The following is a 130058-nucleotide window of genomic DNA, read 5'->3' on the forward strand; positions in this document are numbered from 1 at the left end:
TCCTTCGCCCGAATTGGGAAGATAGATAAGTGAATTGGAACTATTTTTTGACTGGCGGACTAATTAGGGCTATTTTACTGTTTCAGTTAATGAATTTGATCAATTCATAGTTATCTTCATAAATGGCGATTTATTTTTAAAATGAGCTGGCTACGGTACCCTTTCCTGGTCAAATATGGAATGTCAGATATATATCCTATCCAATGGTAGACGTAGTAAGCATTCCACCCTCTAATTTCACATTTATTTTTTATTAATTTTTCACAAGTGCCATTTTAACACACAACTCTATGGGGAATGTTTTACGCGCGTGACACCTATAAGTAATATGGGAAATCCCTATTAGTGGATGGAATACCTGGCCAAACTCTTCAGTAGCACACAATTTCTCACTGATATCAATATGTTTAGTCATCAAGTGGTGCAAAAATTTGATTTAATGGCTAGCAAGGCCATGTATCAGGTAAAGTTAGTAGGTCTGTGTATTTGTAAGCCTAGGAATGTATGTAGACTGGTCAATGTCTAGAGTCTATGCCTCTTTATGTTCTGATTCATCATTGTTTTGTGTTAGTGTACATCTCGTACTTAATGTAAGAAAGACCTTTACAAATAGCTCAAAGGAAGGGAGTAGAGAGGAGATAGAACTTTGAGAACTTTACTGAAGAGGACCAGAGTGGCATTGCAAGAAACTTTCAATCGAACGAAAATCAATTTCACACTCCAAAATCAATTGAAAGTCATACTTTTCATTGCAAACTTGCAACTGATTTATTGTTACTTCCATCAAAAAATCCAAATTAATATGTTTGAGATAAAATTAATGTATATAATCTGTAAATTTGCATCTTGGGATTAATTGCAAATATCTAAGTTTGGAACACTCCAGATATAGTTCTCTTCATAAAAAGCGGCCATAAATAAGCAAAATGATTATAAATTAAATAGAATAAAACTTTGAAAAATAAAAATATGAAGAACGTAGTTTAGAATAAAAACGAACAGTATACCGTACGATAGAGGAGCTACATTCATGCCGTTCATTAATTTTCACTACCAAGAAACAAAAAGCAAAAGGAAACAAAGGGAAAAAGAGAGGATGGTGATCAATGTACAATTTTCTATTTAGTACGATACGCATCTTCTTCATGCTCCCTATAAAATGTGCATGTTTGAATTTCAAGATTTTAATGGTAAATGATTACAGGGAACTTTCGGGAGCTGCTGTGAAATAATTTGTTGGTATTAAGGTAAAATTAAAACCCCTTTTATCAAATAAGATTTCATTGACCGATTTATTTTATTTTTGCACCCATTGCATCAGATTTAAATTTAGAAGGTACTATGTACAATCGTAAAATATACAAATTTATAGTATTGTATTATAACCACTGGATCAATAATATATAAACACATATAGACCTTTTACTTAATAAGGACAAAGACAATTTAAAAGAATGCAAGAGACCATGTTTACCATCATGAGCGATTACACTTGATTAAGGGAAGCTGCTCGCATAAAAGTCACGACTCAAAAATTTTATTAACTCTAAATACTTTTAAATCTTTGATATATTTTCTTTAAATCTTCGAAATTATGTTATTGGGTAATGCAATTGGGCATACCATTCTCCATTAACACAAATGGCATTCATTAGGCACACACCACTAAGCCACTATGGCGTTACAATTATCCAACAACTATCCAATGATTATACCACTAGGCACATACTACTAAGACACAATATTGGGCATATGGTATATCATTGATACCAATCATATCATTAGGCATATGCCACTGAGACAATTGGATATCACTGAGACACCATTGAGTATATGGTATACCATTCACCATACCAATCATACCATTATAGCGGCACATACTACTGAGACACTATTGAATATCACTGAGACACCATTGTATACCACTGAGACACCAATGGGTGTATGGTATACCATTCATCATACCATTACAGGCACATACTACTGAGACACCATTGAATACCACTGAGCACCATTGTATACCACTGAGACACCATTGGGTGTTTGGTATACCATTCATCATACCAATCATACCATTATAGAGGCACATACTACTGAGACACTATTGAATACCACTGAGACACCATTGTATACCACTGAGACACCATTGGGTGTATGGTATACCATTCATCATACCAATCATACCATTACAGGCACATACTACTGATACACCATTGAATACCACTGAGACACCATTGTATACCACTGAGACACCATTGGGTGTATGGTATAGTATTCATCATACGAATCATACCATTACAAGCACATACCACTGAGACACCATTTTATACCACTGAGACACCATTGGGTAAATGGTATACCATCCATCATACCATTTCATTTCATTTCATTTATTTTTCCATTTCCAACAATCATTTACATTTACAATAGTTTTGTTACATACATCATACCAATCATACCATTACAAACACATACCACTGAGACACCATTGAATACCACTGAGACACCGTTGGGTGTATGGTATACCATTCATCATACTAATCATACCATTAGAAACATACCACTGAGACACCATTGGGTATATGGTATACCATTTAGCATTGAATAAACTACCAATTACCATTTAGAACTTACCATTGAAACACCACTTAAATACCATTCGCGTACCATTTACCATTCAGATCACCATTCAACTACCATTCGGCACCATTCAAATACCATTGGCAATTTTTATAAGGGTACTGTGTACTAGCTGTGTACACACAATGCCATCGGCTGAACTCGCCAAACTATAGTGACCAATTATTGCAAAAGCTTTTGCAAATGTGAAAAGTGACAGAGGTTTTTTTTATCCAATCAAAATCATTCTTAGGTATTCGCAATCTACAGCATTTTCTGCAAAATGTCTTTTTTTGATAGGGTCTATTGTGACGTATATATTTTTTTACAACAATGTGAAGTCGCACCAAACGTTTCGTTTCCTGCACTTGCCCATTGGCTCATGTACAAATGGATTTCCAAAATCATCAAGAAAGGTTCCAAAAACCTCAAAAGTGACAGAACTTAATTTGACTAAAATTAAATGAAAATCATATCATGTTCAAGGTGAGAATCTGCTCTATTCTATTCTGTGTTGATAGATCACCTTGTTGACGCGTTTGGGAGATATCTTAGCAAATCCCTCAAAAACGGCGTATTTTCTATTATTCTCCATAGGGAAATAATTTAACACGCTACGCACTGCAAAAAAGGAGCGCAAACAAATTGATATGCGAATGAGCACCAACATATGAACACTCTAAAGTGTTAAGTTGACCTTATCTGACACCCTTGTCACGGTATATGCTATATATATGATTGCTTATACATTGAATAACTACTACCCAGTCGACCTCGTCGTTTTTCCCCCGTTTTCTGGATGTTCAGTCCATCTCCTTTATAAAATATGCATGGTTATCATATATTTTAACATTAAAATGTTTTGCCTTGTGATTTTAAAGTTGCATACAGCATTAAATTGAAAATATAATGTAAAAAAGTGAACTATGTGATATTCTCCCATAGAGCCGTGTGTTATAAATCCGCGCTCTTGCCCTCTTTAATTTTTACATGCATGTCACTTGACTTGCAGAAAAATTAATTTTAACAGTCATAATCTACGTAATCATAGTTAAATAATCATGTAAAGTGTGGTTATTCATGTGTAGAAAATGTGACAAAATAATATATTAAATTGTTGTCTGTTATCAAATTGAATTGATTGTGCTTTGAACTTATTCCAGATGTATTCCCATTCATAAGAGTGATCATGGTGATGATATGTTTTTTGTGTGTGTCAAAATCAAATATAATGCTGTGATATTTTAGATTAGGTGATGATGTTTAAGTATAAAGGATTGGAATGTCTGAAATCAGTGATTACCTTGTTCTTAAAGATGGATCCAGTGGTGCTTTAGTGATGTGGAATTGGTTGCTGTAAAAAGGATTGTGATTAGTTTCTCAGTTACATATCTTATCCTGTCTATCTGAGATTAACTCGATTAAATAATGGATTTCTGCTTTTTGCCACTTCAGGGCCATGGTTGATCAGGTGCAGCTAGCTGATGATGTACTTCTATTTGTGTGTGTGTGTGTGTGTGTGTGTGTGTGTAAAGATACACAACAATCAATGCCAGCAAACATAATTCTTGGGAGATGGGGGGGGGGTACCAGCAAACATTTATTTTAGAATAATATTTTTTGTATATTGTGTATATGCTGCAGATGTTTGTTTTCACGACACTGAGCATGCGCAGTGCAGTCTCAAAAAGGGGATGTCCCTAAATTTGATTGAAAATCCACGGTTGAATCCGTGGATTGGTTGAGTCCACGGTTGAATCCATGGACTCAACCGTGGGTCTGGTAGAATCCGTGGATTTTCCAGAATGCATGGACTCAAAAATCCACGGATTCTAAAATCCGTGGATTTTGTAGAGTCCACCTTTGTGAATTCGGGCCATGGAATCACAGCCGCATTACGCGCGCGTCAATGCGAGCGATATTACTCTAGTGTCAATAATATACATCTCTATGCGCGCGACTCAAAAGTCCGCAACATAATAACATGCACATAGAGATGTAGAAACATGCACCACCGCTATAGCTATCCGCACACAATTTGTGCATATCAAGCACTGATCTCTAGCTCTAGAGATCAGTGATATCAAGCTAGCTGAGCTGAGCTGAGCGCAGCAACTCTTATCATAAGCCTATATGCTTTATTCATCTGCCTTAGACAAGTTCCGAATAGCTTGTAATTTGCTCTCCTTGTCGTGGAAGATGGCATTCCGTCAACTTTGTTGGTATGACAATGTTATTATTTATGAATGGGTTATAGATCTATGCTTAATTGTTTATTATGATTACTGTAACGTGATGGATCGGCTAGATCTAGATCATAGAGATATATACTAATAACGCTACTAATATATCTGTATAATCTAGATCTACTAAAGACGAACGTATACTGCGTTTCTCTCCCTCTCTCTCTCGCATACTAATAACGCTACTAATATATCTGTATAATCTAGATCTACTAAAGACGAACGTATACTGCGTTTCTCTCCCTCTCTCTCTCGCATACGCGTAGTACATAGCTAGCAATGTGTCAAGCCTATTCACTAGTCGCTCTGTAGCAATTTTTTTAATACTATTTTTGCCTTCGCCAGGGTCAGGGTCAACGGAAACGGGTCTGTGGCGATATGCTGAGCGCTAACAAAAGATCTTGCTATGAATTTAATATGAAAAGGCTGCAACAACAATTGCAGTGATATTGAATACCGTATAATATAGCCATGAAGATCGTTAAACATGCCAGGAGCAGCATTACCTTCCCCTCATGTAGTATCGCATTTTATTTTCCGAGCTATACGTGTAGCGAGTCATGCAATAATTTTAGGGTTTCTTTTCAATTTTCAATTTTACAATAATTTGAACGTTTGTCTAGAGGCCTTTCTCTTATGTCTGGAAAGTTTAAGCTTAAACAAACTCTAAAAATATCATATTCTTGACAAACGCTATCCTGTCTTTGGTTCACTGTTTGAATATGTTTATTGCTACCATGACACATTATTGACTTCTCCATTGTATGGATGAACCTGATGTTTCATATTCTCCACATCATGCATTCTTTTTTGGATACACTACTTTGGGAGGTGTTGAAAGTAATCTTACATAAACCTATATACTGTTTTCATCAATCTATACACCCATTCGAATAGCATCTGCTACAGTAATTATGTGTATTAGAATCCGAGAGAGAGCACTATCTTAGGCTCTTTTCTGCGATAGCATATAGATCTAATTTCGACTTCAAAACAGTTCAAACTTTCATTTGTTTTTAAAACCATTTTCACGCTGATGTTGCAATCTCGTATATCCGTTCGAATTCATTCAACAATCGTAATAATTACTTTACTGTGTTAGAGAAGCTATAGAAAATGGCAATAGCTCGAAGGAAATATCTATTTGACAATCATCGGTATATGGTTAAATATAGAAATTTCGATAGAAAGAAAATAAAACGAAAACAACCCCCCAAAATATTATTTCTAAGTACAAAGAGTCATTAAGTAGACCTACGCTACAGCCATCCATCTTCAACAGGAATCAGACTCAAGACAACTCGTACCTTGTTAAATTAAGATGTTTTTAATGTAAACTTGTCAGTCTCAACATGATATTATAACCGTAACATGTTAACTGATCTCAATCTGTCAAAAACAGAAGTAAAAAAAAATCTATGTATGACCGAGCAGATGACACAGGTTGAATCTGAACCCACGAGAGTTATGCCTACACTGTTAAAAAAAACGTGATTTTACAGAAAATAAACAGAAGATTTTGCAGAAAGCAATAACAGAATCATTCTGTAAATTCATAAAACAGGAATTTTTCTGTAATTTAACAGAACAGGTCTGTTTAAAAAGGGGAAAAGGATGTTTTATTCAAGGAAATTTGTAAGATTCCATACTCCAAATACCAATTTCTTGTAAGATTACGCAAATCGGTAAGATTACAGGTGTTCTCGAGACTCTGCTGCAGGAACTTCTTTTATTTTGAGGATAAATTTTCTAACAGTGTAACAGACAATCACTTATTGATTTAATTTGTATTTCTGACTCACTTAGTGTCATTATTACAAATAACAGGTTTAAGTGATTACTATGTAATATATACTGTCATTAAAGGTTAATATAAACCTCTCCAAAGATAAACAAATTTAGCTCGTTCAAACATTTTTATTTTGACACATTAAAAGATAGGAGCAACATTGACAAGAAAGAACTTTATTCATCTGGTCAGGATGTAGAAAACTTATGGAGTACTTTATAAGTACTCTGTTGGAAATTTGTGATAGACATGCCCCATTTATATCAGCGCGTCGTAAGCAAAGAGGTGTAACATGCATTAATGAATATGCTATCTGAATTTAGCACGAGAAAGGGATTACTGTCAACAATTCCGAAAAACCAAAATAATATGTTGGTGGCAAAAAATTCAGCATTTTCGAAATAGAGTAAACAATTTGAATAAGCTTTTTAAAAAACCACTATCAGAATGAATTTCAGAACTGTGGTAATATTCAGAAGAAAGTTCTTTTAAACCTATATCAAAGTAAAACAAGAAAGAATTTAATGATGTCAAACTTACAAAGGGAAATGAACAGATACCTACCATGATCTAAACAGGCTCATCAAATCACATACTTAAGCATTTTCAGAAGGGCAAAAACAGTATTTGACAGTTCATTTCATGGTTGATAACGGGAGATGAACAATGACTGAGACAATGGGTCATGTCTGTTTCATGCCTAATTCAAAGAATATATTGCATTTTTGTTTTCATTGCCTTTTTAGTTAAGAAGGTACTGAGGTCAAGTTAATTCAATGTAACTTTTTAAAAGAAAAAAAGGTCAAAATTTTATCAGGTAAAGTTCCTTTTTGAAAAGTGTGATTGACTTGTGGATTCCCCTTTATTTTCAGGTGATTTCACTCACATTTTCTGCATTGATTCCCCTTATCAATCATCGAACAAATTCATTTTTTTATGTTTCTTGTCCTTCTGAACATGCACAAGATTATGATGTGATGAGCTGGATATGATTAGGGGAATGTCCCTGCTCAGATCCTGGATGTACAAATGGTGGTCAACATAGAAAGAAATGCATCACTGCTGCACACTTGGAATAGGCCAAAATGCACCACCGTTACGTAACAGAGCGTGTATACAAAACCGTTTAAGCGCGACCATTTATATTTTCATACATTTCAGAATTAATTCAGCCTTAAGTCAGAGGGACATTTTTTTTGTGGGGGGGGGGCTGTCAGTTGAGGCATTAATTAAGTATTTTGGTTTTTTGGTGTAACTAACTTGCGTTTTATGCGATTTGCAATCACCTAATAATCATTTGTAAATTTTGTGATTTATTTCAATTTGTTATAATAAAAACAGAATAAAAAAACATTATCCTTTCTCGAATGTCAATTTAAATTCAGTGAAATAAAAAGAAATTACGTTTTTTAGGCATTGTCAAAGTAGATGGCACACATTACAAGCTTCTTAAACTGGCGGCTCTTTTTAGTAGAACCACTGGTATATTTATACAATATGACTTGCGAACACGAATTATTCCAAGAGATTGAAAGACGGTAAGAATTACTCTAATACATAAAGGAGGATCATATGATGTCGATAAATTCAGACCGATATCTGTTCTACCTGTGGAGCGTTGTGGCCCAGTGGATTAGTCTTCGGACTTTGAAACAGAGGGTCGTGGGTTCGAATCCCAGCCATGGCGTAATTTCCTTCAGCAAGAAATTTATCCACACTGCTGCACTCAACCCAGGTGAGATGAATGGGTACCCGGTAGGAAGAAATTCCTTGAATGCTTTGAGCGCCTAGGCAGCCCAGCTAATAGTCTAGATCTGGACGTTCGTGGTTATTTGTTTGGAAAACCCTGCACTCATTCACCGCACACATAATATACCCGCCCGACTTTCACCTACCTCCACAAACAAAGTCGGGCGGGTATATTATGTGTGCGGTGAAAGCGTGCAGGGTTTTCCAAACAAATAACCACGAACGTCCAGATCTAGACTACCCAGCTAAAGCTGGGGTAATGATAATAGCAGGGCCAGCTGGGAGAACAGTTTTCGTAACTGAAGCGACTTCCTGGGTAAATATACCTATATTATTATTATTACCTGCCTTGTCTACTAGAAAAGACAATCCACAATCAACTTTATGAATACTTGAATGAAAAAAAACTGCTAACGAGTTCCCAGTCAGGTTTTACCTTTGCATTCTACTATTACATGTCTAACTGAATTTACAGACTATTTGTTTGATATAAATGATCAAGGACGAATCATCGGAGATATTTTCCTCGATTTACGTAACACACAATTTCATTCTTGGAAAAGTTAAGTATTATGGAATCAAGGGTAACGAATATGATTAGATGAAAGCATACTTAACAGACAGGAGACATTTTGTCATAGTTAATAATTGTATCAGTGAAAGTGTAAAAATTAGATCTGGCGTTCCACAGGGATCCATATTGGGTCCATTGATATTTTGTAATTTTATCAATGATATATGTACTATGAATTTGAATGTTAATTCTAAAATGTCTCTTTATACAGATGATACTGCTCTGTCCTGTCATGGTGTGTTATCTAAGGAGGTTCAAAAAATCTGCAAAGTGATTTTGATGTAACTGGCTCAACCGTAACGGTATGCATTTGCATCCAACAAAAGACAGAAGTCATGACTTTTGGTCATGAGAAAATATTGAAAATGATGCTTTAATGATAAAATATTGAAATGATCTCATAGAAATGTAAATATGATCAAAATACTTGGGTTGTAACACTTGACTCTAGCATGACATGGGGTATCATGGTTAAAATATCTCGTACGATAGGTTGTATTAAGAGAATCAAACCATTCCTTCCGCCATATTCTAAAGAATTTATATTTTGCAATGATTTCACCTTAATATTGTTGTACATCTTGGGGAAGCTGTGCAATAATAAACACCATTAAGATACATAAACGGCAGAATAAGTATGCCCGAATAATTTTGAATAAGGACTATCTTACTCAGTATTAGTAGTAGTAGTAATAGGTCTAGTAGTATAGTAGTAGTAGTAGTATGTGCTTGTACTCTCATCAATCCCTCTAGATCCGCTTCTTGATACGCGCTAAATTAAGCGTAATTTATACAGAAAATCTGCATAAACCATGGACTCAACCGTGGGTTTTCAAAACCACCTTTGTGAATTCGGTCCTTAGTACTCTGAAAGGTTAAGTCAGAGTTCAACACTTTTTTTCTATTGCTTGTGCGTACGTGTTGTTAATTTTTTTGCGCGTTGGTATAATGACCCCATTTGTGTCACGGAGTGCGTATTTCAGGACCAGCAGCATAATCTCCCCTCAGTGTTGTATATGATGTCCCTAGTTGTGAATAGAATATTAATAATAATAATCATAATAATAATATTAATACATGAGAATTGAATAGCGCACTTTGCATCTTGATTAGATGCTCAAGGCTCGTTAGAGCAGAACAACAAAAACTATTTACATATAATATGTGTAGGCCTATGCGTAGCGGGGCAGTATTTTACCCAATGCGGGAAGCATATTGTCCAGTTAGGTTAAAAATATTCAGCAATTACTTTAGAATGGGATTTTTTTATCACACTGGATAAATAAAAATGCCCCAAAGAAATGCCCAAGATTGGTTGGACACATAATTACCCTCATGGAGCATTTTTACCCGAATATTTTAGAGTGTACTACTACCACTACCACTACCACTACTACTACTACTGCTACTACTTTTAATACTACTACTACTACTACTGCCGCTGCTACTACTTCTACTATTACAACTACTATTACTACTACTACTTCTACTACTACTACTACTGCAACCACTACTATTACTACTATTACTACTATTACTACTACTACTACTACTACTACTACTACTACTATACTACTGCTGCTGCTGCTATAGTAGTAGTACTAGTAGCAGTAGTAGAAGGAGGAGGGGGTAGTTCCCTATCAAATGGAGTTGCATTTAATGTAGTCTCCACAGGACTTTATAATACAGGTAACTAAATTAATGCTGATGATACGCCAATGTTAGTAGTAATAGTAGTAGTAGTAGCAGCAGCAATAGTAGTAGTAGTAGTAGTAGTAGCAGAAAAAGTAGAAGTAGTAGTAGTAGTCGTAGTAGAAGACGGTTAACAGTATATAATTTTTATCATTAACAGAAATAAAAATCAGTTTGAAGAGGAAACATCATGTCTACCTGGAGTGAGAAAGCAAAAGGTTTGCGAGACACCAAAGATGTGGATGAACTTGAGAAAAAATATGACGAAATATGCGAGTACTACGATGAGGTAAAACAGAATTATGAGTATCTTTTTGTATTTGTCGTATTAAAAACTGCTGGACCATAGACGCCATGTATGATGAGTAAACACAGAAATTTGGGAAGCGGAAACCCATCGGCAATCCTCATCGGATATCGAGCATATCGTTTTTGCTTTTCAATAAAAAAAACACATTTTCTAGGGTGGGCTCCCATGCCTTCCAATCTTGCTGCACGGGATAAAACGGATCGAGGGGGTGGGGGAAGGGTGTTCCATTCAAATTCAAATTTATTTATTTCACTTCCATCAAACAAAAACAAATTGTATACAATATATAAACATAAGTATTTGCATCCGTTGCAAAGCAATAATGCATATGTTGTGAAAAAAAAAACACTTGGACAATTTTTTTTTTCAATCTTTTTTCCCTCCACAGGGATTTTATTGGCAATGAAAAATCAATATATACAGAGTACAATGAATAATACAATCACTGATATAAACAATGAACTGACAAAATAATTTTACATGTGTAAGTCAAACAATAATAGTAGACCAGCCAAACCTCAAAAAGTGCTCTAGATAAGGATTCGACGGCAAAATTTGTTAATGCTTGGCATCCCAGCTAATAGTCTTGCAAAAATACCCAGGAATAGCGTACGGCCGGATGCCAAGCGCAATTTTGCGTGAAAGTGTCATTTTTAGCGTAAAATCTGAAAGACTGTCAAAAATCACGCATTTTGATATTTTGACGGATTATCATCATATTTTTGATTATCTTTGATATGAAATTATTTTTATTCAGAATTTCAAATTATAAGTCTACTAAATATGCATTTCAAATTTGAATATTACACATACATATATAGCACAGGGAAACATAAAACAGCGATTTCCTCGAAATAAAAGTTTGTGAAAACTATCAATAGTTTGAAGTTTTTTTACGCAACATAAATTCTTCGATTTAAATGCGTTTATCCATCGAATGTATAGTAAATGTCCTAGTGCCACAAATATTAAAAGAATTTTCAAGAAAGATGGTAGATATCTCATTTTATGTTATCCGAAAGGATACAATGTGCATTTTACCATGTGCGCATTTTGAAAGAAAAATGGAAAATACCGTACATTATGTACATAATTACATGTATAAGTACATACTAAAGCGAGTTTTTATTTACATGTAAAAGTCCATAATAAAGCGAGTTTTTAATTGGATAGCACAATTTGTCAATTCCTTGCATCCCAGCTAAAAGTCTTGCGGAAATACTGAGGAATAGCGTACGGGCGGATGCCAAGTGCACTTTTGCGTGAAAGTGTCATTTTTAGCGTAAAATCTGAAAGACTGTCGAAAATCACGCATTTTAATATTTTGACGGATTATCATCATATTTTTGATTATCTTTGATATGAAATTATCTTTATTCAGAATTTCAAATTATAAGTCTACTAAATATGCATTTCAAATTTGAATATTACACACACACATATGGCACAGGGAAATATAAAACCGCGATTTACTCAAAATAGAGGTTTGTAAAAATTATTAATGGTATAATGTTTGTGTTCCGCAGCTCAATTTCGTCAAGATTTAGTGCTAACCGAATAAATACTTAATAATTGTTGTCATGTCACATATAGTGAGAACAAATACTGAAATAAGATGCAAGATATATATCATTTTATGTTATATATGCGAAATATAACGATGCACATTATTTTATCAGATGCGCATTTCTGATAAAAAAATAAACAGCGCACAATATTACATCGATATTGCACATATCTTATATCAGTGCGATACTCGTCATGATATTATATAGGATTATGTTTGCTTTTGTAGGGTTCGATCTTCTTGCTATTTCCACGAATGAATTGGTGCTGAACTTAAATCTACCTGTGGCGATATTCAGAAATAGGTCTGATATTTAATTTGCCGTTACCATGGCAGCATTAATTTTACAGGAATATCTATATCCAAAATCATAAAAACATACATGTATGAATAAAGCGATTGAATTAGCATTTTTAAACCACTCTGTCAATCTACATGTTACTTCAGTTATTTGATTATCAAAGTATATTAAAAAAAATGGCCGTTGCACGGCAGTACCTATTTTTTGTCTCGTCGGCATTGCAGAGCAGGACTAAAGGAGCCACTTCTCCGGTGGAGGTGACGGTAGTTTTGATTTAACAGCGTCATATCAACCTTGAAATCTTAACCAAAGTTCATTTTTCAAAATTTCATTATAACTTTGAACGTATAGAAAAAAATTAATGACACTTTAATTTTAATGACCTTTGAAAGGACAAGTCCACCTCAAAAAATTGTTGATTTGAATCAATAGAGAAAAATCAGACAAGCACAATGCTGAAAATTTCATCAAAATCGGATATAAAATAAGAAAGTTATGACATTTCAAAGTTTCGCTTATTTTTAAGAAAATAGTTATATGAACGAGCCAGATAATCCAAATGAGAGAGTTGATGATGTCACTCACTCACTCACTATTTCTTTTGTTTTCTATTGTTTACATTATACAATATTTCAATTTTTACGACTTTGACGATTATGACCTCCTTGCCTGAACCACAAAATGTTAAGATAATGGAATTCCACAGGTTCAGGGAAGAATGAAACTTTATTTCACATGAGATTGACGAGAAAATGAAAATATTTCATAAAATAAAAAACAAAAGAAATAGTGAGTGAGTGATGTCATCAGTTCCCTCTTTTGCATAATGACCGAGATGTGCATATAACTGTTTTGTGAAATAAAGCGAAACTTTAAAATGTCATAACTTTCTTATTTTACATCCGATTTTTGATGATTTTTTCAGTTTTATGCTTGTTGAATTTTTCTCTTTATTCAAATCAAGTTTTTGTTGGGGTGGACTTGTCCTTTAAAGAACTTATTCATGTAATTATGTTTATAATTTACAGTATCTTCAATTTTACACTCAAAATGCCCCCCCCCCTCCCCGATAACTTTTGCATGTCCCGTTTCGGAAAATATCTCTTCCACCTTACTTAAAAAAATTATTTTGATATTTGTGACATTACAAACGAACGATATTCAATAGATGAACCAATTTAAATCGAAGAATTTGAGTTGTAAAAAAACTAAGAGCTATTGATAGTGTTCACAAACTTTTATTTCGAGTAAATCACGATTTTTTGTGTCATTTTGCCATATATGTGTGTGTAATATTCCAAATTGAAATGCATATTTAGTAGACTAATAATTTGAAACTCTGATAAAAACAATTCCATATCAAAGATAATCAAAAATATGATGATAATCAGTCAAAATAGTAAAATGCGTGATTTTCGACAGTCTTTCAGATTTTACGCTAAAAATGATACTTTCACGCAAAAGAGCACTTGGCATCACCCGTACGCTATTCCTCAGTATTTCCGCAAGACTTTTAGCTGGGATGCAAGGAATTGACAAATTGTGCTATCTAATTAAAAACTCGCTTTATTATGGACTTTTACATGTAAATAAAAACTCGCTTTAGTATGTACTTATACATGTAATTATGTACATAATGTACGGTATTTTCAATTTTTTTTTCAAAATGCGCACATGGTAAAATGCACATTATATCCTTTCGGATAACATAAAATGAGATATCTACCATCTTTCTTGAAAATTCTTTTAATATTTGTGGCACTAGGACATTTACTATACATTCGATGGATAAACGCATTCAAATCGAAGAATTTATGTTGCGTAACAAAACTTCAAACTATTGATAGTTTTCACAATCTTTTATTTCGAGGAAACCGCTGTTTTATGTTTCCCTGTGCTATATATGTATGTGTAATATTCAAATTTGAAATGCATATTTAGTAGACTTATAATTTGAAATTCTGAATAAAAATAATTTCATATCAAAGATAATCAAAAATATGATGATAATCCGTCAAAATATCAAAATGCGTGATTTTTGACAGTCTTTCAGATTTTACGCTAAAAATGACACTTTCACGCAAAATTGCGCTTGGCATCCGGCCGTACGCTATTCCTGGGTATTTTTGCAAGACTATTAGCTGGGATGCCAAGCATTAACAAATTTTGCCGTCGAATCCTTATCTAGAGCACTTTTTGAGGTTTGGCCGGTCTACTAATATGTGTGTGTGTAATATTCAAATTTGAAATGCATATTTAGTAGACTTATAATTTGAAATTCTGAATAAAACTAATTTCATATCAAAGATAATCAAAATTATGATGATAAGCCGTCAAAATATCAAAATGCGTGATTTTTGACAGTCTTCCAGATTTTACGCTAAAAATGACACTTTCACGCAAAATTGCGCTTGGCATCCGGCCGTACGCTATTCCTGGGCATTTTTGCAAAACTTTTAGCTGGGATGCCAAGCATTAGCAAGCATTAACAAATTTTGCCGTCCAAAGTATAAAAAATCGTTTTGGCCGGTCTACTAAGAGATTTTTCAATCGAAACCATCTTTTGTCAAATCTGTGTTGGTTGAAATTAAGTTGGGCAATGTATTTTTCATTTTGGTAATAATTGATTATTGATGATTTAATGATACTGAAAAGAGGAATTGTATTGTTTATTTTACAATCATACACAGTTTTCCTTACTATAATAAAAATACAATTGAGTGCACAATTGTTTTTTTTTTTGACAATTTGGGCAACACATTGGAGGTTTCAAATAAGTATACTATTTTTCAATAGAAATTAAATTAAGATGGAAATGGAGGGACCCACTAAAAAGCAATGCTTGTACAATGTGGGCCCCTTAAAAATGATGACTTGACAGAGATGATGAATTAGATTTAAATTGAGGGTACATTATAAGATTTTAATAGAGATAATTGAATTTAGTCTTAAAAGAGTTCAAAGATTTTGCAGTTGTTTTATCATTATGAAGTGAGTTCCATAACTTCGGTCCATCATATATAAATGTGTTCAGAGCCAGCAAAGTTCTTAAAAGTGGTAAATGGAATTTACCCAATTGCCTTGTTGGATAGTTATGAATGGATGATTTTTTGGAAACATCGAATTGTTCCATTCTTAATATCTATTACATGAAGCCCGATAACAATCGGAGGTCTGCATTGTAACATTATTCTCTTTAACAATTCTTCAATTTGGAGCAAAGTAATTTGAGTCAAATATTAAAACATTGATGCTGCCGGGGGGGGGGGGGTATCCACTGGTTAGTTATGGAGTCCCTAGCCATAAATACAAAACAAGAAAAAAAGAAGCGTGGAATAATTGTTGATTCTTCTTTCAATTTTGATGTAAATAATATGTACGATATATCTATGAATGTATTCAGTAGATACGCATTTTCCTAGGCTTGAATATAGAGAAAACACAATAAAAAGGAGCCCCTGGCATAATAAATCACTGAAAACGCTTTGTCGCAAAGAGAATTCCCTTTACCACAAGTTTATTAAAAATACAACATCATACACAGAATTTGTTTATAAAAAGCAACGGATTATTGTAAATTCTGCTGTTAGAAAAGCTAAGAGAGATTGAAAGAAAGTTTGGTTCCGTTAAAAACGATTTAAAGGGAACTTGGGAGGTAATTAATGTTTTGAAAAACAAAAAGAAATCTGACTTTTCATCTCTGGTGGTTGACAATACATGTTTAACAGAACCTTGTGATATTTTGTTGCATTTTAATCAATATTTTGTTCCTAATGGAGATAGTATTCTTGATACCATACGTCTTTTTAACAAGAATCCGTCAGACTTTTTAACTACTGTTTACCCACATTCATTTTTTTGTACAGCCATATCTGAAGCTAATGTTATAAATGCTGTATTTGTATTAAAAGATAGCAAGAGCCTGGGGCATGATGAAATTGATAGCAGAGTTTAAAAAAGTCAATTCATGCAATAGCTTCAGTCCTGTCACATTATTTCAATATTTCTATTGAAACTGGATGCTTTCCAGAATCTTTGAAAACAACCAAAGTCTTGCCTTTATTTAAAAAAAGGAGATAAACATTTGTGTACAAACTATCGTCCAGTTTCACTTTTATCTATTTTCTCAAAGGTATTTGAAAAACTAGTTTATAACAAACTAATGTCCTTCTTAAATAAACATAATATATTATACAAAAAATAATTGGATTTCGATCCGGACATTCTACATGCATGGCTCTGTTGGAATTTATTGAAAATCTCAATACAGCATCTGAAAAAAAATATTGGGTTGGGTATATTTCTGGACTTGTCAAAAGATTTGACTCAATAAATCACAAAATTCTATTATATAAACTTCATCATTATGGTATAAGTAGTACTTTTTTTTAGAATGGTTTAAGAGTTATTTGAGTAACAGACAACAGTTTGTATCCATCAGTGGTATAAATTCACAATTACTGCAAATTAAAACAGGCGTGCCGCAAGGTTCAATCCTCGGCCCCTTGTTATATATCAATGATGTCCAATATGTTAGTCACCAGCTGTGCCCTATTATTTTTGCGGATGATACAAGTTTTTTTGTCAGGTAAAAGTATTGTCGATTTAAATTATATCCTGAATGTAGAAATACCTAGGATCGAAGAGTGGTTTCTTGTAAATAAGTTGGTTATTAACTCTTCTAAGACAAATTATATGATATTCAAAACAAAAAAATGAAACTTTTGAACAATCTTAGTGATATCTACTTGAACGATAATAGCATATTATAAGATTCTACAATTAGTTTTCTTGGAATCACTCTATAGATGAAAACCTGTCATGGTCTTCTCATGTAAATGTAATTTTACAAAGATATCTTATGCTATTGGTGTTATATTTGGATTAAGACTTGAAGATCATTGAGGTACGAAAACTTGAAGATCATTGAGGTACGAATGAACCTTTGATTTTAGAGGCTAGATTTGCCATTTCAAAGACAACATTCTCTCATCTCCGTTTTCGTCTTTTGACTTCTTTTATTTTGATTTTGCTTCTTTCCTCAGGGAATGCATGATCCACATTTCTTATACAACGCTCCTTATGAAACAGCCAGGGCGGTCATCCAGCTTGAGCCGAATCGAAATGTCAAGATACTTGATGTTGGATGCGGTACAGGACTTGTTGGGGAAGAGGTGACTATTTCTATAAACAGACCCTGTCTTACATCTCTCGAGAAAAAGGAGTAAATCATGATATTCGTTTCTTAGACCTCTTTAAAGTTCGTTCTTCACTACACAAAGCTAGCTAAATAAGCTTTATATGAGAAGTTTCAGCGGGACAAGTTTTGATCCAAGTAATTGGCGGTTATTGGATATGTTATTTCGGTGGTTCTTTGCTTAGGGCCCTGAAAACTACATCTTAACAGGGGTGCTGGTTCAATTTTTACAATCAGAACAACGAAAAAAACAAGGTTTGCCTACAAACTGAAGGTGATTGTGGTCCAGGGAAAATTTGTCAATGAAAAAAACGGATTTTTGCTACAAAAGAAAGGTGACTTGGGTTTAATTTCTGCTATTTAGCATACATACTAGTTTCCAGGGATTGATGGCTGTGTACGCAGCACCTCCGTCCAAGGGAAATCTTGGGTGGTATTTCGGCACCCCTGCTTCCCAGGGCAAATGTCTTTGCTGTTTCTATATCTTTCACTGTTAGATGAATTTCTACTTTAAAAGTATCATAGGCCCATGATTGTTGACCTTACAATGACGGGTCGTTCTGTCCTATACAAACTTTATTTTTTGATAACTTCGTATTCATTTTGTGAGTATTATTTCGCTCTCTTTTATTTTATTTATCTTTTCTCATTTGATTACATATGTCTGTATTTGTATTTGCTATTGGTTTTGTTATCTATTTTTTGAGGGGCCTGTTACAACCGATAATTGGGACCTTTCGCAATCATCACGGACGCTAGTATTAGGGTCCCCTAACACAAAAGTTAACGCTTAATCATACACTTGATTTTTAAGATTGATTGTGCATTACAGTCAATAGAATCAAACGTAGAAAACTGCTCTACGATCAATGCTAAGCTTTGTGTAACAGGGGGGTTACAGGCCCTACAAATCTGCTTTTCGTGTGCAAAATCCCTTTCCGCGACACCCGTACCGCATACATGCATGTATATTACGACTGATGGCTAGAGATGTTCAAAATGCAGAACCTAAAATAGATTTATGACATGGAGAAGAAAGTGGTTTTTCAAACAAATCGAGAACATATTGAGTGAGGAAAAACTTACTGAATGAAGGCTTAAATATAGATCATTACAGTCCATCGAATCGATATTACATTTAATGTGGATTATTGGTGGATCACTGGCAATTGATTTCATGGATAAGATCAACCTCTCCAGCCGAACATTTCGCATGCGTTGATATGTACACATCATATGCGATACCTTTGAACTCGTTTCCTTTTGTTTCTTTGTTTCTTTTGTTTACTCCTTATACACAAACGATATGCCTCTCGCACACGATGTGAGGGGCATTATGTTTTACATTCCCCAGAAATGGGGATTAGATTCAAATTCCGGGGGGACCACTTCCATTGATGAGTGGATACCAGGCACGACCATGGGGTTTCGAAAAGTACCCTAAACATGCTAAACAAGGGAAGCAATTCTTTTCCAGATTATGAAAATGCATCTCTTAACAAGTATTTGGCTTGTGTAACCCTACAAGTATTGAATATATATCCCTTATTTCAGCATTTTAAACATCGTTTTGACACCCTTATAACGTTACATAGGCCTATATACGTAACGTACCTGCCCACTCTGTCCCCTTTTACGGGTGGTCGCTACTGGTATCCACTAATCAATGGAAGTGGGCCCCCCGGGCGGCCTCTCGAGCTCTAGGAGGAGTCAAATGTGGCTTTGGAAAGTCGTCCTCAATCGGATAAATCGCTGTTACCATAGTAGCAACCAGAATTTTGCACACGAAACGCATATTGAGTGTTTCCGTCGCAGATGCGAAACGAAAAAAAAATCTCATGTCACACAATTTGCATTGCAGGACTGAGTTTTACGACCATGATGACGGGCCCAAAAAGTCCCTTCCAAAGTCAACGACCGTTGTAAATAAGCGTTCGCGTCCTCAAACGAAAGGTCGGGAATGTCGCAGCAACGCATAATGTCGCAATCTGCGACATTATGCCAAGAGCGTCCGACGCATAATGTCGCAGTCAACGCATAATGTCGTAGTTTTTCTTACGCATAATGTCACATGTCGCAACGCATAATGTCGCAGCAAATCGTCAACGCATAATGTCACATGTCGCAACGCATAATGTCACAGCGGTATTTTCTTCAGGACTCGAGCTACAGATAGGATATAAAACATACTTTGACTTAGTATTTTGAGACACGAAAAAGAGAATGAAATTATTTTGAAATCAGGATTACTCTTTGTATGGATATTAGTCGCTTTATTGCCATTTCGTCTACTGCCTTTTCCCCACTATCGCATGGTCTGATATCATTTCGTCTACCATTAGTTAGTCAACTATCAACATAGTCCAATAACCATTTCGTCTAATTACCATCTCGTCTAATAGCCAGTTGGTCTAATAGCCGTTGTGTTTATTATCATTTAGTCTAATTGTATTTTTTTTTTCATTTTATTTTATTTTTTTCATTTTTATTTTTTCAGTTGGTCCAACATCCATTTTGTCCAATATCATTACGTCTATTACCTTTTGGTCTAATAGCCAATTGGTCTAATAACTTGGTGTACTCCCATTTTCATCCATGTTCCATATGGTCTAACTTCAGTTGGTTCGCTATCACTTTGTCTAAACCCATTTCGGCTAACAGTCATTTGGTATCGTTGCCATGGGTCCAATCACCATTAGGTCCTATCACCGGTTCTAGGACAATTACCCCCCCCCCAGAAAATCACCTTCCGGACAACCACCTTTTGACATTTAGCCTCCGAGGACAATTACCCCCTGAGGACAATTACCCCCGAGGACAATTACTCCCGGACAATCACCCCCTGGACAATTATTTCACAGACAATTACCCCCCAGCAAATGCCCCCGAGGACAATGATTCCCCAGACAGTTACCGCCAAACAATTACCCCGGAAAATCCCCCCACCTTCTCTCTGGCATAAAATAAAGCGTGACCCCTAGGGGGAAGGGGGCACTCGACCAAAAAAGTGGTAGGGGTGTGCCGCGGACGAGACAAAAAACGGGGTCCTTGGAACGGATCGCTAGCGTGTCAGTGCTGATGCATCCCTGTGGAACGGACATGCGTGCATGATGTAGCTAGCCCGGCGGCACGTCCGCCGGGTGCGCTCGCGCAGAGGTGATGGTCGGACAGCGCTCTGCGGCCGCATTTCACCAAAATTGCAGCTCATTGTAGCAGATCAATGCGACCGGAACGGCGTAACGAAAAATATGACAAGCTTTGGAGCGGATTTCTTTCTTCTTTTTTCTCGATAAGAAAATGTTTTGCCTTGGAGCGGCTTTCTTTGTTCTTTTTCTCAATAAGACAAAGATGCTATGCCTTGGAACGGAAATTTGAGTGTAAAAATGGGGGTCCCCTCCGCGGCACATTATTATATACTGAGTGCCCCCCCCCGGGCGTGAACCATTATAATATATTATATATATATTTTCTACTTTATCTTATGTTAATAACTTTCTCTCTTATCGCTCTTTCTCCTTTTTTCTCTCTCCCTCTCTCTCATTTTCTTTTTTTCATTTTTTCTTCCTTTTCCGCCTTTTTTCTTTTTTTTTGTTTAGCAATGCCTTCTGCATCATGAAAAATGGGGGTGGGGGCTTGCGCTATATAGCTACGCATATGTACATCAGAAAATGTGTAAACTGGCCCACATACTAAGTTTTCATAGAACAATTGAACATACATGAAAAGACACGATTAGACTTAATAATCACAAATGCCTAATTTCTCTGATTCCAACTGATCAGATTTTTTCTTGATTCATTTGGGGTTTAATTTCAGGAAAAATCAGGAAAATAGATAAAACATTAAAAAGACACCTTTACAAGTAGAAATATTGAAAGTCGGTAACGCACACCATCAACACTACTATTGACAGAAGAACCTATAAACCTGTTATTTTAAAACAATTCATCTAACAAGAAGCTAAGAATTATGAAACAATTGGTGCACATTCCAGATTAAGATGTGGATTTAGTTTTAATACAGTAAGCAAAAAAAAAAATGCCAAGATAATATACACAAGAACACCTTGTAATTTTACTATTTAGGCCCTAACTCTGTGCACTTCCTTTGTCTAGGGGATTATTGTCGCCGGGGCAGGGTAATTGTTCCCGTTGGTAATTGTCCTCTGGGGTAATTATCCGGGGGTAATTGTCCTCGGGGGGGGGGGTTAATTTTTTCTAAGGGGTAATTGTCCGGGGGTAATTGTCATCGGGGGGTAGTTGTTCAGGGGGTAATTGTCCGGGGGGAAATTGCCCTAGGGGGTAGTTGGCCGTCGGGGGTAATTGTCCTCAGGGGGTAATCGTCCTCGGGGGTAGTTTTACAGGGGGTAGTTGTCCGGGAGTAATTGTCTAGGGGGGTAATTGTCCAGGGGGTAATTGTCCGGGGTGTAATTGTCCTCAGGGGGTAATTGTCTTCGGGGGGTAATTGTCCTCAGGGGGTAATTGTCCTCGGGTGGGTAAAATTGTCAGGGATTAGTTGTCCGGAAGGGTGATTGTCCGTGGGGTAATTGTCCTAGAACCAATGATTGGACCTATTGGTGATTGGACCCGTGGCAACGATACCAAATGAGTGTTAGCTGAAATGGATTTAGACAAAGTGATAGCGTACCAACTGAAGTTAGACCAAATGGAACATGGACGAAAATGAGAGTACACCAAGTGGTTATTAGACCAATTGGCTATTAGACCAAAAGGTAATAGACGTAATGATATTGGATAAAATGGATGTTGGACCAACTGAAAAAAATACAATTAGACTAAATGATAATAAACACAACGGCTATTAGACCAACTGGCTATTAGACGAGATGGTAATTAGACGAAATGGTTATTGGACTATGTTGATAGTTGACTGACTAATGGTAGACGAAATGATATCAGACCATGCGATAGTGGGGAAAAGGCAGTAGACGAAATGGTAATAAAGCGACAAATATCCATACAAAGAGTAATCCTGATTTCAAAATAATTTCATTCTCTTTTTCGTGTCTCAAAATACTAAGTCAAAGCATGTTTTATATCCTATCTGTAGCTCAAGTCCTGAAGAAAATATCGCTGTGACATTATGCGTTGCGACATGTGACATTATGCGTTGACGATTTGCTGCGACATTATGCGTTGCGACATGTGACATTATGCGTTAGAAAAACTACGACATTATGCGTTGACTGCGACATTATGCGTCGGACGCTCTTGGCATAATGTCGCAGATTGCGACATTATGCGTTGCTGCGACATTATGCGTTGGTGCGACATCATCGGTTGTAACAGGGCCCACATTGCACAAGCATTGCTTTTTAGTGGGTCCCTCCATTTCCATCTTGATTTAATTTCTATTGAAAAATAGTATACTTATTTAAAACCTCCAAATTGTGTAAGTGTTTTTCACAACATATGTATTATTATTTTTGTTTCTTTGCAACGGATACAAATACCTATGTTTGTATATGGTATACAATTTGTTTTTGTTTGATGGAAGTGAAATAAATAAAATTGAATTGAATTGAATTACTTTCTTTCGGTCATGTTAGCGGTAAAAGGTGACAGAAGAGGGATTAATATCAGTCCAAGAAAAGGGATTAATATCAGTCCAAGAAAATTGTAAAGTCTTGTTAAGGTTAATATAAAGAACATGTACTCCGTCTACTTAATAATATTTGTCTATTGACGTGGTCATAAATTATGTTTCAGATAGTATGGTATTTTTTTAGATTTATTTCTTTGACGTGTATTTCTTCGTAATATATAGATACTTCCACCCAAGAAAAAATGTTGATTTGAATTAATAGAGAAAATGAAACAAGCATGACACCGAAACTTTCATCAAAATCGGATGTAAAGTAAAAAAGTAATGGCATTTTAAAGTTCATCGATCTTAGTTTTCACAAAACAGTTACATGCATAACTCATTTACATGCAAATTAGGGAGTCGATGTCCCTCACTCACTAATCATTTTGATTTTTATTGTTTGAATTATATTACAATATTTATATTTTACAAATTTGACAATAATTACCAAATTGACTGAATTACAAAATGTTAAAACAATTGTAATACCACATATTCAAGGAGGAATGAAACTTTGTTTCACATGAAAATGAGTTATAGTATTTCATAATACAAAAGAAATAATGAATGGGTGAGGACATCAGTCCCTTGACTTACCGACCAGGATGTGCAATGCAAAAAGCTGTTTTAAGAAATTAAGCAAAACTAAAAAAAGAATATCAAACATTTCTTATTTTACAACCGATTTTGATGATATTTTCAGTGCCTATGCATGTTGATTTTTCCCCATTTTATTCGAATGTACTTTTGTGGCTCATATTTGAGCGATTTTCTCTTCAACTGGACACGATGATGTGCATAGGATTCTTTCTTTCTCTTGCAATCTTATGTCCAAAATCTACATAAATGTACCTTTTGTTTACCTTTGAGATAAAAACCGGCTAATCCTTAGTACAAACTATTATCTATCTATCTTTCTTTCTTTCTTTTTCTCTTTCTTTCTTTTTTCTTTCATTCGTTCTTTCTTGATTTATTTATAATGTAAATATCATTATCTATACTAATTTATCCATAACGTACATTGGTCTATTTCCCCCATTTGCCTGCACACGCTCTTCTCTTTCCTTTGCCTGTATACATGCAATTCATGATAATACGCTGATCCATCTTTTTCCTTCCTTTTGTTTCATAGCTATTCAAAGAAGGATACACGAATGTCCACGGAGTGGACATGTCTGCTGGTATGCTGAAAATTTGTGAGAAGAAGAATGTCTTCTCGAAGCTGGTTCGGGCTAAGTTTGATCCAAGCGAACCTCTAGAGTACGTTGATGGTAAGCATATTAATAATGCTATAAATTTTATATACATATTGTTAAACTTCTTCACTGAATATACACTCAACTGCGCAAAACAATGATACTATTACCTAGGCAAAATGGCATTCGAGGATTTTTCCATATACCGCATTTACCTCACATGGGGTTGAGTGTAGCACAATGTGAGTAGATTTCTCCCTGATGGAAAACACGCCATGGGCATGGCTAGTAATCGAACCCACGTCCTTCGGATTCAAAGACCTATAGCAAGGTAAAAAGGTAAAGTAGACAGATTCGGATTTCTGTCCAGTATCCAACTGCATGGTCAGGGTCGGATGGATTTTTCTGCATGTCTGCTTCCTGTCAAATCCCTTTGGTAAACAATTTATCGGAAAAAGATGCATTTTCTCTCTTGCTCTAGTTTCTATACGTCAACTCTTGCCTACACACAGCTCTCAAGAGAGTCGACATATGATCTTCCCCTTCCCCTTTTTTCTTCTCGATTATGGAGATTAAAATATTTTTTATTTAAATTCTTATTTTTAAAGGATTAATAACATTTTGGTGCAATACTTGCGAAGCATATTATTCAAAACTGTCAAAAATTAATAGGAATGCACACTGTACGTGTGCACCGCTAGGGGTACTCGTATAGGGACAAGCCTGTGCACCCCTAGGGATGTACAAAGGGACGAAATTCTGACTGTGTAGTGCATAGGAATCTATATCATATTGCAACATCTATACACTCTAAAAAATGAAGTGCTAATTCAGCTCTTAAAGAGCGTGCATAGTGACTGCACTTCGGAGTGCTGATTTTTCTCGTTCAAATTTGAACTGGACAAATCAGCACTCCGAAGTGTAGTCACTATACACGCTCTTTAAAAGCTGAATTAGCACTTCATTTTTTAGAGTGTAGATGTAGAATGCCATGTTATCTGCCAATATGAGTGCGTTAAAAATGTAGGCTTTGCGATTCACAAAGTTGAATTCTCATTTTTTTTCCCATCAGGTTATTTTGATGTCGTTATGTCCTGTGGAACGTTCGTCCCCGGTGCGCATTTGAACCAGACATGTCTCCCAGAGATATTTCGCCTCCTAAAACCCGGTAAGGTCGATGAATGTATGTATCAAGGGCCTAATCGAAATGCAATTCTTTTAACACACATACAAAAAACACCAAAAAAATGAAAGTGCTTGCAACAACTTCAGGTTATCAACGGAGAGCTTACTATTCATAAATAATATCTGTTAGAATGGAGATGCGTGGGTGGAATTCAATAAAATTTAACGTAGTTTGCATTTCACAATAACCCCCCCCCCCTGCTACTGTGAGCACTTCACATCGTAACTTTAGCTAGAATATTCGAAGATTTCCCAATGCCCAGTGGTTTTAGTAACACATTCGATTTGCCGGTAATTTACTGATACTGGTTGTTTGTGTGTTTTCTTTTTCACCATGCACAACATAATAGAAATAGAATATGTTACATTGATAATAATAATAAGTAGTAGGAACTAAGCATAACAATGTTATTTTTGAAATGCAGAGTCCCTTAAATAACATCGTAGGTATTAAGTAACTAGTTTAACAAAAACGTGACTTTAGGTAATATGATTAACAAAGAGTATTGGAAAGTGAAAATGTGTAGGTTCGAATAAATAGAGTGAGATCCAGAATGTAAAAATATGCTGGATCACTGGTTTGAAGAGTATATTCACAATTGCTTCGTAAAGTATTGCTACATTTAATCTAAATTCATCGATTTTGAAACTGAAAGCAAGTGCTGCACCACATATTGTCACACCTGCTTTGTGCAAAATATGAGACCACAAATTATCGCCCCATTTCATTAACACTTAACAAACAAACAAAATAGGTCATGTAGAGTTGCAAATGCAATTAGACCATTTGGCTATTAGACGAATTGTCAATTAGAGCAAATGAGAATTAGATCAAGTATCCAAGTATATGTTACACCAATTGCAAATTAGACCAAATTATTAGTAGACAAAATGGGTTAAAGTGATTGGTTAACATTGGTTTGACTTTTAAAAAATCTGAGCTAGAAGGTCACACCTGTCACCTGTGTCTGTGATATCTTACAAGAATGAAGCCCAGAAAAAATTGCGTTCAAAAATAATAATCTAGTGCTTCAAAAATTGAAATATAAAGTGTCCGGAAACACCATCTTAATTTCATCACAAACACTTATGTGTACTATTTAGGCGTCTATCAGACGCCTATTTACAAAATCGGGTTTGCCTTGTAGTTTTAGCTTTTCATTCTCAATAATGCACACATGTTTCATCTTGGTTTGAGAATTTTTTTGAATTGGCTGCTCACAAAGTTAAACAATACCTTTAAGCCGATGTGTTATCAGACAAACTGAGAACTAGTCCCAGTGTTTTTAGACCACGTAGATAAAAAACCTAATTTTCCACGGGCTCTGCTGCTGTTCTATTAGCCTCACCGAAGTTAAATTGCCAGTTGGTCTAATCCCAATTTGACTAATGGCCGTTAAGCCTCATCCGATATCCTAAACATGGTCTTATTCCATTTCGTCTACAACCAGTTTATCTTTTGGTCTAATTGTCATTTTGCCTATGTACCATTCCGTGTAATATCCATTTGGTCTAATTTCTATTTGGTCTAGTATCTATCTATCTGTGGAGCGTTGTGGCCCAGTGGATAAGTCTTCTGACTTTGAAACAGAGGGTCGTGGGTTCGAATCCCAGCCATGGCGTAATTTCCTTCAGCAAGAAATTTATCCACATTGTGCTGCACTCGACCCAGGTGTGGTGAATGGGTACCCGGCAGGATTAATTCCTTGAATGCATGAGCGCTGAGAGGCAGCTTGAGCTAAAGCCGGGGTAATGATAATAATAACAACGCGCCTCGGAATAGAATATTTCTAGATAGATGGCGCTATATAAATGCCTATTATTATTATTATTATTAACACCATTTGGTCAATTCCTGTAACAGACTGGAAATAATTATTTGGGATTTAGACCAAAAGGTGATTAGACCATTTGGCAATTCGACGATTCGGCAATGATACCGACCAATTATATTCTATCAACTCTTATAAATTACACTGAGTGGAAGTTACTAGATTACTACCACGAATGGGTTTCGCTCGTATGATACTAGACGATCAGAGAGTTTGACCAACTGCTACTGCAAGACCAAGTTGATATAACTCCTAAAAACTAATGATGATAAACACTGATTATAATACGCACCAATACATGCACACCCTCACACACACCAACACAAAACTTAGCCTGACACAAAGCACATAACTTTACCGCAAACAACGACGCATACCCCGACACACACACTACACAGACTGGTGGTTGAAAACAATTTGGGTATGGGGCGACAATTTGTGGTCTAGTTTTCTTATTTTGCCGACACAAATTGGCACATTATGCTGAAGAATTTGAGACCGGCACCTGCATCACAAATTGTCACGAGGCGAAAATTTGTGCAGGGGTGACAATTTTGTGGGTTCAAAGTTTGCACAAATTGTCGCGGGGCGACAGTTATTTGTGGTGCAACAAACAAGTTTTATACACTTTGGCTAACAGAAGATAATTTTACTGTCGACAATCGTAATCTCCAACCTCATGATAATTTGTCACATTTTAGATTGTAAATGATTGACGATCACGAAAGTGTTAAAAATGACCCAACTATAATGATTTTTTTTTCTAGATCTATCTTGCTACTGGTATATCATTGGTTTATTTCCAATTCGTTTAATTGCTGATGTGGTTTACGGTACACCATGTGGGGTGTTATAGAAACAGTGGATAGAAGAAGAGAGGAGGTGGATAGGCGAGAAAGTGCAGATTTAAGAGTAGAGTATTCTTTCTTGAAAATAGTCCTGAAAACTGTAAACCAGAAGGAATGTTGAGTGAGAACAGCTTGAGTAGTAGAGCTGATGAGGAGATGCTGGCTTGAGTCGGCGAGTAGAGATGATGAGTAGTAGAGAGACTCGACGTTTAGGACAGGTTGACTGTCCGTCTTCAGGAGTGGAAAAAACGAAAAAAATTTGTTTAATGTAAATTCGTCAATTTGTCAACTCGTCTACTCACCACATGGTTTACCCTAACTACATGGACTGCATTCAGTCTTAGGCAATTCCGCCTAATAACCAGTTGGTACAATAGCCATTTAGTCCATATCCCATTTGGTCTAATTGTTAAATTAGATTGTTAAATGTTAAATTGTGCAAAATGAATGAAAATGAAATGGATATTAGACCAACTGGTTATGAGCCGAAATGGTCATAGACGAAATGGTGATTAGACGAAGTGATGATTGGAACAAATGTTTGTTAGACGAACTGTTGGACAAAATAGCATTAGACTAAATGAAAGTAGACCATGTGGTGAGTGGACGAGTTGTCAGTAGACGAATTGGCAATTTACCGTATCATTGATCATCAGAAACAGCATTAGCTAAAGAAAATGATACATTAAACGAAGTTGTTTTTTCACTTCCTCATATCTTTTCTGCATTTACATGCATTAGGTGGATACATGGTGATTGCGACTCGACAGAAGGCTTTTGAAGAAGAGCTTGGAGGCGTTAAACTTAAAAGTACCTTACCACGTTTTGTCGAAGAGGGCGTTCTGGCGAAACTGTCGCACGATGTGATAAGATACACGACAGAAATTAACATCGACATTCCTGGCGTCATATTGTCATACATTTTACTACCAACACAAAAAGAGCAAAATACCGAATGACCGCTGGCAAGGGAAAGGTTTCATTAAATATTTTTGTACAATGTTATTAAATAGATAATACATAAATAGTGCATATGATCACAATAGTGCTGAATGATACTTTATATTGTGGAAAGCTCGTATTTGGTATTAAGCCGAATTACTAGTATATATACATCCGATCACTACACATTAAATATAGATTGAAAATTATCACATGTTATCAACACAATATCCTATTATTATATGTGCACATATAAAAACTTTCAGTGAATATGTATAACGAATTCCAAAACAACGAAGATTCAAGGCTATTCTATAAAGTAAAAAAAATGTCAACTGTAGGTCTACATGTAGTTGTGTTGTCTGAAGTATGAACATGGGCCTACAAGAGGTCATCATAAAAATGGATTATCCTAAGATCAGTCAATGAAAAACGTAAGAAATCTTTTTATATAAGAATGAGAAAACGCTCAGTAATAAATTAGTTAATGCACGCAGTGTCTACTGCTTTGAGAATGGACTGGATAAGTATTGGAGATGTAAACCAGTAAAGTTCAAGTTTGAAAAGTAAAACCGAGTGGCCTCTACTGTTATCTTGGTGCTTACGTGTGTGGGGGAGATCGAGATGGGAGCGTAGTGGTGTAGCAGTTTCGACCCTCGCCTTTGGCGAAGTGATAATCCACGCATGGTCTCTCCCACCCAGGACAATTGGGTAGGGTCGGTGTAAAAATGGCAGAGGTAAAAAGGACAGAGGTAAAAATGGCAGAGGTAAAAATGGCAGAGGTAAAAATGGCAGAGGTAGAAATGGCAAAGGTAAAAATGGCAGGTAAAATTTTTACCTCTGTCATTTTACCTCTGCCATTTTTACCTCTGCCATTATTACCTCTGCCATTTTTACCTCTGCCATTTTTACCTGGCACCAATTGGGTACGGGGGGGGGGGGCGTCATTGTCTCTGGTTTAGCAGGTGTGCCCCTAAAACAGGCCTCGAAAAAAAGCTATGAATCCAGTGACCGGGTAGTAATTATTGTGAAGCGGTTTGAGCAGTCATTGATTGGTATCGTGCTATATAAAATGTAAAATATCATTTATTAGAGGTGATTTGTTGTGTCGGTGTGTCTGTGTGTGCAATAGGATATGTGTAAATAGGTAAATTTTCCGCGTGTGCAGAAGTTACGACTTCTTTAAAAATTTGCGCAACTAACATTTTACTACCTTCTGAAAATTGTCTTGTTATCAGTCATGCATGTTTGAAAACAGTACCAGAAACTGAAGAAAGGATAACTCTTATCAGGGCGTATCAAATCAGTAAAAAATTGTTATACTTTATGCAATATGACTTCATGACTCATTATGTATTAGGGCGATTCCACTCTAGAACTTCAAAAATATCATTAATTTCAACATGCTTTCAATAAGTCATAAGTAATGTAATATTTTACTATGATACCTATATTTTATGAAAATTGTGAGTTTTAACCAAACGTGAAGACAGATATAGTTTTAATTGGGGGGAACAATGGAATTTTAAATTTTCAATAATTTTGCTCATTGAATAGTCAAGTACAAACAGTGCCTGAAACAATTATTTGCAAAGCAAGAGAAGATTGAAAATATTGGAGGTCAATAGAATAATATATCACTGATGGTTCCAAATAATATCTACAACATTTTCATGATCCATAATAGGGGCAGCCCTTATTTTTCCGAACCTATTTTTGGCGATGTCCCGTACGACACATGACAATGCAAAAGTTTTTCCTACAATTTTATTTTTGATGATGCAATTTCATAAAGTCAGATTCTCTTTGTTTGACCCATGGGTGATCGATTTATCCCATAAGGATCTAATTACTGCCCTTCATTTTTCAATTATTGTCCTATTAAAAGTTGTCCCGTACGACACACGCTGTGTCGTACGGGACATGTCCCGGCTCACAATATAATAATGCATTTAATTGCAGGATTTGGATTCAGAAACCATAAATGGTAGGCATACTTAAGTTCATTTAATTGATTTAACATAAAGTGAACTGAAAAAGTACTTTGTTTATCTCCATAGAACATGAAATAAGTGATTCTAAACATTTTAATTGATTTCATGTAGGTTTATTCTTTTGTGAATCCCTTCAGCTAAACTGGTGATTTTCACTGATCAGAGCAGGTTAATTTCTTTTCATTGAGCATGAAAAGAAAACTTTTATAATTATTTCAACCTAGCCTGGAAGATGACTTCCTCTTGCATGCTAATGTGGAATTATTATAAGATGTAAAAAAGAAAATACATATCAATCATCATGACCATCTATTTGGACTTCCCTTGATGATCAATATTTTTTATATACAGTATTGAAACTCCTTACTTTTTTTCAAATAAGACAAATCATATGGTTTCATGAAATGCAGATGGGTTTGAAAAAGTAGAACCGCATTTCTTTAGAAAAGAAATTGTGGAATTACAAGTGACAGTTGTGACATATATCATGTAGATATACATTTTATATATACATGTAAAAAATTATAACATCTTAGCCCCATAATTTACACAAAGTTTCATTCATTGTTTAAATAGTGTTTGGAAATCATCAATTAATTCCCAAAAATATAACTTCACACAAATCTTCAAGTTGTTCAGCTCGTAAAAATGCTGTGAACACTTGTACATTTCCCATCATGAAAAAAATTATTAAGTTATTGCTCCCAATTGTATATATAGAGGTTAACTTAATTATATTGTCCTGAATGACTACTTATTAAAAGATTTTTCATAAAAAAGGAAAAATTTAGGGGCAATGCTCCTTCTGATTGCTAAAATGTTCATTTTTTTTATTCAGGCTGCCCAGTACAACACGCAAGTGCCTGTACAACACACAAGTGTCCCGTACGACACAGAAGTGCTCCGGACGACACACAAGTGTCCCGTACGCGCGTTTCCGTTTTACACCCTGGCGAAGGCATTTTCCGGAAAAGTAGCCAAAAAGCGACTATTGAAGAGTCTACACACGTCGCTGGTTGCATGCAGCGTGCGACACAGGCGAGTCCACCACCGCATGCAATTTGCACAGTTACTGATCAGAGCACAGAGTTCCTCGGCACTTCATGTACAGAGAGAGCGGCAGTCAGGAGTGAAATCCGAACATGCTTTTGCAGTCGCGTTGTTTATGATTATAAAAAATTATTAACTAAATGAATAGAATGACAGGCAACATCAAAATAAACAGATACTTATAATGGAAAGACAAACTGAAGTTTGATGGATTGATACACTTAGAAGCTGCCGAAAGATAGATATAGAAGACTGATAAATATATAGATAGAGACAAGATAGACAGATAGATAGATAGAAAGAGAGAGAGAGAGAGAGGTGGATAGATAGATAGAAAGAGAAAGAGGGAGAGATGGATGGATAGATAGATAAATAGAGAGAGGGGGAGAGACAGAGAGGTCGATATATAGAGGGGGAGAGAGAGAAAGAGAGAGAGAAGGATAGAGAGAGAGGGAGAGAGATGTTGTAGATAGAAATATGGACGGACAAAGAGAGAGAGAAAAAAGACAGACAGATGCTAGAGAGGGAGAGAGATAGAGAATTTGAGAGACAGATAGATAGATGTTAGATAGATAGAAAGATAAAGAATGAGAGAGACAGAGAATATAGACAAATTAACAGATAGATACATATATAGATATATAGATAGAGAGAAATAGAGAAAGACAGACAGTGATGGATAGATAGATGGATAGAGAGATAGATAGATGTCAGATAGATCAAGAATGAGAGAGAAGAGCGACAAATTAACAGATAGATACTGTAGTTACATAGGTAGGTAGAGAGAGAGAAACAGAGAAAGACAGACAGATGGATCGATGGATAGATAGATAGAGAGAGATAGAGAATTTGAGATAGATACTAGATAGATGTTAGATAAAGAATGAGAGAGACTACAGAGATTATTAGATAGATAGATACTGCAGTTACATAGATAGATAGAGATAGAATTTGAGAGATAGATATATAGACAAATAGAGAGAAAGACAGACATCAGCAAATCGGCAAGGCAAATGATCAAGGCAAAGAAAGTATAAGCTCAGCTGCATTTGAAAGTACGGTATGTTTTGCGGATAACTTCGGTGCGGACTTTGGATCGCGCGCCCAGCTGATAATGTAAACAAACGTAGACGTAGACTCTTCACTAGTCGCTTTTTGGCTACTTTTCCGGAAAATGCCTTCGCCAGGGTGTAAAACGGAAACGCGCGTCCCGTACGACACATTATTTTGTGTATGATATATTGACAGAAATATTCATCTAATAGCGATTTCTAACCTAATGAATGTCTTAGTTTGATAGGATTATCATTGTCATCAGCCAAATAATGTGATTGAAGAAGTCAAAGTGTGACATAAAGTAAGAAAGTTTGGCTTCAATTTAGAGATGTCCCGTACGACACATTTTGAATGTCCCGTACGCCACAATGTTCTCGAAAATTATAATTTGCTTTATTTATTCATGAATGTTTATTTTGCTTTCTTTCACAGATGTGTTTGTTCTTGGGTAATTGTCAATTTGAGTTCAGTTTCTATGAAATTTATTTGCCCAACTCACAGACTTTTGAGTACAGACATGAGGTTTCTAAAAAAGTCACTTTTTCTGCGTCCGTACGACACATTGCTATTTTAAATTTGTATTATACAGGATGTGAATTCAAGTCATGTTAAGTCTTGGTTTTTCTAACACTCTGGTAGTACTTGATGATCACCTATAGTTACTGGAATTTTTTTGTCTTTTCTTGTCAAAAACTGTCAAATGCTCTCTAAATGTCCCGTACGACACGTATGGAATCACCCATTATCAGCTCGTAGTCGGTATCAGACTTTTAATTTTCTCTGTATGATATGAGGCAATTATACATTTTTAATATTCAACGGCAATTTGAGATGCGCGGTTATTGGAATTAAGATTTTATTTTATTATGGTAGTGAGTCCAAAATTCGCGTGTGTCCATACTTCGCGGATGGACATTATCTAAAAACCTAGCCGAATAGCCTTAAAATCTTATATCTTCAATGTGAAAAGCGACCTAAAATTACCATTTGGCATAAGTTTCTTTAGAATGAGTTCAGTATGCATGAAAATATTAACAAAAGATCGGCAAGTATCATGATATCATCATTTTGCAAGCAGATATCATAAAAAATGAGAGTTCAATGTGGTACTGACTGATTCTATTCTATAGCATGTTGTCGTCAGTCTGATATAGATATATACAGTATTACCTCTTTAGCTTGAGTCTTTCTTTAAATCGATACAAAAACTTTGGTCCGCGAAGATAGGTTTCACTTTTTCAGAATGGTTTTCCAGCATTCATCTAAGATCACGCTACAGGCGAAACCACTTGACCTACTTCACATTTGCGTCAATGATTTTATAGTTTACGATCTTGTCGTCAATGTGGTATTTTTAAATTGGTTTTGTACAAACAGTGAATACTTTGTGAACGAATTTAAGCCTGATGAATATTTTTTAAATGTCCGCTAAGTTTGGACACCCGATCATATATTACATCCCTTTTCATGGTAATGTTCAACTTTGTACTAATTTCTATTTTCTTTCAAAATTTTCTGACAGTTTCAACAATATCTGACAGTTAAAGGGGAAGTTCACCCTGAAGAAAACTTTGTTGTAAAAATAACAGAAAAAATAGTAAAAATTATTGGTGAAGGTTTGAGGAAAATCCGTTAAAGAGTAAGAAAGTTATTAGAGTTTAAAATTCTGGATTTGTGACGTCATAAACGAGCAGCTGCCCCATGTGTTATGTAATATAAAATGTATGAAATTCAAATTTTGTATGGTTCCTGATGACTTAATTTTATTTTCTTTTCATGATCGGGTGTGAAAAGATTTGACTATTGATATACAAAAGTTACAGTGAAAACCATTTTCAATTTTCTGAGAAAATGACATTTCATTGATTTTTTACCATTCGCTATGTAGGAATGCTGCTCGCATATGACGTCACACATCAAATAATTGAAATTCTAATAACTTTTTAATTATTTGATGAATTTTTCTCAAACCTTCGGCAATATTTTTTTATTTTTTCTGCTATTTTTACAATAAACTTTTTGTCAGGGTGAACTTCCCCTTTAAACAAGTGGCCCAAATATTCAGATAATTATAAATCTGAACTTTTTCGACAATTCCAAAACATTTCTCTTACTCTCTCCTGAGTAATATCATATTAAACTAAAATATAGAAATCGAGACTTCTAGATAAGACATTCGGTATTATTTTATTCAATGAATATCACGTGTATATTCTTTCATGAAAATGCAATTCAGTGTTTAAATTCGACTTTCATTTTATTTGCATTTGCCACTCTGCCTATTATAAATACTGTATGTAATATGTAATATAGGAAGTAAAATTCAACTCAAACAATATTGTATTTTGTTGATCAGCAGAGTTTTTTCATGAAACGAGTAGTTGTTTTTACTGACTAACTTGTTCTAATACACTAAGATGCAGTCAGGTACCATTACATGAAATAGTACATCAGATATAAACAAAAACATTTTGGTAATTGGAATAAATAGTCGCTCATCAAAATTACGGGTGCAGCTTACATTTGATCATAAATCGTCATCCCAAACATACATAGGCGCATATAATACATTTAGAATATGATTCACACATTTGCAAACTATGCGATTCTGCAGGGAATAGTTTTACGAAATAGTAAATATCTTCCGTTACGATGGACATGATGTATATATGTATATATACACAACAAAAAAGTAAGTCCCCCTAAATCAAATTGCTGTAACTTTTGAACCGAATTAGTTTGAGATATTTCATTTGTGGTTTTCTGCACTCATTAAGGAACTTCTAGGGAAAAATGAGATCGATCGGTTGAGTCATGCATGAGTAATTAAAGATTTAATTAAAAATTACCATTTTTAAAAGTCACAAAAGTCGTTTTTCAGTTTTTTTCAAATACAAAGTAGGGCAAAAGTTGTTTTCAGGTGAATTTTATGGTGTAATGCTGTTTTACTATCCATCCAACCACTTCAGACCAGATTTTGATATCGTATGATCATGGTTGAGTGAGCACGAATGTATTGCAGGGGCTGCGGAAGCGAGGGGGGGGGGCTGCATGGGCTTCAGCCCCAACTTTTTTCTAAAATCATGTACAAAAATGTAAAAATGACGCTACGATTTTGATTTTTTTGCATGATCAGCCCCCCCCTCACTTTTGGCTCAGTCTCCTCCCCCCACTTTGAAAACCGTTCCGCGGCCCCTGAATTGTGATGTATCATCATTAACATGATCTAACAGGTTGCAGAGGATACTACCATAAACCCCTATGATAGGGGTTTATGTTGGTGGCTCCCCCGATTATAGTGATTATAGGCCCCTCCCCATTTTAAAATTCTGGATCCACCACTAATTTGTCCATACATTCAACTGATCCTGAGAAATTGTTAGGAAAAGAATACATTTATGCAGTATAAAGAGTATTCATTCCTAAGTTTTCGATTGTGCTCGCTCAACCATGAAAATGTTTAAAATTCGGAAAGTGTGTGATGATAGAAATGATGGATGATAAAAACAACAGCAATTAAAGTCACATTTGAAACCGAATTTGCCCCCAAAATCACTGTATTATCCTTTAAAATGCGTCTGTGACATTGAAAATACCAATTTTCCCACTTTGATGCGTGCTCACTCATCCATAAATAAACAAATCGATTTCATTTCGCACAGAATTTTGCCCATAATTTGATAAACATTACTGCCAAACGACAATGCTAAAGACAGCCTTGAAAAAAAGTTCCACCATATTGAATAAGGGGTTACTTATTCGTAAAAATATGCACCCATAATGTACACAAGTCTATGAGAGAGGAAGTCAAAATTTTGAAATGAGGGTTTGTTTCGTGGACGAATTTTGTTACTTCTGCCAACAGTTATTTCATGAAACTTCGCACATGGCTTCAGAGTAACACTATCCAAGAGGTGCGCACACCAAAATAACCATTCGATACGATACAGAGTGGGGCCAAGGCCTTGAACTTTCTTCTCATTTGCATAATTTTCGAATATTGTGTGCTCACTGATGCATTAAACATCGGGATTTTCATAAAAATCAAATCAAATGAACTGTGCAAGGAGTTGTGTGACAGATATCCATAGTTACAAATCGCATTTTTTCCAATAACGTAAAAAGGAGCTTATCACATTTCACATGTTCATTCAAGCGTAAATGTTTAATTTGACACCTTTGAATCATTGAAGCATGTTAATTGGTCATGAACATAACGAAAAAGTTGAGAAAAGATCATTTTCAGTTACCAAAGTGAAGCAGTACTTGCATACGATATTTGAAAATCGCATTTTTTGTTTCCAATAAATGCTCATTGAACCGTGAAACGGTGAATATTGTTGGAGATAGTCTTCCCCAAAATAACTGTCATCATATTCTAGCATTTTTATTGAAAGAAATGAGTAAAAATCCAATTATAGCAAATTTGGACTTGAGTTTATTCAACCGTGAAATTTAGCTAAAAAAGTTGTATCGTCTTTTAGAAAGTACCTTTTACAAGCCTTCTGACTATTTTTCATGATGAGAATGTGGAATTAGTTCCAATAAAATGGAATCAAAGTCATGATATTTTGCTTGTGACTTTTGAAAAGTGATATTTTTGCCTTCTGACGGTGCTCACTGAAGCATGACGTAAGATACGTCCACAACAGAGGGTAGCTTATAAAATTACCTACACGCTCATGTAAAAATATATCAAAACTCGCATTGGTTAGGAAATTATTGATGTTTGTTGGGGGGGGGGACTTCCTTTTTTTGTTGTGTATACATTGAATAACTACTACTCAGTCGACCTCGTCGTTTTTCCCCGTTTTCTGGATGTTCAGTCCATCTCCTTTATAAAATATGCATGGTTATCATATATTTTAACATAAAATTGTTTTGCCTTGTGATTTTAACGTTGCATACAGCATTATATTGAAAATATAATGTAAAAAAGTGAACTATGTGATATTCTCCCATAGAGCCGTGTGTTATAAATCCGCGCTCTTGCCCTCTTTAATTTTTACATGCATGTCACTTGACTTGCAGAAAAATTAATTTTAACAGTCATGATCTATGTAATCATAGTTAAATAATCATGTAAATTGTGGTTATTCATGTGTAGAAAATGTGACAAAATAATATATTAAATTGTTGTCTGTTATCAAATTGAATTGATTGTGCTTTGAATTATTTCAGATGTTATTCCCATTCATAAGAGTGATCATGGTGATGATATGTTTTTTTGTGTGTGTCAAAATCAAATATAATGCTGTGATATTTTAGATTAGGTGATGATGTTTAAGTATAAAGGATTGGAATGTCTGAAAACGTTATTCATGATTAGTTTCCTGATTGTATCATGATCATGGCGTGATTCAAAGTGAATTGGCAATCAGTGATTACCTTGTTCTTAAAGATGGATCCAGTGGTGCTTTAGTGATGTGGAATTGGTTGCTGTAAAAAGGATTGTGATTAGTTTCTCAGTTACATATCTTATCCTGTCTATCTGAGATTAACTCGATTAAATAATGGATTTCTGCTTGTTGCCACTTCAGGGCCATGGTTGATCAGGTGCAGCTAGCTGATGATGTGCTTCTATTTGTGTGTGTGTGTGCGTGTGTGTGTGTGTGTAAAGATACACAACAATCAATGCCAGCAAACATAATTCTGGGAGATGGGGTACCAGCAAACATTTATTTTAGAATAATATTTTTTGTATATTGTGTATATGCTGCAGATGTTTGTTTTCACGACACTGAGCTTATGTGTTGCTGCCCTCTACGTTCGTTGATAGAGATCAGGATCAGTGATATCAAGCTAGCTGAGCTGAGCGCAGCAACTCTTAGACAAGTTTCGAATAGCTTGTAATTTGCTCTCCTTGTCATGGAAGATGGCATTCCGTCAACTTTGTTGGTATGACAATGTTATTATTTATGAATGGGTTATAGATATGTGCTTAATTGTTTATTATGATTACTGTAACGTGATGGATCGGCTAGATCTAGATCATAGAGATATATAGGCTATATACTAAATACGCTACTAATATATCTGTATAATCTATAGGCCTAGATCGACTAAAGACGAACGTATACTGCGTTTCTCTCCCTCTCTCTCTCGCATACGCGTAGTACATAGCTAGCAATATGTGTCAAGCCTATTCACTAGTCGCTCTGGGCCGCCGTCGCTCTGTAGCAATTTTTTTAAATACTATTTTTGCCTTCGCCAGGGTCAGGGTCAACGGAAACGGGTCTGTGGCGATATGCTGAGCGCTAACAAAAGATCTTGCTATGAATTTAATATGAAAAGGCTGCAACAACAATTGCAGTGATATTGAATACCGTATAATATAGCCATGAAGATCGTTAAACATGCCAGGACCAGTATACCTTCCCCTCATGTAGTATCGCATTTTATTTTCCTAGCTATAAGTGTAGCGAGTCATGCAATAATTTTAGGGTTTCTTTTCGATTTTCAATTTTACAATAATTTGAACGTTTGTCTAGAGGCCTTTCTCTTATGTCTGGAAAAAAAACCCGGTGAGTTTAAGCTTAAAAAAACTATAAAAATATCATATTCTTGACAAACGCTATCCTGTCTTTGGTTCACTGTTTGAATATGTTTATTGCTACCATGACACATTATTGACTTCTCCATTGTATGGATGAACCTGATGTTTCATATTCTCCACATCATGCATTCTTTTTTGGATACACTACTTTGGGAGGTGTTGAAAGTAATCTTACATAAACCTATATACTGTTTTCATCAATCTATACACCCATTCGAATAGCATCTGCTACAGTAATTATGTGTATTAGAATCCGAGGGCGAGCACTATCTTAGGCTCTTTTCTGCGATAGCATATAGATCTAATTTCGACTTCAAAACAGTTCAAACTTTCATTTGTTTTTTAAAACCATTTTCAAGCTGATGTTGCAATCTCGTATATCCGTTCGAATTCATTCAACAATCGTAATAATTACTTTACTGTGTTAGAGAAGCTATAGAAAATGGCAATAGCTCGAAGGAAATATCTATTTGACAATCATCGGTATAAATGGTTAAATATAGAAATTTCGATAGAAAGAAAATAAAACGAAAACAACCCCCCAAAAAATATTATTTCTAAGTACAAAGAGTCATTAAGTAGACCTACGCTACAGCCGTCCATCTTCAACAGGAATCAGACTCAAGACAACTCGTACCTTGTTAAATTAAGTTGTATTTAATGTAAACTTGTCAGTCTCAACATGATATTATAACCGTAACATGTTAACTGATCTCAATCTGTCAAAACAGAAGTAAAAAAATCTATGTAAGACCGAGCAGATGACACAGGTTAAATCTGAACCCACGAGAGTTATGCCTAACAGACAATCACTCATTGATTTAATTTGTATAACAGGTTTAAGTGATTACTATGTAATATTTACTGTCATTAAAGGTTAATATAAACCTCTCCAAAGACAAACAAATTTAGCTCGTTCAAACATTTTGATTTTGACACATTAAAAGAAGATAGGAGCAACATTGACTAGAAAGAACTTTATTCATCTGGTCAGGGTGTAGAAAACTTATGGAGTACTTTATAAGTACTCTGTTGGAAATTTGTGATAGACATGCCCAATATCAGCGCGTCTTAAGCAAAGAGGTGTAACATGGATTAATGACTATACTATCTAAATTTAGCACGAGAAAGGGATTACTGTTACTGATTCCGAAAAACCAAATTAATATCTTGGTGGCAAAAATTTCAGCATTTTCGAAAAAGAGTAAACAATTTGAATAAGTTTTGAAAAAATTACTATCAGAATGAATTTTCAGAACAGTGGTAATATTCAGTAGAGAAGTGGACAGTTCTTTTAAACCTTATACCAAAGTAAAACAAGAAAGAAAATAATGATGTCAAACTTACAAAGGGAAATGAACGGATATCTACGATGATCTAAACAGGCTCATCAAATCACATACTTAAGCATTTTCAGAAGGGCAAAAACAGTATTTGACAGTTCATTTCATGGTTGATAACGGGAGATGAACAATGACTGAGACAATTGGTCATGTCTGTTTCATGCCTAATTCAAAGAATATATTGCATTTTTGTTTTCATTGCCTTTTCAGTTAACTTAAGGTACTGAGGTCAAGTTAATTCAATGTAACTTTTTAAAAGAAAAAAAGGGTCAAAATTTTATCAGGTAAAGTTCCTTTTTGAAAAGTGTGATTGACTTGTGGATTCCCCTTTATTTTCAGGTGATTTCACTCACATTTTCTGCATTGATTTCCCTTATCAATCATCGAACAAATTTATTTTTTTATGTTTCTTGTCCTTCTGAACATGCACAAGATTATGATGTGATGAGCTGGATATGATTAGGGGAATGTCCCTGCTCAGATCCTGGATGTAGAAATGGTGGTCAACATGCCAAGGAAAGAAATGCATCACTGCTGCAAACTTGGAATAGGCCAAAATGCACCACCGTTACGTAACAGAGCGTGTATACAAAACCGTTTAAGCGCGACCATTTATATTTTCATACAAATTATATCAATGAACTTTCTACTTATGAACATTTATTTGAAAATGCTACATTTCAGAATTAATTCAGCCTTAAGTCAGAGGGACATTTTTTTGTGGGGGGGGGGGCTGTCAGTTGAGGCATTAATTAAGTATTTTGGTTTTTGGTGTAACTAACTTGCGTTTATGCGATTTGCAATCACCTAATAATCATTTGTAAATTTTGTGATTTATTTCAATTTGTTATAATAAAAACAGAATAAAAAAAACATTATCCTTTCTCGAATGTCAATTTAAATTCAGTGAAATAAAAAGAAATTACGTTTTTTAGGCATTGTCAAAGTAGATGGCACACATTACAAGCTTCTTAAACTGGCGGCTCTTTTTAGTAGAACCACTGGTATATTTATACAATATGACTTGCGAACACGAATTATTCCAAGAGATTGAAAGACGGTAAGAATGACTCTAATACATAAAGGAGGATCATATGATGTCGATGAATTCAGACCGATATCTGTTCTACCTGTGGAGCGTTGTGGCCCAGTGGATTAGTCTTCGGACTTTGAAATAGAGGGTCGTGGGTTCGAATCCCAGCCATGGCGTAATTTCCTTCAGCAAGAAATTTATCCACACTGCTGCACTCAACCCAGGTGAGATGAAGGGTACCCGGTAGGAAGAAATTCCTTTAATGCTTTGAGCGCCTAGGCAGCCCAGCTAATAGTCTAGATCTGGACGTTCGTGGTTATTTGTTTGGAAAACCCTGCACTTATTCACCGCACACATAATATACCCGCCCGACTTTCACCTACCTCCACAAACAAAGTCGGGCGGGTATATTATGTGTGCGGTGAAAGCGTGCAGGGTTTTCCAAACAAATAACCACGAACGTCCAGATCTAGACTACCCAGCTAAAGCCGGGGTAATGATAATAGCAGGGCCCGCTGGGAGAACAGTTTTCGTAACTGAAGCGGCTTCCTGGGTAAATATACCAATATTATTATAATTAGCTGCCTTGTCTACTAGAAAAGACAATCCACAATCAACTTTATGAATACTTGAATGAAAACAAACTGCTAACGAATTCCCAGTCAGGTTTTACCTTTGCATTCTACTACTACATGTCTAACTGAATTTACAGACTATTTGTTTGATATAAATGATCAAGGACGAATCATCGGAGATATTTTCCTCAATTTACGTAACACACAATTTCATTCTTGGAAAAGTTAAGTATTATGGAATTAAGGGTAACGAATATGATTAGATGAAAGCATACTTAACAAACAGGAGACATTTTGTCATAGTTAATAATTGTATCAGTGAAAGTGTAAAAATTAGATCTGGCGTTCCACAGGGATCCATATTGGGTCCATTGATATTTTGTAATTTTATCAATGATATATGTACTATGAATTTGAATGTTAATTCTAAAATGTCTCTTTATACAGATGATACTGCTCTGTCCTGATGTAACTGGCTCAACCGTAACGGTACATGCATTTGCATCCAACCAAAGACAGAAGTCATGACTTTTGGTCATGAGAAAATATTGAAAATGATGCTTTAATGATAAAATATTGAAATGATCTCATAGAAATGTAAATATGATCAAAATACTTGGGTTGTAACACTTGACTCTAGCATGACATGGGGCATCATGCTTAAAATATATCGTACGATAGGTTGTATTAAGAGAATCAAACCATTCCTTCCGCCTTATATTCTAAAGAATTTATATTTTGCCATGATTTCACCTTAATATCGTTGTACATCTTGGGGAAGCTGTGCAATAATAAACACCATTAAGATACATAAACGGCAGAATAAGTATGCCCGAATAATTTTGAATAAGGACTATCTTACTCAGTATTAGTAGTAGTAGTAATAGGTCTAGTAGTATAGTATAGTAGTAGTAGTAGCAGTAGTAGTATGTGCTTGTACTCTCATCAGCCCCTCTAGATCCGCTTCTGTATACGCGCTAAATTAAGCGTAATTTATACAGAAAATCTGCATAAACCATGGACTCAACCGTGGGTTTTCAAAACCACCTTTGTGAATTCGGGCCTTAGTACTCTGAAAGGTCAAGTCAGAGTTCAACACTTTTTTTTCTATTGCTTGTGCGTACGTGTTGTTAATTTTTTTTGCGCGTTGGTATAATGACCCCATTTGTGTCACGGAGTGCGTATTTCAGGACCAGCAGCATAATCTCCCCTCAGTGTTGTATATGATGTCCCTAGTTGTGAATAGAATATTAATAATAATTGTTATAATAATCATAATCATAATACTAATACATGAGAATTGAATAGCGCACTTTGCATCTTGATTAGATGCTCAAGGCTCTTTAGAGCAGAACAACAAAAACTATTTACATATAATATGTACTAGGTCTATGCGTAGCGGGGCAGTATTTTACCCAATGCGGGAAGCATATTGTCCAGTAAGGTTAAAAATAATCAGCAATTACTTTAGAATGGGAATTTTTTTCACACTGGATAAATAAAAATGCCCCAAAGAAATGCCCAATATTGGTTGGAAACATAATTACCCTCATGGAGCATTTTTACCCGAATATTTTAGAGTGTACTACTACCACTACCACTGCTACTACTACACTACTTTTACTACTACTACTGCTGCTGCTACTGCTGCTACTACTACTACTACTACTACTACTACTACAACTACTGTTACTACTTCTACTACTACTACAGCTACTACTACTACTGCAACTACTACTATTACTACTATTACTTTACTACTACTGCTGCTGCTGCTGCTATAGTAGTAGTACTAGTAGCAGTAGTAGAAGGAGGAGGGGGAGTAGTTCCCTATCAAATGGAGTTGCATTTAATGTAGTCTCCACAGGACTTTAAAATACAGGTAACTAAAATAATGCTAATGATACGCCAATGTTAGTAGTAACAGTAGTAGTAGCCTGGTAGTAGCAGCAGCAATAGTAGTAGTAGAAGAAGTAAAAGTAGAAGTAGTATAGTAGTAGAAGTAGTAATAGTAGTAGAAGACGGTTAACAGTATATAATTTTTATCATTAACAGAAATAAAAATCAGTTGGAAGAGGAAACATGTCTACCTGGAGTGAGAAAGCAAAAGGTTTGCGAGACACCAAAGATGTGGATGAACTTGAGAAAAAATACGACGAAATATGCGAGTACTACGATGAGGTAAAACAGAATTATGAGTATCTTTTTGTATTTGTCGTAATAAAAACTGCTGGACCATAGACGCCATGTATGATGAGTAAACATAGAAATTTGGGAAGCGGAAACCCATCGGCAATCCTCATCGGATATCGAGCATGTCGTTTTTGCTTTTCATTAAAAAACCCCCACATTTTTCTAGGGTGGGCTCCCATGCCTTCCAATCTTGCTGCACGGGATAAAAGGGATCGAGGGGGTGGGGGAAGGGTGTTCCATTCAAATTCAAATTTATTTATTTCACTTCCATCAAACAAAAACAAATTGTATACCATATATAAACATAAGTATTTGTATCCGTTGCAATGCAATAATGCATATGTTGTGAAAAAAAAACACTTGGGACAATTTTGGCAACACATTGGAGGTTTCAAATAAGTATACTATTTTTCAATAGAAATTAAATTAAGATGGAAATGGAGGGACCCAGTAAAAAGCAATGCTTGTACAATGTGGGCCCCTTAAAAATGATGGCTTGACAGAGATGATGAATTAGATTTAAATTGAGGGTACATTATAAGATTTTAATAGAGATAATTGAATTTAGTCTTAAAAGAGTTCAAAGATTTTGCAGTTGTTATAAATGTGTGCAGAGCCAGCAAAGTTCTTAAAAGTGGTATTATGGAATTCACCCAATTGCCTTGTTGGATAGTTATGAATGGATTGATTTTTTGGAAACATTGAATTGTTCCATTCTTAATATCGATTACATGAAGCCCGATAACAATCGGAGGTCTGCATTGTAACATTATTCTCTTTTACAATTCTTCAATTTGGAGCAAAGTAATTTGAGTCAAATATTAAAACATTGATGCTGCGGGGGGGGGGGGGGTATCCACTGGTTAGTTATGGAGTCCCTAGCCATAAATACAAAACAAGAAAAAAAAGAAGCATGGAATAATTGTGAAGCTCTGCTCTTATCGTGTTCGTCAAATGTTGATAAAAGGCCGAAGTCGACCCAAAGGTACAGGAATCGAAGTATATGAAGACTTGGCATCAAAGAACTTTGATCTTCAACATGCAACACAGACTTGTAATAAAGTTCAAGCTGCACGGTCATCCGATGGCCATATATTTGCGCCGACTACAAAGAGTAATGGCAGTACAGCCAAGCACTTCATACATTGTAAAGAAGATTTGCTGAAATTATAATCTACGTCATGTATCAAGGGTCAGTGCAATTTACAAACTGTCTTCATCTAGTAAGAAAAACTGTTCAGATGGCATATTCACCATAATGTTTCAACCTATAATAACTTATTGTATTGTTCTTAACTTCATACATCTATCTTGGATTTCAATTTTTTTTGTAACTAATTACTTTCGTATCTAGATTTGCATTCACAATCCCCCATTTTTTCATTGTGTTTTGCCGTATTTAATGCATCTTTATTATTCAGTTTACTTGACAGGCAATTCAATGTCTATTTCTGTACGAACTGTTATTATAGGTCACAGCTTTTTTGTGAGCCAGGCAAGGTTGAGCTTTATACAATTAGCTATGTATATTCGTGATGGACGATGTCCCTATTAAATGCTTAGATTAATCATATTATGAATTAAAAGATTCACCTTTGTGCAATACTTCATCTTTTATGCATTGTAACATGAGAAGTCTTAAGAAGAATATTGATTAACTCCATGTGTATCGAATATAAATACTAATTTCTCTGTTTTAGGGATAAGCGAAACATGGTTGAAAGATAATGAAAATTTATTACCAGTGTTCAGCGTAAATGGTTATGATGTTGTGAACAAAGGAAGAAAGGATCGAACCGGTGGTGGTCTTGGTTTTTTCATGAAATATACATTGAATTATAAAATACGTACTGACTTAAATTTATTTGTTAACGAAGTTGAAACAATATTTATTGAACTGAAGTTTAATAGGCATAATGTTATTGTGGGCATTATTTATACACCACCATCTCAGTCAGTACGTTCTTTTAAAGAATATTGAACCAATGCTTTTTTTTTTCAAATTGTTTATGAAAACAAATCCTGTTACATAATGGGAGATTTTAACATTGATCATTTTTTTACACAATTCGGTACAGTCATCTGAACTTCTACAATTTATGAGTTCATATGCATTTACACCTGTTATTAGTAAACCCACCAGAGTCACGATCGAAACTTTTACTTTGTTAGACAATATTTTTGTAAATGATTTTAAAAATATCTCTTTATCTGGTATTATAACATACCCGATAAGTGATAACATGCCCATATTTAGTTATACACTGTCTGATATTGATTCACCAGGGAAAAAAGTCATATCACTCATCACCAAGGATTTGAGTTATTAATGAAGACAACATTTTATCATTTTGTTCTTCATTGCAGGACATCAATTGGAATACCGTACTTGTTGATTCTTCTTACAATTTTGATGTAAATAATATGTATGATATATTTATGAATGTATTCAGTAGATACACATTTTCCTAAGCTTGAATATAGAGAAAACACAATAAAAAGGAGCCCCTGGTATAATAAATCACTGAAAACGCTTTGACGCAAAAAAGAATTTCATTTACCACAAGTTTATTAAAAATACAACATCATACAGAGAATTTGTTTATAAAAAGCAACGGATTATTGTAAATTCTGCTGTTAGAAAAGCTAAGAGAGATTGAAAGAAAGTTTGGTTCCGTTAAAAACGATTTAAAGGGAACTTGGGAGGTAATTAATAATGTTTTGAAAAACAAAAAGAAATCTGACTTTCCATCTCTGGTGGTTGACAATACATGTTTAACAGAACCTTGTGATATTTTGTTGCATTTTAATCAATATTTTGTTCCTAATGGAGATAGTAGTCTTGATACCATACGTCTTTTTAACAAGAATCCGTCAGACTTTTTAACTACTGTTTACCCACATTCATTTTTTTGTATACAGCCATATCTGAAGCTAATGTTATAAATGCTGTATTTGGATTAAAAGATTGCAAGAGCCCAGGGCATGATGAAATTGATAGCAGAGTTTTAAAAATAGCTTCAGTCCTGTCACATATATTCAATATTTCTATTGAAACTGGATGCTTTCCAGAATCTTTGAAAACAACCAAAGTCTTGCCTTTATTTAAAAAAAGGAGACAAACATTTGTGTACAAACTATCGTCCAGTTTCACTTTTATCTATTTTCTCAAAGGTATTTGAAAAACAAGTTTATAACAAACTAATGTCCTTCTTAAATAAACATAATATATTATACAAAAAAAACTTGGATTTCGATACGGACATTCTACATGCATGGCTCTGTTGGAATTTATTGAAAATCTCAATACAGCATTTGAAAAAAAAATATTGGGTTGGGTATATTTCTGGACTTGTCAAAAGATTTGACTCAATAAATCACAAAATTCTATTATATAAACTTCATCATTATGGTATAAGAAGTACTTTTTTTAGAATGGTTTAAGAGTTTTTTGAGTAACAGACAACAGTTTGTATCCATCAGTGGTATAAATTCACAATTACTGCAAATAAAAACAGGCGTGCCGCAAGGTTCAATCCTCGGCCCCTTGTTATATATTAATGATGTCCAATATGTTAGTCACCAGCTGTGCCCTATTATTTTTGCAGATGATACAAGTTTTTTTGTCAGGTAAAAGTGTTGTCGATTTAAATTATATCCTGAATGTAGAAATACCTAGGATCGAAGAGTGGTTTCTTGTAAATAAGTTGGTTATTAACTCTTCTAAGACAAATTATATGATATTCAAAACAAAAAATTGAAACTTTTGAACAATCTTAGTGATATCTACTTGAACGATAAAAGCATATTATAAGATTCTACAATTAGTTTTCTTGGAATCACTCTATAGATGAAAACCTGTCATGGTCTTCTCATGTAAATGTAATTTTACAAAGATATCTTATGCTATTGGTGTTATATTTGGATTAAGACATTTCATACCACGTGAAATACTATTATACATTCATAATGCAACAATTTTACCACATTTAACTTACTGCACAATGACTGTGCTCAAACACATTTAAATAGAGTCTTTGTCTTGCAGAAGAGAGCATTACGAGCAATTAATAACTCCAACCCTAGAACACCATCTGGACCTTTGTTGAATTTACAATTTACAAATAGCATATTTTATGTACATGTTTGAGCACTAGTTGCCTCCTCCTATATTCACAAAATACTTTAGATTGACTGCAAATTAATGTCCATTCATATTCAACAAGACAATCCAGTTATTCCTTTGTTGAATTATGAATCTTCTATAAATTCTGTAAAATATGCTGGGGTTATTTTGTAACAAAATACCTAAATAAATAAAAAGATGCCTATCTCTTGCCTGCTACAAAAACAGATATAAAAATTCCTTATTGTTGACTATGAATAAATATGAAAGTTATAATTATAAGTTATAATTGCCTTACTACCCACCCATATACTATACATTCTCTCTCTCTATCTTCCAAGATTATCATAAATTTATTATGGTCTCGGGAGCCCAGCCTTAGAAAGGCCACTGCCTATGCTGACTCCCTCATATTCTCATTTATTCTGTTATTCTACTTTCGTATCTTTAGTTGTATATAGTGTATTTTTTTATTTGTATGTTGTATGTTTTTAATGAGAATTTGGAATAAATAAATGAAATGAAAAAATATTGCCTGAAATGTGAATTAAATTTATTGCAACGTTATTTCCCGGCTTTATTCTCTTCAAAACAAAAATTATAAAACATACAAAACTTGAAGATCATTGAGGTACGAATGAACTTTTGATTTTAGAGGATAGATTTGCCATTTCAAAGACAACATTCTCTCATCTCCGTTTTCGTCTTTTGACTTCTTTTATTTTGATTTTGCTTCTTTCCTCAGGGAATGCATGATCCACAGTACTTATACAACGCTCCCTATGAAACAGCCAGGGCGGTCATCCAGCTTGAGCCGAATCGAAATGTCAAGATACTTGATGTTGGATGCGGTACAGGACTTGTTGGGGAAGAGGTGACTATTTCTATAAACAGACCCTGTCTTACATTTCTCGAGAAAAAGGAGTAAATCATGATATTCGTTTCTTAGACCTCTTTAAAGTTCGTTCTTCACTACACAAAGCTAGCTAAATAAGCTTTATATGAGAAGTTTCAGCGGGACAAGTTTTGATCCAAATAATTGGCGGTTATTGGATATGTTATTTCGGTGGTTCTTTGCTTAGGGCCCTGAAAACTACATCTTAACAGGGGTGCTGGTTCAATTTTTACAATCAGAACAACGAAAAAAACAAGGTTTGCCTACAAACTGAAGGTGATTGTGGTCCAGGGAAAATTTGTCAATGAAAAAACGGATTTTTGCTACAAAAGAAAGGTGACTTGGGTTAAATTTCTGCTATTTAGCATACATACTAGATTTCCAGGGATTGTTGGCTGTGTACGCAGCACCTCCGTCCAAGGGAAATCTTGGGTGGTATTTCGGCACCCCTGCTTCCCAGGGCAAATGTCTTTGCTGTTTCTTTATCTTTCACTGTTAGATGAATTTCCACTTTAAAAGTATCATAGGCCCATGATTGTTGACCTTACAATGACGGGTCGTTCTGTCCTATACAACCTATATTTTTTTATAACTTCGTATTCATTTTGTGAGTATTATTTCTCTCTCTTTTATTTTATTTATCTTTTCTCATTTGATTACATATGTCTGTATTTGTATTTGTTATTGGTTTTGTTATCTATTTTTTGAGGGGCCCACATTGTACAAGCATTGCTTTTTAGTGGGTCCCTCCATTTCCATCTTGATTTAATTTCTATTGAAAAATAGTATACTTATTTAAAACCTCCAAATTGTGTAAGTGTTTTTCACAACATATATATTATTATTTTTGTTTCTTTGCAACGGATACAAATACCTATGTTTATACACTACTCAAAAAAAGTTAAGGACCACTTTTTAAAACGTCTATAATTTTTTTTATACAAGGTGGTTTATTTCTGGAAATACCTCAGTACAACTGTCCTGAATGTCCTTAAACACGCTGTAATCAATTTCACGCATGGGTGGTTTCAGTTGTTGCACACTGTCGCTCTCATCACTGCACATCCTGAAAAGTGGGTTCACAGGGGTATCAACTATCGACATGAAGAGGAAAAAACGAATGTCTGAGTGTCTTTCAGGCAGCCTAGTATCGCGTATGACCTCCTGCAGCAATAACGGCTTCACAGCGCTGTCTCATGGAGCTAATGAGGTGATTAATGTCTCTGACGACCAGTGCATCCCATGCAGCCTCCAGAGCCACACCCAGCTGCTGCAGTCCAAGTGGATGGGCTTTGAGCTGCTGGATACTTCTCCCCATCATGTCCCAGACGTGCTCTATCGCGTTCAAGTCCGGGGACCTCGCTGGCCACTCCATACGCTCAATTCCATGGCCCTCAAGGAACTCGGTCACCACCCTAGCTCACTGGGGACGGGCATTGTCATCCATCAAAATGAAGTTTTCACCCACATTTTCAGCAAATGGCACCACAATAGGTTCGAGGACTTCATCCCTGTACCTCACTCCTGTCATTGCTCTCCCTGGGACCACGTAGAGACGAGTACGGTTGTCATAGGTGATGCCTCCCCACACCATGATGCTGCCTCCCCCATAACGGTCATGTTCTGCAATACAGGGGTCAGCAAATCTCTCTCCTGGTCGCCTCCAGACTCTCAAACCTCCATCATTGTGGTCAAGGGAAAATCTGCTCTCATCTGTGAACAGAACTCTACGCCATTGCTGTCTGGTCCATCTGACATGCTGCCGAGCCCAGTTGAGACGAATTCTTCTGTGAGCAGGGGTGAGTGGGACACACTGAGCTGGCCGTCTGGCATTTAAATTTGCTCTGTGAAGTAGGTTACGGATTGTTTGAGTGGAAACAATCACTCCAGTTGCTGCAGTGAAGTCATTATTGAGGCGGCGTGCACTGTGAAAGCGGTTGCGGAGACTGAGATTCGTCAAGTAGCGATCATCTCTAGGGGTTGTTGAAACTGGTCGGCCACTACGGGGTCTCTCAGAGTATAGCCCTGTCTCTCGGTGTCTTTCACTTGCTCTGCTAATGACACTGTGTGACACGCCCATCACTCTGGCTACTCTTCGCTGACTGAGGCCAGCTTCGAGCATCCCTAGGGCTCTGGCTACATCTGTTTGACTTAGGTGGTGTCTTGGCATTGCCGTTGTAGGCAAGTTGTTGATTTTAAAGACAGTAATTGCTTTGGAAGCCACTTTTATACGGGCCCACTGCAATGATGTGAGAAACATCGTGAAAGAACTGCATGTTTGAAATTGATTTCATTGTGTTTGAGGATATTCAGGACACCTGTATCCTGGCATTACTGTTGTCAGCAATTTGTTGATTGTAAAGACTAAAGACAAAAAATGCTATTGAATCCACTTTTGTACCACTTCACAATGGGCCCGATTTGCAGGATATGCAATGATGTGAGAGACATCATGCAACAACTGAAACCAAATTGATTACAGTGTGTTTGATGGCATTCAGGACAGCTGTATCTTTGCATTGCTGTTGTCAGGAAGTTGTTGATTGTAGAAACACCTTGTATATAAAAAAAAATTACATACGTTTTAAAAGTGGTCCTTAACTTTTTTTGAGTAGTGTATATAGTATACAATTTGTTTTTGTTTGATGGAAGTGAAATAAATAAAATTGAATTGAATTGAATTGAATTACTTTCTTTCGGTCATGTTAGCGGTAAAAGGTGACAGAAGAGGGATTAATATCAGTCCAAGAAAAGGGATTAATATCAGTCCAAGAAAATTGTAAAGTCTTGTTAAGGTTAATATAAAGAACATGTACTCCGTCTACTTAATAATATTTGTCTATTGACGTGGTCATAAATTATGTTTCAGATAGTATGGTATTTTTTAAGATTTATTTCTTTGACGTGTATTTCTTCGTAATATATAGATACTTCCACCCAAGAAAAAAAGTTGATTTGAATTAATAGAGAAAATGAAACAAGCATGACACCGAAACTTTCATCAAAATCGGATGTAAAGTAAAAAAGTAATGGCATTTTAAAGTTCATCGATCTTAGTTTTCACAAAACAGTTACATGCATAACTCATTTACATGCAAATTAGGGAGTCAATGTCCCTCACTCACTAATCATTTTGATTTTTATTGTTTGAATTATATTATAATATTGATATTTTACAAATTTGACAATAATTACCAAATTGACTGAATTACAAAATGTTAAAACAATTGTAATACCACATATTCAAGGAGGAATGAAACTTTGTTTCACATGAAAATGAGTTATAGTATTTCATAATACAAAAGAAATAATGAATGGGTGAGGACATCAGTCCCTTGACTTACCGACCAGGATGTGCAATGCAAAAAGCTGTTTTAAGAAATTAAGCAAAACTAAAAAAAAAATGTCAAACATTTCTTATTTTACAACCGATTTTGATGATATTTTCAGTGCCTATGCATGTTGATTTTTCCCCATTTTATTCGAATGTACTTTTGTGGCTCATATTTGAGCGATTTTCTCTTCAACTGAACACGATGATGTGCATGGGATTCTTTCTTTCTCCAAAATCTACATAAATGTACTTTTTGTTTACCTTTGAGATAAAAACCGGCTAATCCTTACAAACTATTATCTATCTATCTTTCTTTTTCTCTTTCTTTCTTTTTTCTTTCATTCGTTCTTTCTTGATTCATTTATAATGTAAATATCATTATCTATACTAATTTATCCAAAGCGTACATTGGTCTATTTCCCCCATTTGCCTGCACACGCTCTTCTCTTTCCTTTGCCTGTATACATGCAATTCATGATTAAGGATACGCTGATCCATCTTTTTCCTTCCTTTTGTTTCATAGCTATTCAAAGAAGGATACACGAACGTCCACGGAGTGGACATGTCTGCTGGTATGCTGAAAATTTGCGAGAAGAAGAATGTCTTCTCGAAGCTGGTTCGGGCTAAGTTTGATCCAAGCGAACCTCTAGAGTACGTTGATGGTAAGCATATTAATAATGCTATAAATTTGATATATATATTGTGAAACTTCTTCACTGAATATACACTCAACTGCGCAAAACAATGATACTATTACCTAGGCAAAATGGCATTCGAGGATTTTTCCATATACCGCATTTACCTCACATGGGGTTGAGTGCAGCACAATGTGAGTAGATTTCTCCCTGATGGAAAACACGCCATGGCTAGTAATCGAACCCACGTCCTTCGGATTCAAAGACCTATAGCAAGGTAAATAGGTAAAGTAGACAGATTCGGATTTCTGTCCAGTATCCAACTGCATGGTCAGGGTCGGATGGATTTTTCTGCATGTCTGCTTCCTGTCAAATCCCTTTGGTAAACAATTTATCGGAAAAAGATGCATTTTCTCTCTTGCTCTAGTTTCTATACGTCAACTCTTGCCTACACACAGCTCTCAAGAGAGTCGACATATGATCTTCCCCTTCCCCTTTTTTCTTCTCGATTATGGAGATTAAAATATTTTTTATTTAAATTCTTATTTTAAAAGGATTAATAACATTTTGGTGCAATACTTGCGAAGCATATTATTCAAAACTGTCAAAAATTAATAGGAATGCACACTGTACGTGTGCACCGCTGGGGGTACTCGTATAGGGACAAGCCTGTGCACCCCTAGGGATGTACAAAGGGACGAAATTCTGACTGTGTAGTGCATAGGAATCTATATCATAATGCAACATCTATACACTCTAAAAAATGAAGTGCTAATTCAGCTCTTAAAGAGCGTGCATAGTGACTGCACTTCGGAGTGCTGATTTTTCTCGTTCAAATTTGAACTGGACAAATCAGCACTCCGAAGTGTAGTCACTATACACGCTCTTTAAAAGCTGAATTAGCACTTCATTTTTTAGAGTGTAGATGTAGAATGCCATGTTATCTGCCAATATGAGTGCGTTAAAAATGTAGGCTTTGCGATTCACAAAGTTGAATTCTCATTTTTTTTCCCATCAGGTTATTTTGATGTCGTTATGTCCTGTGGAACGTTCGTCCCCGGTGCGCATTTGAACCAGACATGTCTCCCAGAGATATTTCGCCTCCTAAAACCCGGTAAGGTCGATGAATGTATGTATCAAGGGCCTAATCGAAATGCAATTCTTTTAACACACATACAAAAAACACCAAAAAAATGAAAGTGCTTGCAACAACTTCAGGTTATCAACGGAGAGCTTACTATTCATAAATAATATCTGTTAGAATGGAGATGCGTGGGTGGAATTCAATAAAATTTAACGTAGTTTGCATTTCACAATAACCCCCCCCCTGCTACTGTGAGCACTTCACATCGTAACTTTAGCTAGAATATTCGAAGATTTCCCAATGCCCAGTGGTTTTAGTAACACATTCGATTTGCCGGTAATTTACTGATACTGGTTGTTTGTGTGTTTTATTTTTCACCATGCACAACAAAATAGAAATAGAATATGTTACATTGATAATAATAATAATAATAAGCATAAAAATATTATTTTTGAAGTACAGAGTCCCTTAAATAACATCGTAGGTATTAAGTAAGTAGTTTAACAAAAACGTGACTTTAGGTAACATGATTAACAAAGAGTATTGGAAAGTGAAAATGCCACTCTAAAAAATGAAGTACTAATTCAGCTCTTAAAGAGCGCGTATAGTGACTGCACTTCGGAGTGCTGATTTTTCTCGTTCAAATTTGAACTAGACAAAACAGCACTCCGAAGTGCAGTCACTATACACGCTCTTTAATAGCTGAAATAGCACTTCATTTTTTACAGTGTAGGTTCGAATAAATAGATTGAGATCCAGAATGTAAAAATATGCTGGATCACTGGTTTGAAGAGTATATTCACAATTGCTTCGTAAAGTATTGCTACATTTAATCTAAATTCATCGATTTTGAAACTGAAAGCAAGTGCTGCACCACATATTGTCACACCTGCTTTGTGCAAAATATGAGACCACAAATTATCGCCCCATTTCATTAACACTTAACAAACAAACAAAATAGGTCATGTAGAGTTGCAAATGCAATTAGACCATTTGGCTATTAGACGAATTGTCAATTAGAGCAAATGAGAATTAGATCAAGTATCCAAGTATATGTTACACCAATTGCAAATTAGACCAAATTATTAGTAGACAAAATGGGTTAAAGTGATTGGTTAACATTGGTTTGACTTTTAAAAAATCTGAGCTAGAAGGTCACACCTGTCACCTGTGTCTGTGATATCTTACAAGAATGAAGCCCAGAAAAAATTGCGTTCAAAAATAATAATCTAGTGCTTCAAAAATTGAAATATAAAGTGTCCGGAAACACCATCTTAATTTCATCACAAACACTTATGTGTACTATTTAGGCGTCTATCAGACGCCTATTTACAAAATCGGGTTTGCCTTGTAGTTTTAGCTTTTCATTCTCAATAATGCACACATGTTTCATCTTGGTTTGAGAATTTTTTTGAATTGGCTGCTCACAAAGTTAAACAATACCTTTAAGCCGATGTGTTATCAGACAAACTGAGAACTAGTCCCAGTGTTTTTAGACCACGTAGATAAAAAACCTAATTTTCCACGGGCTCTGCTGCTGTTCTATTAGCCTCACCGAAGTTAAATTGCCAGTTGGTCTAATCCCAATTTGACTAATGGCCGTTAAGCCTCATCCGATATCCTATACATGGTCTTATTCCATTTCGTCTACAACCAGTTTATCTTTTGGTCTAATTGTCATTTTGCCTATGTACCATTCCGTGTAATATCCATTTGGTCTAATTTCTATTTGGTCTAGTATCTATCTATCTGTGGAGCGTTGTGGCCCAGTGGATAAGTCTTCTGACTTTGAAACAGAGGGTCGTGGGTTCGAATCCCAGCCATGGCGTAATTTCCTTCAGCAAGAAATTTATCCACATTGTGCTGCACTCGACCCAGGTGTGGTGAATGGGTACCCGGCAGGATTAATTCCTTGAATGCATGAGCGCTGAGAGGCAGCTTGAGCTAAAGCCGGGGTAATGATAATAATAACAACGCGCCTCGGAATAGAATATTTCTAGATAGATGGCGCTATATAAATGCCTATTATTATTATTATTATTAACACCATTTGGTCAATTCCTGTAACAGACTGGAAATAATTATTTGGGATTTAGACCAAAAGGTGATTAGACCATTTGGCAATTCGACGATTCGGCAATGATACCGACCAATTATATTCTATCAACTCTTATAAATTACACTGAGTGGAAGTTACTAGATTACTACCACGAATGGGTTTCGCTCGTATGATACTAGACGATCAGAGAGTTTGACCAACTGCTACTGCAAGACCAAGTTGATATAACTCCTAAAAACTAATGATGATAAACACTGATTATAATACGCACCAATACATGCACACCCTCACACACACCAACACAAAACTTAGCCTGACACAAAGCACATAACTTTACCGCAAACAACGACGCATACCCCGACACACACACTACACAGACTGGTGGTTGAAAACAATTTGGGTATGGGGCGACAATTTGTGGTCTAGTTTTCTTATTTTGCCGACACAAATTGGCACATTATGCTGAAGAATTTGAGACCGGCACCTGCATCACAAATTGTCACGAGGCGAAAATTTGTGCAGGGGTGACAATTTTGTGGGTTCAAAGTTTGCACAAATTGTCGCGGGGCGACAGTTATTTGTGGTGCAACAAACAAGTTTTATACACTTTGGCTAATAGAAGATAATTTTACTGTCGACAATCGTAATCTCCAACCTCATGATAATTTGTCACATTTTAGATTGTAAATGATTGACGATCACGAAAGTGTTAAAAATGACCCAACTATAATGATTTTTTTTTCTAGATCTATCTTGCTACTGGTATATCATTGGTTTATTTCCAATTCGTTTAATTGCTGATGTGGTTTACGGTACACCATGTGGGGTGTTATAGAAACAGTGGATAGAAGAAGAGAGGAGGTGGATAGGCGAGAAAGTGCAGATTTAAGAGTAGAGTATTCTTTCTTGAAAATAGTCCTGAAAACTGTAAACCAGAAGGAATGTTGAGTGAGAACAGCTTGAGTAGTAGAGCTGATGAGGAGATGCTGGCTTGAGTCGGCGAGTAGAGATGATGAGTAGTAGAGAGACTCGACGTTTAGGACAGGTTGACTGTCCGTCTTCAGGAGTGGAAAAAACGAAAAAAATTTGTTTAATGTAAATTCGTCAATTTGTCAACTCGTCTACTCACCACATGGTTTACCCTAACTACATGGACTGCATTCAGTCTTAGGCAATTCCGCCTAATAACCAGTTGGTACAATAGCCATTTAGTCCATATCCCATTTGGTCTAATTGTTAAATTAGATTGTTAAATGTTAAATTGTGCAAAATGAATGAAAATGAAATGGATATTAGACCAACTGGTTATGAGCCGAAATGGTCATAGACGAAATGGTGATTAGACGAAGTGATGATTGGAACAAATGTTTGTTAGACGAACTGTTGGACGAAATAGCATTAGACTAAATGAAAGTAGACCATGTGGTGAGTGGACGAGTTGTCAGTAGACGAATTGGCAATTTACCGTATCATTGATCATCAGAAACAGCATTAGCTAAAGAAAATGATACATTAAACGAAGTTGTTTTTTCACTTCCTCATATCTTTTCTGCATTTACATGCATTAGGTGGATACATGGTGATTGCGACTCGACAGAAGGCTTTTGAAGAAGAGCTTGGAGGCCTTAAACTTAAAAGTACCTTACCACGTTTTGTCGAAGAGGGCGTTCTGGCGAAACTGTCGCACGATGTGATAAGATACACGACAGAAATTAACATCGACATTCCTGGCGTCATATTGTCATACATTTTACTACCAACACAAAAAGAGCAAAATACCGAATGACCGCTGGCAAGGGAAAGGTTTCATTAAATATTTTTGTACAATGTTATTAAATAGATAATACATAAATAGTGCATATGATCACAATAGTGCTGAATGATACTTTATATTGTGGAAAGCTCGTATTTGGTATTAAGCCGAATTACTAGTATATCTACATCCGATCACTACACATTAAATATAGATTGAAAATTATCACATGTTATCAACACAATATCCTATTATTATATGTGCACATATAAAAACTTTCAGTGAATATGTATAACGAATTCCAAAACAACGAAGATTCAAGGCTATTCTATAAAGTAAAAAAAATGTCAACTGTAGGTCTACATGTAGTTGTGTTGTCTGAAGTATGAACATGGGCCTACAAGAGGTCATCATAAAAATGGATTATCCTAAGATCAGTCAATGAAAAACGTAAGAAATCTTCTTATATAAGAATGAGAAAACGCTCAGTAATAAATTAGTTAATGCACGCAGTGTCTACTGCTTTGAGAATGGACTGGATAAGTATTGGAGATGTAAACCAGTAAAGTTCAAGTTTGAAAAGTAAAACCGAGTGGCCTCTACTGTTATCTTGGTGCTTACGTGTGTGGGGGAGATCGAGATGGGAGCGTAGTGGTGTAGCAGTTTCGACCCTCGCCTTTGGCGAAGTGATAATCCACGCATGGTCTCTCCCACCCAGGACAATTGGGTAGGGTCGGTGTAAAAATGGCAGAGGTAAAAAGGACAGAGGTAAAAATGGCAGAGGTAAAAATGGCAGAGGTAGAAATGGCAAAGGTAAAAATGGCAGGTAAAATTTTTACCTCTGTCATTTTACCTCTGCCATTTTTACCTCTGCCATTATTACCTCTGCCATTTTTACCTCTGCCATTTTTACCTGGCACCAATTGGGTACGGGGGGGGGGGGGGGCGTCATTGTCTCTGGTTTAGCAGGTGTGCCCCTAAAACAGGCCTCGAAAAAAAGCTATGAATCCAGTGACCGGGTAGTAATTATTGTGAAGCGGTTTGAGCAGTCATTGATTGGTATCGTGCTATATAAAATGTAAAATATCATTTATTAGAGGTGATTTGTTGTGTGGGTGTGTCTGTGTGTGCAATAGGATATGTGTAAATAGGTAAATTTTCCGCGTGTGCAGAAGTTACGACTTCTTTAAAAATTTGCGCAACTAACATTTTACTACCTTCTGAAAATTGTCTTGTTATCAGTCATGCATGTTTGAAAACAGTACCAGAAACTGAAGAAAGGATAACTCTTATCAGGGCGTATCAAATCAGTAAAAAATTGTTATACTTTATGCAATATGACTTCATGACTCATTATGTATTAGGGCGATTCCACTCTAGAACTTCAAAAATATCATTAATTTCAACATGCTTTCAATAAGTCATAAGTAATGTAATATTTTACTATGATACCTATATTTTATGAAAATTGTGAGTTTTAACCAAACGTGAAGACAGATATAGTTTTAATTGGGGGGAACAATGGAATTTTAAATTTTCAATAATTTTGCACATTGAATAGTCAAGTACAAACAGTGCCTGAAACAATTATTTGCAAAGCAAGAGAAGATTGAAAATATTGGAGGTCAATAGAATAATATATCACTGATGGTTCCAAATAATATCTACAACATTTTCATGATCCATAATAGGGGCAGCCCTTATTTTTCCGAACCTATTTTTGGCGATGTCCCGTACGACACATGACAATGCAAAAGTTTTTCCTACAATTTTATTTTTGATGATGCAATTTCATAAAGTCAGATTCTCTTTGTTTGACCCATGGGTGATCGATATATCCCATAAGGATCTAATTACTGCCCTTCATTTTTCAATTATTGTCCTATTAAAAGTTGTCCCGTACGACACACGATGTGTCGTACGGGACATGTCCCGGCTCACAATATAATAATGCATTTAATTGCAGGATTTGGATTCAGAAACCATAACTGGTAGGCATACTTAAGTTCATTTAATTGATTTAACATAAAGTGAACTGAAAAAGTACTTTGTTTATCTCCATAGAACATGAAATAAGTGATTCTAAACATTTTAATTGATTTCATGTAGGTTTATTCTTTTGTGAATCCCTTCAGCCAAACTGGTGATTTTCACTGATCAGAGCAGGTTAATTTCTTTTCATTGAGCATGAAAAGAAAACTTTTATAATTATTTCAACCTAGCCTGGAAGATGACTTCCTCTTGCATGCTAATGTGGAATTATTATAAGATGTAAAAAAGAAAATACATATCAATCATCATGACCATCTATTTGGACTTCCCTTGATGATCAATATTTTTTATATACAGTATTGAAACTCCTTACTTTTTTTCAAATAAGACAAATCATATGGTTTCATGAAATGCAGATGGGTTTGAAAAAGTAGAACCGCATTTCTTTAGAAAAGAAATTGTGGAATTACAAGTGACAGTTGTGACATATATCATGTAGATATACATTTTATATATACACTCCCCTCCAAAAGTTTGGGAACACCTGCCTTCAGTGTGTGTTTTTCAAACTTTGGTAGACTTTACTGAAGTTAAGCCTCATAGTACAGCTGTATTTTTCTTTTAAAGTGAAGGCTATACACCAGCGTACATTTTATCATTGATTCAAACAAATTCAAAGCTCTTAAGAGACGTGCAGCTGCCAAAGAGGGCAGGCTACCAGTCAAGATGGCATTCTCTAAAAAAATGCTAACTTCCTTTAACAATGTTCTGTTTGTGGTTCTATTCTGAAATTCTTCCCATTATTTTGTGAATGTTACAGCAGATGTCCTCAGAATTTGTTGCTCAGTATTGTTCATAAGACAGATGAATTATGGCAATCTGATTTTTTTATCCTGGAAAACATCTGAACTTGACAAATGCCTAATCCTTATTTAAAGAAAATGCATGGAAGTGGAGTAGACATCAGTGCAATTTGAAATTCATGAATTCAAAAGTTATTCAGAGTTTTTTTTACACTTATTCCAGTGCACCTTCATTTTGCCTATTCAGTTTTTCTTAGTCAGAAGTCAGTCACAAAATTAAAATGGCTAATACAAGACAGTTTTCTTTGGAAACCCGTCAGTCAATTGTAGTTTTGAGGAAAGAAGGCTACTCCATGCGATAAATAGCCAGGAAACTCCAGATCAGTGTCCATGCTGTTCACTACAGCCTGAAACACAAATTAAGAGGCCACTGGGTCTAATGGGGACAGGAGACGAAGTGGTAGGCCAAAAACAACATCTCCTGCTGAAGATAAATACATTTGGGTGAGCAGTGTGCACAACCGTTGTCTGACTTGCCCACAGATTACAGCTGACCTCAACAACACCCATGAGATGCCTGTATGTTCTTCAACTGTTAGAAGACGTCTCTGTGTAGCAGGGCTGATGGGCCATGTGGCTTCAAGGAACCACTCTTCAAAGAAAAGAACCGGAAGAAAAGGCTTGCTTGGTCTTTGGAGCAGTGGCAGAAGGTTCTTTGGCCTGAAGAATCAAAGTTTAAGATGTTCGGCAGCAAGCGACATACCTATGTGAGACGGCGAAAGGGAGAAAAGATGATACCCCAGTGCATCAAGCCAACTGTGAAACATGGTGGTGGTAATGTCATGGTTTGGGGTTGCTTTGATGCAGGAAATGTAGGCAGCTCGCACAGAGTAGACTCGGGTATCCTCAACCAGCATGGCTATCATTCAATCCTACAGCAGAAGACCATCCCTTCAGGGAAACGCCTGATCGGAGAAGTGTTCGTTTCCAGCAGGACAATTACCCAAAACACACGTCAAGACTATGCAAAGACTACTTGAAGAAAAAGGAAGAGAAACAAGTCCTGGAAATCATGGATTGGCCGCCCCAGTCCCCAGATCTCAATCCCATTGAGCTGGTTTTGGAAATATAGACAGGAAGGTTCGAGAAACTCGCCCAACAAGTGAGACTCATCTGTACGTGGGAGATACTACAGAAGGCATGGCAGGGTATTTCAAGTGACTCCCTCAAGAAGTTGACCAACAGGATGCCGAGAGTGTGTCGTGCTGTTATTGCTGTCAAAGGAGGATTCTTTGATGAGAAGGCAGTCTAATTGGAACACTTTGAAAAAGAAAGACATGCCTTTAAGTTAAATTTCATTCTAGATTTTATTTTGTTTGTTAAAGTATCACAAAAACAAAAGAATAAACTGTAAAGTCTTTTTGCAATAAATGAGTTTCCATGATCAAGAAAAAAAAAACTGATGCCCTTTTGATTGTTATTGTGGTTATTTAAAAGAAATATATGATTTATTGTCTAAAAGTTTATGTTTATTCAATAGAATTTATTTTAAAAAAAGTTTTCCATATCAGTGACACACGTTCTTAGTATTGTTTAATTTCATTTTTGTGTCTAACTTCTGACTAGGAAAAGGAAAAATGAATGAAGTTGCACATGTATTAGTGTAAAAGCTCTGAATAACTGCAATAACAAAAGAAGTTAGCATTTTGAGAGAATGCCATCTTGACTGGTAGCCAGCCATTTAAGAGAGTATAAATTTGTTTGAATCAATAACAAAATTTACACTGCTGTATAATCTTCACTTTAAATCAAAAATTCACCTGTGCTATGAGCCTGAATATCAATAAAGTCTACCAAGTATAGAAAAACACACACTGAATGCAGGTGTTCCCAAACTTTTGGAGGGGAGTGTAAAAACTTATAACATCTTAGCCCCATAATTTACACAAAGTTTCATTCATTGTTTAAATAGTGTTTGGAAATCATCAATTAATTCCCAAAAATATAACTTCACACAAATCTTCAAGTTGTTCAGCTCGTAAAAATGCTGTGAACACTTGTACATTTCCCATCATGAAAAAAATTATTAAGTTATTGCTCCCAATTGTATATATAGAGGTTAACTTAATTATATTGTCCTGAATGACTACTTATTAAAAGATTTTTCATAAAAAAGGAAAAATTTAGGGGCAATGCTCCTTCTGATTGCTAAAATGTTCATTTTTTTATTCAGGCTGCCCAGTACAACACGCAAGTGCCTGTACAACACACAAGTGTCCCGTACGACACAGAAGTGCTCCGGACGACACACAAGTGTCCCGTACGACACATTATTTTGTGTATGATATATTGACAGAAATATTCATCTAATAGCGATTTCTAACCTAATGAATGTCTTAGTTTGATAGGATTATCATTGTCATCAGCCAAATAATGTGATTGAAGAAGTCAAAGTGTGACATAAAGTAAGAAAGTTTGGCTTCAATTTAGAGATGTCCCGTACGACACATTTTGAATGTCCCGTACGCCACAATGTTCTCGAAAATTATAATTTGCTTTATTTATTCATGAATGTTTATTTTGCTTTCTTTCACAGATGTGTTTGTTCTTGGGTAATTGTCAATTTGATTTCAGTTTCTATGAAATTTATTTGCCCAACTCACAGACTTTTGAGTACAGACTTGAGGTTTCTAAAAAAGTCACTTTTTCTGCGTCCGTACGACACATTGCTATTTTAAATTTGTATTATACAGGATGTGAATTCAAGTCATGTTAAGTCTTGGTTTTTCTAACACTCTGGTAGTACTTGATGATCACCTATAGTTACTGGAATTTTTTGTCTTTTCTTGTCAAAAACTGTCAAATGCTCTCTAAATGTCCCGTACGACACGTATGGAATCACCCATTATCAGCTCGTAGTCGGTATCAGACTTTTAATTTTCTCTGTATGATATGAGGCAATTATACATTTTTAATATTCAACGGCAATTTGAGATGCGCGGTTATTGGAATTAAGATTTTATTTTATTATGGTAGTGAGTCCAAAATTCGCGTGTGTCCATACTTCGCGGATGGACATTATCTAAAAACCTAGCCGAATAGCCTTAAAATCTTATATCTTCAATGTGAAAAGCGACCTAAAATTACCATTTGGCATAAGTTTCTTTAGAATGAGTTCAGTATGCATGAAAATATTAACAAAAGATCGGCAAGTATCATGATATCATCATTTTGCAAGCAGATATCATAAAAAATGAGAGTTCAATGTGGTACTGACTGATTCTATTCTATAGCATGTTGTCGTCAGTCTGATATAGATATATACAGTATTACCTCTTTAGCTTGAGTCTTTCTTTAAATCGATACAAAAACTTTGGTCCGCGAAGATAGGTTTCACTTTTTCAGAATGGTTTTCCAGCATTCATCTAAGATCACGCTACAGGCGAAACCACATGACCTACTTCACATTTGCGTCAATGATTTTATAGTTTACGATCTTGTCGTCAATGTGGTATTTTTAAATTGGTTTTGTACGAACAGTGAATACTTTGTGAACGAATTTAAGCCTGATGAATATTTTTTAAATGTCCGCGAAGTTTGGACACCCGATCATATATTACATCCCTTTTCATGGTGACCTTAATGTTCAACTTTGTACTAATTTCTATTTTCTTTCAAAATTTTCTGACAGTTTCAACAATATCTGAAAGTTAAAGGGGAAGTTCACCCTGAAGAAAACTTTGTTGTAAAAATAACAGAAAAAATAGTAAAAATTATTGGTGAAGGTTTGAGGAAAATCCGTTAAAGAGTAAGAAAGTTATTAGAGTTTAAAATTCTGGATTTGTGACGTCATAAACGAGCAGCTGCCCCAAGTGTTATGTAATATAAAATGTATGAAATTCAAATTTTGTATGGTTCCTGATGACTTAATTTTATTTTCTTTTCATGATCGGGTGTGAAAAGATTTGACTATTGATATACAAAAGTTACAGTGAAAACCATTTTCAATTTTCTGAGAAAATGACATTTCATTGATTTTTTACCATTCGCTATGTAGGAATGCTGCTCGCATATGACGTCACACATCAAATAATTGAAATTCTAATAACTTTTTAATTATTTGATGAATTTTTCTCAAACCTTCGGCAATATTTTTTATTTTTTCTGCTATTTTTACAATAAACTTTTTGTCAGGGTGAACTTCCCCTTTAAACAAGTGGCCCAAATATTCAGATAATTATAAATCTGAACTTTTTCGACAATTCCAAAACATTTCTCTTACTCTCTCCTGAGTAATATCATATTAAACTAAAATATAGAAATCGAGACTTCTAGATAAGACATTCGGTATTATTTTATTCAATGAATATCACGTGTATATTCTTTCATGAAAATGCAATTCAGTGTTTAAATTCGACTTTCATTTTATTTGCAATTGCCACTCTGCCTATTATAAATACTGTATGTAATATGTAATATAGGAAGTAAAATTCAACTCAAACAATATTGTATTTTGTTGATCAGCAGTTTTTTTTCATGAAACGAGTAGTTTTTTTTACCGACTAACTTGTTCTAATACACTAAGATGCAGTCAGGTACCATTACATGAAATAGTACATCAGATATAAACAAAAACATTTTGGTAATTGGAATAAATAGTCGCTCATCAAAATTACGGGTGCAGCTTACATTTGATCATAAATCGTCATCCCAAACATACATAGGCGCATATAATACATTTAGAATATGATTCACACATTTGCAAACTATGCGATTCTGCAGGGAATAGTTTTACGAAATAGTAAATATCTTCCGTTACGATGGACATGATGTATATATGTATATATACACAACAAAAAAGTAAGTCCCCCTAAATCAAATTGCTGTAACTTTTGAACCGAATTAGTTTGAGATATGATATTCATTTGTGGTTTTCTGCACTCATTAAGGAACTTCTAGGGAAAAATGAGATCGATCGGTTGAGTCATGCATGAGTAATTAAAGATTTAATTAAAAATTACCATTTTTAAAAGTCACAAAAGTCGTTTTTCAGTTTTTTTCAAATACAAAGTAGGGCAAAAGTTGTTTTCAGGTGAATTTTATGGTGTAATGCTGTTTTACTATCCATCATTCAACCACTTCAGACCAGATTTTGATATCGTATGATCATGGTTGAGTGAGCACGAATGTATTGCAGGGGCTGCGGAAGCGAGGGGGGGGGGGCTGCATGGGCTTCAGCCCCAACTTTTTTCTAAAATCATGTACAAAAATGTAAAAATGACGCTACGATTTTGATTTTTTTGCATGATCAGCCCCCCTCACTTTTGGCTCAGTCTCCTCCCCCCACTTTGAAAACCGTTCCGCGGCCCCTGAATTGTGATGTATCATCATTAACATGATCTAATAGGTTGCAGAGGATACTACCATAAACCCCTATGATAGGGGTTTATGTTGGTGGCTCCCCCGATTATAGTGATTACAGGCCCCTCCCCATTTTAAAATTCTGGATCCACCACTAATTTGTCCATACATTCAACTGATCCTGAGAAATTGTTAGGAAAAGAATACATTTATGCAGTATAAAGAGTATTCATTCCTAAGTTTTCGATTGTGCTCGCTCAACCATGAAAATGTTTAAAATTCGGAAAGTGTGTGATGATAGAAATGATGGATGATAAAAACAACAGCAATTAAAGTCACATTTGAAACCGAATTTGCCCCCAAAATCACTGTATTATCCTTTAAAATGCGTCTGTGACATTGAAAATACCAATTTTCCCACTTTGATGCGTGCTCACTCATCCATAAATAAACAAATCGATTTCATTTCGCACAGAATTTTGCCCATAATTTGATAAACATTACTGCCAAACGACAATGCTAAAGACAGCCTTGAAAAAAAGTTCCACCATATTGAATAAGGGGTTACTTATTCGTAAAAATATGCACCCATAATGTACACAAGTCTATGAGAGAGGAAGTCAAAATTTTGAAATGAGGGTTTGTTTCGTGGACGAATTTTGTTACTTCTGCCAACAGTTATTTCATGAAACTTCGCACATGGCTTCGGAGTAACACTATCCAAAAGGTGTGCACACCAAAATAACCATTCGATACGGCACAGAGTGGGGCCAAGGCCTTGAACTTTCTTCTCATTTGCAAAATTTTCGAGTATTGTGTGCTCACTGACCTCAACAACACCCATGAGATGCCTGTATGTTCTTCAACTGTTAGAAGACGTCTCTGTGTAGCAGGGCTGATGGGCCATGTGGCTTCAAGGAACCACTCTTCAAAGAAAAGAACCGGAAGAAAAGGCTTGCTTGGTCTTTGGAGCAGTGGCAGAAGGTTCTTTGGCCTGAAGAATCAAAGTTTAAGATGTTCGGCAGCAAGCGACATACCTATGTGAGACGGCGAAAGGGAGAAAAGATGATACCCCAGTGCATCAAGCCAACTGTGAAACATGGTGGTGGTAATGTCATGGTTTGGGGTTGCTTTGATGCAGGAAATGTAGGCAGCTCGCACAGAGTAGACTCGGGTATCCTCAACCAGCATGGCTATCATTCAATCCTACAGCAGAAGACCATCCCTTCAGGGAAACGCCTGATCGGAGAAGTGTTCGTTTCCAGCAGGACAATTACCCAAAACACACGTCAAGACTATGCAAAGACTACTTGAAGAAAAAGGAAGAGAAACAAGTCCTGGAAATCATGGATTGGCCGCCCCAGTCCCCAGATCTCAATCCCATTGAGCTGGTTTTGGAAATATAGACAGGAAGGTTCGAGAAACTCGCCCAACAAGTGAGACTCATCTGTACGTGGGAGATACTACAGAAGGCATGGCAGGGTATTTCAAGTGACTCCCTCAAGAAGTTGACCAACAGGATGCCGAGAGTGTGTCGTGCTGTTATTGCTGTCAAAGGAGGATTCTTTGATGAGAAGGCAGTCTAATTGGAACACTTTGAAAAAGAAAGACATGCCTTTAAGTTAAATTTCATTCTAGATTTTATTTTGTTTGTTAAAGTATCACAAAAACAAAAGAATAAACTGTAAAGTCTTTTTGCAATAAATGAGTTTCCATGATCAAGAAAAAAAAAACTGATGCCCTTTTGATTGTTATTGTGGTTATTTAAAAGAAATATATGATTTATTGTCTAAAAGTTTATGTTTATTCAATAGAATTTATTTTAAAAAAAGTTTTCCATATCAGTGACACACGTTCTTAGTATTGTTTAATTTCATTTTTGTGTCTAACTTCTGACTAGGAAAAGGAAAAATGAATGAAGTTGCACATGTATTAGTGTAAAAGCTCTGAATAACTGCAATAACAAAAGAAGTTAGCATTTTGAGAGAATGCCATCTTGACTGGTAGCCAGCCATTTAAGAGAGTATAAATTTGTTTGAATCAATAACAAAATTTACACTGCTGTATAATCTTCACTTTAAATCAAAAATTCACCTGTGCTATGAGCCTGAATATCAATAAAGTCTACCAAGTATAGAAAAACACACACTGAATGCAGGTGTTCCCAAACTTTTGGAGGGGAGTGTAAAAAATTATAACATCTTAGCCCCATAATTTACACAAAGTTTCATTCATTGTTTAAATAGTGTTTGGAAATCATCAATTAATTCCCAAAAATATAACTTCACACAAATCTTCAAGTTGTTCAGCTCGTAAAAATGCTGTGAACACTTGTACATTTCCCATCATGAAAAAAATTATTAAGTTATTGCTCCCAATTGTATATATAGAGGTTAACTTAATTATATTGTCCTGAATGACTACTTATTAAAAGATTTTTCATAAAAAAGGAAAAATTTAGGGGCAATGCTCCTTCTGATTGCTAAAATGTTCATTTTTTTATTCAGGCTGCCCAGTACAACACGCAAGTGCCTGTACAACACACAAGTGTCCCGTACGACACAGAAGTGCTCCGGACGACACACAAGTGTCCCGTACGACACATTATTTTGTGTATGATATATTGACAGAAATATTCATCTAATAGCGATTTCTAACCTAATGAATGTCTTAGTTTGATAGGATTATCATTGTCATCAGCCAAATAATGTGATTGAAGAAGTCAAAGTGTGACATAAAGTAAGAAAGTTTGGCTTCAATTTAGAGATGTCCCGTACGACACATTTTGAATGTCCCGTACGCCACAATGTTCTCGAAAATTATAATTTGCTTTATTTATTCATGAATGTTTATTTTGCTTTCTTTCACAGATGTGTTTGTTCTTGGGTAATTGTCAATTTGAGTTCAGTTTCTATGAAATTTATTTGCCCAACTCACAGACTTTTGAGTACAGACTTGAGGTTTCTAAAAAAGTCACTTTTTCTGCGTCCGTACGACACATTGCTATTTTAAATTTGTATTATACAGGATGTGAATTCAAGTCATGTTAAGTCTTGGTTTTTCTAACACTCTGGTAGTACTTGATGATCACCTATAGTTACTGGAATTTTTTGTCTTTTCTTGTCAAAAACTGTCAAATGCTCTCTAAATGTCCCGTACGACACGTATGGAATCACCCATTATCAGCTCGTAGTCGGTATCAGACTTTTAATTTTCTCTGTATGATATGAGGCAATTATACATTTTTAATATTCAACGGCAATTTGAGATGCGCGGTTATTGGAATTAAGATTTTATTTTATTATGGTAGTGAGTCCAAAATTCGCGTGTGTCCATACTTCGCGGATGGACATTATCTAAAAACCTAGCCGAATAGCCTTAAAATCTTATATCTTCAATGTGAAAAGCGACCTAAAATTACCATTTGGCATAAGTTTCTTTAGAATGAGTTCAGTATGCATGAAAATATTAACAAAAGATCGGCAAGTATCATGATATCATCATTTTGCAAGCAGATATCATAAAAAATGAGAGTTCAATGTGGTACTGACTGATTCTATTCTATAGCATGTTGTCGTCAGTCTGATATAGATATATACAGTATTACCTCTTTAGCTTGAGTCTTTCTTTAAATCGATACAAAAACTTTGGTCCGCGAAGATAGGTTTCACTTTTTCAGAATGGTTTTCCAGCATTCATCTAAGATCACGCTACAGGCGAAACCACATGACCTACTTCACATTTGCGTCAATGATTTTATAGTTTACGATCTTGTCGTCAATGTGGTATTTTTAAATTGGTTTTGTACGAACAGTGAATACTTTGTGAACGAATTTAAGCCTGATGAATATTTTTTAAATGTCCGCGAAGTTTGGACACCCGATCATATATTACATCCCTTTTCATGGTGACCTTAATGTTCAACTTTGTACTAATTTCTATTTTCTTTCAAAATTTTCTGACAGTTTCAACAATATCTGAAAGTTAAAGGGGAAGTTCACCCTGAAGAAAACTTTGTTGTAAAAATAACAGAAAAAATAGTAAAAATTATTGGTGAAGGTTTGAGGAAAATCCGTTAAAGAGTAAGAAAGTTATTAGAGTTTAAAATTCTGGATTTGTGACGTCATAAACGAGCAGCTGCCCCAAGTGTTATGTAATATAAAATGTATGAAATTCAAATTTTGTATGGTTCCTGATGACTTAATTTTATTTTCTTTTCATGATCGGGTGTGAAAAGATTTGACTATTGATATACAAAGTTACAGTGAAAACCATTTTCAATTTTCTGAGAAAATGACATTTCATTGATTTTTTACCATTCGCTATGTAGGAATGCTGCTCGCATATGACGTCACACATCAAATAATTGAAATTCTAATAACTTTTTAATTATTTGATGAATTTTTCTCAAACCTTCGGCAATATTTTTTATTTTTTCTGCTATTTTTACAATAAACTTTTTGTCAGGGTGAACTTCCCCTTTAAACAAGTGGCCCAAATATTCAGATAATTATAAATCTGAACTTTTTCGACAATTCCAAAACATTTCTCTTACTCTCTCCTGAGTAATATCATATTAAACTAAAATATAGAAATCGAGACTTCTAGATAAGACATTCGGTATTATTTTATTCAATGAATATCACGTGTATATTCTTTCATGAAAATGCAATTCAGTGTTTAAATTCGACTTTCATTTTATTTGCAATTGCCACTCTGCCTATTATAAATACTGTATGTAATATGTAATATAGGAAGTAAAATTCAACTCAAACAATATTGTATTTTGTTGATCAGCAGTTTTTTTTCATGAAACGAGTAGTTTTTTTTACCGACTAACTTGTTCTAATACACTAAGATGCAGTCAGGTACCATTACATGAAATAGTACATCAGATATAAACAAAAACATTTTGGTAATTGGAATAAATAGTCGCTCATCAAAATTACGGGTGCAGCTTACATTTGATCATAAATCGTCATCCCAAACATACATAGGCGCATATAATACATTTAGAATATGATTCACACATTTGCAAACTATGCGATTCTGCAGGGAATAGTTTTACGAAATAGTAAATATCTTCCGTTACGATGGACATGATGTATATATGTATATATACACAACAAAAAAGTAAGTCCCCCTAAATCAAATTGCTGTAACTTTTGAACCGAATTAGTTTGAGATATGATATTCATTTGTGGTTTTCTGCACTCATTAAGGAACTTCTAGGGAAAAATGAGATCGATCGGTTGAGTCATGCATGAGTAATTAAAGATTTAATTAAAAATTACCATTTTTAAAAGTCACAAAAGTCGTTTTTCAGTTTTTTTCAAATACAAAGTAGGGCAAAAGTTGTTTTCAGGTGAATTTTATGGTGTAATGCTGTTTTACTATCCATCATTCAACCACTTCAGACCAGATTTTGATATCGTATGATCATGGTTGAGTGAGCACGAATGTATTGCAGGGGCTGCGGAAGCGAGGGGGGGGGGGCTGCATGGGCTTCAGCCCCAACTTTTTTCTAAAATCATGTACAAAAATGTAAAAATGACGCTACGATTTTGATTTTTTTGCATGATCAGCCCCCCCTCACTTTTGGCTCAGTCTCCTCCCCCCACTTTGAAAACCGTTCCGCGGCCCCTGAATTGTGATGTATCATCATTAACATGATCTAATAGGTTGCAGAGGATACTACCATAAACCCCTATGATAGGGGTTTATGTTGGTGGCTCCCCCGATTATAGTGATTACAGGCCCCTCCCCATTTTAAAATTCTGGATCCACCACTAATTTGTCCATACATTCAACTGATCCTGAGAAATTGTTAGGAAAAGAATACATTTATGCAGTATAAAGAGTATTCATTCCTAAGTTTTCGATTGTGCTCGCTCAACCATGAAAATGTTTAAAATTCGGAAAGTGTGTGATGATAGAAATGATGGATGATAAAAACAACAGCAATTAAAGTCACATTTGAAACCGAATTTGCCCCCAAAATCACTGTATTATCCTTTAAAATGCGTCTGTGACATTGAAAATACCAATTTTCCCACTTTGATGCGTGCTCACTCATCCATAAATAAACAAATCGATTTCATTTCGCACAGAATTTTGCCCATAATTTGATAAACATTACTGCCAAACGACAATGCTAAAGACAGCCTTGAAAAAAAGTTCCACCATATTGAATAAGGGGTTACTTATTCGTAAAAATATGCACCCATAATGTACACAAGTCTATGAGAGAGGAAGTCAAAATTTTGAAATGAGGGTTTGTTTCGTGGACGAATTTTGTTACTTCTGCCAACAGTTATTTCATGAAACTTCGCACATGGCTTCGGAGTAACACTATCCAAAAGGTGTGCACACCAAAATAACCATTCGATACGGCACAGAGTGGGGCCAAGGCCTTGAACTTTCTTCTCATTTGCAAAATTTTCGAGTATTGTGTGCTCACTGATGCATTAAACATCGGGATTTTCACAAAAATCAAATCAAATGAACTATGCAAGGAAGTTCGTGACAGTTATCCATTGTTACAAATTGCATTTTTTCCAATTACGTAAAAAAGAACAAATCACATTTCACATGTTCATTCAAGCGTGAATATTTAATTAAACGCCTTTGAATCATTGAAGCATGTTAATTGGTCATGAACACACCGAAAAAGTTGAGAAAATATCATTTTTTCAGTTACCAAAATGAAACAATACTTGCCTATGATATTTGAAAATCGTATTTTTTGTTTTCAATAAATGTTCATTGAACCGTGAAACGATGAATACTGTTGAAGAAACTCTTCCCAAAATAACTCATCATATTCTATCATTTTTATTGATAAAAACGTGTAAAATATCCAATTATTGCAAATTTGGACTTGTGTTTATTCAACCGTGAAATTCAGCCAAAAGTTGTATCGTCTTTTAGAAAGTAGCTTTTATAAGCCTTCTGACTATTTTTCATGATGAGAATGTGGAATAAGTTCCAATAAAATAGAATCAAAGTCATGATATTTGGCTTGTGACTTTTGAAAAGTGACATTTTTGCCTTCTGACGGTGCTCACTGAAGCATGACGTAAAATACGTCTATAACATTTACTCAGGGGGTAGCTTATAAAATTACCTACACGCTCATGTAAAAATATATTAAAAACTCACATTGGTTTGGAAATTATTGATGTTTGTTTAAGGGGGGACTTACTTTTTTTGTTGTGTATATATGACAGATGACAGATAATAAGCTTAGCTTACATGTTGGTAAGACCGAAAGTATTTTGTTTTGTTCGCGGGCTAAGTATAAGCATACAGATGATTTCAATATATACTATAACAATCAATTATAGTAGTTAAGAGACAGAATTCCGTGGAGTATTTAGGCCTGATATTAAATAGTGATCTCTCATGTACATATGGTTGACTCTATGGTAAAAAAAGCTAATGCTCGCTTGAAATTTCTATACCGGTAGCAAAATTGCATGAATACGAAATCCAGACGCATTTTAAGCTTTTCATTAATATAGTGTTTATTTGATTATGCTAATGCAGCATGGAACTGCAGTCTTGGAAAGGTTGATCAAAAAAAGTTTATAATTATTCAAAATAAATTGTTAGATTTATTACTTGCTTACACCCAAAAACACATGTTGGGAAGAATGAAATCGAAAAAGCTAGCCCTCTTCGCATTGACTTGAGGTCGCAACAACTTATACTTCACCATGTTCATAAAATTTTCTATTCAAACGAATATCATTACATATCAAAAAACTTTACACGGTCATGTATAATATTCACGGGCATGAAACAAGAAATAGTCTGTTTAACTTTGTTGTACCTATGAGAAAAGGTCAAATTGGTAACACATTTTATTATAAAGGTATACATTTTTGGAATTCCCTCCCTAATCATGTTAAATCGGTTAGGACTTTTACACAATTTAAAAGATTATTGAAACAACACTTAAAAAATGTCCCCACTCTGTAATGTTAAATATTCTTTCTAATTTCACGTGTATCATGTAGTCTTATATATATAACTATTTACTTATGATTTATTTAATCAACTTGTTTTACATTGTTTCATCATGTTTTGTTGTTTGCGTGAAAGTTTGATGTCAAACTTATTTGTACTTTTTCATATCTTAGGTTTTACGATTCATGAATCTTGTATTAGTTGCGATGCATTTAGCGCTACTTAAAAACTGATTATAGTATAATTCTCATATGTAACTTAAACGTAATGATCGTTTACTCAATCTGTTTTACAATTATTTTAATCGTATTTTGTTAACTGCGTAAATGTTTTTCATGGCAAACTTATTTGTTTTTATCTTTTTATATATTAAGTTTTATAATTCTTCGTGTTAATTTAGTGGTCTAGACTTAATTGATGTAGTTTGTAGATTTCTATAGGAGTGTTTTGTCATAGAAGTTGTTTTCAATTACTGATGTAAGGACCCCATTGGAAATAAGCCATCTCGGCTTTCATGGGCAATCCTGTCAAGGTATACACTTCTGCTCATATTTTCTTGTACCTGTCCATAGTTACCTGGCAAATAAAATCAGTCAATATATATATATATATATATATAAATGTAACCAGGCATCTACTCTTTAACATGACTACTGTGTCTTGTACCAAATACTTAGGCGAAATAGTCGAGAGGTCAAATGATACGAGACCATGCATGGGGTTCTATCAGGCGTGGATCCATGGGGGGGGGGCGGCCCCGCTCAAAAAGAAAAGAGGAAGGAAGAGAAGAAAACAAAAAAGAGGAAAAGGGGAAAATAAGAGAAGAGAGGGGAAGAGCATGGGTGGCAAAATGCTTTAAACAATAGCAATGTCAGTAAAAAAGAAAATTGCAAGAAAACGATCAGCCATTCTTTTAGTTGCGAAAGTTTATGTGGCATCAATATCCATTTAACGAAAGCAAAGTTAAAGTCAAATACCACTCTAAAAGAGAAGAGAAAGTTATCCACCTTGGATGCATCACTATTCCACTGGATTTTTAAGTCAAAGTTAGTCGGGGGGGGGGGGGGTACTCGACAAAAATGTGGTATGTGCCGCGGGCGAAACAAAAAATGGGGGCTTTGGAGCGGGCTTATTGTAAAAAGGAGGGTCCTTGGAACGGGCTTCGGAACACGTGTTTGTGAAAAAGGGGTCCTTGGAACGGGTCGCCTGGTGTGAGTGCGTACATGCATCCCTATGGAACGTGCATGCAGCTAGCGCAGAGGTGATCGATGGTCGGACCGTTAGCATGGTTAGAGCTGTAGCTCTATATATGGTCGGACAGCGCTTTGCGGCCGCTTTTCACCAAACTTGCAGCTCATTGTAGCGGACCAATGCGGCTGGAACGGCGTAACGAAAAATATGCGAAGCTTTGGAGCGGATGTCTTTCTTCGTTTTTCTCGATAAGAACAAAGTGCTATGTTTTGGAGCAGCTTTCTTTGTTCTTTTTCTCAAAAATGCTTTGCCTAAATTGGAACGAAAATTTGAATGTAAATATGGTGCCCCTCCGCGGCACATACCCACCGCGCATTATATACTGAGTACACCCCCCCCGGGCGCAAAAGTCCGCGCCATACCATGCACCACCGCTATCTACATATCATCTCTACGCTTGATTCATCTGCCAAATTGCTCGTAATTTGCTTACTCACTGTCTTGGAAGATGACATTCCGTCACCCGGGCCTTTGTTGGTATGACAATGTTATTCTTTTATAAATAGGTTCTAGATCTATGCTTAATTGTTTATCATGATTACTATAACGTGATGGGTCGACTAGATCTAGATCATACAGATACATATCTCTATGCATGATTTAGATCTACTAAAGACGGACATATAGACCTCTCTCTCCCTCTCTCGCATACGCGCAGTAGAGTGAGCGATGTGTCTAGACTATTCACTAGTCACTTTGTAGCTATTTTTTAAAAATACTATTTTTGCCTTCGCCAGGGTGTAAAACGGAAACGAGTCATGTTACTGCCGTCTTATCTCATTCTCTCCCTTGTGATATACAAAAATACACGTGCCTCCATACATTAAACAACTATGTAAATCATTAAATTCTAAATGTCATACGTAATTACACTGAATAACTTGATGTTGATGTAATGATTCCATGATAATTGTTTATGTCACTCTATATGTATTTTCCGTTTTTACTTTATTATATGTTACATACACTGAATTGCTATGATGTTGAGTTATTTGTTTAACTGCAGGGCGCCTTTGGAAAGCAGTTTTGCATAACTGAACAGGCCTACCCTGCGGTATAAAATAATGAGAATCAATATTGATAAATAAATGATACCTTAAAGGGATGGTCCAGGCAGGAGATATTTAAATCTCAATGAAAAGAGACGAATTAAAACAGCGCAAAATGCTGAAAATTTGATCAAAATCGGATAGCAAATAACGTATTGAATTCTAAATTTTTGCATTATTCCGGTGAAACAGTTCTAGGCATGTATTCATAATAATGTAATCATATATACTGATTTATACAGCGCAGAAACTATGTGATATATTCTACTTCGCTGTAATTTAGAGCTGGTGAAATGCTTGAAAAAGAAATTAGAAAAGGGGGTAAAGAAATGTATGTTAATACAGATAGAACAAGTTTGAACGTTTCTACTGATGGACAGGATCTCACTACATACGACAAACCATTCCATAACTTTGGGGCTGCACAGGCAAAAGCACGATCTCCCAAAGTTATCTTTGTATTACGAGTGGGGATATGAAGGAGCAAATTATCATGAGAACTACGCAGGTTGTGAGAGTGTCTGTGAACTTTTTTTTGTAAAAGCTCAGAAATATAAATGGGGGCTTGGCCACTTAGTGCCTTGTATACAATTAACAAAATTCATGAATATTTATTAGATGGGTGATGATTTCATATCCCCACTCGTTCTTTTGTATTTTATTACATGAAATTGGGTTTATTCATTTTTTTTCTACCAAGAACTAAAGAAAATTGGATTGACAACTGATTAGGTGCATTGCCGCAACTTATTTCATCATCAACATTATTTAGACATGTATGAAAAAAATGAAACAATTATGATTTCATGTAATAACATTAGAAAAAAAGGCAAGAGGGGATGTGACATCATCACCCCACCTAATGAATATTCATGAAGATGTGCATATAACTGTTTTCACAAAATATTGATAAACTTTAAAATTCAATAACTTATTGTTGTTTGTTATCCGATTTTGATTAAATTTTCAGGATTTTGCTCTGTGAATTTTGATCTATTATTTTAGATACAAATAGTTTGAGCCCGGACCATATTCTGCCATACTTTATACTACTACTACGACTACTACTACTACTACTACTACTACTACTATGCCTATACGTTGACATTCCCCTGATGGAAGCTCTCCAAATCCTATTTTTAATTGAAGAAGGTACAGGTACAATGTATATACATGCAATTTAATTGCCAAAAAAGGGAAGATTTTGAAATAACGATATTTAGCATAAATATAGAACGATGTTGAAATGTTTATATTGTTTATGACAAATTGTAAGTGTCATGGATGGACGACCGTCAGTATCAACAAATCTTTTTTCCTTATTTTTTGCGATCTTATGGAACAGATCGATTCAGTAGGGGAGAGTTATAGCGGGATAGAAAATAGAGAGTTGTTTGTTTGGGTAAAGAAGTTCGTTCGCCTTCTTCCATTGTTTACATTCCTTAAAGGTGTTGATTTCGTTTGCTAGTTTTTCTGGGCCAGGCTAGTGATTGGAATGTGGAAGTGAAAGAGGGCAAACTGACTGGGTTGCTAGGCGTTCAGGGCTAATAGAAGTCCATTGGAACTTCAGTTATTTTACTACTTTGCTTCTTATTCATGTTCTTCGGCTCGCTTGCATTCTTCAGTGATTAGAGAGAGAGAGAGAGCGAGAATGTGAACAGGTGTGGAAGCAAGAGTGAATTCCTTGGTGGAAGTGAGCTGTGAGTGGGAGTGGCTGAAGTGACAAGAGTCGCAAAAGAAGATTAATTGATCGAGAGAGCAGTTGGGGGAGTGGTAAAGAGAGTTACATAAGTTGGAAGAATAATGGAAAGCCGAAGAACTTGAATTTGGAATCGGAGTACACAATAATTAAGTTCCATTTTATACATTTACATTATAGGCGGATTAATTTCGCGCATTACACCAAAAGTGATAGGGTTGACTTGGGGAAAGGCTTCTTTTCGCCACGCGGTGTTTGACCCAAAAGGGGATAAAAAGGGAGTGTTTAGTTGACAAGGGGCAGTTTTTCGTTCCCGATTTGTTTTGCCGCCGTAGGCCATGTCGGTTTGATTTTTGTCTGTCGTCGGTCGTCCAGCCCAGAGATGCGACATTTATTATTATCCAGCATGTAATTTGACTTTGATTTAGAATAAAACCTGATACACAACTTAACTTCATCGAACTTGTCATTCTTTGACTCCCGTCTTTTTTTTGTACGTGGGCAGCGCAAGACGGTGGGCGGCCACCGGCCGTCTTGCAAAGCTGTGTCGCTACACTACTACTTCTACTTCTATTTTTACTATTATATGCTATTGCTCCTACTACTACTTCTGCTACTACTACGACTGCTATACTACTACTACTACTACTACCACTACTACTACTACTACTTCTACTACTACTACTACTACTACTACTACTAGTGTTATTATTATAGTAGTACTAGTTACAGAAGTAACAGCAGCAGCAGCAGTAGTAGTAGTAGTAGTAGTAGTAGTAGTATGTGCTGTACTCTCATCAGTGTATTGTACGTGTATGTTTATGTCTATAGGCCTGTGTATATGCAATTTTAATCTGCAAACCCGATATGAGCTGAATTTCTTTAACTGACAATGAGTTTTATTCAATTCAATGCGTTCTTTGACACTCCCGAAATACTAGGTACATGTACTCTAAAAGGTCAAGTTTAATACTTGGAGTATATCTCCTGTGCGTACGTGATGTTTGTTGCGCGTTGGTACAATGGCCCCATATGTCATGGAGTTCTTCCCGGTCAAGAATTAAGATTAAGTTCAATATTTCAGGACCAGCAGCATTATCCCCCGTCAGTATATTATTTCCCTAGCTGTGGATACATATGTGTAGCGAGGCATATGCAATAATTTTCATGGTCTGGCGATAAGAACATCTGTCTGCATGCCCTGTTACGGCACATTTTGTTAAATAGCACATTTTGGTAATTTACCAAAATTTGCAATTTGGTAACTAGCTGCACAATCCAGAAGTTTGTAGTTAACATGTTATGAAACTCTTTAGGTAACGAGTAAATTGTTCCAGGGTTGGACCTAATCATCACATGTAATGGCCAACAAGTGTTTCAGTGCTATTGAAACGGAAAAAATACACTGTAAAAAAATGTTGGGTACAATTTTAATCAGCACGAGGTTAATTATGTGTCCAACCGGTATGGGGCAGTATTTAATCCAATGCGGGAAGCATAATGGGTCCAGTAAGGTTGAAGGTCAAGTCCACCACAGATAAATGTTGATTTGAATAAATACAGAAAAATCAAATTAGCATAATGCTGAAAATTTCATCAAAATCGGATGTAAAATAAGGAAATTATGAATTTTGAATTCTCGTTATTTTTTCAAAAAGCAGTTAAATGCACAACTCAATGACATGCAAATGAGAGAGTCGATGATGTCCCTCAATCACTATTTCTTTTGTATTTTATTGTTCGAAATAAGGAATATTTCAATTTTTACAGATTTGACAATAAGAACCAACTTGACTGAACCGTAAAATGTTAAGGCGATGATAATTCCATGTGTTCAGAGAGGAATGAAACTTTGTTTCAAGGACAATGAGTAGAAAATGGCAATAAATCATATTTCACATAGTGAAATACAAAAGAAATAGTGAGTGAATGATGTCATCAGTCCCCTCATTTGCATACCGCCCAGGATGTACATAGAACTGTTTTGTGAAATTAAGCGAAACTTCGAAATATCACAGCTTTCTTATTATACATCCGTTTTTGATGAAATGTTCAGTGTTGTGCTCGTAAGATCTTTCTTTTTTTTTATTCAACTTAAATTTTGGTTGGGGTGAACTTGTCCTTTTAAAAACAGCAGCTTTTAAAAGGGGCAAAATTTTCATCACATCGGATAAAAAAAAATGCCAAAAGAAATGCATAATGTTGGTTGGACACATAATTACCATCATGGATCATTCTTACCCAATATTTTCTAGAGTCTACTACTTCTACTGCTGCCGATACTACCAACACTACTAATTCTACTATAGTAGTAGTAGTAGTATTATAGTAGCAGCAGTAGAAGTAGGAGGGGGGAGGAGGAGGACTAGTTCCCTATTAGATGGAGTTGCATTTACTGTAGTCTCGACTAGACTTTATATTGCATGGTGATGATGAGCTGATACTAGTAGTAATAGTAGCAGTAGTATAGTAGTAGTAGTAGTAGTAGTATAGTAGTAGTAGTATAGTAGTAGTATTATAGAAGTAGTAGTAGCAGTAGTAGTAGTAGTTGTAGTAATAGTAGTAGTAGTAGTAGCAGTAGTAGTGGTGGAAGTAGTAGTAGACGTATTATTATTATTATTGGTAGTATTAGCAGCAGCAGTAGTAGTCGTCGCCGTAGTAGTGTTAGTAGTAGTATTAGTAGTAGTGATGGTAGTAGTAGTAGTAGTAGTATTAGAAGACGGTTAACGGTATGTAATTTTATCATTAATAGAAATTAAATCAGTGGGAAGAGGAAAATCATGGCTACCTGGAGTAAAAAAGCAAAAGGTCTGCGAGACATCAAAGATGTGGATGAACTTGAGAAAAAGTATGACGAAGTATGCGAGTATTACGATGAGGTAAAACAGAATTATAAGTATCTTTTATTTTTATTTGCCGTAATAATAACTGCTTGACCATAGGCGCTCTAGCCTATATGATGAGTTAACACCGAAATTGAGATATGACAACCCATCGGCAATCCTTAATAGATATCGAGCATATCTGTTTCCCCTTCATTAAAAAAAGAAATCTAGGGTGAGCCGGGGGGGGGGGTGAGTTTATTCTCCCATGCCTTCCGATCTTGCTGCACGGCGTAACAGAGATCGAGGGGTGGGGGGATGTTTCATTCTAAACGTCTATTACATGAAGCCCGATAACAGTCAGATGTCTGCATGGGTTTTCTACATACAGCGTAACATTATTTCATTTTGTAATTCTTCATTTAGGGGCAAAATAATTTGAGTCAAATATTAAGATTTAGATAGTAAAAATATGGCCCCAACTTACACTTGCTTTAAAAATGTGTAAGTGAGGGAGTATCTTAATATTTAATACTTTCGTATTTTATGCCGCGGGGGGGGGGTATCCACTGGTTTGCTTTTATGGAGGCCCTAACTATGGCCTGAAAAATGAATTTGATTTATTGGAACGTTATTGGCATATTCTGTTCAACACAAAAAATACAAAAACAATTCAAAAAACATAAAAAACTTGAAGATCATTGAGGTCATGAATGAACCCTTTTTTAGAGACTAGATTTGGCATTTTAAAGACAACACTCTCGCATCTCCGTTTTCGCATTTTAACTTTCCTCAGGGAGCGCTTGGTCCACATTTCTTATACAACGCTCCTTATGAAACAGCCATGGCAGTCATCCAGCTTGAGCCGAATCGAAATGTCAAGATACTTGATGTTGGATGCGGAACAGGACTTGTTGGGGAAGAGGTGAATATTTTCATAAACAGATCCTCTCATATATAAGCATTTGAATAATCTCTCGCGAAAAATTCTTTAAAAACAAAATTAACATCTTGGCATCACACTCATTTGAAATAAAGACAAATTGAACCAAAAAAAGGCAAGCAGGCAGGATAAAAAAAAAGGATGATAGAAAAAAGGAAAGAAATGGGAAAAAATTCAAACATCAAGCAAACCCCCCGAAAATCCATTGATATATTTTAAAGATCTAAAAAATTAAAATGTTGTAGAAATTAATAAAACTTAAAAGTGAAACATTGCCAAACTAAAAAAAATTATAAAAGATCGCAACATCACACACAAACATCTCTCTCATCCCATTACAAGTACCTTCGAACCGATCACAACAAGACTCGAAACGAAAGCTGAAATAACTAGATCTAATTATTAAAACTCAACAATCCAATGCGGGAAGCATAATTGTCCCGTAAGGTTGAAGGTCAAGTCCACCACAGATAAATGCTGATTTGAATAAATACAGAAAAATCAAATTAGCATAATGCTGAAAATTTCATCAAAAATCGGATGTAAAATAAGGAAATTATGATATTTTAAATTCTCGTTATTTTTCACAAAGCAGTTAATGCACAACTCAATGACATGCAAATGAGAGAGTCGATGATGTCCCTCAATCACTATTTTTTTTGTTTTTTATCGTTTGAAATATGGAATACTTTTTACAGATTTGACAATAAGAACCAACTTGACTGAACTATAAAATGTTAAGGCGATGATAATTCCATGTGTTCAGGGAGGAATGAAACTTTGTTTCAAGGACAATGAGTAGAAAATGGCAATAAATCATATTTCACATAGTGAAATACAAAATAAATAGTGAGTGAATGTCATCAGTCCCCTCATTTGCATACCGCCCAGAATGATAAAAAATTAACATCTTGGCATCAAACACATTTGAAATAAAGACAAAATGTTCTAGAAATTAATAAAACTTCCTCCTCCCATTACATCATCAAATCAGTAATCCGAGAATCCATAACTTAATTATGAAAATTTCCAGTCAATTTTTCATTTAAGTGGAAAACTGTTTATCATGTGAGATTGTTTACACCATTGAGAATCTACTCCGATCTGAGAATTTACATGCCTAACTAGTACTAACCTGCCACACACACACACACACACAGCAGAACTTGCAAACGTTTATTTCATTGTTCTCTCTGCTTCGTCATCTGTTAGTTATTTTATGAAAATTCTTCACTTTTCTATCATATGTAGTTCAATATTCTGAAATACGGGACAAATAGGCGTCTCGCGGGGAGGGTTTGTCGGGATGCAGGGACAAAGAAGCAAAATACGGGACGATCCCGGGAAATACGGGACGTCTGGTCACCCTCTATCCAACATATATAAATGTACTTATACAGTGCGTATCAAAAAAAAGTTTACACTTTGAAAAAGCTCTGGGAATTCAAAAATATACAACATATGGGTAATTTTTTCACATATAATCTTGGGTTTGGGTCTCATCTATCCAATGAAAGTAAAAGTTTTGACCGAATTTTACACTTGACTGAGCACTGTCCATTTTTGTAAAGCTCGCAGAAATCTGTTTGCGCAGAAATTCTTGTTTTCACGCAGTGTCAAGGGGAAAGGGCGAAATCAAACTTACCCTGCCATACATTTTTCCTACATTTCCCATGCACTTTTAGTCAATTAAGATAAGCAGATACATTCAAGCATTTTTAAACAAATTTACCACCCAAATTGAAATTTCAAGCACAACTTTTACCCTTTTTGTGCCAGCTGGATCTGATGACATAACTGAATCGGAACAAAAGTTTACATCAGACATCTCCAGCACTTTTTCACTAAGTTTTAATTATTCAAAGTGGGTTGACATTTAATTTTTCATTTAATACTTGTTTCTCCACACTTTTCCCAAGCTTGACAATGATTAACAAAATGAAAATCAAGCCTAATTCATTTTATGTAAATCACAGCTCAGTGTAAATCAAATATCGTCTTGATGGCCTTGGTGTGTGGGGGAGTGGGGCGGGGAGCAATGCACTCTTCGGAGTGTATTGGGCAAGGAAACAAGTTAAAAGAGGTCAAAGATATCTTCATATCAACTTTACTTGCTAAATTCTACGTGTTCTTCATGATAAAGGTTTACTTTTATTCGCATAGCTAATTCAAAGTTCTGCGCAAATCGTTTTTCACTAACTTTTCAAAAGTAAGTGGTGCTCACTCAAGCGGAAATATTTTTCGATAGTTATATCGTCATTTGCTTAAATGGATCTGTACCAATGTTAAAATGTGGAAAAATCTTCAGGATATTACAAATTTCAGGATATTACAAACTTTTTTTTGATACGCACTGTATATTTAAGTTTACTTCTGGGATAAAAACCAGCTAATCTTTACAAACTATTATCTTTCTTTCTTTCTTCATTTGTAGTATAAATATTGTTGGAATTTATTCTCATACAATTTAATTCATTTATCAATTTCGTAGATTGATCTATTTTCTTTCTTTCCTTTGCCTCATTACATGCTCTTTCTTTCATATACCTTAATACATGAAGTTCAAGGTTAATAATATGTTGATCTATCCTTTTCCTTCGTTTTGTTTCATAGCTATTCAAAGAAGGATACAAAAGTATCCACGGAGTGGACATGTCTACTGGTATGCTGAAAACTTGTGAGAAGAAGAATGTCTTCTTGAAGCTGGTTCGGGCTAAGTTTGATCCAAAACAACCTCTAGAGTACGTTGATGGTAAGTATATTAATAATGCTATTAATTTAATATTTATGTTGTGCAAGTTATATATACTCAACTGCGCATTACAATATCATTACCTAGGCAAAAGCCGTGCCACCGACAGACTCTATGGCATTCGAGGAATTTCTTCCTACCGTATTCGCCTCACATGGGGTTGAGTGCAGCACAAGGTAAGTAAAATTTTCCCTGATGGAAAACACGCCATGACTAGTAATCGAACTCCCGTCCTTCATATTGAAAGACGAGTGGCATAACCTAGATCACGACGCCCTACGTATAGAGCTACCTGTGTTGTAATTCATGTTCTTTTTTAAGAAAAAAATATTATTCGTGGAGCGTTGTGGCTGGCCAAGTGGATTAGTTTTCGGACTATGAAGCAGAGCCGTGGGGTAATTTTCTTCAGCAATAGATTTATCTGCAAAGTGCTGCACTCAACCCATGAGAGGTAACTGGGTACCGAAAGGAAGTAGTTCCTCAAAAAACCTAGGTGCTGGAGTCGACAGACCAGTTTAGCTGGGATGATATTGGAACGAGTTGAGTACCTAATTCAACTGAATATGTGTGCTATACTGTATAATCATGGTACTACATGATTACAACTCGAATGATTTAGAAAATATGCCTGCAGGGTAGCATAGGCGGCGATCCTGGGGTGGGGGCCGGGGGTAGGGTGGGTGGCACTCCAATCCCCTCGATTTTTAAATTTTGTACAGGGGCTATGGGTGAGGGTCGTCTTTTGGACCAAAAAGCTCAAGGAATCAACCCCTATGGCATGGTAGATATAGGTAAAGTCCAATATCCAAATAGTCAGGGCTAGATGGATTTTTTTTTACTTCCTGTCAAAATCATTTTGGTAAACAATACATAAAAAATACGATATATTTTTCTCTCTTGCTGTTTTTTTTCTATATGTCAACGATTGCCTACACACATATCTCTCGAGAGAGTCGACATAAGGTCTTCCCCCTATTTTCTTCCCAGTGTTTCTTGATTAGTGAGATTGTAATGCTTTGATTTAAATATATTATTTCAAAAGAATAATATTCTGGTGCAATATTGGGAAAACATTATTTAAAACTGTCAAAACCAACACTCATATGGGGTTGGATCTAGAGCATAGGAATTCACATCATATTGTAACTTTTATAGGTGTAGAATGCCATGTTATCCGCCGATATGAGTGCGTTAAAAACATATAAATAGTAGCTACCTCCTGTTCCCAATATAGTGAAAAATGATATCACAATTTCGATTCCTTGCAACATTTTATTCAAACCATATTTTAATGTAATTGTCGTTGCTTTATCTTTCTCCTCCTTACGAATCACGAAGTTGAATTCTTATATTTTTCCATTCAGGCTATTTTGATGTAGTTATGTCCTGTGGAACGTTCGTGCCCGGTGCGCATTTGAACCAGACATGTCTCCCAGAGATATTTCGCCTCCTAAAACCCGGTAAGTTCGATGAATTTATGTATCAAGGGCATAAACAAAGTGCAATTCTTACAACGCTGCTTTCAACAGCTGTAGGTTATCAGTTGAATAGGAACGTGCATCATAAATTATATCTGTTAGAATTTAGAGGCGTATTCCATACACCATTTGGTTTAATTAGACTATAAAATTGCGCAAAATGAATGAAAATGAAATGGATATTAGATCAACTGGTTATGAGACGAAATGGTGATTAGACGAAGTGACGATTGAACCGAATGGTTAATGGACCAACTGGTTGTTCGACGAAATGTTGATGGACGGAATAGCATTAGACTAAAAGACAGTAGACCATGTGATGAGTGGACGAGTTGTCAGTAGGCGAATTTACCATATCATTGATCACTGGAAACGGCAATATCTACAGAAAATGATACATTAAACGAAGTTGTGTTTTCACTTCCTCATATCTTTTCTGCATTTACATGCATTAGGTGGATACATGGTGATTGCGACTCGACAGAAAGCTTTTGAAGAAGAGCTTGGAGGCCTTAAACTTAAAAGCACCTTACCACGTTTTGTCGAAGAGGGCGTTCTGGCGAAACTGTCGCACGGTGTGATAAGATACTCGACAGAAATTAAAATCGACATTCCTGGCGTCATATTGTCATACATTTTACTACCAACACAGAAAGAGCAAAATACCAAATGACTGTTGGCAAAGGAAAGGCTTTATTGACTATTCCTTCTACAATAAATAGACAATACATATATAGTTGATATGATAGTAGTGCTGAATGATAGTTTATATTGTGGTAAGCCTAAGTACTAGTATATACCTCCGACCACTACACATTAAATAAAGATTAAAAATTATCACATATTATCAACAGAATATCCTATTATTATATGTGCACATATAAACATAAATTTTCAGTGAATCTGTTTAACGAAATAAAAAACAACGAAGAATCAAAGCTATTCTCAGTTCTCGTCAACTACCTCAGTTCTCGGAAGCTACCTCAGTTCTCGTAAACAATTTGTTTCTTATACAGGTATAAATTCTAGTTTGAAATCAATATCTTGCGGAGTACCCCCAAGGATCACTCCTTGGTCCCATACTTTTTATTCTTTACGTTAATGATTTTAAAAATTCTTCCAATATTTTGTCATTTCTTTTGTTTGCTGATGATTCTAATCCTTTTCTGTCTGACAGTGACCCACATACGCTACTTAATACTTTGAATACAGAACTTCTATCAGTTAAGTCTTGGATTAGAGCTAACAAGTTGTCACGTAATGTTGAGAAAGCTAATTTTATGATTTTCAGTAATTCTCTCAAAAGTTTACCTGGTCAAGTAGTCATGGATAATGTAAATTTTATTTTTAGGTTGAATCCACCAAATTTCTTGGGCTCTATATTGATCATGATTTGTCTTGGAAGTGTCACATTAATTACTTGAGTAAATTGACTTTATAGAAATATTGGTATTTTAAGCAAGCTAAAATTCTTTTACCCTGATTATATACTATTATACTTATAAATGACTCTCATTATTAAATTATGGTACATTGGCTTGGGGTAATACAGACAAGACTGTGTTAGAAATGTTATTTAAATTACAAAAGAGGGCAATTAGGGTGATTAACCAATCTGACTTTTATGCACACATCTGACTTTTATGCACACACAAATCCATTATTTATGAAAAATAAAATCCTGAAAATTCATGATCTTTACGAATTTCATTTGCGTACATTCATGTTTCAACTCTCAAAAAATGATCTACCGGAAATTTTTTCTTCCTTGTTTCAAAGAAACAACCTCATCCATTCTTACCCTACATGCCCTACCCGTCATTTCACCTTCCACGTACTCGTACGTTATATTCGAAAGACCAAGGCTTTAGAATAATCTTCCAAACGAAATAACTAGCTGTTTATCCCGAAGTATGTTTAAATGTAAACTGAAATCTTTTCTTTTGTCCAGTTATGGACAACGTTAACACGCACTGGCTGAATATATATAATGTATTTGATTTGTACCTATTGTAGAAGGTATATATAATGCGGTATAGTTTTTTATTTTTTTCATTCTTCGCTAATCCCCCTCCTATATTTTACATTGTCCACTTTTCCTCTAATTCTTTACCCCGTGATTTTGCGCTAATCTTTGGCTTTTCCTTTGTAGTCTAATTTCTCTTTAGTGTCCGATCTCCTTGCGAACTTCATAATTACTTTAAGGAACCTGCAGATATTGCAAGCTTTGCTTTTCATGCAGGTTCCTTCATATTTCACTTTATTTACTGCCATTATCTTTGTATTTTCTATGGAATCAAATGTATTTCTTGCATTATGTTATTATTTTGTTATCTTGTGAAGTATGAAAATAAATTCAATTCTACAGGGTCAGAAAGATGACCCATCAACTACAGTTGTGTTGTCTGAAGTATGAACATGGGCGTATAAGAGATCATAATAAAAATTTATTATCCCAAGATCAGTCAATGAAAAACGCAAGAAATCTTTTAAACATAAGAATGAGAAAACTCTCAGTAATGAATTAGTGAACGCACCCACTGTCTACTGCTTTGAGAATGGACTGGATAAGTATTAGAGATGTGAACCAGTGAAGTTCAAGTTTGACGTTGACCCGGACAAGATCCGGCCAACCTAAAGAGAAGGAACTTGGAGCTGAAAACAGAAGCTTAAGAATGCGTTTAGAAGCATCCATCCATAAGTATGAACATTAATCTTCAATTTATTGATATGCCCTGGCAGAGTTATCCTCCGGCGTATTTTGGTATTATCTTATGGATTTTACATGCATGACAAACTAAGAGGCAATCTTAGGAAGGTGGTACAACCTGGATTGCGCCAAGTTGCTTGGTGAAGAATACTAGCGTACCTACGGAGGGGTCAGTCTGCCCCTCTGACGAGTCACAACCCATGCAAATTGGACGTATCCCTGCCCCCCTGACGAGCTTGAATACCTTTATTAATAATAATAATTGGATTTATATAGCACTTTTTCCAGAGGATACAAAGCGCTGTTAATTGCATAAGACAAGTTAAGGTTTATGGTTATATAAGTGTGTTTTGAGATGTTTTTTGAAGAGGAAAAAACCACTTCCACGATTTATTTTTATTTTTTATTTTTATTGTCATTTATTATTTTTTTCTGTTTCCCATTTCGAACGTGGGGGTGGCATTGGATATGTATGTTTCTAAAATTACCTTTTAAAGGTCACTTAGTTTATTTAGTGTTTCTTGTTGACTTGGGCCTAGAAGATGTGTCTTTCATGATGGTGTACAAGTACGGATTGATGGAGGAATTGATCGGGAGAATGAAGACCACCAACCAGGCGTAGATATCAGATGAGATAGTAATGACGTTGGTCTGAACCAGTATCCCGAGGATGATGATGGGCATCCAACAGAAGAAGTCGGTCGCTACGATCAAGGAAAATTTTAGCGCCATCTTTACCTCATTCGCCGCTTTATCTTTACGACCGACTCGATCTCGTGCAAAACGCACCTAGACGGTAAAGGGAAACATGGAACCATGTAATTAGTCTACAGTGGCGCCAGAACGTTATATCAACCGAACGTTGTTGTTGCTGTTGTTAGCTTGGGTTTAGAGGCGCGTGTCATTCAGATATGAATATTTACGCCTATATTTGACGCATAGGGCGTCAAATAGTCTTAGCACCACTCAGAGCCATTAACAGTTACTGCACATTTTTGTTAGCTGAAATTTCCATTTTGCACAAGGTTGACGTTGAATATGACCCAAATAATAATAATCAAGAACATCAAGTTGTGGACAATGGAAATAATACTAATAATGATAATATGCTTTGAGTTATTCAACGAAATGGAATGTATGTATAGAAAATATTTAACACTTTCAGTTATGTAGGCGCAACATACTCTTAAATAATCAAAAGTATCGTATGACCCTCTTTTTGCATGAATGAAAAATTATATTGGCCTTTAACCGTTTATGGGGTAAAGTGAATGACCAATAATGGAGCGTATAATGGTGTATTGCATTTTCAATAAGCATTTAGTGTCACACATTGAGATTTCAAACCGTCTTATAAAAAAATCTATCGAATGTTAATAATGCAATTCAAGCTGGCCACAAGTGACGAAATGGTCAAACAACAATAAATTCTTTGTGAAAGAATGTAAAACAATCTACGAATGACTTTGCGATGGATAACACTCACTAAAGTTAAGAATTGGGATAACACAAAATAGAGAGTGGCATGTTGGCTTACCGTTAAGAAGATGGCAATGTAGGAGAAAAGAATTACTACGAAACTAATGAGATTGATCCCCAGAAAGACCGCGATGGAGAACTGCCAGGTAGAAACTGTGGAGGATGCAACAGTGTTGAAGGTCGCAATACCATATCGGGATTGGGTATTCACGTCAAGTTTGGCGTACAGGTCCACGGACTTGCGGATGAGTGGCAGACCAACGCACACGTCACTCAGGCTGTACGCATCGGGGTAGAGGTAGTTGATGAAGATGGCAACAAGAGCGAGACAGAAAGAGAACATCCAGATAGCACCAGTGATGATACGTGCCTTGGTGGTGGTGATGTGGTACTCGATGCTGAATGGGAAGAGGATGCAGATGAAGCGATCGACGGTGATGAGGGTCAGGAGGAAAACGGAAGCCTCACTGCTCAAGAACGCGATGAACCCAGCTACCTGGCAGACGTTACTTGATCTCCACTCTTCCGCTCGACCCTCCCAGAAGTACGAATCCCCTATGTAGAGATCCATCGTGGCTAGGATAATCATGTAGGCACCCATCAAAAAATCGGAGAGGGCTAGACTGGTGATAAAGATGGACTGGATAGTGCCCACCGACGTAGCTTCCTTCCGCTGCAGACGCATCAGTATGACGAAAGCATTGCCTACTAATGCGCTGATACCTAGTATCCATATGAAGACTTTGATGATAAGGTTCTGGAGGAAGGTCTTCCTGCAGGTGAAGAGTGGGTGAGATGGAACTCGCTCAACACACGAGGCCCTCTCTGGTGCGATGCAACAAAACCTGGAGTCATACACCACTCTGAGAAAACAACAAATATTATACGTTTTGCTTTCAATAATTCACTTTCCCTCATCATCGGTTTACATTACGTTCTTATAGGTATGCGATTTGTAACACTGTTAGAAAAGAAATTAACAGAAAAAGATACATATTCATTTTGTAAATTGGTGTAACAGGATATTTTCTTTAATTCTAGAGAGAAGACTGGTCGATTAAAAAAAGAGACATAAGTAATTACGAGAACTTTACAAGGTTTCATAAACCAAATTCGAATTTTCTGTAATCTTACAGGCATGCGAGCGATGAAAAGTATACCCCTGGATATTGTCCACCTAATGGCAGTGCCCCGGGTCCAATGATAATAACAAAACATGAATACACATAACAGATTGTTTGAGTAATTGATAACGAATCTATTTAACTTCAAGGTTTCAACAAGTCTAGATTACAAAGTAAAGCGAGTTAAGATACTACATCATGAAATCAAATGGGATAAACTTTTAGCAAGCAATCTTGACGACTCCCTCAAGTAAATAAGTACAAGACACACAATGAGAGGTTACTTACAGCGCAATCAGATTTTCCAGTCCCTGGAATATTTCCGGGAAAATTTGAATATGTTCCGACGAGACAGACATGATGTGTCTGTAAACATGAAAATTGAAAAGATAAAAACGATGGGAGTAGTGGTATTTCACCGGCGGTGCGAGCACCTCCCACCTAAAACTTATATCATAAAATATATCTTTGTAGGAATACAAGACATGAATGATAGGATTTAGAAAAAAAATGTATATACATATACAAAGGGAAGCAAACCGAGAATTATGTCTCGATCATCCATCTAAGGAGCAAATGAAGAGGCATCTAAAAATCAAATAATAAACAACCTTTATGATAATTTTCGTTCAATTGCCAATTTTACAATGCTACTATTATGACTGTGGGGTGCCCGACCCTAAGTCATTTCGAATTAATTTAAGAGTCTTGATTTTGATACCAAATTGAAGGTAACGGTCTATAGAAAAACAAAATGGTTCGAGCGTTAAGCGCTCAGATTAAAACAAAAATGGCAGCCAAAACCAACATGGCTGCCAGTTTACATCTCTTTTTTAAATGGAGTCACTAGAAGACGACTTTAGATTGATAAAATTTTTCTGAGAAATCTCTTCAATTCTTTTAGTCAAAGCTTTCCAAGTCAAAATCTAAAGTACATGTTATTTCCCATCACGACAATACAATTTACCATTACCAAACACAATAAGGTTTTAAATGGGTGGGGGGGGGGATCGTCCTCTTAACGAACGTATTTTTGTTCTCAATTGTTTTCTGCAATTTGAGAAGCTTCCAATCAAACAATAGTTGAGGCCGGTACTGTCAACTTGTATTGATCACGACAATGGTGGGAAATAAGCTGTTATTATTAAAAAAAAATGTACTTACAAGTCTTCGAGTCGAGTGAGGCCGAGAAAAGTACCGGGGGCAATGGAGTGGAGTGGATTATCTCGGAAAGTGCTGCAATTAGGAGGGGAAAGAGGAACACAATGACAAATCAACATCATATTGGTTTTGTGTCCGAACTTCATTAGAGCTATATTATTAGCTGAATATATTCATTGTTTCAAAAATAAAAAAGGGTATATACGAGGTTACAGAGATAAGACTCGAACTGGTGAAGTTTGTTGCATAATCTAGCAACTCTCATGTCAGATTGCAAAGCGTAGCATTTTTATTCATTTTAGGATGCGTTCGATTATTATTAGTAGTAGGATTGTGAAATCATTAAAACTTATGTCATCAATGATTTTTGTAAAATAAAGTACTCTCGAATCAAAAGAGGAAAATGTTTTAATATAACATATACTTACACTATCTTCAGATGTTCTTTGATTCCTTCAAAGATAGAACTGTTCACTTGTGTTATATTGTTCTCGGGTAAAACTCTGTGGAAAGAAAATAAATCAATTTCAATTTGTGAAAGTAAGAGTACTTTATATACTCTTCAATTAGGTCGGTGACAGTAACCAAAATTATGTGGGTAAAGTGTACGTCTGACGAAAATGATCATAATCAACCGACAATTCGATGAGAATCTACCAGGATTCTGGTTGATATTGACCATTTTTTGTCAGACACATATTCACCAACAGATTAGTTATTGTCTTTGACTAAAGCTTTTTGTCAATACCTTTATTACGCCCGTTACAGCGCAAGATTTAAAAAGCAATCGTGAAATGTAGAGGGAGGATGCGATTTAACGGGGTATGACCATAATACGAACAGATATTATAGCACTTTTTATTTCTTTTTCGTCGTTTTTTTTGCAGCAAGTAACGAACACGTCTCTTTGAATCATACACAGCAAAAACTGTGGTGTTAACTGGTGTACATAGAGGATCACACCAGTTATTTTACACCGGTGTTTAATTGATGGTGTTAGTTTTACACCTAAACACATTAAGAAATAAAGGTTCAAATTGAACCTTGATAGGTTGATGCAAAATCAGCACCCCATTGGTTCAAAAATTGAACCCCTGATTTGGGGTTCAAAAATTGAACCCTGCTGTTGGGGTTCATTTTTGCAACCTGCGGGTTCAAAACTGCACCGCTAAATTTTAAATTGAATCCCTAGGGGTGCAGTTTTGAACATGCAGGGTGCAAAAATTAACCCCAACCGCAGGGTTCAATTTTTGAACCCATAGGGTGCTGATTTTGCATCAACCTTTCGGGGTTCAATTTTGAACCTTTATTTCTTAGTGTGTAGGTGTTATTACAACACCTACGGTTGTTACATTTACACTCTTTGGTGTTATGTTCAATATCTAGGGTGCTATTTTAACACCGTAGGGTGTGGTCCTCTATTAACACCAATTGGTGTCAGTTTTAACACCACAGTTTTTACAGTGTACTGATATGACAATTGAATGTATACTTACAGTCTCTCCATAGAACTGCAATCCTTAAATGCACCTTGACGAATTTCTGACAGCTGGTTATTACCTAGATCACTAGAAAACAGCAAATACAAAATTAGTAATTACGTAATAATGAATTCCATTGGAGATATTTCAGACCAAGATGGGAGTTGCTGCTACCCTGTTTGGGTTCAACGATTAAAGGGATGAGCTACGTCGATATGGCACTGCACAGTGGCCGTCGGAACAACGATCAATAGGCAAACGAATTTTCTGAGTATTTTTGTTTCAGATTTCGATTTCAAACAATAAATTATGAATGGATTAAGAGTTGTAGTGAACCACTCCTTTTGCAACGGGCGCGAGATGTAACAGTGTCCTAATTTGGATGTTCTTGAAAACACGCAGAACGAATGTTTTATATTCTTATAACCATATTTTGTACTAATTGCAACTCTACCTTGAATCTAAAAAAAATCATACTTTACATATGTTGATATTATTATTTTAACACATTGGGATCTTTTATTAGATATTTACAATGCATTACTATTGATTATTATTTATAATGATAAAAATAATTGGCATTTATATAGCGCTTTATCAATCTACGACTGCTCAAAGCGCTTCACAGTTATTATTACCCGGTCACTGGATTCATAGCATTCCAAGCAGCCTGTTAGGCGGACAATTGTTAAACCAACCACAATGACTGTTGTTTCCTACCGGTACCCAATTAGCGCCTGGGTGAGAGTGGCAAAGTGTGGAAAGCGCCTTGCCAAAGGACGCTATGCCATGGTGGGATTCGAACAGACGACCCTCTAATTACAAGGCGAGAGTCAGAACCACGGCGCTTCCACATATGTATGCATATATTCTGGCTCGTAGAGAGGAGGCAAAAACGGCCGATGGCATATTAATCCCTATGACAAAGCCCATGACTATATTTAGCGATGTAAGTTTTTTTATAGTTAAGAAATTATTAACTCCATGAAAGATCTCTTCAAATTAAGTCGTCCGTGAGGACGTTACGAACTGCATGCCTCCCCCTTTATTAAAGATATTGCCGACATATGCTTACATGAAAAAGAGACGTCGAAGATCTGTAAAACATCCCTCGTCAAGACGCATTATCTGGTTAAAATCCAAGTATCTATTTGAAAAAAAAAATCGGAGGTACATCTTGAAATTATTTCATCTATGAATCTTTATTTTGATAATTAAAACGTTTTTCCTGTAATGTAAACTGTTTTTTTTTTTTAGAGATGTCATTATTACATTATGAACATTTGATTTTTATTTTGTATTATTTAAATTTGCTATATAATTTACTCTGTTGCGTATTCTAAAATAATTGGAAATATGGGTGCTAGGGACACCCATGATTTTTGTTCGAAGTTTGTTCTTGCTTTACTTTAACGACCATGTAATCTGATGACGTAAATATTACATAATTCTTAAGGATAATGGTAAATTACTGATCTTCCACAAATTTTGAAAGTAGATTCCTTTTTATCACGATTAATGGAAAGGTAACACTTCAATGATCATGATGATGATAATTATTCAAAGATATTATTCACTTACAGCAATCTTAAGTTTATCAGTCCAGAGAACGTGCCATTCTCAAGATAGGTAATACTGTTGTTGGTTGCAACACTGCAAATAAGGAAACGGTATAAAGAACAATCGTCGAAATTATATCTTACATATGTGGGCAAATTACAAATATTAAATTGGTAGTTTTCGCTCTTCCACGCACAACTAATCTACCGCGCAGCCCTCGACAAAGTCATTAATGTCATGGAGGGCATCTGACAATAGATTTTCTACGTTCCAGAAAGAGTCAGCGTAGCTGTTGCGAAAACTCTCAAATGGTAGTGTATGGAGAACATATATCGCAATTATTTTCATAAACTGTTGCACTTAAAGAGTGATAAGATATTTATATGATATCATTGTTTACATAATTGATAATGTATAAAACAAAGATGGATTGTGTTAGTCAAGAAAAAAAGACATACTCTAAAGAGGCAGCCACAAATATAATATGTGACATCGACTTTTTTCAGAGATGAGAATAATTGAAGAAAAAGATGCAATCTAAACTAAGCTGTGGGCGAAATAATGATGTCAAAAAAGATATTGTGTTACCTCCCAAAATGCAATTGAAAGGAAGCGAAAGAAAATGGCCTAACAGAATGCATCCCTTTATTTTATAATGTTCAAATGAGAAAAGTAAGAGCGTAGTATACTACCAATACCGTTCTTTTTATTTCATCTATCTATCTTTGTGCTTTTTTGAAATGTTTATTGTTACATATGACGAAGACAATGTTAACAAACATTCTTTAAAAATAAAGAACAAGATTACAAACAATGCAATACAAGTGCGTGTATTAAATTATTGTAACATGGATTAAGAGATAACAGGAGAAATATTGAGAAAGGGATGAATTGATTTAAATATAATGTTATATAATATTAATGACATTTAAAAAAATCAATTTCCCGTTGCACTGTGCAACTGATTATAAAAGTACAAATAAAATGGGATGTATGTATTTGAAGAGGTCTTTTTCTACTTGAGTGTTAATAAAAAATAAAAAAATAAACACTAAAAAAGGCGTTTCGAAGAAAGTGTTTGTGATTCACACGTCAAAGTTGGACATTGTTCTTTGAATATTTCTAATAAGATTTTTAGTACTATTGTGAACTGAAAGAGCGTAAAAGATAAACGAAACACATTCCCTGAAATAAAATTAATTATCTTCATTTCAAGAAATAGGTCTATTCACACAAAGTGCCATTGACTGATTAACAACAGGTTATACAAAATCGAATAAACACTTATTTTTCAACCTTTCTAAAAAAAAATCAAATTAGGAATCAATATTTGAATTCTTTTCTTAGAATCTTCAATAATAGCATAACATTAGGCTGCAGTACGTGTTATTGTGTTGGAGAACACAAATGACCCACTTCGTATTTCTTTGAAGCTGAATCTTTATCCTAGTTGAAATTTGAATTATTCTGTCAAAACTTGTTCAAGAAGAAGTAAATTCTCAATAGTTATAATAATCCAAGTACTTATGCAATAAAATGAAGTTTGAATATGCGTGTAGAACAATATGAACTAAAGAGACAACCCTAGAAGGCACTACCTAGATATACAAAGACACAAGTGCATTCAAAACAATATATAATAATAAGTGCTATCTAGCTCATAGCAAATTTAAGACATCAAGAAACGGGTTCTCTGGGAATACCAAATAAACGCAGTGCTGAAGAACTTTGATCATACTCACATTTTCCACAGGCGTGAGAGTTTACTAAAAACTCCTGCTGGCAAGCTTTCTAATTGGCATGATGCAATGTCACTAAGTGAAAAAAAAAATCAATTTTATGAAATACACTGATTTTTACATATTTCATTAGGAGTATGTTTCAAATGTATAGTGTGTCAGCGTTGATAGAAATATGCAAAAAAAACACAAAATAATGTTAATGGAAACGTATAAAAAGACACTTTGTGAATACTTACATAGTATGAAGGTTTGTTGTTTCGTCAAACATACCATGATTCAAGATTTTGACTGGAAAACCATTTAAATTTCTGGAATTATACAAGGAAAATGATAAAGAAATTTCATAAATACAGTGCAGTTTTATACAGATAGGGTGATAAGGATTAAATAAGACGAGTATTTTTCCTTTATGTATAGGCTTACTTTGTGACATGCAAGAAATGAGGACTTTGGGAAGAAATAACCTTACTCAAAAATGTATACATATATCAAGGTATAAAGAATGGTATATTGCAGAAAAAAAACAAGTCAACAGAAAAATGAGTATTTATCATAGCAACTTTCACAAAATCTATCTCTTAATATTTCTTACAGTGATCCTATTTTACACTCGAGTAGTACATGTAGTGCAAATAGAATTACCATAAACTTTGTGTACGTTTTTTAGGGCTTTTCTACATGGTCTAGGAAGAATGATCTCCCATAATTTTGAAAAAAAAATGTTCACCGAACTGTCAATATAAATTGTGTAGTTAAGGTTGTGTATAGAATGAATGACGAATCTATTAGATGATAATAATGATAATAATTATTGGGTTTATATAGCGCCTTTTCCAGAGGATACAAAGCGCTGTTGATGGCATAAGACAATTTAACGTTCATGGTTATATATGTGTGTTTTGAGATGCCTTTTGAAGAGGTCAAGAGAAGAGAGATTTCGGAGAGATGGAGGGAGTTTGTCCAAAGACGGGGGGGGGGGGGGCAAGAGATTGAAAGGAGTTGAAACCGGCCTGTTTTCTGAGTTTTGGAATGACATAGGAATGAGCAGCTGCAGAACGAAGAGAGTATGTAGATCCTTGTTGCTGAAATAATGAAGAAATGTAAGGGAGTGTGGTTGACAGAAATTTTTAGGTTTGAACAAGTATTCGATAATGTATTCTATGGAGAAACAGGTAGCCTGAGTTCATTTAGAAGAGGGGTAGCATGACACCATTTTGGGTTTTGAAAGATTAATCGTGCACATTTGTTCTGAAGGCGTTGACGTCTTCCAAGATCTTGTTTACTAATACCCCCAAGCAAGCAACCACCACAGTTAAGCTTAGCGAGCATAAGTGCCATAACAACATTATGACATGTTCCTGTGATTGAGATTGTGTATTTGCCACTTGAGAGTACGACACAAGTTTCATCTTCAAGATATTTATTTATTTATTATCAATTCGGCAATTACAATATACAATATAGTTTCAACAAAATACCAATAAATATTGGAATATCTATGCCTTTAAAAGAATAAGAAATGTCAAGGATACCATTAGGATGTGCAGGAGATGCAGCAACAAGGAACTCTGTTTTACAAGAATTCAATTTCAATTTATTTTCAACAAGCAACAACTGAATGTCAGAAAAACATTTTGAAATCCGAAAATACGCACATGCTGCATCTCCAGAATTTGGTAGGATAAAAAAGGTGAACATCTGAATGTCATCGGCATAAACATGATACTTAATTGAGTGTCGACTAACGATGCTCCCAATATTACCGATGTAGTATGTAAACTACTGAGGCCCGATAATTAACCCCTGAGGTATACCATATTATAATGGTTTCTCACTTGAAAGTGACCCTTTATGTGTACTCGACTAGACCTGTTGTTAAGATACGATTTGAACCAGGAAAAAACATTATTACATAGGCCGAAATCATCAGCCAACCTTTGCAAAAGGATTTTGAGATCAACCATATCAAAGGCAGATGAGAGGTCAAGCATTAATACGAAAACAGCTTGCTTATCGTCAATTGCACATTCATATCATTATGTAGACTAATCAGTGCAGTTTCAGTGCTATGTGCCTCACGATATGCAGACTGCATTGGATCCAGTAAATTATTCTGTGTAACAAAAGTAGATACCTGTTTGGAAACATTCTTTTCAATCACTTTGCCTACAAATTGTACATAAGACACTCTCTGGGAAAACACCAGTGGACATTGACAGATTCAGGATACGTGAAAGTACTGGGAGTAAAACTGACAAATGCTTCTTAACCAGCCATGTAGGCATGGGATCCAAAGTGCAAGATTTTGTGGAACACTTAGAAAGCATACGTTGTAAGACATTCTCACTCAAGGGTTGAATCAAGTTTACATGTTTTTGAAGATACGTTAGATACACTACAATCAGTTGGAACAGTGCCCTCTATATCATCACTAATTTGAGAAATTCTACTGGCAAAACGATCTGAGAAACTTTCAGCAATATCTGAAGAGTTAGTAGACACAGGAAGGACATTACTACTGACATTGAGCAATCTTATACATGTCCTTAGTATTACACGACTACATTCCGCCGGGCCTCAATATAAAGTCAAGTTAAATTGTACAACCCCTCTTCAGGTACAGAATGAATGGCGATTCTATTAGATCAATTATTGCCCTCTTAAAACGAATCTATTACCTTTTACTCTCAAATACGAATCTCCTTTTCACTCTTACTAAATGTTATACCTCCAGAGTACGCTTGTCGTGGATCTAATGGTTCAAGGAATTTGATACTTTTGACAAAAGAATGTAAAGACGTGTTCTCATGACACTCTTTTTTTTAATTGACACTCTTCGAGATAAAATTATCTCTGTTTCGTTTCTTCGAATACTTCTTTTACTGACAGTTTTCGCCCTGGAATTTTTATATTCCTTTTAGGAAAGCATTGTGGACAACCATGCGAAAGACATCCATGAAATTCATAGATTGTATTGCTAGCTTAATGGCTAGCTTAATGGAATATATCACTGTATAAGGCCCAATTTTCTTTTCCCCACCATTTCTTGCATTAAATATTTCAATGTTCTCCTGCGTCATAATAAATTTTAACCATGCAATAGCTCTATGAGAATACCCCTCCTTCGATCATACCCACCGTTAGGAGTCAATTCAATTGTATTCGTTTTAAGGAATTTTGACAAGAAAGCATTACAACATGCGGATGCTATGGTCACTTGATCAAAAGGATCAATATCAGTCACGTTCATGTATATTTCTCTGAATGTCATACATCCTTTTATCAATATGTCAACGTCACTTCTACAGTCAGCGATTATTTTTTTCTTTAGATTGAATGTTTTATTCAACTGTGTTTCATACCATGCCTCAAATTCTTCCCTTTGCTTACTGCTCATCGACGGTCATAGGCACAACGATCTGGCATTCTACCTACATATTCCTGGTTATTTTTCGTGTTGAAAAAAAATCTTCAATCCTGTTCATTCCAATGTGTCTGGAAAAGCTGAAAGGAGCATCGCGAGAAACTTTAGGAGACTCATGATTTTCTTATCATTCATTATCAATTTAAACTGCAATTGATTTTGCTGACAAAAGTTTTTTTTGAGAAAGTGTGTATCGGAACCTGAAGCATTTTTTATGTGTAATTGCCTTCACATTGAACTTTAGATTTTGACAGAATAAGGATTCAGCAAACTTTTTTTATCAACGTTATCACCATGAAATATACATTCTCTTTGTCGACATACTTCAAAGTCAATGTCAGAGTTTTGGTTCCAACATGAATTACAAACTCTATATGCTATGGACAGATTAAGGACATGTTTGTAGACATCATTTTGCACCGATGATTCATCTTTTTCGTCCTGACGACACTCGAAATCAAAGAAGATGAAAAATAGAGGCTTTGTCTTCTTAGCCCTCCTACACCCTTATCTTTGATTATTCTTCATTGATGTTTAGTTTGATCTATTTATTATATTTCTCTTTTTTAGTTTGATTTTTTAAACTAAACTATGAATAACTGTATCAGGTCTCGCTTTAGATAAATTCTCGAATACATTTTTAGCACATTATAATCACAATACTAAAAAGAAAAATGTACAGATATTGTGTTTGAAGTGAATCTGGTTGTAAAACATTCATAAATATTGTAGTCTTTGATGAGAATCTGATTGTAAAACGCTTATAAATGCTATCTAATGGTTTCGAATTTGTGATAATAAACATGAAAAACCTATCCTGAAAGAGCCGTACTTACTTTCTTCCATTGGAGCAGATGATAGATGAGAGCTACCCAGATGAAGGTTTGATTGATTGATAACGAATTTATTCATTCCAAAATTTTAACAAAGTTACAAAGTAAAGCAAAATATAAAGGTATATATAAGGTATTCCTGTTGTAAGGTAAAAACCCTTTGGATCGAACAGAATATTTAACGAAGAGCGGGAAAGTTCGCAAAAGAGGGTCGCGAATAATAAATAGAGTAAACTAGCTATTAAATGATAGTGGAGTGCACTTGGAGTGACATTCGAATGAATGAATGTAAAGAAGAAAATTCGAGATGGGGTACAGGAAGTATGTATAGTTCAAGACCATTAACAGAGGGTAGCGAATCCATAAGTCTGATGAATAGAGTGAGCTCGCTAATTAAAGAGAGATAAGTGCACATAGGTATCATACCCTATCATATTGACATTCAGTGAGAGTATACAATGATTCGATTTGAGAGTCGGTTTCCTTCATTTAGTGAGAGTAAAAGGTAAGAGATTCATTTTGAGAGTGAAAGGTAAGAGATTCATTCATTCAGTGAGAGTAAAAGGTAATAGTAGTTTCATTCAGTTAGTGAGAGTGAAAAGTAGATTGGTTTTGATAGTAATAGGTAGACAGATAAAAGATAGAAGGTAATAGATTCGTTTTTAACATGTTAAAAGGGGAAGTAATTGATCTAATAGATTCCTCATTCATTTTGTACACAAATATAAATACACAATTTGTATTGACAGTTCGATGAATATTTTATTTCAAAAGATTGAGAGATGATTCCTCATAGACCCTGTAATTAAGACCTAAAAACGTACAAAAAGTCTATGGTAATTTGAAAAGTGCTGAATGAATAATTATTTTAACGGAATTGATAAATTGAAATGATTAAGAAATACCTAGGTGCTAGATATAATTGTTGAGTTATTGTTGATAATATTTTCATTACACATGCTGGGTTAATACATCAAAGCATAAAACTGATTAAGTTTTATAATGTTTGATAATGTTTGATATCCAATAGATATTATTTGTCAAAAATTAATGAGAACAATAAACACAGAACAGCAGCAGAAATATCTCGTCATAAATGTTATTAATGCGCGATAACTCAGTCGGTAGAGCGGTGGATTCGTATTCCGGTGACCCGGGTTCGATTCCCATTTGGTGCGCTCGTGCCCTTTGGTAAGGCATTAATCCTCAGTACCTGGTCCTTCGGAGAGGACCTTAAGCCGTCGGTCCTCTGGTTGCTTGCTTACAAGCATTCATGCTTTCTTAGCGGTCAGGTAAAAAAAAACACCACCAATTTATCTCTGGCATTCGGGAATTTAGAAATATTTATCTATATAGGCGGAATGAATCCTATAAACGCAGTAAAACAAAAATAGCACACTCTTTAAGCCTGTCACTCTAACAATAAGTTGTTTAAAATTTTCAAACTTGTTTAAAAAGTTTAAACATTCGTTTGAAAAGCTTAAACAACGTGCTTAAAATTGTAAGCAGCGTTTTTACAGTGTACATTGCAGCAAATGCATCGAAAATGCAAGTCGGATCAATGAAGTTTGTCAAGGATCGGTGAATCAGTTTCGTTCGACGTTGACGATTTTTTTTCCCTCGCAAATTCGTCATTTTGTCCGGAGTCAAGGACGAAACTGCTGTTTCGATTCACCGACCGTCGACAAAGCGTCACTTTCATGAAGGGCATCTGACAATAGATTATCTACGTTCCAGATAGCGTCTGGGTAGTCGTTGCGAAAGAGTAATAACAATATAACACAAATGAACAGTTCTATATTTGAAGGAATCAAAGAACATCTGAAGATAGTGTAAGTATATGTTATATTAAAACACAACTTTCCTCCGTTGATTCGAGAGTACTTTATTACACAAAAATCATTGATGACATAGGTTTTAATGATTTCACAATCCTACTGCAAATAATAATCAAACGCATCCTAGAATGAATAAAAAATGTTACGCTTTGCAATCTGACAGGAAGCACAGACGGTATGTACTCACAGCAATGTAGCCTTTGGTGCAACATTCTGCAAGGGTTGTCCGCTCCATTGTTCTGATGCATTCACCCAGTATGGGGCCCACTCAGGCCCAGTGCAGGCTGATGGTACTGGTCCATGCCGATCGTTGTATGGGGACTCACCACACGAATAACCATCAGGACATTTCGTTGTGTCTATAATTATCATGAAAGAAATCGGAACCAACCTCGCTATCAAACATGCTTTTTGTGGATTTCCATTTTCCAACACATCATTCATTTTAATATCAGAGCTATTCAATGAATACATTAGCCTTCGTTTTGAGCTGCGAACATTGGTAATTAGAAACAAGAATCAATTATAGATCACTCGATATGCGCGGAATATGCGTGCATATTAAATAAAGCAATTAGCACAAGGGTTTTAAACTATCCCCCCCCAAAAAAAATGTTATTCAATTTCTATCTCTTTCTCATTCTCGACATTACTTTTTCTTCTTCTACCTCCTTCTCGTCTTGTGAAAACCTTATTATTGCAAAAAAAATCTCTTTCGTTTTCTTACCACATTGTTCTTCATCATCGGCCAATGGGCAGTCACTCCAACCATCGCATTGCCTACTGCCTAAAAGACAAATATCACTTCCGCGGCACAGAAAAGATTCTGAGTCACAAGCTTCACAAAATGAAATTAAATTTGCGTCACAAACATTTTGAAAATGTATGATTAATAGATGAATATTTCATTCGGTTGTAATAGCACTGAAGCACTTGTTGGCCATTACATGAGATGATTGAGGTCCAATTAACTCTGAACTAATTTACTCGTTAACTGAAGTGTTTTATAACATGTTAAACACAGACCCCTGGTGTGAAATTCAGATAATTATAGGAATCTCAGCAGGACCTTAACATAATTCACAATGAAAAGTGCACACAATACATTATGCGACGATATAGGTACGTTGCTGTGTCACTTCATGAATCTTCCTTTGTTTGGAACGTCCTAAAGCATCTGGTTTGACATTACAAGAAAAATATGTATGTTATGAAAATAAGTAGCAGATAATATAATGCTTCGATACATCTCCATGGATAAAACGTGAAACGATCTTTGAACATATATTTCTCTTCCATTTCCCGAGTCCCGTAACACAAAGGTTAGCGATTAATCGATGACTTTTAACTAAGAACATTTCTAATTCGTCAGTCCACTGAGCATCTCGACAGGCCATTACATTTAGCGATTCGATTGATCACTAACTTTTGTGTTACTTGGCCCTGAATCTATTTGAACAACAACAAAGTTTAAAGAATCCTTCACTGAATTAGATTGATTAATAATAAGAACATGTGAATTTCGATGCTCAAACATTTAAAGTCCGAAGTATCTTGCTGGCCACTGCAGTTTTTAATTATTTGTTGTTGCTTATGTCTATGTAAGTGCTTCTAAAAAGTTATGTAGCACCCTGAATTATGTCTACTATCTATCTCTATCTATTACCATTATGTAATTGTCACAATTTGTAATTCTATCATTTATTTGTGTGTGTTTTTTTTATATGCGTTATGATTACTGTGATTCATTTATCGAAATTATCAATAAATTAATGCAGAAACACCTGCTAAATAAGAATTACCTCCACAGTTGACTTCGTCTGAAAAATCGTGGCAGTCGATGGCTCCATCGCAACGAGCCTCTTTGCGGATGAGCTCAAACCCTGAATGGCATTCAAATGCATTCTCAGTGAGATAGTCTGTGACTGTAACAATAAAAATACATTATTTTTTCATGTGCATTTTTACAATGTATATTGTATATATTTAGTTATCATACTGTATTGTTGAATATAATTAGCAGCTATTAATTACAGCCTAAGATTTCAATTTCTAGGAATAAAAACATACTTGTTCTCATGTTAGATCTTTTGGTTTAGGATAGGTATGTTGCAATGTTTTGTTAATCTTTCATTTAGTATTTATGCATTTTATTCTAAGTATACGTGTATTAGACTTCATTACCTCCTTTGTAAAGCGCATAGAGATTCTGTAGAATATTATGCGCTATATAAGCATCTACTATTATTATCATTATTATTAATAAAAAATAGAGGAAAAAGGTAATGACTAAGAAATAATGTTTTGACATGCTTCGAAGTAAACACATCTCATCCTCGGCCTGAATATGAATTTGTCGGCTTGCTTTATTAAAGGGGAATGAAACTTTTGGAACAAATAGGCTTGTGTAGAAATAGTAGACCGGCCAAACCTCAAAAAGTGCTCTAGATAAGGATTCGACGGCAAAATTTGTTAATGCTTGGCATCCCAGCTAATAGTCTTGCAAAAATACCCAGGAATAGCGTACGGCCGGATGCCAAGCGCAATTTTGCGTGAAAGTGTCATTTTTAGCGTAAAATCTGAAAGACTGTCGAAAATCACGCATTTTGATATTTTGACGGATTATCATCATATTTTTGATTATCTTTGATATGAAATTATTTTTATTCAAAATTTCAAATTAGAAGTCTACTTAATATGCATTTCAAATTTGAATATTACACACACTTATATGGCACAGGGAAACATAAAACCGCGATTTCCTCGAAATAAAAATTTGTGAAAACTATCAATAGTTTGAAGTTTTTTTACGCAACATAAATTCTTCGATTTAAATGCGTTTATCCATCGAATGTATAGTAAATGTCCTAGTGCCACAAATATTAAAAGAATTTTCAAGTAAGATGGTAGATATCTCATTTTATGTTATCCGAAAGGAGACAATGTGCATTTTACCAGGTGCGCATTTTGAAAGAAAAATTGAAAATACCGTACATTATGTACATAATTACATGTATAAGTACATACTAAAGCGAGTTTTTATTTACATGTATAAGTCCATAATAAAGCGAGTTTTTAATTGGATAGCACAATTTGTCAATTCCTTGCATCCCATCCAGAAGTCTTGCGGAAATACTGAGGAATAGCGTACGGGCGGATGCCAAGTGGACTTTTGCGTGAAAGTATCATTTTTAGCGTAAAATCTGAAAGACTGTCGAAAATCACGCTTTTCGATATTTTGACGGATTATCATCATATTTTTGATTATCTTTGATATGGAATTGTTTTTATTCAGAGTTTCAAATCATAAGTCTACTAAATATGCATTTCAAATTTGAATATTACACACACTTATATGGCACAGGGAAACATAAAACCGCGATTTCCTCGAAATAAAAATTTGTGAAAACTATCAATAGTTTGAAGTTTTTTTACGCAACATAAATTCTTCGATTTAAATGCGTTTATCCATCGAATGTATAGTAAATGTCCTAGTGCCACAAATATTAAAAGAATTTTCAAGTAAGATGGTAGATATCTCATTTTATGTTATCCGAAAGGAGACAATGTGCATTTTACCAGGTGCGCATTTTGAAAGAAAAATTGAAAATACCGTACATTATGTACATAATTACATGTATAAGTACATACTAAAGCGAGTTTTTATTTACATGTATAAGTCCATAATAAAGCGAGTTTTTAATTGGATAGCACAATTTGTCAATTCCTTGCATCCCATCCAGAAGTCTTGCGGAAATACTGAGGAATAGCGTACGGGCGGATGCCAAGTGGACTTTTGCGTGAAAGTATCATTTTTAGCGTAAAATCTGAAAGACTGTCGAAAATCACGCTTTTCGATATTTTGACGGATTATCGTCATATTTTTGATTATCTTTGATATGGAATTGTTTTTATTCAGAGTTTCAAATCATAAGTTTACTAAATATGCATTTCAAATTTGAATATTACACACACATATATGGCAATATGAAATATAAAATCGTGATTTACTCAAAATAAAGGTTTGTAAAAATTATTAATGGTATAATGTTTGTGTTCCGCATCTCAATTTCGTCAAGATTTAGTGCTAACCGAATAAATACTTAATAATTGTTGTCATGTCACATATAGTGAAAACAAATACTGAAATAAGATGCAAGATATATATCATTTTATGTTATATATGCGAAATATAACAATGCACATTATTTTATCAGATGCGCATTTCTGATAAAAAAATAAACAGCGCACAATATTACATCAATATTGCACATATTATCTTATATCAGTGCGATACTCGTCATGATATTATATAGGATTATGTTTGCTTTTGGAGAGTTCGATCTTCTTGCTATTTCCACGAATGAATTTGTGCTGAACTTAAATCTACCTGTGGCGATATTCAGAAATAGGTCTGATATTTAATTTGCCGTAACCATGGTAGCATTAATTTTACAGGATTATCTATATCCAAAATCATAGAAAACATACATGTATGAATAAAGCGATTGAATTAGCATTTTTAAACCACTCTGTCAATCTACATTTTACTTCAGTTATTTGATTATCAAAGTACATTAAAAAAATGGCCGTTGCACGGCAGTACCTATGTTTTGTCTCGCCGGCATAGCAGAGCAGGACTAAAGGGGCCACTTCTCCGGTGGAGGTGACGGTAGTTTTGAAATAACAGCGTCATATCAACCTTGTAATCTTAACCAAAGTTACATTTTTCAAAATTTCATTATAACTTTGAACGTATAGAAAAAAATAATGACACTTTAATTTTAATGACACTTTAATATTCATGTATTACTGATCGTCTTGCACAAGTTTTAGATCACATGATTAAGTTCAAAAGTCATTTAGAGTCACTGAACTTTGGCCATATGGGTGTATTTTTTTAAATGTCATAACTTCTTATTTTTATTGATCTAGTTAAAGATTACACTTAAACATAAGGGTATTTAAGCATCATCGATCATTTTGCACAAATTTCAGTTCACATGATCAAGGTCATACGTTATTTTGGTTCGATGAGCTATGGATGGCGTTTTTTGAATTATTAATTTCAGTTGTTTCCAATGTCCTGCTGCTATAATTATTATGTTAAAATATGAATAATAAATGTTATTTGGTCTTTTGCATTGCAAATTATAATTTTCATTCAATTAATTTTACTTCATCAAAGTTTTTGCATTTGCTATTATCACAGGTCCATGTTGATATATATCCTGGTCTAAGACGGGGGCCGGACAGCCCGACCCTGGGCAGCCCTGGATATACCAATGCCCTTTTGGGAAATGCAGTTGTACGACCATCTATATATTACAATATATGCGCTGGACGCTGGTCATTAGCCTTTAGATTTGTTTGTCATAATGGTCGTGCGACGGCATTTCCCAAAATGGCAATACACCGTGATGAAATGCGCTTTAAGATTTGAAATGTGAACTTTTAAAGTGAACTTTAAAGGACAAGTCCACCCCAACATAAAATTGATTTGATTGAAAAGAGAAAAAAAATCCAAAAAAGGAATTCACTAAAAAATTGACAGAGTGGTTTAAAAATGCTAATTCAATCGCTTTATTCACACATGTATGTTTTCTATGATTTTGGATATAGATATTCCTGTAAAATTAATGCTACCATGGTAACGGCAAATTAAATATCAGACTTATTTCTGAATATCACCACAGGTAGATTTAAGTTCAGCACCAATTCATTCGTGGAAATAGCAAGAAGATCGAACTCTACAAAAGCAAACATAATCCTGTATAATATCATGACGAGTATCGCACTGATATAAGATATGTGCAATATCGATGTAATGTTGTGCGCTGTTTATTTTTTTATCAGAAATGCGCATCTGATAAAATAATGTGCGTTGTTATATTTCGCATATATAACATAAAATGATATATATCTTGCATCTTATTTCAGTATTTGTTTTCACTATATGTGACATGACAACAATTATTAAGTATTTATTCGGTTAGCACTAAATCTTGACGAAATTGAGATGCGGAACACAAACATTATACCATTAATAATTTTTACAAACCTTTATTTTGAGTAAATCACGATTTTATATTTCATATTGCCATATATGTGTGTGTAATATTCAAATTTGAAATGCATATTTAGTAGACTTATGATTTGAAACTCTGAATAAAAACAATTCCATATCAAAGATAATCAAAAATATGATGATAATCCGTCAAAATATCGAAAAGCGTGATTTTCGACAGTCTTTCAGATTTTACGCTAAAAATGATACTTTCACGCAAAAGTCCACTTGGCATCCGCCCGTACGCTATTCCTCAGTATTTCCGCAAGACTTCTGGATGGGATGCAAGGAATGGACAAATTGTGCTATCCAATTAAAAACTCGCTTTATTATGGACTTATACATGTAAATAAAAACTCGCTTTAGTATGTACTTATACATGTAATTATGTACATAATGTACGGTATTTTCAATTTTTCTTTCAAAATGCGCACCTGGTAAAATGCACATTGTCTCCTTTCGGATAATATAAAATGAGATATCTACCATCTTACTTGAAAATTCTTTTAATATTTGTGGCACTAGGACATTTACTATACATTCGATGGATAAACGCATTAAAATCGAAGAATTTATGTTGCGTAAAAAAACTTCAAACTATTGATAGTTTTCACAAACTTTTATTTCGAGGAAATCGCGGTTTTATGTTTCCCTGTGCCATATAAGTGTGTGTAATATTCAAATTTGAAATGCATATTAAGTAGACTTATAATTTGAAATTCTGAATAAAAATAATTTCATATCAAAGATAATCAAAAATATTATGATAATCCGTCAAAATATCAAAATGCGTGATTTTCGACAGTCTTTCAGATTTTACGCTAAAAATGACACTTTCACGCAAAATTGCGCTTGGCATCCGGCCGTACGCTATTCCTGGGTATTTTTGCAAAACTATTAGCTGGGATGCCAAGCATTAGCAAGCATTAACAAATTTTGCCGTCCAAAGTATAAAAAATGGTTTTGGCCGGTCTACTAAAACAGAAAAATCAAAGAATAAAGAAAGTTTGAGAAAAATCGGACAAATAATGAGAAAGTTATGAGCATTTGAATATTGCAATCACTAATGCTATGGAGATCCTCCCATTGGCAGTGCGACAAGGATGTGTGATGTCACTGATGAACAACTTTCCCTTTGGTGGACTATAAGATACCCTCAAAATGTCTCTTTTTGCTTTTTCTTATGATGATACAAACTCTTTATCCATGATGTATTCTTAAAAAAAAGTATTACATGCCCTCATGTAGAAAGAACATTATGATCTATGGATAGATGTGATAAAAGAGGCAATTCAAGTGAAATATATACTAAAGTAATGGGAGAGTTGTTCACAAGTGACATCACACATCTTTGTCGCATTGCCAATTTGCTATCTCCATAGCATTAGTGATCGCAATATTCAAATGCTCATAACTTTCTCATTATTTGTCCGATTTTTCTCAAACTTTCTTTGTTCTTATTCTTTGATTTTTCTGTTTTCACACAAGCTATCTTGTTCCAATGGTTTCATTTTCCTTTAAGGATAAACACCTGGGGGTATTCTGAAAAGTCTCATAAGTTTCCTCATAACTTTACCCATTAATGGAGTGCTAATAGACCTCCAAACTCGTATTCTGAAAACTCTATTAGCGCTCAGTTAACTACCTTTAAGCCACTCCCATGCAGAGTCAAATTTGCCAATCAAATGCCCTCTTACAACGGAAAATTTAGTTAGCGCTCAGTGTCTCTTCACTTTGCTGGCTTGCAGCGCAGCGCCCAGCTGCTTGCAGGTGCACTGCGGCCACGATCTTCATACAAAGAATTTTTGCTGAAAAATAATGCTAAAAGTTTTTGCATCAAGGATTAGACTTCGTTATGTTGTTTAAGCTAACTGTTGCCTTGTCCCTTTTTCTCTCACTTTTCCTGTACCTTTGTTGTTTTTCTTTTCTTTTTTGCTGATTTGAATAAAAAGATTTTAAATATTGGACAAGCATAGTGAAACCAAACTTTTATTAAAATCGGATGTACAAAAATTATGACATTTTAAAGATGGGGAAAACGATGGCATCTCTCACTCACAATTCTTTTTTTTTTTTTTGGGGGGGTAGGGTATTTTGTTCCACGAGCGAATATTCATTTAAATACTTAAGGTGTCTATTTTTATTTTTCATTGTCAAAAACAAAGTCTGATTCATCTTTGAACATTGCTGCACCTACCGTGATTTGACAATCTTAATAAACTGTCAAAATAATATGTGTGTTGCAAAAATAAAATACTGTATGATGCTAATAATAAAAGAAAATATAGAAAAATAATAGTCACATTTCCCCTATGAACACAATTTCTGTTTCCTTTTTCCCTCTTTTATAATTTCTTTATTACCAAATTACCTGTTCCTTATTTTAGGCCTATATACTTATTTCTATAAAACCTTCTTTCCCTTTACTCTATTGCCTTTTGAGACCTTTCTCCTTTCTTCCTTCCACCTAATTTTGGTCATAGTAGTAAACCATTTTGATGATGATTATGAGAAATGAAAGCCAAATTTGGCAAGAGATGATGAGACTTAATGGACATCTTATCACCATTATCTTTCCCCATTGGAAAGTCCGCTAATTGAGCGCTATGAGACTTTTCAAAATACCCAAAAATCTCGTAACTACCAATTAAGTCTTCGCGCGGTCATAACGCGTACTTTTGGAATAAATATCATGGGAATAATATATAAATATACCAGTAAGTATAGCGGGAATTATTCATCCGAGGTTGGACTGGCATTAGTGATTATGCCAGTACAACCGAGGATGAATAATTCCCTCTATACTTTATAGGCCTGGTATATTTGTTTTATATCCTACTTTAATAAGTTATAGAAATAGATCTTGATAATCTAGTTCTTGTACTCTTAGATCATCCTTTTTTTAATCTGAATCAAACCAGAAAAATTTAAACTTTTTAAACAGAATATACAAACAGAGAAATATCTATTAACTGTAAAAATTCAGAAAATACGGAAAAACATCTGTCGATTTAGAATAAGTTCCCATAATTTACCCATTGAAACTGGAAGACATAGACGTCCAAATAAAATACCCTCACATTTGAGAACATGCAATAATTGTAATTCAGGAAGGGTTGGGGATGAGTATCACACGATAATAGAATGTAATGTACACACAACTGAAAGGGTGGTGTTTTTTGACAAAATATTATATATTATTAAATATTATAAATAAAAGGGGTGAGTTTTAACATCAAGTACATTTTTCTTTTTAAATTTCATTCAAGCTATCTAAAATCCACCAAAGCCACCATTACCAAAGATATATCTCTAACGTCATACATTTATTTACTCTCTGATTTGTATTCGATAATTAGATAACTTATATATATATTGTATTATGCTACACCTTCTTTATGTTAAATTTCAATTTGTCATTTCTCTTTGTATATAGATGTATATCTTTATAATAATTAGAAATCTATGTATTGATGTAATACTGATTTACACGACATACAGTTATGAATGTTTTTGTTTATGTTACCATTGTATATATTTTCAAACAAAATATTCATGCCATGTGAATGAAGTTTGTCAATAAATTCAATCAAAAAAAATTCAAACCAGCTGCGCTGACTGACCTACTTTTCCTGAAGGGCTTAGCTACGCGCTCAGTGCGCGTATTAGTGCTTGCGCCATCATGATCTGTGACGTCAATGATGGAATAATCGACTATTCCATCCTTGACGTCACGGAATAGCACTTTTTCTTCGGTGGGCGTTTCATTTTCGACATCATCGCAAAATAGTGAGAATATGTTTGATCACAATATGCTATTTAAACCAATCAGCATACAGGATTTAATTTATGTAGGATATAAATGTCATTGTCATTGCCAAACCTGCCAAATAAGGAAAGGGGCTTTAAGTGACTTTTCACAATACCGAAATGCTAATTGACCGCTAATTGAGCTTTCACAGAATACCGTCCCTGTTTTCTAATAATTTCAGCAGTTCGTAATATAGACTTTTTTTTGGAGAAAAGATGGATGTATATTCTTCTTAACGTACCATTCGCATCGTAAAATCGGAAATCCAATGAAAAGCCGCCTTGCTGTTGGACAAGATCACTGCAAAAGGAGATGGTGACGATTCCGCCCGGTAGACGAATCGACATCATATTTCCACTAACTATTGGGATGTGTGTTAGATTGGTACCAGGAGCAGAGTGGGTTAACGTCAGAGTGTCCCAAGGGTGCTCGATGTCCAGGTAGTTTATGAAAACAATCATCTGAGAAATTTTCGGGAGAATTTGAAGTAAAGGATCAATAATCCAGTTCACAGTGACCCCATGGGCAAGTCTGTACAAATCACCTTTCCTCTCTTTCATTAGGTTAGGCAAATAACAAAGCAAGGCTTTACGTAAACATTTCTGATATAACAGAATGCAGAAATTTCAAAGATCATGTAACTAGAATATCACATCATATGTCAATTTCTACTTCAAATGCAGAGCATGCTGATCTTAGCTGTACTTGGCTTACCGAAAAACACCAGTCGCTAAAGGAAGCATTGTTGTTTTCAAATGGATCTAATGAAAAATGGAATTTCAGTCCGATATACTGGCCTTAAAAAGGACATTTGGAGCAGCCATTCTCAATAGACCAGTTCGTAGTTACTTCATGGGCAATTTTGATCAAATGACCTTTCATTTCTTTCATCATGATAGGCAGATTTCAAAGCAAGATATTAAGTAAGCTTGCCTTACATAGCAGGATGAAGAAATTGAATAGACCAGGTGACTAGAATAGCACACAAACGAACACTTAATGAAGGTATTTGTTGCATTCCTACTTTGAATGCATATCTTAGCATGTTGCACAATGTACTTGACAAACTGTGAAATACCAGTCGTTCGTGGAAGCATTGTTGTTTTTTTGTGGATGTAAATGAAAACGACAATTCAAAAGAATATATGAATAATCAAGACATCAAAGTTGGTGCTTATCTCATTAGATTTTAAAGCACCATGTCACTTTAGTACAAATGACCTTCTTCTGATCATGCGTAGAATCTTTTGATCATGGGCAGAAAGGAACTACGAACTGGCTTATTACTTTTGTTGAAGTTCAATATTACTCCACTATCCAATACACGAACGAACAAGCAAAGTATAGACCAGTTCGTAGTTACTTTATGGACAATTTTGGTCAAAATGACCTTTCATTTCTTAGTCAGCAGAATTCAAAGAAAGATATTACGTAAGGATGCCTTACATAGCAGGATGAAGAAATTGAATAGACCTGGGGGCGTGTCATCAAAATTTTCATCCGACAAGTTGTCAGATCTGACAACTTTCCTGGATTCTGATTGCTTGAGAAGCACTGTTACGATAGTAACTGTCGGATAAAACAGGACTTGTCGGATGAAACGTCTGACAAGTCCTTTCATGAAACGCTCCCCAGGTGATTAGAATAGCAAACCATTGAACACTCTATGAAGGTATTTGTGCATTTCTACTTTGATTCATAGCATGTTGTGCAATGTACTTGGCAAACTGTGAAATACCAGTCGTTCGTGGACGCAATGTTTTTTTTGTGGATGTAAATTAAAAAAAACACAATTTAAAAGAATATAGGGCCTATGAAGCGAGACATCAAAGTTTGTGCTTATCTCATTAAATTTTAAAGCACCATGTAATTTTAGTACAAATGACCTTCCTCTGATCATGCGCATAATTCTCTGATCATGCGATGAGTGGAACTACGAAGTTGCTTATTGCGGGGGGGGGGGGTGGGCGGCCCCCTGCAGTTTTGGTATACGAAACATTGTAAATGGCCAAGAGGGACTCTAATTTATACCAAAAGAAGTAATACAATTAATTGCCAACTTACTACAAAGTTTATTGTTAAAAATGATTAGCGACTTGCTCAAATGAATATTTGTTGTTCTGATTCTGCATATAGGCCATTTGTTTTTTATTGGGTTCACGTCTGAAAAGAAAACTAGTCATGCGGGCTCAATGGTAGCGCGTCATGAACGGGAGGTCGTGGGTTCAGTCTCCGGCCAAGTCATACCAAAAGACTGATGGGACCTTCCGCCGGTTACATTTCGTAATTCCGAAGGTTCGTAATTCCGGAACATGTAAATTGCCTATACCTAGATGATCGTTAATCCGAAAACGTAAAAGGGTTCGTTAATCCGAACATTTGTGGCGTTATTCCGAAGGTTCGTTAATCCGAAAACGAAATAAGGTTCGATACTCCGAAGGTTCGTTAATCCGAAAACTAAATAAGGTTCGTTAATTATTTCGTTTTCGGACTAACGAATCTTCGGAATTACGAACCTCATTTCGTTTTCGGACTAACAAACCTTTAGAATTACGAACCATCGGAAATACGAACCTTCGGAATAACGAACCTTCGAAATTACGAATTTATGCGCCTCATTTACCTTCTGCCCTCCTGCTTGGCGACAAGCATTCAGGGGCAGCGGAACCTGGGGAGGGAGGGCTGGGTGGGTTTCAGCCCCGCCCCCTATTATTTTTTTCCAAAACCGTGTACAAAAGCGTGAGAATTATATCCTGATTGTAATTCTTTGCATGACCCCCCCCCTCCCACTTTCAAAAATGTTCCGCGGCCCCTGAGGCAGGGACTGCTGGTATAACATTTTCCTGAATGGAATGGTTACTTGGGTAAATAAAATCTTATTATCATGAATCCTACATACTAAAGGTATTGTTCACAATATATATGTTCACAAATGTACATAGAAGTCGTATCAGTCGTACATGAATACACAAAGCATTCAAATTCAAATAAACGTTTGAACAGAATAAATAAAAAGAAGAACGCCTTCGATCTTCCATATTAGGGGCTATCGAGTGCGAAGTCAGACAAATCTAATAAAATCAATTAACATTTAAGTTTCAAATAAAGCCGAGTTTTTGTTTTCCGTATGTAATAAAATGATCAAACTCAATCCCAGGTTATTAGTAAATCAAACTTTGATTTTGCCATATTTTCCCTTTTTCATAACGGCTCCCAACGCGCCACTCAGCAAGGCTCAGTAGGCCGCCATTTGAAAATCCCTGATTAAGAGAATTATTTGAATAAAGTCACAAACACGACAAGTATGTACAAGGGTGTCGAACATGATTGGGGCGGGTGACCGACCAAAATTAGTTCTCTGAGAGGGCTTTTTTGTCGGGGGGAGGGGCTAGTGTCGCGACACTAGTCCTCAGTGGACTGTCAAAAAAATGTGATTCACACTGGTGAAATTTAGCAGTGTGGAGGTGAATTCACAATGTGTTCCACACTGTGAACACACTTTTGAACACTAAGTTATTTCTAGCAGGGATTATTACCCTCTGATCAACGTCGGTTTCTATCTGCCATTGCCGCTGGGTGTCTGCTGGATATTGCCAAGGGAACTCCGGAGATACTATGGAAGTAATATAAGTGTCAGCAAATCCAAATCCATTAATCCGCGTCCCTAGAAAATAATCCGCAAAAATAATGAACAAATCTTCACATTTGCATTTCACAGATCATCCATCATGTTCGATGTCTTGCAATGATTTCATGATGGTTAGACAATATGTAATGTAACAAGCGAAATGGCTATCTTTTTCTAAACTAACAAAGAAGTTATTTGTCTCGGCTCGAAAAATCTACACACACGATCCTCCCCACATTAATTATGCAAATTGGTTGTTTTATACTTTTTAGAATAAATAAATAACGACCAAAATCTGTCACAACGAGGGATCAAGCCGATGGAGCTCCAAAAATTAAGACACATTTCAGTATGCCGTTGCCAACGAGAATTTCGCTCTGAAGTGTACTACAAAGAATCATGGATCTTTTTTCCACGATATGCATGTAGTGTTAGTAGTAAGATTTTTTTTTTTACAATTATTATATATATGTATTATTCTTATCATTTCGTTCTTATTATGAACGAAACCTGAAAACAGCTTTTAGGAAAAACAAATGAAAAAGCTTTAAAATTTCCTTCTCTGACAACTATCAACTCAAATAAATAAATGAAAAAATATATATTTGGGGCCATTTATTTTTTTCTCTGGTTTCTCCCCTTATACAAAATGGCAACATATAAAATGTGACGACACCAAATGAAATCAAACTATATACAAAAAGATTAGTTAAAAAGTAGACCAGTCGTAGATGTTTGATTCACTGAAAAGATTCAAGATTTATTAAAAACATGTGATCGCATCTTAAAAGCTGAATAGACAAATGTTTTACTATTAAAAAAAATTGAAATTAACCAATAAACAATATAAGAAAAGATATCAGGAAAGTACATTAACAATAACAATATAAATCCAAAATATTACGGTATAATAAAGATAATAGTGGTAATGTGAGATATTTGAAAAGCTATGAGAAGATGCACTTTACTAAAAATTTGAAAGACGGACTGAAAAGATTGAGCGGAACATCAATATGAAATTATAAAGATACCATGTGTTAAAAAATGAGTTAAAGGAAAGTAGTTTTAACCTGTATTTAGTAAATTGAGTGTTAGCTGTCGAAAAAAGTAAAATCAGTTAACTGGCGAGTGTGAGAGTAACTTAGGAAGATAAATCACAAGAATTCAAACGTGAATATAGTTGATTTTCGGGTAGGCATTTTTTGTGTGAAAAAATAAGAAAACGTAGAAAATCTGGGGGAAAAATGACTAAGGAAATTTTTGGTGCTCGTTAAATGACCCCCCCCAAAAAAAGAGAAGAAATATAAGTTTCAAATTTTAAATATGTTGAGCAGCAAATTTTTTTTACAAGAGATTGGTAAACTCTCAAAATTGCCAGTTATTATCAGGAATTGAGCTACTTTTCTTAGAATCCTTACCTCTTTCCTCTTTTCTTCCAAGTTGGTATATAAACACTATAGGTAGATGAATGTTTTATGGAAATTTTGACAATCAATACCTTCATTTAATTAAATGTAAAAAAAGGGCACATTAAACAGTTTATTTTTTTTATAAAAAAATATGATTGTGTCATGGATACAATTTAGCAGTTATCCAAACCAAAACCACTTTAAATATGCGCCCATTTCCGATGACCAAAGATACAAGACAGTGATCAGAACTTATAGATGAGAGTAACTAACGCGATATCCCTATCCGGGCATCTTTATCAAGGCTAGAAGTATGAACCAAACATCGAATCACAAGATCAAAGAGCAATGTCCATCATTTACTCACCACATAAAGCAAGGACAACGAAACAAGCACCAAACAGCTGCACCGAAAGCTTCATGATGAAACTGTCAGAACCCGCCTCGCCGCGATTACTATTTAAACGAACTTCATACATCAAATTAAAAAAAGGGGTATGTCACGTGATCAAGTCAAGTGAAACCGCATGTTAACAATTGTGACGTATTGTATATGATGTAACGATCCGTATACGAGTGAACGGGACAGTAGGAACTTTCGCACCGCAATGCTGAACGATTTCAAGACCATAGTAAATGTATTGAAGATGTAAGCCAAATCACAATTAAAAGCTGGGAGATCTTTGCCGATGACTGATGAAACCAAAAAGCAGTTTCGCCCTAAGTTTCGGAGCTGACAAAAAGTGGAAAAATGTGTCGTTTATCCAGTGAGAGTCCTGGACGAGATTGCCGTTTGTCTCACCAGTTTTCGACAAAGAACTCTTGGTTGCCCTTTGCCATGAAGGGCATTTGGCAATATGTTTACTCTGTTCCTTAAAACGTTTTGCGTCGCTATCAGGAAACTCCCTAATAATGCACTTCATTTCGAGGACCTCATCAAGAGTAGATGATGAAGAACCAAATGAATGTAAAATCCTCCACGTATTATGAAACACAAACACACACCCTCACACACCAACATACGGATACACACGAAAGCACTCAAAAATATGTCTATTCAAAATATAGACTAATTACTGGGAGATAATTCAGCCGTGGGAAAAACTTTTGAATCCGGATGACATCCACTTAGTTTTCCATTGTAAACGTACTCAACGTTGAATAAAATAAAGAGGTGCGTGCGTCTGAGTGCTGGAGGTGATGTCTCTTGATTACAAAAGGGTACATCTTTTCTCTTTTGCATGTTCTACGTTGGGTGTACTTCTTAAGTTCTTTCTTAATAGCATCGCGACCTTCTCTCTCTCTTCCCCCTTTTCATGTAGGCTCACAGTGCGTCCCACAAAAAACGAAACCGAGATTTATCAATGATTTTATCATAACTTAACCACAAATACAATAGACAAATGACCTACCAATGTAAAGCTTAGAATCTCCTCTTTCATCTGTAATTATTTAAAATATTTATCATTCACGCATGAGTAAGCAAAAACATTTTGAAGAGGGGATACCAAAAAGTCAGTTGGCAGGCTGTATCTGAGATTCAAAATGAAAACCACATTTTCAGATAGTTCAATATCTGTTTGATACATTTGATACATCAATTACAAAAAATGGTCAAGAAATAACAAAGTTCTGGTTATTTGAAATAAGGTTTGAATTTCAATAATTTCATAAAATTAAGAGGTTCTACAGGCTAGCGTTCAAACTCACTTGACACTCCGTTTTGTTGACGATCAGCCATGCATTAAGTCTTTTCTTAACCATGAGATAGCTTCTGTGGGGAAACCGGTGAAAACACGTTTATTTAATTAAATCATGGAAATACAAGCATTGTTTCGAGGGAACATAACTTTTTTTACTTCTTGGCCATACTTTGTGATTAAGGTATCAAATTAAATGTTATGATTATGTTATGTTATATTACATAAGAAACATTTTTTGTTCATAACTTTATGAAACATAATTTGCTCAGGGCATATGTCTTCATTGTTCCTGGTGCTCGAAATTATCTGTTTACCGATATATATAATCCTGTTATACTAGAACCTCCCGTTTTCAAGTCAATATACACCAAACTGCCAAATACATTTCCTCGCACTTCGAGTTATTGTTTTACATGTACAATAGTATGCTTCTTTAAAGTGATTGTCCAAGTTTAAGGTCTTAATATACCACATTTCCTGTCCGTGTTTACGTTCGCAGTAGTGGATTAATGAAATATGTGCACTCTCCATCAATTCCTAAAATGAGTTCTTAAAATGTCCCTTTTTCTGTTTTCTGATCTGAATAAAAAAAAATTTCAGCTCGCGCTTCGCGCTCGCATCATTTAGCTAGTGAACTACGTATGGTCTTCGTGAATTCCTACAAACAAGCCTTAATGCCCCTCTTCAGGTCTGAATTTCCTAAAATTTCAGCTCGCGCTCGCAAGATTTGATTAGTGAAATGGGCATGTTAATCATGATTACAATTAAGTGCTTTATGTGCATGTTTAGATGTAATTATAACAAAATCAGCAAGCGCTTATTGGCACTCCCATTAGATGACTATGGTGAGATATGTATAATCTTGATCGATTCCTAAAATATAGTCCTTAAATCTTCCTGTTTGGGGTCAATATTTACAAAAAATTTCAGCTCGCGCTTCGCGCTTGCATTATTTAGCGAGACAGGTACCTATCATGATAACAAAAGATTGATTATAATGTCCCTTTTTAGGTCTGAATATCAAAAATTTTAAGCTCGCGCTTCGCGCTCGCATCATTTGACTAGTGAGATACATGTCCGTTTATTGGCACTGTCCTTAAAATATCTCTATTAGGTCATTATACCTGGCAACTGGGCGCGCTTCGCGCACTCACTAGGTGACTCAAAATTTTTGCTGGTGCCCCCCCAATGCCGTGACCCACGGTACGCCACTGCAAACAGGCTTAAGATTTTTCACCAAATAAGAAAACTGAAAATCCACTGCACTCCGTGCAAACATTTCTGTACAAAAGCTGTATCATATAACAAGCAATATATGAACAAATATATAAAGCTTCTTATTGGTGTTGGGATTTTACGAGTTTACTCCATTATTATTAATCATGAATACGTTCCTTTTTGTGGTTTGAATGTTGGTGACCATTCGGAGATATTCATTTCAATACTACAATGCGATATTTCCATAGTCTGTGCAATCTCTTTTGTTTCTAATAAAACGCAAGGAAACGTTTTACGAGTTTTCATACATGAATGCAGCAAGTTTAAAAAATCATTTTTCAGGCAGTTATTCCATGTTTTGCAGCAGCGAAACCAATATCTTCAGAGACTTATTTTATCATCATTATTTATGTCATTATTATTATCATTATTCATATTATCATCATCATCAATTCTATTAAGTGGGGGCAGTGGTGCAATGAGTAAATAACTTCTGGGGCACAAATATGTATATGAGGGGCAAACTTCTAAAAAGTCGAGAAAGAAAGTATTTTTTAATAAAAATCTAGGAAAATAGATTTAATAAGATTTTAATTACATTGATTACGCATGGCAGGAAGTAGGCATATTTTCTATTCTTTACAGATTGCACCTCGTATAGTGTATGTGGCGTCACAAAACTGGATCTTCAAAAATCAAAATCCACATTAAATCGTTAATATTCGATTACTTTTTCTTGGCAAAATTTTTACCATTACGTTCCTTCGACTTTCTGGTTGTATTAAACTAATATAACCAATTTCAATCCAGGGAGAAAGCCGTGTACTAAGTTGTTCTTTTTTTAATTATTATGAATCCACCAAAACTAGTGTAGCATACAACTTCGAAAATTTGATGAAATTGCTGAAAAGGCATGTAATCAAATTGGAATGACACCTTTTGACAGTCATTATGCCATAAAGAGGTTTTAGTTTGGTCAATTACTTATTTGCTGCAAACAGAACCTAAGTTCTTCAACTAAAATTGCCTATCCTTGTATGTCAGATTCAAGACCTAGTAATTATATGACAGTGATAAGTGACGGGATTAACAATGCTCCAAAACTGTGATGTTGGCTGAATGGCTGAAGAATATAGCTTAGAATAATGACAATTTAATACATTTTCATGTATGGAATATTGATTCATTGTCAAGTAATGTATGTGGCATAGTGCTCACTAAATAGTGTTTAATTTTGTTTCAAGATAGGATGCTGTTACCAGCCATTTGCCACCATCACTTTCCTTTTAATTTTTGGATCCATCAGGCTAAACAATATTATACAATGATTCAGCCCAGAGCAATTTAAATAGAAATGAAACCTTTTCCAGAAGTTTTTGATGACTTTCAGCATTTTTACCACAGGACACCTCCTCCCTCTCTTAAAAATCCGGTTTTGGGGTTCGCAATATCACAATTTTTCGTTAATGTGGTGTCAGTTTGATCAAGACATCAAGCAGCAACATTAAAATTTACACCGGAAGCCAAATATGCAATTTTCTTCAAGAAAAAAATAGACATACATGAAAGCACTAATCCCTAAAACATGTGTTAAGACACCAAAATACTTTTTTTTAATTCACAAATTTACCAGGTTATGGCCAAAAAAAAAATGATTTTCTGTGAAAATGGCGGCCATCTTGGATTTGGGGCCGGCAAAAAGTATTTGACTATGTTGAAATAGGGTAAAAAGGACAGATGAAAATGCTATGTAAAATGACGAAAAAGGGTTATTTTTGTACCACTGTATAGCCCACTCTTAATTCTATCCCCTTTTCTCCCCTCCCCCTATATGATCAGACTATATGGCAGCATTCTACTTGAAAATGAAGAAATACATTCTGAGGCACTTTTGAAAATAAACAGTAAAGACATCTTTGAGAAGAACAAAGAGAAAGGGTTTGTGTAAAATTATAGATATTTTAAAATGGTGCTATAAACCCTGCGACATTGTTCCTGATATTCCCTGAAGCTGTGATTATATTGCAAGCCAGTCAACAATAAGCTGTTGAATGAGAAGTGGCTGCATAAAAAAAACATATTGAAAAATCATCATCTGTCAAATCTGTATATCTACACAAAAAAGAAGAAAAAAAGTAAAACTGAAGCTGTACATGTCCACTGTGGGCAGTGTGTGTGAGATGGGTGCGAGGATGGTGTGTGATTCACGCCACGAGAACTGCGTGAACGTGGCATTGGTGTAACGTGGGTATAAGTTAGGACTAAACTCCTCCAAAAAAAAACGCAACAACGACGAAAATAACGTTTTGCTTGGAGACCTACTAGGGAAAATTAGAATGAAAATATTCTCCCCCTCCCACTGATGAAAAACTGGACTTACCAGCTGCCCTTGGGTATGACGATCAAAAGCCGATGTGACAGAGGAGAATTGAGAAAAATAGGACTATTTTGAATCTAGGCATTCTAAATACATTTTTTATCATGAAAATCAAATCGAGCGCGAATTTAAACTAATTGATATTCCGATTTGGAAAAAAATTATTTTCAGCTCTATTTTTCAAGCACTTTTTAGGAAAATTGAGAGGTGGATATGAATCACACTTTAAAAAGAGCTGATATTTGTCTTACTTTGAGTTTTGACATAGGACCGGGACCTCCTTAGGACATGTCATCATATGAAAATGACAACTATCTTCCTATTCCTCCTGCTAAGATGAAACAAAAGGGACAATTTTCACTATTAAACTAATATCTTATTCATTAATGCCTAATGAGAGCGCGAAATCTGATGACAATATAGCCTGAAAACTGAACATTTCAATCACTTTTGTAATCATGAATAGGATGCATCAGTTCAGTGGCGTAACTGCGGGGGGCATGGGGGGCACGTGCCCCCCCCAATCGGTCTGAATATCAAAAATTTTAACCTCGCGCTTCGCGCTCGCATTATTTGACCAATGAAATACATATCCGTTTAATGGCACTGTCCTTAAAGTGACTCTATAAGGTCAGTATACCTGGCAACTGGGCGCGCTTCGCGCGCTCACTAGTGACTAAATTTGTTTGCTCTTGCCCCCCCCAATGCCATGACCTACGGTACGCCACTGCATCAGTTAATATATTTTCAACCACTAATACGAGCGCAAATTGAAAGCCGAAATGTTTGATAAGCTGGCATGAAAAGGTTTTTTTTTGCATAATCAATGTTAAGACACACATAACGCGCCAATCAAAATGCGAGCGTGCAGCGCTAGCTGATTCGTTTTGACAATCAGACCTGAAAAGGGATATTTTGAAAACTTTATGGAATACACGAAAACAATAGGTACCTGATAAATGCGCGCTCGCAGAAAATGTTCAAATTCTGACCATAAAACTGACATTTTTACAGAGCACTTTTTAAAATCAATTTGTAAATCACACAAAATAATGAAAGTTCGATTTCCGAGGTGAAATATGTTTTGTACATTGACTTCCAAACTTGATATTTAATTTAAACTCCATATTGACCAAGAAATGAAATCACCTAACAGGCAATGCCAGCTCGAGCGAAAAATTTATAGAGTGACATAAAATATTCCGTTTATTTTCTAAGTCTTCCCCTCATCTTATTTTATTCACTCGTCTTCCTCCTCTTCTTTTTCCCCTCTCTTTCCCCCTTTTTCTTCTTTCTTTCCTTTTTTTGCTCCGCCAGTAGAGGGGGGGGGGGGAGGCCCTGGATCCACCTATGTGTACCAATATCTGTCGGTTATCCAAGATCTCCATCGGTACCCCCCCCCCTTCGGGAAAGGCCTTGAAAGACGTTGATAGTTCTTTTATATTAAGTTTGTCGCTTTAATACATGCCATTAATTAGGAAGACAGATACAATAAGGAAATATATAGTGCTACTTTTATTGTAGATATCAGTACATCTATGAATAATAACAATTAGCAGGACCAAGATGTGATTTGTTATACAAAATTATGAAAACCCAATAAAAAAAATAGCAGGACCTAGTCAATGTTTTATTTTCCCTATCACATTATACTTTACCCACATGTATAGTTCTGTTTCCGAGGTATTTATCTCACACGAAGTTATATCACAAGGCATTAGAGGCTGAAACCGCTGAATGTATGTAAAAAGTCCACTAGACTGACACAGACTGTTGGAATTATATGCCTGTAGAGCCTTATTTTCATAGATCAGAGAACTTTCATGTACAGGTTAGATTCATTTCAGTATCCTATAGGTCAGAGAACTTTCTATAAACAAGTTGGAATGTGAGATGCAATTCAATACATCTGCTCAGTGTTTGTAAATTTCACTTCTTTGTTTAGCCAGACATGGAGTTGACCTGGACTATGTGCTTCAGTTCATTGATTCTCTGTATGTTCGGTTAAACACACATTGATACACTATACACACCTCTTGCTGATTGGCTATTGATTTCTTTTATGTTGCATGCATTACTTCCTGATTGGTTATCTGATCTATCCTATGTTTCATGTATTATAGATAGTGTGTCCACCCAGAGGACACACTACCTTTTGATTGGTTGATATTTATGTTAATTGGATGACTATAGTTTTGGAAAGAAGGCAGAAATAAAGTGAGCCATGTGCTCTAGTCTTGAATAGAGAAACATCTCTGTGTAATTTATATAGTTAACACCTGTGTAGTGAACCCTAACTCTAACTCCAGTAGCCACCCTACATGCCTAACAAATGATATATTGTTATTTTCACATTTTTGTGAATGTTATCTTGTAAACATTCATTTTGTAGACTATGTTGAAGTTGTTTCATCATCAGTAAACACACTAGAACCCAATTATGCATGTGTCAAAATAAAAGTCCATCACAGGCGCGTACCCGCTTTTCAAACTACATAAACTCCCCAAAGCATTCTTACGATGGGTGTGCTCAATTCACATGATATACATGCATGTCTCATATCAACTTTTATACTTTCATTCTCTCTTTTATTTTTCTATTATTTATTATTCCTTACGTCTTCTGTATTGTACCTTTTTGTCTCAAGAGTGCCGTATGTGATTTGACAAAACAAAACTGTTCCACAACCCTTGTCTCCTTTCACTCTCCCATAGTTGATTTATTAAAACAATCTACCGAAAGTTTCATTCTCCTTCTTGTCACAATTTTCCACTGAATTGAGTGACACATAAACTTCAACTGTCAGGAAACTTCTCAACCTTCATTCTCATCTTGAACTCCTACTCTTCTATTCTTCTATGGGCTTGGAAATTTTTGCAGCGATAGCGCAATCATTAGCCAAGACCTAAGGGGGGGGGGGGGTAATTGATCCCCCAGTAGGTCTTGGTCTGAAATAGCCCACTTGAATTATGGTACAACTAATGATGCTTTTACATACACATATATCATCAATAAGGTGTTCAAACTTTCTTTAGAAAATTCGCACAGTAATCCAACTCGGTCACTGTAACAAGTGGAATGCCTCTGGCCATCTCACCTGCATCACGCAGTTCAACGTAGCAGCAGTGCTGACTTTGAAAACTACTATAACTCGTACAAGATGTTCAGTGATACTTGGTTACTCTTATTTCCAAGTTTTATGAACTAGACCAATAAACTTGCAAAGTTATGATGGTAATTCAACAGATACCCTCATTATGGCAAAAGTTCATTGACCTTTGACCTTGGTCATGTGACCTAAAATGCGCACAGGATGTTCAGTGATACTAGATTACTCTTATGTCCAAGTTTTATGAACTAGACCAACATACTTTCAAAGTTATGATGTTAATTCAACAAATACCCCCAATTCGGCCAAAGTTCATTGACCCTAAATGACCTTTGACCTTGGTTATGTGACGTGAAACTCATGCAGGATGTTTGGTGATACTTGATTAAGCTTATGTCCAAGTTTAATGAACTAGGTCCATATATTTTCTAAGTTATGATGACATTTCAAAACCTTAACCTCAGGTTAAGATTTCAATGTTGATTCCTCCAAAATGGTCTAAGTTCATTGACCCTAAATGACCTTTGACCTTGGTCATGAGACATGAAACTCTAATAGGATGTTCAGTAATACTTGATTAAACTTATGGCCAAGTGTCATGAACTAGGTCCATATACTTACTAAGTTATGATGTCATTTCAAAAACTTAACCTCAGGTTAAGATTTGATGTTGACGCCGCCGCCGTCGGAAAAGCGGCGCCTATAGTCTCACTCTGCTATTGCAGGTGAGACAAAAACTGAATATACCCAAAATAATGAGATGACTTGAAAGACAAGGGGGTTTAGGAGTCTACAAATGACAAATGACTCTCGTGTGTTGATCATAATTTTATTCAATAAATGGAGATTGAAATGTGTCTACAGGATTAAGAAATTGATAAAAAATCTATTTATGTTGGAGAAACAGAAAAAGAGAGGGAGAAAATAAAGAGGGAGATAATGAAAGAAAGTACCAGAAATTTTAGTGAAGAAATACATCAAATTTAACTCAAACATGGCAACTGACATAATAAACATGAATACAATAAATGAAACACTTTTAACCCTTATAGTCCAAGGATAGTTTTTTCTTGTCAGTCCAGTGAAGGGTGGCGGCATTTTACCCCAAGATCCCTTCCATTTATAGTGTTGTCATTTCTAAAATTTGCATGATCATCGAAAACTTTGAAATCAACATGGTAACATATCTAAATCTCACTTATTCCATTTTTAAAATTTCAATTTCTATGAAGCGATTATATTAATCAATGAAAAACGATTTATTTGCTGTTATTACATTATAACAAGAGCCACTAGTTCCCATTTTATGGAACTTTTACTTGGGTTCTAATATAATTGTATAAAACAATTGGTATCAAAATGTAAATATGTATTATAATTGCTTTTGAAATTTCTCATTTTGATTGTCATCTTCTTGTTTTATACATTATCATGTTTTAAATCAAAGATATTTTTTTCAATTATGAATAATATGAAACTGATTTGATAAATAAAAGTAAAAATAATGATGCACCTTGTAAGTTTGGTGTGAAAGAACCTTTTATTGGATTTGTACCAATGAAATCACATTTTTGGGAAATTCTGGTTCTGCCATGAAATACAAAATTGGATTCGGAACAGTGACACTGTAGATGTCTCAATAGTCAAGTCATGAAACTGCTGCACAAGCTTTTTACATAATGGATTTGTCACGCAAAATGTGGAAGTGGGGGGAGGGGGGGTACAATGGCCCCCAGGACTATGAGGGCTAAAACCAATTTTCTTGTATACTGATATGTCAAGACTCAACTCATTATAGGAATTAGGTTGATTTCAAAACAAATTTAATCTATAGTATCTTTGCAAATTATTTTGAGATTTTCACTTATAAGAGTCTGAATTAGTTTTAAGACGTATGTAATGCTACCGTCACAGATACCCTTACG

General features: G+C 35.3%; 4 protein-coding genes across 7 annotated transcripts; 3 read left to right on the forward strand and 1 right to left on the reverse strand.

Annotated features, from left to right (window-relative positions):
* Positions 1–4662: 4662 nt before the first annotated feature.
* Positions 4663–30380, forward strand: LOC121423162 (methyltransferase-like protein 27). Of its 2 annotated transcripts, XM_041618464.1 has the most exons (7): positions 4663–4841; positions 9186–9276; positions 10827–10955; positions 17890–18018; positions 24781–24919; positions 25917–26012; positions 29451–30380. In XM_041618464.1, exons 3-7 carry the CDS (start codon positions 10857–10859, stop codon positions 29666–29668), a joined length of 681 nt encoding a protein of 226 aa, XP_041474398.1. In that variant the 5' UTR covers positions 4663–4841; positions 9186–9276; positions 10827–10856; the 3' UTR covers positions 29669–30380. The 2 variants fall into 2 exon arrangements, with proteins under 2 accessions (XP_041474398.1, XP_041474399.1); XM_041618465.1 differs by lacking the exon at positions 9186–9276.
* Positions 30381–39576: 9196 nt separating this feature from the next.
* Positions 39577–60082, forward strand: LOC121422943 (methyltransferase-like protein 27). Of its 2 annotated transcripts, XM_041618184.1 has the most exons (7): positions 39578–39649; positions 43706–43747; positions 45314–45439; positions 50323–50451; positions 54330–54468; positions 55460–55555; positions 59153–60082. In XM_041618184.1, the coding sequence occupies exons 3-7, from the start codon at positions 45341–45343 to the stop codon at positions 59368–59370; spliced, it is 681 nt and encodes a 226-aa protein (XP_041474118.1). In that variant the 5' UTR covers positions 39578–39649; positions 43706–43747; positions 45314–45340; the 3' UTR covers positions 59371–60082. The 2 variants fall into 2 exon arrangements, with proteins under 2 accessions (XP_041474119.1, XP_041474118.1); XM_041618185.1 differs by lacking the exon at positions 43706–43747 and having other exon boundaries at positions 39577–39649.
* A 22161-nt stretch (positions 60083–82243) lies between these two features.
* On the forward strand, positions 82244–89848 carry LOC121422594 (methyltransferase-like protein 27). The gene is made up of 5 exons (XM_041617744.1): positions 82244–82342; positions 83082–83210; positions 85842–85980; positions 87345–87440; positions 87914–89848. Exons 1-5 carry the CDS (start codon positions 82244–82246, stop codon positions 88129–88131), a joined length of 681 nt encoding a protein of 226 aa, XP_041473678.1. The 3' UTR covers positions 88132–89848.
* Positions 89849–90542: 694 nt separating this feature from the next.
* On the reverse strand, positions 90543–120168 carry LOC121423287 (G-protein coupled receptor GRL101-like). Of its 2 annotated transcripts, XM_041618620.1 has the most exons (16): positions 120093–120168; positions 118225–118352; positions 114930–115149; positions 106613–106735; positions 105538–105648; positions 104998–105169; positions 98952–99023; positions 98716–98787; positions 96995–97066; positions 96489–96560; positions 95429–95500; positions 94361–94435; positions 93936–94007; positions 93060–93137; positions 91706–92510; positions 90543–90957 (listed from the first exon to the last, which is right to left on the reverse strand). In XM_041618620.1, the coding sequence occupies exons 1-16, from the start codon at positions 120145–120147 to the stop codon at positions 90676–90678; spliced, it is 2481 nt and encodes an 826-aa protein (XP_041474554.1). In that variant the 5' UTR covers positions 120148–120168; the 3' UTR covers positions 90543–90675. The 2 variants fall into 2 exon arrangements, with proteins under 2 accessions (XP_041474554.1, XP_041474556.1); XM_041618622.1 differs by lacking the exon at positions 118225–118352 and having other exon boundaries at positions 120093–120121.
* Positions 120169–130058: the final 9890 nt, after the last annotated feature.

This window comes from Lytechinus variegatus, chromosome 10 (assembly GCF_018143015.1).
Source record: "Lytechinus variegatus isolate NC3 chromosome 10, Lvar_3.0, whole genome shotgun sequence".
In the NCBI taxonomy this organism is placed as follows: Eukaryota; Metazoa; Echinodermata; class Echinoidea; order Temnopleuroida; family Toxopneustidae; genus Lytechinus; species Lytechinus variegatus.

Bases quoted from the DNA above. Each gene is read 5' to 3' on its own strand.
- LOC121423287 (XM_041618620.1), bottom strand. From the start codon at position 120,147: ATGAAGCTTTCGGTGCAGCTGTTTGGTGCTTGTTTCGTTGTCCTTGCT. The intron at 96,561-96,994 runs GTAAGTGAATAA...TTTTTCAAATAG, and splicing joins CTGATAAACTTAAGATTGCT to ATACTTGGATTTTAACCAGA. The intron at 90,958-91,705 runs GTAAGCCAACAT...TTTACCGTCTAG, and splicing joins ACATTGCCATCTTCTTAACG to GTGCGTTTTGCACGAGATCG.
- LOC121422594 (XM_041617744.1), top strand. From the start codon at position 82,244: ATGGCTACCTGGAGTAAAAAAGCAAAAGGTCTGCGAGACATCAAAGAT. The intron at 83,211-85,841 runs GTGAATATTTTC...TTTGTTTCATAG, and splicing joins CAGGACTTGTTGGGGAAGAG to CTATTCAAAGAAGGATACAA. The intron at 85,981-87,344 runs GTAAGTATATTA...TTTTCCATTCAG, and splicing joins ACCTCTAGAGTACGTTGATG to GCTATTTTGATGTAGTTATG.
- LOC121422943 (XM_041618185.1), top strand. From the start codon at position 45,341: ATGTCTACCTGGAGTGAGAAAGCAAAAGGTTTGCGAGACACCAAAGAT. The intron at 45,440-50,322 runs GTAAAACAGAAT...TTCTTTCCTCAG, and splicing joins TATGCGAGTACTACGATGAG to GGAATGCATGATCCACAGTA. The intron at 54,469-55,459 runs GTAAGCATATTA...TTTTCCCATCAG, and splicing joins ACCTCTAGAGTACGTTGATG to GTTATTTTGATGTCGTTATG.
- LOC121423162 (XM_041618464.1), top strand. From the start codon at position 10,857: ATGTCTACCTGGAGTGAGAAAGCAAAAGGTTTGCGAGACACCAAAGAT. The intron at 10,956-17,889 runs GTAAAACAGAAT...TTCTTTCCTCAG, and splicing joins TATGCGAGTACTACGATGAG to GGAATGCATGATCCACATTT. The intron at 18,019-24,780 runs GTGACTATTTCT...TTTGTTTCATAG, and splicing joins CAGGACTTGTTGGGGAAGAG to CTATTCAAAGAAGGATACAC.